At 38.8% G+C, this 144,179-nt stretch overlaps 3 protein-coding genes across 9 annotated transcripts; all 3 read left to right on the top strand.

Annotated features, from left to right (window-relative positions):
* Positions 1-25,837: 25,837 nt before the first annotated feature.
* On the top strand, positions 25,838-119,003 carry SMG1 (SMG1 nonsense mediated mRNA decay associated PI3K related kinase). Of its 6 annotated transcripts, XM_023728502.1 has the most exons (64): positions 26,111-26,324; positions 46,111-46,168; positions 49,399-49,556; positions 50,063-50,218; positions 52,671-52,807; positions 53,765-53,823; positions 54,873-55,086; positions 55,872-55,997; positions 56,596-56,668; positions 57,560-57,657; positions 59,275-59,448; positions 61,172-61,396; positions 63,505-63,606; positions 64,146-64,415; positions 65,971-66,101; positions 66,264-66,425; positions 66,857-66,975; positions 71,317-71,404; positions 71,493-71,594; positions 72,080-72,220; positions 72,770-72,969; positions 73,422-73,618; positions 73,804-73,968; positions 74,713-74,867; positions 76,576-76,718; positions 76,871-77,072; positions 79,159-79,268; positions 80,081-80,228; positions 80,583-80,742; positions 81,501-81,621; positions 84,629-84,877; positions 85,213-85,512; positions 87,020-87,164; positions 87,282-87,420; positions 88,433-88,663; positions 88,767-88,944; positions 89,498-89,659; positions 90,220-90,437; positions 90,736-90,890; positions 91,301-91,523; positions 93,210-93,456; positions 93,897-94,126; positions 95,280-95,528; positions 95,968-96,106; positions 96,194-96,303; positions 96,426-96,644; positions 97,264-97,454; positions 98,179-98,351; positions 98,498-98,777; positions 99,243-99,515; positions 99,739-99,973; positions 100,313-100,539; positions 102,197-102,347; positions 102,442-102,631; positions 103,005-103,474; positions 105,224-105,361; positions 106,872-107,024; positions 108,228-108,407; positions 109,215-109,442; positions 110,859-111,070; positions 111,222-111,328; positions 112,122-112,301; positions 112,381-112,487; positions 114,526-119,003. In XM_023728502.1, exons 2-64 carry the CDS (start codon positions 46,155-46,157, stop codon positions 114,601-114,603), a joined length of 10,917 nt encoding a protein of 3,638 aa, XP_023584270.1. In that variant the 5' UTR covers positions 26,111-26,324; positions 46,111-46,154; the 3' UTR covers positions 114,604-119,003. The 6 variants fall into 6 exon arrangements, with proteins under 6 accessions (XP_004373350.1, XP_023584272.1, XP_023584270.1 ...); XM_004373293.2 differs by lacking the exon at positions 46,111-46,168 and having other exon boundaries at positions 25,838-26,324; XM_023728503.1 differs by lacking the exon at positions 26,111-26,324 and having other exon boundaries at positions 42,299-46,168.
* Positions 119,004-121,956: 2,953 nt separating this feature from the next.
* Positions 121,957-130,345, top strand: ARL6IP1 (ADP ribosylation factor like GTPase 6 interacting protein 1). Its single transcript, XM_004373292.2, has 6 exons — positions 121,957-122,090; positions 124,211-124,344; positions 125,241-125,360; positions 127,514-127,631; positions 128,114-128,198; positions 128,645-130,345. Exons 1-6 carry the CDS (start codon positions 122,055-122,057, stop codon positions 128,761-128,763), a joined length of 612 nt encoding a protein of 203 aa, XP_004373349.1. The 5' UTR covers positions 121,957-122,054; the 3' UTR covers positions 128,764-130,345.
* A 3,789-nt stretch (positions 130,346-134,134) lies between these two features.
* RPS15A (ribosomal protein S15a) lies at positions 134,135-141,566 on the top strand. Of its 2 annotated transcripts, none has more exons than XM_004373291.2 (5): positions 134,135-134,185; positions 135,357-135,494; positions 136,034-136,113; positions 140,400-140,485; positions 141,421-141,566. In XM_004373291.2, exons 2-5 carry the CDS (start codon positions 135,362-135,364, stop codon positions 141,512-141,514), a joined length of 393 nt encoding a protein of 130 aa, XP_004373348.1. In that variant the 5' UTR covers positions 134,135-134,185; positions 135,357-135,361; the 3' UTR covers positions 141,515-141,566. The 2 variants fall into 2 exon arrangements, with proteins under 2 accessions (XP_004373348.1, XP_023584269.1); XM_023728501.1 differs by lacking the exon at positions 134,135-134,185 and adding an exon at positions 134,494-134,516.
* Positions 141,567-144,179: the final 2,613 nt, after the last annotated feature.

Here is a 144,179-nt window from a genome sequence, read left to right as displayed (position 1 = left end):
AAAAATTAAGCATAAAGGAGAAAAAAAATTTCCATCTTAAAATGAGGTTTGTTCTCAGGTCCAGGCTAGAGTCCTTTACTTATATCAAATGCCTCATATGATTTTAGGGTTCTCTCTTTCATTCCCTTCTTTTGATCAAGGATTTCTAGGGAAACTCTTCGGTCACACTTTAAAGAATGCCTTCTTCTGCAGGGACTTGGTGGGTCTCTGAATGGCCATTTATTTATTACAAGACTTTAAGACCCCAGGCACTACTATTTTTGGTAGTAGGGCACCATCGGAGGCCTTCACTTTGTCATGGCTTTGGCATTCTGCTTCAGTGATGTTCTTGAAAGAGAAGGAGAGAGTCGAGGCCACATTAGGTGGAACTGTTTGGTTGTTTGAGGGAACTGGTCCAAGGAGTGGGCTCAACCACAAGTGAAAGATAGTTTTTGTCAATGTAGATTATTATTCTCATGGGTAAAAGGTTGGTTTTCTGGGTCAAAATATTGGAGGTGACTTTCACACAGCATTTGATAGTTCCAATAACAATTACAATAACCATACGTATGATTAATCCAGTTAACAATGTAGATCTTATCCATGATCCAATCCCTGAGAATAGCTAGCTGAAAATATCTAGAAAAGGGGAGTTTGGCATGGGGGCTACTTGAAGCCAAGTGGCATTTTGGTGGACCTGTCTGGTATCTTGTTCTACTTCTGTTGTGCACTATTTATCCAACTGCAGCAGGAGGTATTGGTGACTGCACAGACTCTTCCTTGTTGGACTAGAATAAAAGCAGGGGCAATTCCATTATCTAGTACAACTTTATCTGAAGAACTTAGGGACTTCTGTTGGGCGTCTATGCTATCAGCAAGTTTAGCATTTATTTGGAGCACAGTAGCAGAAAAATTGAAAATAAATTTTTGAAGTTAGGAATACCAACAAGGGGTAGGAGGCTTTGAAGAAATGCCCATTCACCTCCCAGTCTGTCCATTATAGATTTCTCATTAAATTCTGCAACATTTTCTCTTTTATGATGAGTGAGGATGTTCACATCATTGGTCCAATGTATGCTTTCATCATTGGAATGGATATTTAGAAGGTCCCTGTGATGGTTAAGATTGTGCGTCAGTTTGGCTGGGCCATGTTTCTCAGTGTTTTGACAGTCATATAATGTTGTGATCACGTCTGTGTTGAGATTTGATGCGTGATCACCCTCCTAAAGGGATCTGCTGTGAGTACAAGTGGGGGCGGGGCCTGTGGTGGCTCACCACACCCTCAGCCTTCATCTCTCTGCCCTCCACTGCTTAGCCCTTCCTGCTCTCCTTGCCAGGGCTTTTGTTTTGTTCTAGATCCTGCAGCTGGCTCCTGTTCGTCTGACCTCTTGTTCTTGGGACTTGAACCAGCAACTTACCTGCAGTCTTGCCTGCTGTCTTAGTCATCTAGTGCTGCTATGACAGAAATACCACAAATGGATGGCTTTAACAAAGAGAAGTTTATTCTCTCAGAGTCCAGTAGGCTACAAGTCCAAATTCAGGGTGTCAGTTCGAGGGGAACGCTTTCTCTGTCTGCTCTGGAGGAAGGTCTGTGTCATCAATCTTGCCTTTGTCTGGGAGCTTCTGTGCACGGGATACTCAGGTCCAAAGGACATGCTTTGCTCCCAGAACTGCTTTCTTGGTAGTATGAAGTTCCCATGTGTCTCCACTCGCTTCTCTCTTTTATATCTCAAAAGAGATTGGCTTAAGACACTATCCAATCTTTTAGATGTCATCAGTATAACCTCATCATAGTGATAGAGTTTACAACACATAAGGAGATCACATATAACCTCATTATAGTGATTGAGTTTACAACACGTAAGGAAATCACATCAGATACACAATCATACAATACTAGGAATCATGACCTATACGTTTTGGGGGGGGGGGACACAATTCAATCCATAACACCTGCCGATCTTGAGATTCGTCTTTATTCACAGCCTGCAACAGCCCTGCTCTCTGGCCTGCTGATCTTGGGTTCACCAGCCCCTGTGGCTATGTGAATCAGCAGAAGCCTCTTTCCTGCCTCACAAACTTGGAATGTTACACCCTCTAAAAACCACATGAGCCATTTCCTTGATATAAATCTCTCTCTCTAAATATATATATATAAACATGTATATATATATATATATGCTGTACTGGTTTTGCTTCTCTAGAGAACCCAGCCAAAGACAGTCCCCTAAAAGACCTAAAGTACATTGGCCTGTTATATTCCAACTATCCAAACAGGATGAAGCCTAGGTATGGGACTCGTCATTTGGATTTGGGTTGGCAATGGTTGGGTTTCTTGATCCTCCACATAAAAATATGTATCCATATGGGGCACATACTATGCCAGTTCCAGTGTGTTTATTTAGGGAGAGGGATGGTTTGATTTATTTGTTCAAGCCAATTTTCTGTCAAGGAGTTGTTACAAATAGGCAATCATCCTAATCTTAGCCAATTCCACTTTTTAAATACAAAAAGTCTTCTTTCCCTGTAAGCATGCAGTTAAATTTCCTGTAAAAGCCACTTTACAAAATCTGAAATGAGGCATTATATGAAACTAAGTGCTCATTTTTACAGTCTGAAGGGTTCCAGGCTGCTTCAAAACAATCCTTAACTCTAATCTGGGTTAGACTGAAACATGGGAACTGGAGATGAGCTAATAACCTGGGAGGGGTGGATGCCACAGTCTCACACATACAGCTCACCTGAAGGTAATATTATAGTTGATGGTAGCAAGCAGGATAAAACTATAGTTCAGTATGAGAGAAGCTAATGTATCTGAATTTGCAAGGCCAGATTTTGGAATTTGATGGCAAATCCAACAAGCAAGAAGGTTACTGATACTAGATACTGACTGAACTATTCTAACAAATGGACTGTCATTCCAAGAGTTAACTGAAGTGAGACTTAATAAGACAAAAATATTGAAGGTAAATTTCATAATGGAGAAAAATTATCCAACAATAGTAAAACGAGGCAGCCAATAGAGTAATAATGATTATAACTAAACAAGCTCCTTCTTCAGATATCATGAGAAAGAGGCTAACTTACCAAGAAATAAATCCAAACTGGTAAAGCAAAGCTGCTTCAAATGCAATGAATATTAAACAAAAGGTAACAAGTTCTGCAACCGGTATTACCAAATCCACCAATTAACAAGACCTACTTTGTGGAAAACAGAAACAACAAAAAACACATAGTAAGTAGGAAACACAGTCCAATAATTTCAACTGCCTGAATTTTCATGAGATCTTGTTCTATGACCTTGGGGTGAGCTAACTACTCTCGCCCTGCTCTGGCCACCTGGGCGGCTGAATTTCAGTTTGAGTCCTTCAATTGTTTGGACTGTCCAGGTAGGAGCAGTGGTCTTTTTTAACTGAGACAGATGGATCCAAGTCTTAACTCCCTGTAATTTAGTGACACAAGGATTAGTAAGGAGAACTACATATTGTCCTTTCTAATGAGAGTCCAGGGAATCTTTTAGCTGATATCTTTCCTAATATGTATGGTCCCCTGGAACAATATCAAGCAGATTTTGGGATTTTCGTTTCAGCATCAAAGGCTCCTTTAACCTGTGAAAACATTCCTTAGAGTATTGGATTAAAAATTGAGAATATTTAACAATATTAGAGTTAATATAAGCAATATAGGGAAGGCCATTTGGTTTTGAAGTACTGTTTCTTTGTTCATAGTCATTTCAGTATTCATTTCTTGGAGTCTATGGCACTTCTGACTATATTTTAGTTGGAACATTGGTATGATTCATAACATCTTTTAATTCATAGGATATTCTGTAGGCAGTATAGTATTATTAGTTCCTGAAATAGTTGATTCTTACATTAAAAAAGGAAAGAAGGAAAAAACTGATTTCTTATATCTAGAAAATAGAACATTGTATATTAGTAATATTCTTACATAAATCTTATAGCAGTTATTTTAGTTTACTTAGTCTAGTGTAGCCAATTTTTGTTCCATGCTATTCTGGATCAGCAGCAACTTGAAAAATCCTGTCAGTTTCTACACAAGATCTCCAAAGATCCTGATTCAGTCCAATGGTATCCACTTTTAAAATAATATAGTCTTCTTTATGAGTCTGATATAGTTCATTTTTGTTGTGTTTTTGGTGAATCAGCAGGGTAAAATTTATCTATAAATGACAAAAATGGCTGTTTAACTTATAATGAAAAGTGAAAAGACTTGATGGGAATTAATTACAAAAGTAATACAAAGCCAAATAAAGTCAAATAAAAAATTTTTAGACAAAAATAAATTTAATGATTAACCCCATTTCTAAAGAGCTTTAGATATAACATATAATAATCTTGAGACATAGTACCATATAGTGAGACATAGTACTATATAGTCAGGGTATATCAAGAATATATTATTAAATCTCTAAATATTTGAATGGTGATAAAAACTTTGTGGGTAAATTATGTGAATTCCCCCAGTTAAAACAAGAGGCTTTGATGATGCTAGACTCAAAGGAAAAAATGTTGTGATCAAGTTAGCAATCGAAATAATAAAATTAGACATAATATCATGTGCTTATTGTCTAGTATCAGGTAAACATTACTGACATAAAAATTTTTTTAAATTGTGCTTTAAGTGAAAGTTTACGGCTCAAATTAGTTTCTCATACAAAAATTTATACACACATTGTTATGTGACCCTAGTTGCTCCCTATAATGTGACAGCACACTCCTCCTTTCCACCCTGGATTTCCTGTGTCCATTCAACCAGCTCGTATCCCTTTTTGCCTTCTCATCTCGCCTCTGGACAGGAGCTGCCCGTTTAGTCTCATGTATCTACTTGAACTAAGAAGAACACTTCATGAGTATCATTTCATGTCTTATAGTCTAGCGTAATCTCTGTCTGAAGAGTTGGCTTTGGGAATGGTTTTAGTTCTGGATTAACAGAGAGTCTGGGGGCCATGTCTTCTGGGGTTCCTAAAGTCTCAGTCAGACCATTAAGTCTGGTCTTTTACTAGAATTTGAGTTCTGCACTCCACTTTTCTCCTGCTCCGTCAGGGACTCTCTGTTGACTGACACATAAATTTTAACTCAAAGAATATTTGGTACTTCTCCTGATTTGACAATACTTTGTTATGTAATTTATGTTGTTTTTGTTGTTAGGTGCTGTCGAGTTGGTTCCAACTCATAGCAACCCTATGTACAGCAGAATGAAACACTGCCCAGTCCTGCACCATCCTCACAAATGTTGTTATGCTTGAGCCCATTGTTGTAGCCACTGTGTCAATCCATCTCATTAAGGGTTCTCTTCTTCTTCACTGACCCTTTACTTTACCAAGCATGATGTCCTTCTCCAGGGACTGATCCCTCCTGATAACATGTCCAAAGTATGTGAGACATAATCTCGCTATCCTTGCTTCTAAGGAGCATTCTGATTGTACTTCTTCCAAGACAGATTTATTCATTCTTTTGGCAGTTCGTGGTATATTCAATATTGTTTGCCAACACAATTCAAAGGTGTCAATTCTTCTTCGGTCTTCCTTATTCATCATCCAGCTTTTGCATGCATATGAGGCATTTGAAAACACCATAGCTTGGGTCAGGTGCACCTTATTCTTCAAGGTGACATCTTTGCTTTTTAACACTTGAAAGAGGTCTTTTGTGGCAGATTTGCCCAATGCAATGTGTCATTTGATTTCTTGACTTTTGCCTCCGTGGGTGTTGATGGTGGAAGCAAGTAAAATGAAATCCTTGACAGCTTCAATCTTTTCTCCATTTGTCATGATGTTGCTTATTGATCCAGTTATGAGGATTTTTGTTTTCTTTACATTGAGGTATAATTCACATTAAAGGCTGTAGTCTTTGATCTTCATCAGTAAGTGCTTCAAGCCCTCTTCACTTTCAGTAAGCAAGATTGTGTCATCTGCATAATGCAGGTTGTTAATGAGTCTTCCTCCAATCCTGATGCTGCATTCTTCTTCATATAGTCCAGCTTCTTGGATTATTTGCTCAGCATACAGATTGAATAAGTATGGTGAAAGGATACAATCCTGATGCACACCTTTCCTGACTTTAAACCGTGCAGTATTCCCTTGTTCTGTTTGAACGACTGCATATTGATCCATGTACAGGTTCCTCATGGGCACAATTAAGTGTTCTGGAATTCCCATTCTTCACAATGTTATCCATAATTTGTTATGATCCATACAGTCGAATGTCTTTGCATAGTCAATAAAACACAGGTAAACATCTTTCCGGTATTCTCTGCTTTCAGCCAGGATCCATCTGACATGACTGATGATATCCCTTGTTCCACATCCTCTTCTGAATCCGGCTTGAATTTCTGGCAGGTCCCTGGCGATATACTGCTGCAGCTGCTTTTGAATGATCTTCAGCAAAATTTTACTTGAATGTGATATTAATGATATTGTTTGATAATTTCCACATTCAGTTGGATCACTTTTCTTGAGAATAGGCATAAATATATATCTCTTCCAGTCAGTTCATCAGGTAGCTGTTTTCCAAATTTTTTGGCATAGATAAGTGAGCACTTCCAGCACTGCATCCGTTTGGTGAAACATCTCAATTGCTATTCCATCCATTTCTGGAGTCTTGTTTTCGTCAATGCCTTCAGTGCAGCTTGGACTTCTTCCTTCAGAACTATTGGTTCCTGATTGTATGTTACCTCCTGAAATGGATGAATGTCAACCAATTGTTTTTTATATAGTGACTCTCTGTATTCCTTCCATCCTCTTTTGACGCTTCCTGTGTCGTTTAATATTTTCCTCGTAAAATCCTTCAATATTGCAACTCGAGGCTTGAATTTTTTCTTCAGTTCTTTCAGCTTGAGAAATGCCGAACACATTCTTCCCTTTTGGTTTTCTATCTCCAGCTCTTTGCACATGTCATTATAATACTTTACTTTGTCTTCTTGAGTGGCCCTTTGAAATCTTCTGTTTAGCCTTTTACTTCATCATTTCTTCCTTTTGCTTTAGCTACTTGACACTCAAGAGCAAATTTCAGAGTTACTTCTGACATCCATTTTGTTCTTTTCTTTCTTTCTTGTCTTTTTAATGACCTCTTGTTTTCTTCATGTATGATGTCCTTAATGTCATTCCACAACTCATCTGGTCTTCAGTCATTAGTGTTCAACATGTCAAATCTATTCTTGAGGTGGTCTCTAAGTTCAGATGGGTATACTCAAGGTCGTGTACTTTGGCTCTTGTGGACTTGTTCTAATTTTCTTTAGCTTCAACTTGAACTTGCATAGGAGTAATTGATGGTCTGTTCCAAAGTCAGCTTCTGGCCTTGTTCTGACTGATGATATTGAGCTTTTCCATTGTCTCTTCCCACAGATGTAGTCAATTTGATTCCTGTGTATTCCATCTGGCAAGGTCCACATGTATAGTTGCCATTTACATTGTTGAAAAAAGGTATTTGCAATGAAGAAATCGTTGGTCTTGCAAAATTCTGTCATGGGATCTCCGGCATTGTTTCTATCACCAAGGCCATATTTTCCAACTACCAATCCTTCTTCTTTGTTTCCAACTTTTGCATTCCAATCACCAGTAATTATCAATGCATCCTGTTTGTATGTTCGATCAATTTCAAACTGCAGAAGTTGGCAAAAATCTTCAATTTCTTCATCTTTGGCCTTAGTGGTTGGTGTGTAAATTTGAATAATAGTCGTATTAACTGGTCTTCCTTGTAGGAGTATGGTTATTATCCTATCACTGACAGCATTGTACTTCAGAAAAGATCTCGAAATGTTCTTTTTGACAATGAATGCAACACCATTCCTTTTCAAGTTGTCGTTCCCTGCATAGTGGACCAGATGATTATCTGATTTAAGATGGTCAATACCATTCCATTTCAGCTGACTAATGCCTAGAATATTGATGTTTATGTGTTCCATTTCATTTTGAAAACTTCCAATTTTCCTAGATTCATACTTGGTACATTCCAGATTCTGATTATTAATGGATGTTTGCAGCTGATTCTTCTCATTTTGAGTTGTGTCACATCAGCAAATGAAGGTCCTGAAAGCTTGACTCCATCCATGTCATTAAGGTCGACTCTACTTTGAGGAGGAAGCTCTTCCCCAGTTATCTTTTGAGTGCCTTATAAATAACCTGAGGGGCTCATCTTCCAGCAATGTATCAGACAATGTTCTGCTGCTATTCATAAGGTTTTCACTGGCTAATTCTTTTCAGAAGTAGACTGCCGGGTCCTTTTTCATAGTCTGTCTTAGTCTGAAAGCTCAGCTGAAACCTGTCCGCCACAGGTGACCCTGCTGGCATTTGAATACTGGTGGCATACCTTCAAGCATCACAGCAACACCCAAGCCCCCATAGTACGACAAACTGACAGACACATGGGGGACGTAATTTATAACATTAAATAGATTCTTTTTTTTGCATTTTTCTTTTTTTAAAAAAACAGAAACAAATATTTTACTGCTTTCTATGAAGTTTTAAAGTTGTCAGGAGTTTATTACAGATCACTGAGAACAATACTTAAGTTATTTAAATCAAAGATTTTAAAGGTAAAAACCTTTTTTTTCAAAACCATTGACTTGGTTTTGACCCAGGAATCTTATTCTAATGAAAGGCTGAATTCCTGTCTTGGAGACAGATTACACAAAGAATAAATTAATTTTTAAAACCAGTAATAGAAGAAGATTTTATTTTAACAGCAAGAAACCCAATTCTTTCCTTTATAGGTTGATTGATATTAAACGTTCTTCAAACTCTTATAAATTAACCTATTAAATTTTAGGCAGACAGATAAAAACTTTGATTATATCAAATAAATTACCTTTTTATAAACGTTTCAAATTTTATCTTTTGTAAAATTCTTTAAGTGGCAATAATGAACATATTTATCAGCAGACTTAAATATATACATTTACATATATATATATATGTAAAGATAGAGTATAAACTTGGATATTAATTCAATTTAATATCAGTAAATTACCTAAAGATCTTGGAAATTATCTTAGGCCTATATGCCACAAAACATAATTATTGTTGAAATAAAGTTTGTTTGAATAGTCTATACTATTATTTAAACTTTTACTGTTTCATTTTAGGTGAGTCTTATTGTCATTTCTGTTTTGGCTTCTTAGAATTCCTCTATAATAGAGAGAACTTGTTTATAGTTCTTTTATGATGGGAATCTACCTAATTTCTGATAACTATAGTAAGACAGCATCTTATTTTCTTTTGTCTTAAAAGGTCTTTATTTAGTTGCAAGTGATCTTTCAAAAACTTCCCCGGAGTTACATGGCCTCAGAGGCTGGGGGCCAAGGAGTTCTGATCCTGTCTCATCCTCTTTATCTTTTGGCTCATGATCAAAGACAATAATTAGTCATCCCAATTTATTTACATATGTTTAAGTTGGCTTAGGTATTTTGAAAGATAAAAGATAACCAAATTCTTTCTCTTTTATTACTGTCTTCGTAAGCAGTTTTGCCATTTCTTTATTATAAACCTTCATCTACCCAGTAAATACCAAATCTCTATAGCAAAAATGAACCTATTGATTCTTGAAAATTGCCCCTTTTCCTTAAATAAAATATATTTTTCATACAATATCTAGCTTAAGTTACTTAGAAAGATTTTGTTTTTCAGATTGACATACTATAGACCATAAAAATCTTTGTCAGACTGTCATGGTTTGAATTATGTCCCCCAAAAAATGTGTATATCAGTTTGGCTGGGCCATGATTCCTGGTACTGTGTGATTTTCCTATATATTGTAAATCCTGTCTCTATGATGTTAATGAGGGAGGATGGGTGGCAGTTGTGTTAGTAAGGCAGGACTGGATCTACAAGATTGGATTGTGTCCTGAGGCAATCTCTTGAGATATAAAAGACAGAAGTGAGCAGTGAGACAGGGGGACCTCATACCATCAAGAAGGCAGTGACAGGAGCAGAGTACGTCCTTTGGACTGGGGTACCTGCGTGGAGAAACTCCTGGTCTGGGGGAACACTGATGAGAAGGCTGAGAGAGAGAAAGCCTTCCCCTGGGGCTGACACCCTGAATTTAGACTTTTACCCTACTTTAACTGTGAGGAAATAAACTTCTCTTCATGAAAACCATCCACTTGTGGTATTTCTGTTATAGCAGCACTAGATGACTAAGACACAAACCAAATTCACTTTTATTAATTCCTGGAAATATTTGGACTATTAAATTTATATACATGCTTATTTATCATTAAAACAATCAGAGTAAGTTCTTTGAAGAAACATTATAATCTAATTTAATAATACCATCCAGAGGTAGGAGATTGTTATATTTTTTATACCCCTATTTTCTATATGCTCTATAAGATCCTTTAACAGAAACAATTTAGAATAATTTGTCCTTTTTTTAGAGCATTTTTCAGTATGTCCATTTATATTAAACCTTCTTAAAGTAGCTATTAGAAGCCTGGGACACTAAGCAGCTTTTCTAAAACGAAAAAGATTGCCTCATGAAGGAAAAAAAAAAAAAAAAAAACTATTTACAGCTTCCTGAGACAAGACAAAAAAAAAAAAAAAACTTAGACACAAAACGAGACAGAAAAATTACATAAATTTACAGTGTGTGAGGCCAGCTCAAAAACCAGACTTATACAATACCATACAAGACAAACATTTGGGGCATTCTTTGAACCTAATTCATTTTGCCAGCTAGAGACCTAGTCTTTTATTTTAAATATATTAGCTTTTCTAATTGGAAAGTATCCTCAGGGTCTATATTAGGACAGATTTTGAAGGGGCAGGTAGGAGAAGGGTTTGACATTGTAACTCCTTGTTTTGTTTTGTTAATTTGGATATAGTAACCTGCAGTGAAGCAATTCTGCTTTCCTGTTGCCTCTTAGAAGCTCCTTAATTTGGGAGACTTTCTGTTCTATTATTGCACAGAAGATTAACTTGACATGTCAAAAGATGCCCATATGGGCCATTGGTCCTCAGGTAGCTGGACTGTAATGTTTGTACATATAAGCAGCAGGGGTACCCGTGGGTGGTCCCAGCCAACGAACACATTATGGACCACAGTGGTTTGATTTTCAACCATTCATGGGGATGACACAGGACTGGGCAGCATTTCATTCAGTTGTGAATGGGGGCTGACTTGATAGCAGATAACAACAAAAACAACATGTTTGATTTAGCACTACAAAGGCAAAGTTGAATAGTTTCAGCAGACACTATATGACTCACAAAGCCTAAAATATTTACTTGCTGGCCCTTTACAGAAAATGTTTGCTTACTCCTGTCCTATACCCAGCATACCAGACTGGGTCAGCCAGGTGATTTGCAGGTCCTATTGCAAAGTGAAAATACAGTGCTCTTTGTTCAAAAATCGTAAAGAATTTCAAGATGGTGACAGCAGAACATTAAACCAAATACAAGGCACTTCTAAGCATTGGGTCCTGTGCAACTGCACCGGTTGCTCATCCATGAAGCCTGCCCTAATGAGCGATTGCATGGTACATGTACTTATGAAGTGTGATCTGGGCCTAGCATGTGTAGACAGCGGTTGTCAATTAATTGGTGTGTTTCTGCTAGTCTATATTATGTATCTTATCTTATGCTTTCTATACATATATATATATATCTGTGACATGAATACGATTGTGATTATTTCTTGCAGCAGTAATTCAATTTTTGAGACTATTTTATCTTTGCCATCTACTTTAATCTAAGTGTGCATTATACCTTTGTGGCTTGCCTTAGAGTGTTGTCAATACATTATAATTTTTTAAATACTATCCTCGAATAAATTTGGGAAACATTGAGTTAGAGTCTTCTTTCATTACACTGAAAAGATCCCTGGGTAGCGTAAACAGTTTGCTCTCAGCTAACCTAAAGGTTAGCAGTTCTAACCCAGCCAGCAATGCCGCTGAAGAAAGGCCTGATAGTCTGCTTCCATAAAGATTACAGCCAAGAAAACCCTATGGAGTACAGTTCTACTCTGACACACATGGGGTCGTCATGAGTCAGAACCGACTCAACAGCAACGGTTTTGGGTTTTTTTTGGGAGCGGGGGTGAGAAGGACTCATTACCTTGCAGGTTTGAGGTTAGGTCCTTGTATCTCCTTAACATTACCAAAGTGGATAAAGTGAAAATCTCAGCCTTCCCCAAATCTAATTCCTCAGAGCTAAGTACAGGAGTTTCTGCTATAGGGCAACATATGAGCTCCTGACCAATCTCATGTTCTGCAAAATCACAAGCACTAAAAATCACAGGGCTGATGGAAGAAATAGGGTCAGACCAGATCACTCAAAACCTATTCACTTGTGTCCGCAACCCAAACAAGAATAATAATCGATGCCTGGGGAGACTGAGAGCCCAAGCAGGTAGCCCCACCTGTGGCTGGAGGCTGCCTCAGTGGATGTTAAAAGTACACAAAAACAATAGTGTGGAAATGCCAGCTCAAGGGCCTAAGACAATAAGGATGAAATGAGGCCAGAGCACAGGAGGAAGTGTAACCTGCCAGGAACTGGTGTGACCTGTCTGCAGCTGAGAGCCCCCTCCCCTCCCCAAGGCTGGGGTGAGCCTCTTGGGGAGGCAGCCCCATGCCAGTCACTCTTTTCAAATTTTCTTAAAAACACAGAAAGGACAGATCCCTGTCAGAGCAGTAGCTGAGCTGAAAGCTGTAACTCAATCCACCCCCACACTGCACCCCCAGGCCCCACCCCACCCCCTCAATCTTCCCCCTTCCTTTGCCTAGAAAAAAAGTGTTTGAACCAATACAGCTTCTGGGTTATACCGTCACCAACCAGCTGTCTGACTCATGGTGACCCCATGTGTGTTAGAATAGAACTGTACTCCATAGGGTTTTCAATGGCTGGTATTTTGGAAGTAGATGGCCAGGTCTTTCTTCCAAGGTACTTCTGGGTAGACGTCAATCTCCAACCTTTTTGTTAACAGGCTAGTTCGTTAATCATTTCCACAACCCAGGGACTCCTATACTGTCAACATCCCTTTACTCATCAATCTACTTGCTGTTACAGAAATGCATTTTATAGCAGATCACCAGGTCTTTCTTTCGCAGAGCTGTTGGTGGGTTCAAACCAAAGACCTTTCAGTTAGCAGCTGAGCTCTTAACCACTGTGCCACTAGGGCTCTTTAGAGAACAGAACAGAGACACTTATCATCCCACTACCTTAACTACCTGTCATGGACTGAATTGTGTCCCCCAGAAATATGTGTCCATTTGCTTAGGCCATGATTCCCAGTATCGTGTGGTTGATATAATTTTCCTGTATGTTGTAAATCCTAATCTCTCCCTGTGGTTAATGAGGCATATTGGATTATGTTGAAGAGGATTATTGTGGGATGTAACACTCTTGCTCAGGTCACATCTCTGCTTCAATGTAAAGGGAGTTTCCCTGGGATATGGCCTGCACCACCTTTTATCTTAAAAGAGATAAAAGGAGAGGGAAGGGAGCAGAGAGGGAGGACATCATACCATCAAGAAAGCAGCGCTGGGAGCAGAGTGCGTAATTTGGACATATGGTTCCTGTGGGGAGAAGTTCCTAGTCCAGGGCAAGATTGATGACAAGGACCTTCCTCCAGAGCCAACAGAGAGAGAATGCCTTCCCCTGGGGCTGATGCCCTGGATTTGGACTTGTAGCCTACCAGACTGTGAGAAAATAAATTTCTCTTTGTTGAAGCCATCCACTTGTGATATTTCTGTTATAGCAGCACTAGATGACTAAGACACTACCCTTCATAACCTTCCACAGTCTTTACAAGATGAACATACGCTAAAAAAAAAAGAAGAAGAAGAGGAAGTTAAAGCCTGGTTCTCCAAAAGAGATCCAACTGGTAAAAATTACTAGGTGTTTGGAATTTCATGCATTATTTTGGAACATTGCAGGGCGGTCAGAAAAATATTCCTCCTTATATGCCCCTCAGCTGGTTTTCAGATAGGGGATGTCATTGGCTTCGTATAGTCCAGGGTTCAAATCCAAGTTCCGCCACTTAACCAGTTGTGTGGCCTGGAGCAATTCATTTACTAAAAATTCTAAGCACAGTTTCTTTGCATGTGAAATGGGGACGTTGATAGTATTTACCTCCCAGAGTTTGAAGAGGAGTGGTGATTATATAATAAATATAATTAGAATTCTCAGTAAGTGGCCATTATTATTTTGACAAAATAGTGAAAATGGTAGTGTCTGCTTTTAAATTCGGGAGCCCAGGGCCAGACTTTGTTGTTTATTATCCCTCCTCCGTCCCTGGTGTTTGCTGAGAGTAAATACTTCCCAAAAGCTTGCTGATGATTTGGACTATTATTTTTCTACAGTCCTGTTATTTTCATACTCCTGTTTCCGTTACCAGGTGATGTAATCTCAGCCATCTGCTCCCACCTCGTTCAAAAGCCACCTCAAGTCACAGTTTTTCTGAGAAGCGTCTTCTGGGGCCCAGCAGGGAGGATCCTCTGTAAGGTGGCATGCCTGGGGGACAGTCCTAACACTGTGCCAAGCAGTATGACCTTCATATCATTCTAGCACAAAAGACTGCATAGAATGAGGCTTCATTTGCCTCCTGGGCATGGGACAAAGGAATCATTTCAGTAAGACATATATAGCAGCCCATTGAAGCCGCGGAACAAGAAGCTCAGAAGTGAAATATTTACACCTCCCTTACTTGGTAGGAGGAAACCCTGGTGGTGTAGTGGTTAAGAGCTACTGCTGCTAACCACAAGGTTGGTAGTTCAAAGCCACCAGGTGCTATGAGTAGGGTTGCTATGAGTTGGAATCGACTCAATGGCAATGGGTTTGTTTTACTTGGTAGGCTCTACAAAGATTTAAATTTGTGAGACTGTATTGCTTTTTAAGAAACAGGGTACTCATACAAATGGATAAATTAGGTTGATCTGTTGGTTAAAATAAGCTGTAGAGCAGCAGGGAGACAGGCAGTCACACGTGGGTTTCAGTCTTAGTTCTATTGTTTACTCACTGTGTCACCTTGGGCAGGTCGAGCCCTCTCTCAGCCTCTGCTTCATCATCTGTAAAATGGGAGCATGAAGAGTAACCAACTTTACGTGGTGGTCTTGAAGGTTAAGTGGGCAATGAGCTAGTTCTGTAAAGCCCTTAGTACGGTGGTTTAGTAAATAGCAAGAGCCCAATAAACGTTAGCTATTATGATTGTGGAGCCCTGGTGGCGCAGTGGTTAAGAGCTCGGCTGCTAACCATAAGCTCAGCGGTTTGAACCCACCAGCTGCTCTGCAGGAGAAAGATATGGCAGTCTGCTTCCGTAAAGATTTGCAGCCTTGTAAACATTGTGGAGCAGTTCTACCCTGTCCTATAGGGTCGCTGTGAATCAGAATCAACTTGGCGGCAGTGGGTTGGGTGTCATGATTATAGGCATCCATGTTGTTGTTGTTGTTAGTTGCCATCAAGTTGATTCTGACTCATGGCTACCCCATCTGTGCAGAGTAGAACTGCTCCATAGAGTTTTTAAGGCTTGGACCTTTCAGAAGCAGATCAATAGATTTGTCTTCCTAGGCAGCACGTATAGTTAAGCACCGGACTACTAGCCAAAAGGCTGGAGGCTCAAACCCACCCAGAGGTGCCTCAGAAGTAAGGCCTGGTGATCTGCTTCTGAAAGATCACAGCTTTGAAAACCCTCTGGAGCAGGTCTACTCTGCAAACATGGAATCACCGTGAGTCAGAATCGACTTGATGGCAACTAGTAACAACAATTATGGTTATGAATTGTATTATTATCACCATCATCATCAGGAGATTGGTTTGGGTGACTTCCAAGGAGTGACAATTATTGTAGAGAAAAAAAATCACAAAGTTCAGTAAAGCAAAAGAAAGTTTTATTCTGCATATATTCAAAAAGGCAAAAGTAGGAAAACAAACAAGCATGCTGCCACAGTCATGTCTGCCCTAGTCCAGAGAACATTACAGAGTTAAGCAAAAATGGGAAAACGGACAAGCATGCTGCTAGAACCATGTCTGTCCAAGTCCTTGGAATATTACAGAGTCATCAGTATATATTAACATAATATATATATCAGTATATATTAACGTGGGCAAAACCATTGAAAGCTTCACCTTTTCACAGATTGGCTAGAAATTGTGATCTTACATTTTGAATAATCTTTCTTAACAATCATTGGTACAGGTCTCAGTAACAACAGTCAGGAGGGTCATCGTTGGTCCAACAAATTTTCTATTTACTAAATGCTAATAGAAAAAGATAGGAGTGGAAAGTCTTTCATCTTCTGTTTGAATGATTTATGTGGAAGTTTCCCTAAAAGATACTTTCCAAGATTGTCCCAGCTATTGTCTGTATACCTCAGGGCCCAGTTGATGTGTCCAGCTGGAGCTGGACTCACAAGGACTCATCAACTGGGCCCTGAGGTATAAAAATAGCTAGGACAATCTTGGAAAACATCTTTTGAGGAACCTTTCACATAAACTAATAAAACAGAGCACAAAAGACCCACATACTTTTCATTCTTATCTTTTTCTATTAGCATTTAGTGAATAGTAAGATTTGTTGGACCAATGAGGACCCTGCTGACTGTTGTTACTGAAACCTGTACCAATGAATGTTAAGACAGACCATTCAAAATGTAGAATCATGGTGACTTAACAGTTTTTAGCCAATGGTTTTGCCCATTTTGTAATGTTAGTGTCTACTGATGACTCTGTAACGTTCCTCAGACTCGGGCAGACATGGCTCTAGCAGCCTGCTTGTCCGTTTTCCCACTTTTGCTTATTCTGTAATATTTCCTTGTATTCGGGCAGACATGGTTCTGGGAGCATGCTTGTCCGTTTCCCACTTTGGCCTCTTTGAATATATGCTGATTAAAACCTTTCTTTTTCCTTTACTATAACTTTATGGTGCTTTTGCCCTAAAACAGCCCTGCTGAAGCCCTGAATTCTGACTTCTAGCCTCCAGATCTGTGAGACAATACATTTCTGCTCTTTAAAGCCACCTCCTTGCGGTATTTATTGTTACAGCAGCACTAGGAAGCAGTGGTTAAGCACTTGTCTGCTAACTGAAAGGTCGGCAGTTTGAAACTACCAGTGGCCCCTCAGGAGAAAGACGGGACAGTCTGCTTCCATAAAGACTGCAGCCTTCGAAACCCTATGGGGCAGTTCTACTCTGTCTTATAGGGTTGCTATGATTTGGAATTGACTCCACCGCAATGGGTTTGGTTTTTGGTGTTACTTACTGTATTTTTTATTGCAGCAGCAGTAGGAAACTAAGACAGGCAGCGGCTTGCTGCTGGGGATTCCATTTTATTTACATGTATCAGTGATACTGGCTTAATCCTGGGAGCGGTTAAGAGCTATGGCTGCTAACTAAAAGGTATGCAGTTCAAATCCACCACCCACTCCTTGGAAACCCTAGGGGGCAATTCTACTCTGTTCTGCAGGATCGCTATGAGTCAGAATCGACTCGATGGCACCGAGTTTGGTTTTTTGGTTTTTATTAAAGCTGGCTCCATTAGAACGGCCGTGCAAGCCCTTCAGCCCTGCAGGGCCAATCATGGGGAAATCTTTCCTTCCTGTTTTCACCCTGCTTGCTCCACTTTATAAGTCACAAAAGCTTAGATGAGCATCATTGTCCTCCTCTTTCATTGTTCGGACAGTGCCCGAGCCACTGGGCAGCAGAGCCTGTACCCTGATTCACAGAAGCACAAGCCCTGCCTCTAGCTGAGGCAGCCTGAGCAGAGATTTCAAATGTGTCATGAGGTTTCCAAGCCAAGTTCCTCCTGCACCAAATATAAATATAGCCCCTACTGAGGGAGCCTGATTGGCAACAAAGATTTTCTAGCTGGGATCAGGAATAAGAAGTCTGTCTCTCTATATTTTTTAATCTGTTTTAATGTCTCCATGATGTGGATTTGCTTTTAAGGTTATGTTTTAAAAATCAGTCTAGGACTTGATTCTCTTGTTTGAGAACACGGTTTCTCAATTATTGGTGCCTAACTGGGATTAATCCCGAGCCAGATTTGGGGATTAAAAAGGAGAGAGAGCTTTATCTTCTGATTACTCAGGAAATAAATTTGAGTATCTATCTAGGAAATTTGGAAGAGCCGTCTAGGAAAATCCTGGTGGTTAAGGATTCTGGGGTTGGCCTGAGATCAAATCCTGACTTCAGGGCCTTTCAAAGTTAAAAGAGGCCCAGGTCATTCAGTTTTCAAGGCTCTGAGTACATTAACAATGTAAGAAATAGCAAACAGGGTACAACATTTGTGGTACATTTTAATAGTTCCCTTTTAACCAATGAACATGTTTAATACATGGGGGGAAAAACTACGATGCAATATAATTAACTATTCACCAGGTAATAATATGATTTATTATAAGATATGAATACATAGCCACTACACATGTGTGGGCTGGCAGTGGGACAGTTTTAAAATCCAGACTTCCTTCCTGTCAGTGGGTCTCCAGGAATCTGTGTATAACCTCATTCGGCAATAACGTCAAAGGTCTATATCTGAGGCCTTTGACGAATGTGAGGTTGTGGCCAAAAGTCCCTTCTGTTTCTGCCTGTGTCAGTCCCTGCTGGTCCTGCCTGTTACTAGCTGGGTGACCTTGGCCAGGCTGCTTTACTTCTCTTGGCATCAGAGACCCAGTGTGTAAACTGCCTCATTGGTGCCTACCTCATTGCGTGGTTTTGGAAGATTCCATGAAGCAAACCACAAGCATTTGGCTCAGTGCTTGGCATCAGTACATGCTTAAAAAATATTAGCTAGAGTTAGTCACTATTATTAGAGCAAAGACTCTATGCCTTGGCCAAAGTTTACTTAACTGGTCCATGAGGGTCACTACCACACTCTGAGAGTATTTGTTCTTCGTACATTCACTCACATTTATTGAACGATTACTTGTAGTTTTTTTATTTTACTTTATTTTACAAATACCAAGAAAACTCACCCATGACCCCACTTTTATCACGTCATCATTATTAGGTAAATTAAATACAATGTTTTTGAATATTTGTTCTAGGGACCCTCTCTTTTTTTAAAGAGTCAAGGTCATAGTACCTGTTCACTTTTGAATCTCTCTTTTTTTTAAAAAAAAACATGTTAGCATAATGCTTTCCCCATTTCATTAATGCTTTCCCCATTTCATTAACAATTCTTCTTAGAGATAAATTTTAATGATTGAAGAAAATTCTAATTACAGATGTAATGTTTATTACTCAGCCTCCTATTGTTGGGAATTCGGATAATTTCCAACAATTTGCTATTAATAAGTAAAACTGAGATTAATGCTGCTGTATGCTAATCTTGGTCCATGTTTTAGATAATGTCCATTTCGTTCCTTCTGTTAACAAATATTACTTGAGTGCTTACTCTGGGTCAGGAACTGTGCTGGATGCTGGGGATAGAGGTGGCAGGGGTGGGACGGGTGAAACCTTTGCCCTCACAATATGACCAAATAAGCTCATATCTTGAGAATGTGATAAATATTCAAAAAGAAAAGAAAACCTTTACCATGGAGTTGGTTCTGATTCATAGCGACCCTATAGGACAGAGTAGAACTGCTCTACAGGGTTTCCAAGGAGCAGCTGGTGGATTCAAACTGCCGACCTTTTAGACCTTTTAATTAGTAGCTGTGCTCTTAACCACTACACCACCAGGACTCCTTAAACACATTGCCGCTGAGTCTATTGCAACTCATAGAGAACCTATAGGAGAGCAACTCATAGAGACCCTATAGGAGAGAACAGAACTGCCCCATAGGGTTTCCAAGGCTACAAAGCAGACTGCCACACCTTTATCCCCCTCTGCAGAGCAGCCAGTGGGTTCAAACTGGGGACCTTTCAGTTAGCAGCCCAGAACCTAACCACTGCACCACCAGGCTCAATAGTCATAAATGTGTCAGACATAATCCAATACTTGCAGTTGATGACGGGTGCAATAAAAGAAGGAACTAGAGTGTGTGACAGATTCACTGGGAAGGGGCAGCTTGTTGTTAATTGCCATGATCCCAACTCATGGAGACCCCATATGTGTCAGAGTAGAACTGTTCCATAGGATTTTCAAGGCTGTGATCTTTCAGAAGCAGATTGCCAAGCCTTTCTCTCACAGCACCTCTGCCTGGGAACTGACAACATTTTGGCTAGCAGTGGAGCACTTAATGATTTGCACCAGCAGGTAGCTTTTTTAGGCAGAGAGGTCAAGGAATGCCTCTCTGAAGAGATAAAGTGGACCATGGAAAACAGCTGGGACTGTTGTTGTGTGCCTTCGAGTCAATTCATAGCGACTCATAGCAACCCTATATCTCAGTTTAGAGCCCTGGTGGCACAGTGGTGAAGCTCTAGGCTGCTAACTGAAAGGTCATTGGATCAAACCCACTAGCTGCTCCACAGGAGAAAGATGTGGCAGTCAGCTTCCGTAAAGATTACAGCCTTGGAAAACTCTATGGGGCAGTTCTACTCTGTTCTATAGGGTTGCTATTAGGGTTGGGACTTAAAAAAAAAAAAAAAATCAAACTCATTGCTGTTGGGTTGATTCCTACTCATAGTGACCCTAGAGGACAGAGTACAACTGCTCCATAGGGTTTCCAAGGAATGGCTGGTGGATTCAAAACTGCCAACCTTTTGGCTAGCAGCCAAGCTCTTAACCACTGCTGCCAAGGCTCCATGAGTTGGGATCATGGCAATTAACAACAAGGTGCCCCTTCCCAGTTAATCTGTCACACACTCTAGTTCTTTCTTTTATTGCACCCATCATCAACTGCAAGTATTGGGTTTGTCTGACACATTTATGGCTATCGAGCCTGGTGGTGCAGTGGTTAGGTTCTGGGCTGCTAACTGAAAGGTCCCCAGTTTGAACCCACTGGCTGCTCTGCAGAGGAGGATAAAGGTATGGCAGTCTGCTTTGTAGCCTTGGAAACCTATGGAGCAGTTCTGTTCTCTCCTATAGGCTCCAAGGGGCAAAATTTAAGGAGGTACTCACCCTCAAAGTCAGGCAAATGTCAACGCTGCAAGGGAGTGCCTCCTTAAATTTTGTGCTGTAGGCACTTCTCATCTCACCCTAGCCCTGACCCTGATAGGAGAAAGTGTAGGGAAGGCATTCCAGGCAGAGGGAACAGCAAGGGCAAAAACTAGAGGCTGGAGAGGGCTCCATGTGTTTTAGGAACAGAAAATTGGCCCTTATGACTAGGATGGAGGAAGTAAGCATGTACTAGTGGAACCAGTGAAACAGAACCACTGAACGAAATGAGGAAAATATTTTTTGAAAGGTTTGAGAGTTGATAATGTTACATATAGACATAGACAGACATATATGTTACTATGGTAATATATACATGGCATGAAAATTTGTCATTTTAACCATTTCAAAGTGTGCAATTCAGTGGCGTTAATTATATTCACCATGTTGTGCAACCATCACCACTATTTGTTTCCAAAACATTCTTATCACCCCAATCAGAAACTCAGTACTCCTTAAGCAATAACTCCTCATTCCTCCCTCCCCCCAGCCCATGGTAACCACTAATAAACTTTGCCTCTATGCATTAGCCTAATCTAGAAGTTTCATATAAGTGGGATCATACATATTTGTCCCTTTTTTCCTTGTCTTCTTCGGTCAAGATGTTATCCAAACAGCCAAGTGCTTCACAGAACTTGTAGATCGGATTGTTAGCTAACATTTATTGATTGCTTAGTGTGGGAGGCACTGTGCAAAGCACTTTACCTATAGCCACTCCATTTAGCCTTGCAACATCCTTAAGAGATAAGTACTATTGTGATCATCTCCTTTTCACAGATGAGGAAACCAGGGCTCTGTGAGGGTCTGGAGCTTGCCAGTGCTCCCTCAGTTTATAAGTGGGGGAGCCAGAATCTGAACCAGAGCCCTTTCTAGAACTGTTCTGATGTTGTTTTGTGATTTGAAAAAGTTAAAAAACAAAAAACAAACCTGAAAATTTTTCAGGGGTCTAAGGTTCTGGTTATGCTGCTGCTAATCATTTTGGTATCTCAGTAATTGACATAATTTGGCCTGCCAGTTCCTGTTGAATCAATTCTGGCTCATAGCAACCCTATGTGTGTCAGAGTAGAACTGTGCTCCACAGAGTTTTCAATAGCTGATTTTTTTGGAAGTAGATCAACAGGCCTTTCTTCCCAGGTGCCCCTGGATGGACTTGAACCTCCAATCTTTGTTTAGCAGCCAAGTGTGTTAACTGTCGGCACTACCCAGGAACTCCTCCTGCACCATTATTGGGATCGATGATTTAAGGAAGTAGAAATGATTAATTGACTGCATCAGATATTTGCTCATGGGTCTGAGAGTCCTATAGAGGAGGCAAGCATCAAATCGTCTGGAGCATAAAAAGCAAAGGATGTGAGGAGATGGATCCAAGAGAGTTCAGAACTTAAAACCAAGAAAAGGCTTTGGAACAGGGGGCCTTTTCCAGTCAAACTGAAAGATAGGTTGCAGGGTGGTGGAGAGTGGAGAGGTTGAGCAAACAAATATTTTAATCATTTATTGGCATACACTCATCTCTCTGACTCCTACTTCCTGTGTTCCTTGAGAGCAGGGATTGAGTCTTAATCATCCTTGTGTCTTCAAGTGCTTGGTTAGTAGATGCTCAATAAATTTTGCTGACTGTTGAATGAAAGAATAAGTCACGATCAGGTTGTGCATTAAAAAAATATGTAAGCAATATTCATTTTATGACATATGTAATTAACCATTAATTACAAACAAATGAAATAAAAATACCTTGTAGCGGGTCCAACAGTCTCCCAGAGAGGACCAAACGGAATATTGTTGTTGTTGTTGTCAGGTGTCGTTGAGTCAGTTCTGACTCATAGAGACCCTCTGTACAACAGAACAAAACACTGCCCGGTCCTGCGCCATCCTCATAATCGTTGCTATGCTTGCGCCTCATTGAGGCTCTTTTTCGCTGAACCTCCACTTTACCAAGCATGATGTCCTTCTCCAGGGATTGGGCCCCCCTGATAACATGTCCACAGTACGTGAGACGAAGTCGTGCCATCCTCACTTCCAAGGAGCACTCTGGCTGTACTTCTTCCAAAAGAGACTTGTTCGTTCCTTTGGCAGTCCATAGTATATTCAATATCTTCATAATTCAAAGGCATCAATTCTTATTTGGTCTTCCGTATTCGTTGTCCAGCTTTTGCATGCATATGAGGCAATTGAAAATACCATGGCTTGGGTCAGGCGCACCTTAGTCCTTAAAGTGACATCTTTGTTTTTCAAAACTTTAAAGAGGTCTTTTGCAGCAGATTTGCCCAATGCAATTGTTGTTGTTAGGTGCCATCGAGTTGGTTCCTACTCATAGCGACTCTAGGTACAACAGAACAAAACACTGCCCAGTTTTGTGGCATCCTTACAATTGTTATTATGCTTGAGCCTGTTGTTGCAGCCACTGTGTCAATCCATCTAGTTAAGCGTCTTCCCCTTTTTCGCTGACTCTCTACCAAGCATGATGTCTGTCTTAGTCATCTACTGCTGCTCTAACAGAAATACAACAAGTGGATGGCGTTAACAAAGAGAAGATTATCCTCTCACAGTCCAGTAGGCTACAAGCCCAAATTCAGGACGTCAGCTCCAGGGGAACGCTTTCTCTGTCAGCTCTGGAGGACGGTTTGTGTCATCAATCTTCCCTTGGTCTGGGAGCTTCTTTGCACAGGAACCTCAGGTCCAAAGAATGCGCTCTGCTCCCAGCACTGCTTTCTTGGTGGTATGAGGTTTCCATGTGTCTCTGTTCACTTATCTCTTTTATATCTCAGAAGAGATTGGCTTAAGACACTATCCAATCTTGTATACCTCATCAGTATAACTGCTGCTAAGCCATCTTATTACATCATAGTGATAGAGTTTACAACACATGAGGAAATCACATCAGATTACAAAATGGCACACAATCATGCAATACTGGGAATCATGACCCAGCCAAGTTGACAGATAGTTTGGGGGGACACAATTCAATCCATGACACTGTCCTTCTCCAGGGACTGATACCTTCTGATAACATGTCCAAAGTATGTAAGACGAAGTCTCACCATCCTTGGTTCTAATGAGTATTCTCGCTGTACTTCTTCCAGGACAGATTTGTTTGTTCTTCTGGCAGTCCATAGTATCTTCAGTATTCTTTGCCAACATCATAATTCAAAGGGGTCAATTCTTTTTGGGTCTTCCTTATTCATTGTCTAGCTTTCACTGGATATGGGGCGATTGAAAACACGATGGCTTGGGTCAGGTATACCTTAGTCCTCAAAGTGACATCTTTGCTTTTTAATACTTCAGAGAGATCTTTTGCAGCAGATTTGCCCAATGCAATGTGTCGTTTGATTTCTTGACTGCTGCTTCCAAGGGCGTTGATTGTAGATCGAAGTAAAATGAAATCCTTGACAACTTCAATCTTTTCTCCATTTATCATGATGTTGCTTATTGGTCCAGTTGTAAGGATTTTTGTTTTATGTTGAGGTATAATCCACACTGAAGGCTATAGACTTTGATCTTCATCTTACACTGAAAGCTATAGTCTTTGATCTTCATCAGTAAGTGCTTCAAGTCCTCTTTGCTTTCAGCAAGCAGTATGTGTCATCTGCGTATCACACGTTATTAATAAGTCTTCCTCCAATCCTAGTGCCGCATTCTTTTTCATGTAATTCCTAGGGCAAATTTCAGGGTGGTGTGTGCGCATGTGCTATATATCCCTCTTAACTTAGGTATATTATTGAATTTGTTACACAAGTGGGTGACCATGCTTGAGTCTGTCCAACTCTTTGGGGGAATTTCTATGTTAGGTCCAATATCAGCACCAATTCAGAGAAAGTGTTTCCTTTTCCTTGAATGGAGGCCAGGGGGATGGGGAGGAACGTTCATTTTTTAACTTCCCATCCTTTACAACAGGCAGGACTCTACCTTAGTTAGTGTTGGGTGGCCATAAGTGAAGAGTCTAAGTTGAAGGGCTATGCCTGGAGAGATATCAACTCCTCGCAATCTTCAGGAACAAAAGGTAACTATTTTTAATTACACAGGCTATACGTAAAGACTTTGTCCATGTAAAATAAAGTGATAGGTTTTGACCCTTATATAGATAAAGGTAAAACTCTCTAGACCACCATTCCTAAACTGTTCCGTTCCCAAAGGTTACTCCTGTTACCTGTTAGATGCGCATAGACCACGTTTTTTCTATGCATCTAGATCCACATTATGTATCAGATTCTTTAGTGAATTCTTTTGGGGGAGTGCGGGGGCTTGGGGGGGGCGGAGACAGTGTGTATGTTTGACCCTCTCTAGCCCAGCGTCCTCCTAGTGTGGAAGGTGGACAAGCGTTAGGGTGACGGGATTTTAAGGCACATGTCACGTTGGCAGCCGCGGATACTCCTCTTCCTCCTTTTAGTTTTGTACAATGTGAATAAACGGTGAAGGTGTCAGGCAGGACTCTACGTGCACATTTCAGGTGGGGACTGGATAAGTGGATATCCACCTCCTTTCTGTCTTATGTTCTTTTTTTACTGCGGGGAAGGTGAGCGCACGTGAGTCCTAAATGGCACGACAGTGTGTATTCGCGCGCTAGGGCCCCTGCCCCCTTGCCCCAGGTACTCGATTGGACGCCTGTCTACACCTGACCCCGGCCCTCGGGGGTCTGGCGTTTTCCGCAGTGCGTTAGGGAGGGCGGGGATGGAGATCCCCTCTCCCATGATACCCCGCGGCGGTGCCGGAACTTTGGCGCGGTCCGGGGGGTGTGGAGGCGAGCCCGGGGGCACAGAGGACGATCGACTCGCGGGCCTCTCCCGGCCCCGCCCCGCCCCTCGGAGCCAGCCCGGCCCCGCCCCTCTCCCCAGGCCCGGCGGGCGCCGGCACCGCCCCTTGATCCCAGCATGCCGTGCGGCAGCGGCGGCGCGGCGGGCGGAGTCGGGAGGCGGGGAACCCGTGGCCGTGTGAGCGTGAGGAGCCGCCGCCACCGCCTCCTGCTAGCCGTCTTCTTCTTGGGCCCCGGCGTCGCGGGCCGCGCACGGGTCTGGAAGAGACGTCGCCTCCCTTTCCTCCGCCTCCCTTTTGCCGCGCCGCTCCCGCCTCCTCGTCCTGCTCTGCGGGCTCAGGCGGAACCCGGAACGGCCGTCCGCTTCCCCCGCCCTCCGCCGCCTCCTCCTCCACCTCCTTCTTCTCGGCTTCCTTCTCAGCCCCGGGCCGGAGCGGAGTGTCGGTGGCGGCCGGTTCGGGCGGCGACTCGCGCTTCTTCGGGCGGCGGCGCTTGGCCATGTCGTGTCGGGGAAGGTAATGAGCCGCAGAGCCCCGGGGTCTCGGCTGAGCAGCGGCGGCGGCGGCGGCGGCACCAAGTACCCGCGGAGCTGGAATGACTGGCAACCCAGGTGGGTGAGCCGGCGCCGAGACCGCCGCCCCGACCTCCGGACCCCGCCTCGGGCCAGCGAGGCCTAGGGCCGCCGGCTGGGAGGCGCGGCCTAGGCCCTCCACCCCCCGGGAACCGGGCGCGGTTTCCTGGGTTCCCTCCCGCCCGGGCTGGGGGAGGAAGGCCGCTGGGAGGCGAGGCCTAAATGCCTCCCCTCTCTCTGCATTTCATCCCGGGCTAGAGCCGAGACCCTGGGCGCCACACGGAGGCACTGACCTAGGGGTTGGGGTCCAGGGGGGTGAAGAAAGGGGCCTGGCCCTGGGGGAACATGTCGAGCCTCTCCTCCCGCTCCCCACCCCAAGTTCGCATTTGAGTTGGGATCCTAGCGTCCGGGACCCTTCCTGTTCTCCACGCAACTCCTTGGTCCCTTACCGCGGCCCCCACGTGAAAGATCTTCTCAACTGTGTTCCTTCTTTGACCCCCCACGTGTTCATAGAATTATTTTAAAAAGACAAAAAGCTACAAGTAAGGCTTTACAGTGACTTTGGGCATGATGGCATTTGTGAGACATGAGATGAGAATGTGAGTTTTGACTGTTAACGGGGTCGACCTACTCTGGTGGGAAATGAAGTTTTCCCCAAGTGCGGGGGCAGTTACTCTGGTGAAGAGCTTTTCGTACCTGGACACTTGAGAGGGCACCCTTTGGGCACTCAATTAGAGGAGTAGAGAATTTCCCCTTGTAAAGAGGATTTAATCTCATACTGCTTTGGTACCAAGCTGGATTTGAGCTTATTAGGAGCATGAGCTTTTTGTTTTTTTTTTTTTTAAATGTACGTTTACTTTTTAGGTTTTGTTCTGGTCAATCATGGGGCAGTTGTGCCTAATTTAGGACTGATTTATTCTTACCTCTCTTACTGAGTGTAATAACTCAGAAGCTATTTGGAGTTTAACCCAGTGCCTAGAACACTCCCAGATGCATGCAATACTTTAGGGTTACTTGATTCATGGCGCTTTTCATACTTTGAAGCAAACTTGCACTGTAATTGTTCAGAAACTGGCAAAATAAATGTAAGATGAGTAGGTTGTCGGAATGCCTTTACTTGATGTAAAAACTGAAATAATCTTTTGGCTAATGGGTGGTACACCTCTCATTCTGTTTAATATGCCTTGACAAATCCTGAGTCTGTTGGGAACTGATGTGTATGATTAGGTGATTTTAGAAATTAATGTCCAAGTCTAGAATTGAGATGTTAAGGAGTAAGAAAAAATTGAAAAGCATAGTTTGACTTGTCAAACTATGATAGGGTTTGATAGTTCTTTAAATAAAATCAGTTGATTAGTTTATAAGTATTTTTAGCTGTAATTGACATTCTTAGTTGTTTTGCCCTTTCACTGAAATGTGTGAAGCTGGATTTATTTACTTCTTTCTGGCATCTAACATTAGGTGATAAATGAATCTGAATTTGACATTGAAGAGCTCCTCTTTGACGATGGATTTTCCATTACTTTTCAGTATCGTGGTCAACACATAAGTGAATTTTGCATCCTTGTAGAGGGCTGAAGTGCCCTTAACAAATAGCCCTAGAGCTTTTGGAAAAGAAAAATTTGTAGTTTGTAGTTCTAAATAAATGGAGTAGTAGACACATGGTGGGGTCACCTGACTGCACTGCTGACAGGTGTGAAACAATGGGTTATATAGTTATGGAATGTATACATCAGTTATCGATAAATGTTACCCACGTCATTTCTTCTTTCAAGTGCTTTATTTCTTGGTTTTTTTGGAGTGGGGTGGAGAGGGGAATAGAAGCTTTCTTTGAAGCTGTGCTCAGAACCTGATGCCTGGGTAGATGATACTGTGAGATGCACTTGATTACATGGAGTAACAGAGTGTTAGGAAGTTGGAAATATTTTCCTTTCTTGTGTTGTAGAAGAGGGAACAGAGAAGTATGGACATATCGCATAGTATAACTTGATTTATTTGCAGGGTTGTGGTAGTTTTTTAAAAATGACCAGTACAAAACCTCAGATACCTGTGAAGTCATAAATGTTCACAAGTTAGATGAGGCTGTTAATTCTGTCCCCTCTTCTCTTCACAAACGTGACAGACTCCAGTTCACTGATGGAGTGGATCTCGATCTTGTTTATTTCTCCAGAGCATTTTTGAATGCAGGCAGACACCTTAGGGTTCCTCTGAATCATTTTGATTTTTAAAGGAATCTTTGCCTTTTCTGTTCCATTTCTTCCCTGATTTTTTTGTTCCTTTTTTATTGATTTAGGCTTTTTAAAAAGAAGAATTTATAAAAGCAGTACTTGTCAGTTTCAGTTAGTGTTATTTTGTCAATTAGTGTGTGGAAACGACTGTTGAGTCAATCATGGCCACACGCCACACGCCGTACTTCACACATACTGACAGGAAGTGTTCCAGGTGGCTGAACAGTGTCAGGGCAACAGAGCAAGCCCACCTTCACTAGAAGCATATCTTTAGCATTAAGCATTTTTATAGCACTGGCTTATAGCCTTCCTTTTCATTCACTGTGCTCTTTATTAGTATTTAAGAATGGTCAACTAAATGCATGCTTTTAGGTCAGCATTATCGCTTGAAATCTGTGGGTCCCTCTAACTTAAAGCTGACAAGGAGGGTTTTGGGAGGCTCTGGATGCCTCAGTTTTTTCACATGGAGAAACAGGAGTGGTGGCTGACCTGTTTAGAGATGGTTGCTCCCCACCCTCTTCTTTTATTCTCCCCTAAAAAAGAGCTATCATTACCACTATCCAAAGTCTGTCCTTTTCCTGACTTTTCATTTCAGGAAGTAATCTTCTAGTTGTACTAATCAAGACAGGTCAGAATGGTTTGTTTTAGAAATAAATATATAGTTAATTATTGTACATTTTAATATTCCAAAATAGCATTGATTAATTTGGAATTGGAGTCAAATATAGACTGATTAATTTCCACAAATAAGAGAAAACATTCAGGTCAACAGAAAACAAGTAGATTGCACTTTTGAACTTGGAAGTCTCAGGACTTAACGTTTAACGCACATATGTATTAGGTGCCCTACTGTGCCCAAACTTAAGATCTTTCTACAATTCTAAAAAGATGAAACTATATTAAAAATAACTTTCATTTTTGGTCAAATGTAGGCAGATCAGAATTCTTAAAAGTGCAAAATGCCTTTATTCTCCATCATGGCAGACCAAAAGAGGGAAGATTACTGTGAAGATAGAAAAGCCAGATATTAGTATGTCTGACATTATGAGAAGCTGGATTTTTGAAATCACAGTTGTCTGTTCAGCCATTTATGAATCTGTAGTAAGTCTCATACCTGTCAGGTACATAATATAATGAAATACATAAAGGATAAAATTTAAGTGCCGTTACATATTTTGTAGCTACAGATGGAGCTTTAGTTAAATAGAATTTAATGATTACCAAGTCTGTACCACAAATTTCCAAGTACACTAAGGAGGTTTTTCAGCAATTGTCTATGGGTGTTTGATTTTTGGGGGGAAATTTTATTTTTTCCATTATAGAATAAAACATTCCTTATGAAAAATTTGGCAATTGTATCTTTAAATTGAACGTTTTCCCCCTCCTGTTTCAGTTCCTTTTTAAATTGGGAGTACACTGAAAGTTTTCTTTTTCTTTTTTGAATAATTTAGGAGATTATGAAATATTCCAATTCACTGAAAATATTATAATTCAATAAATATTGAATACTTTAGAGATTTGTATGACTAATAAAGCCACAGTCTTCAAGGAGGTTACAGGTTAGTATGGGAGATTAAAAAAAAGAGCTTTGTAAAAGGTAAAACACTATAAAAGGTAAAGCATTATATAGATATTAATTGTGATATATTTCTTGGTGTAATTATTTTTATATGTGATTTAATAGAGTTTAAAACTGGGGGCTAAAGGAAAGAAAGCTAAAAAGCTGAGTAGAGGACAGTGGGATCATGAAATTGGACAGTACAGTTTTGATAGAGTAAATTTGAGGGGAGGGAACTTTTAAAACAAATAGAATAAAGTAGGGAGATGGGAAAATGTAAGTTGTCCTTGGTAAAAAAAATGCTCTGTTTAGAACGATGGGGTACTTGTGAGGAGTAATAAGAATAAGGATGACACTGAGAAGCTGGATTGAGGGTATATTGTAGATTTTGAATCAGAGTTTAAGTGTATTTGGAATGACTTCAGGAAACCTGTGGACTTTTACCAGCAGGGAAGTGGCATGATTTAGGAAGATTAACTCTAGTTGCTTCTTCAAGGATGTGTGTGTGTGTGTAAGCAAAATAGGAGACAGTTATAACAATCTAGATATAAGACTGCTAAGGAACAGAATATTCTGTTTATAATGCATGATTTAAATCTCACAAAAATATTCAGCCCAATATGTGGGAATTTGCTTAAGTAGAAGCCCCTTATTTTGTGTTGACTGAGGATGATCACGAAAGTGGTACTTTTTAATCTGCTCACACTTCATGTTAGGATACTTCTATTACATAAAATGCCATATACATAAAATGGAGCGTGATCCATGATGGCTTTTGGCAACACTGAATTTTCACAACTTTTTAATTTAGGATTTCCTACCTTCACTGCCTGGTATATAGTAGGCACTTGCTGCTTTTCTTTCTTTCTCTGTCCTAATTACCGGATGCAGAGACCTGGTTGTGCACTGGTTAAGAGCTTAGCTGCTAACCAAAAAAGGTCAGCAGTTCAAATCCACCAGCCGCTCCTTGAAACACTAGGGGGGCAGTCCTACTTTGTCCTATAGGGTCGCTGTGAGTCAGAGAGTTGGCTCGATGGCGGTGAGTTTTTAATCACCTAAAATCTCTGATATTTCTTTCATTGAACTGACCTTCATGGATCCACACAGGCTGTCATTTATTTGGCGTCTGTTCATAGGCATAGATAGTCCTTTTCCAAACTTTATTTTTGTTGTTGTTATTTTGGTTACCTGTCTTTGGCTGTCTTAAAGTTTTTTCAGAGCCCGTTTTATTTTGGGGACTGTAAAATGCAGCATAGCTTCTCTTGTATAGAGGCCTGACAGTAAACATTGGAGATAATTTGTGGTTTAATTCCTATATGAAATACTCTAGTGTATTGTATTTTGGTGTTTGTTTTTTCTTTTTAATGTATTGTGTAACTTATTAGAGTCCTGTGTAGTTTGCTGATGCAATGATGTTTGTGTTTTTAGTATGTTAGTTCTGCTCCGTCTTGTATTTGTTGTATTAGTATACCTTTCCTGAGTTGAATTCCTTTCTGAACAACATTGTGTGTATACATACTTATTGTTTTAGATACAGTGTACATATGTACAAATCTTAAATTCTGTGAGTTTTGACAAATGTATGCACCTGTTGTGTAACCACAACCCCAGTCAAGATGTGACAGTAACTTAAGTTGGATTCCACTTCCCCCCACCCCAAAAAAAGCTTCAGAGTGCACAGGCAGATCTTGCCTTAATTTTTCTTTTTTTTTGTAGAAAGGAAATCTTTAAATATTGTCTTATGAGTTATTATCAACATATAGTTTCTGAGAATTGATAACTTCATTGTCTTCAACATATTCCTAATAGCCTTCTTTTGCTATAAACGTTGAGATTTCTGAAGATCTCCGTGAAAATAGTTCAAATGGTGGATGTACCGTTAACTGTTTTCAGGCATTTGAGTCCTGGGACACAGAGGAGCTCCTCTACTTGGTTGAGTTTATTCCTGTGAGCTCTGTGTTCCTGGACCTCTTTCCACCCTTTCATTACCTAATGTGGCTTAGCTCTGCTTGTCACTCTCTCCCATCTAAACCTTATGCTTCTTTTAAGACCTCTTCCCCACTACCTCTGCCCTCTGTGATCTCTCTCCTTTCTGAATCTTGCAGCAGGTCTACAATGAAAAGTAGCATGCTTATTGCTTCATTTATCTGATTTGTCCTCCCAACTGGTTTAAGTCCCTGAGGGCTGAGACTGAGTCATTTTCTCCCCTCCTTCTTTAGGTTTTACTTGCATTATTCCTGCCTTAGGCCTTTGCCATGTGCTGGTCTTTTCTGCCTAGATTTCTCTTAGTGTACTTGACCTGGCTACCCTCTTGCCCGTCTCGGCTTAAATGTCATGCCTCAGCGAGAGAGAAAAGCCTTCTCTAACATATCACCCTGGACTTTCCACATAGTACTTAACCACTGTCTGAAATTTTCCTGTGTCTCCCCCAACAAAATGTAACTTTCATAAGTACGTCAGTCTTGTATAATTCTTTTATCTCTCTATCCCCTTGCTTTCTACTAGTGCATCAAAAAGTAGTATACTTTTTGAGTGTTCTTCCTCAAATAAATACATGAAAATGCAATTCTGCAAGTTTGTTTCTGTATTTAGAGCTAACTTCAGAGTTTACAACACTGTTACTGTAGGAGGCATTTTGAGGGGAACTGTCCTTTGTATTGGAGCTGAGTTAGCCTGAGGCAGCAACTTAAACAAGCTGATTGAGTAGGTTCAAAGGGACAATGTTCTAGTGAACTGAGGTAGCCAGATCTTTTATAGAAAAAAAGATTATGGTAATTTAAAAGAGTCATAGATTTTATTCATTTTGAAAAATACCTTACTTACTGTTTAAAGTTCTTTTATACATTGACATCTTCTTCCATCTAGTGTCTGTTATGTACATTAAACAATCCAGTTACTAAAAAGTTAGCAAGCAGTGGGTTGAGCCTTCTGGCATTCCATTAAGAATGCCTGAGGAAACAAACTTCTTGCCAGTTGTATGTGTGCTGATTGGGGAATGACTGAAACCCAAATTTTCCATAATCAACAGATTGCTAAACATAGTGAATTACTTCTTTCATATTCATCTTCATACAGTTTCAGAAAGAAATTGGATTCCTGTTAGCAGTTATTCCTTTGGAGGTTGATGTTGCTCTTCATATAGTATGTCAAGGACCTTACTTTGTATTTATTATTTTAAAAAAAAAAAAAAGAAAAAGCCTTTTAAAACTTTTTCTGCTTATTATTTAAAAACCTTTTCTACAGGGGTTTCTGGTATCAGAATCATAGATTGTTTTTTTGTTATAGAACTTCCTAACTTACGCTCTTTCTCTGTTTATAAAGAGAGATAGCATTATTTTTCTTCCATTACTCTTTTTGTCATAAAGAACCTCAGCAGTGCTCTTACAGATCCACAAATTATTAGTGGCTCTGCAGTGACCTAAGGTAATTGTTTAACACTCGTGTATAAGTCTTGAACTACAAATTTAAAAAAAATTGTTAAACTTGGTATTTATTAAATCTTTGCTTTTGGGTAATGTCTTGGTTATCTAGTGCTGCTGTAACAAAAATACCACAAGTGGATGGCTTTAACAAAGAAATTTATTCTCTCACAGTCTAGTAGGCTAGAAGTCCAAATTCAGGGCATCAGCTCCAGGGGCAGGCTTTCTCTGTCGGCCCTGGAGGAAGGTCCTTGTCATCAGTCTTCCCCTGGTTTAGGAGCTTCTCAGTGCAGGAACCCTGGGTCCAAAGGACACGCACTCTTGGCACTACTTTCTTGGTGGTATGAGGTCCGCATTTCTCTCTGCTTGCTTCTCTCTTTTATATTTCGAAAGAGATTGACTTAAGACACAACCTGATCTTGTAGATTGAGTCCTGTCTCATTAATATAACTACCTCTAATCCTGCCTCGTTAACATCATAGAGGTAGGATTTACAGCACATAGGAAAGTCACATCAGATGACAAGATGATGGACAGTCACACAATACTGGGAATCATGGCCTAGCCAAGTTGACACATATTTTTGGGAGATACAATTCAATCCATGATGAGTAGTATCCAATATACTAGTAACTTTTCTTTTGGTTCGGGAAAAAGCACCACTGATAAATATGTCTGGGACTATACGGTGACATTAGTTTTTCTTCCTCAAATGTGACAACACTGGCAGCATTTTCTTTTTAATGACGCTCTTTGAATTGAAAGTTTTCGCTCATTTAAATTTGTTAACTGAAAACTTGACTACCCGCTCCCCCTTTCAGCACTTTAATTTTTTGATTTTAACAGAAATGTATATATGTGTGTAAAATTTAAAATTTTATCTTTTTAGAATATTTAATTATTTGAAGTGACTCATGACTCTTGCTCTTCAGCCTCTTGAGGGTCTCCATAGTCTGTATTGCTAATGAGATGAACCCTGGGATTTCTTGTCTGAATTGTAACACTTTGTTTCCAGACTCTTTGTTTTGATTCCAACACTAGGAATTCGGACTTATTTTTCTAATGACAGATTTTACTTTGGCTTCCTGAGCTTTGCCAGAGTTTAGACGGAAGAGTCTATTAATGTGAAGAAACATGTCAAACCCTTTTTTCTGTCCTCTTTATCGAATGGGCACTCTTCTGCTTAGATGAGTAAAGAGATCCAAAAATGATCACCGGTATCACACAGACTGGTGCAGTTGAATAAATGCATATTTAATTGAAAAGAAAACACATCCTGGAATGTCTTTCTTAGAAAGACCTATCATTCTTCTTGCCTGCCCTTGTGTTCTTTGGGTATGTAAACGTGAGGAAAACTGAAAATGTAGTGGGTTTCCCAGCACCGGCACTATGGAACTTGAGATTGTGTTTATTCATTAGTTTAAAGGAGTCTATGTTAAGACATAATTTGTGTTATTTTTAAAGGACTTCAGTTAGAATTTTGAATATTAAAAATGATTAATTCCATCATTATTTGAAACATTGATAGCATGTTAGTATGTGGTGTCTTGTGCCTTTTTTGAAAATATTGAAATAAAAAATGAAGCTATTATGATTAGTAGTCAAGATATGTGTGTGTATAGGGTAAACAATTCACAGGTTATAAAACAAAGTTTTGTAAATGAAGCCTTTTAATTTAATTAAAGTGACCTATCATGTATAGTTACTACAGTGCTAGTGTTCTGTGTGTTTTTATTGTAGTCTTACTAAGGACGGAGTAGAACTGCCCTATAGGATTTCCAAGGAGCGCTTCATGGATTCAAACTGCCGACCTTTTGGTTAGCAGCTGCAGCTCTTAGCCACTACGCCACCAGGGTTTCCAAGGACATAAAAGTTGTACCAGTATTGCCCTGTCTCCCAAACCTTTCAGTCCATTTAAAAATCTGCATGCTGTCTTAATATAATTGGTGACGTTAGAAATAGGATGAAGGTATTTTAGGTTCCTCTCTAAGGTGTATTTATTTTAAAGAATGTGAGCATCTTTTGTATTCATCCTTCACAAATACTTATCTTAGGAGAGAGACTGGTGTCATGAAAATAACAGTGGACTAAAATGGGAAGACAAAGGTCTTTTGTCCTGGCTGTGCCTGTGAGGAGGTAATTCTTGCCTTCCTTAAGATGTTGAGTTATGAGGATTAAAGATAAAGTTTGAGAAATTACTGTAAAAACTGTTAAAGTGCTACACAAATGTTATCTGTGTTGCCATATCCAAACCAAATTTGGTATTTTAAGGAACTTTCCTCTTTCATCCCTTTCTTCCTCAAAAGATTGAGAGGAGAAAAATGAAATTTGAACTAGAATACTAGAATATGTATATGTAGTAACTTTTCAGAATTTCATAAGGAATATTTGTGACAAGTTCTCTTAGAGGATATATAAATAGAAGGTCTTATAATTGTTAAATTTCTATGAAATGTGGCATATGATATTAATGTTTATGTGTACATAAAAAAATTCTGGGGATGGAATTAATTGCTCTGCAGCATAGTGGTTCTCTTTCTACATTTTCTGGTGTGGTTCTGTTAGGCTATAGGCCTATTTTTTCCCTCTATATCTTATTACTCACACTTTAAGAACTTGATACCAGTTGAAATTATGAGCTAGCAAAAGTAATCTAATCTTTCTATTTGAATATATCTGGGGGTAGGTGCAAATGGAATTAAATAGAGGAAGGATAGATTAGAAGGTAGTAGCATGTACCTTGCGTACCTTTTATCATACACTTGGGATTTAAGAACCAGATCTTAAAAGAACACCAGCTGAATGTTGCATTGCTTTTCCTCCCAGTCTAGTTATGTATGTATTAATATATGTGTATGGAGCCCTAATGGTGTAGTTAAGAGCTCATCTGCTAACCAGAAGGTCAGCAGTTGGCATCCACCAGCTGCTCCTTGGAAACTCTAGGGGGCAGTTCTACTCTGTCCTGTAGGGTTGCCATGAGTCAGAATCAACTTAATGGCAACAGGTTTGGTTTTTAGTTTTGGAGTGTGTGTGTGTGTGGTGTGTGTGGTGTGTGTGGTGTGTGTGGTGTGTGTGTGTGTGTGTGTGTGTGTGTGTGTGTGGTGTTGTGTTTTAAGGGTAAGGGGAGGGTAAGATGCCTGCCACAATCATGGAAAGGTTATGCTCTGCCAATGTAATTGTTTTTGACTTCTTAAAAAAAAAAGTATCTTCTAAACAAAGATAAGAATTAATGAAATTTCATATTATAAGAATGTATATGCAGTATTAAGCTATCATGAGCTGTAGGTACTGTTTTGAATTTTGGTACTATAAATTTACTCAGTGAATAAATGATTGCTTTCTTCTAAGGAACTTCATATCTAGAATCATTGGTTTTTCTCCTTTGTTATTAAAAAAAAAAACCAAAACCTTTGTCAAGTCGATTCTGACTCATAGCGACCCTATAGGACAGGATAGAACTGCCCCATACAGTTTCCAAGGAGCGCCTGGTGGATTCGAACTGCTGACCTTTAGGTAGCACTTAACCACTACCCTACCAGGGTTTAAAAGTTACTTATTTTAAACCACTTACTTAAATCAATCTGATTACAGTGTGTTTAGTATAAAACGTAACAGAAGAAAAAGATAGGGCTTATACAGACCTTGTGGGCTTAAAGTGACAAGTGATGATTTTGAATTGTTCCATCGCCTTAAAACTTAAAGCTAAATACTTTAAATACTTAACTTTCTGGCTTCTGCTGAGCACTGTTTCCTAGTTTGATTGCTGCTTACTAAGATGTTTCAGTAGCTACCAGAAACGATCTTCATTTAATAAATTTTCCTACAGTTAGAAGAATAGTTTAATCGGTAAAATACTGTCCTTTGTCAACTATTTGGTTTAGGAGACCATATCTTTGCAGGATTTGTCTGAGGCTTTTTTTTTGAACAGTAAGGAGATGGCTGTCTTAATGTCACACCTGAAAAAGAGGTCCCAGTGCTTAAATAGAAGGGTTTACCATACATGTTTTACTTCTGATTAATATGTTTATTTACCAGTTTGCTTTTTAACTGTGGTTCTAAACCTGTTTCCTACCCTAGGATACCTAAGGAGATGCATCCTGTAGGAGTTTTTAGGGATGTTGAAAGGAATCAGAGTGAGGAGGAAGGAGGTCATGTGTGTAATTTTAAAAAGCCCTCTGTATATTTCTGGTAATGTCTTCCTCTTTGTTGAGAATCCCTAGCATGGAATACAGAATTTCAGTAAGTGACTTTTCATGTTTGCCAATACATTTAAGATGTTACATGTTAAGGAATGCGTAGGTCATCTGTTTGGTAGACTGTTACTCTTTTGGTGCTCAAAAACCTTGGTCTTTTGATGTGTAGGGTGTACCAAACCATTCTGTGGTAGTAATGCCTAACTTGATATAATTTGTTTTAGAAGTGCTTCTGTCCAAATTGCATAGTATATTTGATTTTTTTTAATGTGTTTAAATTAGAGATTTTTGGTGATCTTATAATTTTTCTTGACCAGTCTCACCTGTTTAAAAAAAGTGATAATGATGTTTATTGTTACACAGTACATTTATTTTTGAGAGACTACAGTGCTTGTTACAGGGAAGATTTAAAATATGTAATTGTTAGAAACTCTTACAAGCATGTCAACCCGTTACAGTTGAGTCGATTCTGACTCATAGCGACCCTATAGGACAGAGTAGAACCGCCCCATAGAATTTCCACCGAGCAGCTGGTGGATTCGAACTGCTGACCTTTTGGTTAGCAGCCAAGCTCTTAATCACTGCACCACCAGGGCTCCTACAAGCATGTCAGTTCTTTGGGTATTTGCTTGAGTATTTTGGCTAGAGAAGCTGTATCAGAATAACTTCACAGTTATAATTTGCCTTTTTTCAGGACTTTTTAAAGATGGGTGCACACATTTTTTATAATAATCATTAAAAAAAATCATTCTGTCTTTTCCTTGGTTATAGAGTCCCTCTCTGGTTTCAAGCCTCTTCCTTTTAGGATTTCTGCAGTGTTTAATTCTTAGTGATTATTAATCTTCTGTGTCCTAATGGGCTACTTTGGCATTTAACTGGAGAACTTGGGCCGAGGGTGTGGGGGGTGTTGTAGTCTTTCAGTCTTTTGTCCTTCCTCTGCTAGGGAGGTCATGGAGTAAGAGATTTCCTTTCAATCTTGGTAATTTCCCAGGCTGGATGGGATGTTTCTAGAGTACTTCCAGGACTTGCTGACAAAAGGGGAAGATAAGGGATGCAAATGGGAGCTGAAGCAGGGTCTCTTTTAAGGCTGTGAGCTATCCTGGCTTAAAAATAAAGGCAAGGATGTGCCCACCTACCATTACCGACCATTCTGACCAGAGAAACAATAGAAGTCCTGGATAGAGTGGAAGAAAAATGTAGAACAAAACTCATGTCTAAAAAAGGCCAGACCTACTGGACCAATAGAGACTGGAGGAACCACCAAGACTATCCCCCTAAGATATCCTTTGAACTTGGAATTGAAGCTATTTCTGTAGGTCACTTTCCAGCCAAATAATATATTGGCTTATAAAATAAACAGTATCACCCTGGAGTATTGTGCTCCTTTACACAATTAACTATATGAGATTAAATCGTCACCAGTTACCCAAAAGCAAAGATGAGAAGGCAAGGAGGTGAGTGGAAGCTAAATCAATGGAAACAATAAACAGAATGGAAATAATGAGAACACTTGACACGTTGTAAAAATTGTAGCCAATGATGCAGAACAATTTGTATAAAAATTCTTGAAGGGGAAAACCTAATTTGCTGTGTAAACTCACCTAAAACACAATAAAATATTACTCAAGTAAAGGCAAGCAGAAAGTGAGTGAAATTAACGTGATGCCTTGGATTCAGGCGCCTTTAGGTGAATAATTATTTAGCATAAATTATTTTTAAAGGAACACTGAATTCAGATTTGTATTGAAGACTAACACCAGACTTTATACAACTACCAGCATTCTTAATTCTGATAAGATATTAACTTAGGCCAGTTGAGGTACAAAACCTCAGAATACTTAAGTACACAAAATACATTAGCAGTGGATTTCATTTCTCCGTCTCAGCTAGGGATTTTGTGATTTTACCAGCCTAGTGCTTTGACACTTTTTTGCATTGTCTCAGTGGTCAGTTAATGAGAATATAACCAGAATTTTGGAAGCCATCAAAATGAATAGGCAGTAAAATATTAAGAACTGCTAGTGCATTTCTTTCTCTTTTTTAAATTGCCATAAGGACTACTTCCGACATTTCCCAGTCGTTGATAATGAGTAAAATTGCCATTATGTTAGAAATTTAAAGCTTTTTACTATTAGTATAGGTAACAGTTGTCTTTTACTGATACAAGTGCACTGTTTTCTTTCTTTTTTGTACCTTGGCTAGGTTAATCCTTTCTAAGCTTTGAGTTCCAGCTCTTCTTATGCTTGATTAATGAATTGAAACGCCTACAGTCTTTGGTTTCATTGAAAAGCGCAGTGACTTGAAGCCAGTGCTACGTTTTTACATTTCCATTTAGAGTGGCTAAAAATGGTAGGCAGTATAGGACATGAAATACTAAGGTATTAAAAGAAATGAACAGTCTTCTATTTTTTATAGTTTTACTGTAAAGTAATGTGTTTCCTTTAAAGTCAGGTTCACTGCAGTATGATCTGTATGGTGTACAGTTCTTTGGGAGTCCCTTGGTGGTACAAACAGGTGATGCATTTGGCTGCTAAGAAAGGTTGAAGTCCACCCAGGGGCACCTCAGGAGAAAGGCCTGGCAGTCTGTTTCTGAAAAATCAGCCAGTGAAAACCCTCTGGAGCACAGTTCTTCTCTGACACACATGGGGTCTCCGTGAGTCGAAATTGATTGACAGCACCTAGTTTTTTTAGTTCTTTGAGTTTTGACAAATGCATATAGTTGTGTAAACAATACCACAATCAAGCTGTAGTATAGTCTTATCATCCCAAAGTATTTCCTTGTGCCCCTTTCTAGTCAGCCTCTTTTTCCCCATTCCCAGCCCTGGTAACCACTGGTCTTTTTTTTCCCTGTAATTTTGTCTTTTTTAGAATATCATAAATAAGATTTTTTTTTAATTGCGGTAAAGTACACATAACAAAATTTACCATTTTAACCATACAGTTAAGTGGCATGCATGATGTTTTGCAACCACGCCCCCGTTTAGTTCCAAAACTTTTTCATCACCTCAGATGAAACCCCCCCCCAACCTCAGATAAGCAGTTACTCCCCACCCCCTCTTCCCCCAGCCCCTGGCAACTAAAAATCGGCTTGCTTGCTTCATAGATTTTCCTGTACTGGATATTTCATATAAATGGAATCATACAATATGTGGCCTTATGTGTCTGGCTTCTTTCACTTAGTATAATGTTTTCAAGGTTCATCCATGCTGTAGCACGTATCAGTACTTCATTTCTTTTTATGGCTGGATAATATTCCATTGTATGTATATACCACATTTTGTTTATCTATTCACCTATTGGACGTTTGGGTTGTTTCCCCCTTTTTGGTTATTGTGAATCGTGCTGCTGTGAATATTCATGTACAAGTTTTTATTTGAACACCTGTTTTCAATTAGTTGGGTATGTACCTACCTAGGAGTGGTTTTGCTGGGTGTAACTTGCTGAGGAACTAGGGAACTGTTTCCTACAGCGACTTCACCAGTTTACACTCCCATTTCTCCACATCCCAGCCAGTCAGCACGTAATTATTTTATTTTTTTTTAAATTATGGCCATCCTAGTGAGTGTGAGAAGTCCTTGAGTGGTGCAGATGGTTAACACGCTGGACTGCTAACTGAAAGATTGGTGGTTTGTGTCCACCTAGAAGTGCCTTGGAAGAACTGACAATTTACTTCTGAAAGATCAGCCATTGAAAACCCTGTGGAGCACAGTTCTACTCTGACACACATGGCATCGCTTTGAGTTGGAATTGACTCCATGGCATGTAGCTCAATGGTTGTAAAGTGGCATCTCATTGTAGTTTTGATTTGCATTTCCTTAATGTCTAAAGATGTTGAGCATCTTTTCACATGCTTATTTGGGCATTTGTGTATCTTCTTTGGAGAAATGCCTAAGTCTTTTATCCATTTTTTAATTTGGTGGTTTTTCCGTTGTTGAGTTCTAGGAATTCTTTATATATTCTGGATACTAAACGCTTATCAGATGTATGATTTGTGAATGTTTTCTCCCATTCCGTGGATTGTCTTTTCACTTTCTTGATGCACAAAAATAAGGCTTTGAAAATGCATGTTAAGTAGATAAAATTCACAATTAATTTAAGTATGTTGATGAGGCCGGCCCTTTATATTTCTGGGTTCCATTTTTTTGGTGTGTGTTCAGAAAAGTAACTCGTAAGGTTAAGAGTAGATCAAACTTTAGTTATAGAAGTTTTAACTTAAAAGATAAAACTTTTACTTAAATGGTTATAATGTATTTTGAACCAAGGTCGTCTTCTAGTCAGTCCCTCTTCCCCTTCATACACCAACAGCTGTGCTGCTCTCTTTTCTCTACTGAAGTGTATGTTGTATAAGGTAGTGTCTTTAATACTGTTGTTAGGTGCTGTCCAGTCGATTTCGTCTCATAGTGACCCCGTGCGACAGAGTAGAACTGCCCCATACGGTTTTTTTTTTTTTAATTTAAATTTTTTATTGTGCATTAGGTGAAAGTTTACAGAGCAAATTAGTTTCCCGTTTGGTGGTTTGTATGTAAAGTGCTCCATGACATTGGTTTCATTCCCCACAATGTGTCAGCATTCTCCCCATTTGTGTCCTAGTTTCGCTGTTTCCTTTCATCCTGATTTTCTGTCCTTTCCTGCCATCTCATCTTTGCTTTTGGGCAAATGTTGCCCTTTTGATCGTGTGTAATTGATTGTTCTACGGAGCATGTTTCTCTTGGGTGTTGTTGTTTGTTTTCTGAGTGCCCCATAAAAGAGTTTTCTAGGCTGTAATCTTTATGGGAGCAGATAGCCAGATCTTTCTCCACTTCAGTACTAATATCTGGATTTAGCAACCTGGAGGTTATAGTTGGTTTTGTTAAGAGTGATGGGGCAGAAGTTGGATCAGTATGGGTTGAAGAGCTAGTGGAAGGTAAAGTAATGAAAGTGGGGAGCATAGACAACTCCATTAGTTTGACTACAAAGACTGGAGGTAGATTGCTTAGTGGTAAGACATGTGGGATTGATGGAATTTTTTGTTTTCTTTTTTAAAATTTGTGTTTGTATTTTTAAATGGGAGATACTAGAAAATTAAATTTACATGTTTAAGGAGAGAATTCAGTTCGGTGGGAAACATAGACTCTACAGGAAAAATAAGAGTATTTAGAACCTTATAAGAGGCAGAAGTAGATGGAATCCTGATCAAGGCCTAAAATTGGGTGCAGATGTGTTATGGTATCTTTTTTTTCTTGGGAAAGTAGAGAGAATGCGAGAGAGTTTATGTGTTAAGAAAGTATTCTGGAACTTGAAGAGGTGATAGGGAAGGTCTGGATAGTACCTACAAAGAGTAAAAGATAAACATTGGAGGATCTGGGAAGTGTGGTGGATGATGAATATCTAGGTTTATCCAGGGTCAGGGTTTTGCCAGATTGATGTCAGGAAAACCTTAAGGGAGCATAAGGGAATTGGCAGGAGTGTTGTTGAAATGATAGATCGTGATATCTGAGCTATATGAAAAAGGAAGAGAGTACCTGGATGGGGAAAACATAGTCACTGGAATTAGTAACTAAAAATTTGAAGTGGTTTTGGGAGAGAGTGTGAGAAGAAAAAGCAAGACATCAGGGAACATCGAAGAAGATGAAGATGTGAAAAGGGTTCATGGGAGTTTAGAGACAAGGAGGCCAGTAGTAGCTCCTAGCTTGGCAGGAGCAGTTTAAGTGGAGTGCTAAGGGTGGAACCCAGATTATAGAGGGTTGAAAAGTGAGCAAAGGCAAGGAAGATAGATTTTTCAAGAGTTTTTGACGGTGAAGGATCTGGGCAATTAGAATTCGGAGAAATAGGGTTAAGGTTTTATTTTTTTAAAGCAAAGTCTTGGGAGTGCTCACATGTTGATGTTACCATGAGCAGTAGTAAAGTAGGAGGTTTTTCAGCACACGGAAGAGAAACAGGCTATACCTCAGCCAATGGGGAAGTGTATGGGTTCAGAGGAAAGGAAGAATAAAGAGAAGTTTCACTTGTTCCAGTATGTTAGGATGATGGCAGGCAGGCTTTGTGTGCAAATGCAGGTGAATTTGTAGGTTTATTGGAAGGAAGTTGACAGGCAGTGTGGAGTGTTGAAGAACTTTTAAGTTAGAACTGGATTTGAGTTCTTTCTCTGCCTTTTATAGCTGTGCAATCTTAAGTCACTTATGGAACCTTAGTTACTTCATTTGTTAAATATTACCCAATAGGATTGTGTTAATGATTAAATGAGATAAATGCTTGGGGAAGAATCCAGCACTTGGTAGGTGCTCAAAAATGTTAGCTTTTATTCCTGAGAGTGCTGTCAAATGGCTTCTGTTTTCTCATGAAGCTGCATTCTGTAAAGTCATCCAGTGGTAGCAGTGGGGGAAGGAGGAGGTGATGGAGTCAGAGTCTGAGGAGGAGTAGGGGTGCAGAAAGTTTGAAAGCTGTTTGGAAGGGAGAGACCCCTGGTTAGGGAAACAAATGGGCATTGTTGAAGTTTCAGTTGTAGTCGGAGAAAAGGAGTAATGAACATGGTGGATGTTTTGTTCAGCAACTTTTTCACTGAAGACAGTTGTATACATGAGGCAAAAGTTCACATCTGATGTGGTACCTTCCTACAGTTATTGATTTTGTTTGTCTCTTCTGGTTAATTTGATTAGAGGTCTGCCAATAGAGGGTATTTGAGATTCCGTGAAAGGGAGATAAACTATGCTGCAGTCAAATCTTTATTATGACTGCTAAAGATGTTATTAAAAATGAAAATTTACAATCTTTTAAATGAATCAAGGACAGTGTTACTTTTTCAGTACTGATGTGTGACAGTACCCTTGGAGTGTTGCCAGCCAGGGAAGCTCACCTGAGCCTTGGTGTCTAAAGTCTTTCTTGGGGCTCCATGGTTGACTGCCCAGGTGGCTGACCTCAGTCTCTAGCCCTCTGGAGGTTGAGTTGATACCATGTGACTCAAAGCCCCTACCATAAATCACAGTGTTAGACTTCCCTGTGTGGTCCACGGTCCCCAGGTAAACAAAGACACTCTTATTAGGCTTGATATCCCAAGGGTTTAGAGATTGCTTCCTAGGGTTTGAGGGCAAAGGCCAGACCTCTCTGTGGGCAAGGTTAAATTCTTACTTCATGATAATTAAATTTATTTTTGTATTATATGAGTCTGCAGTGGCTGTTTAGTTGACAGCTTGATTTGTGGTTAAAAATTGGTAACAAAGAACCCATAAATGGATAATTAAGATTTGATATCATGGATACATAATACTTGGGTAGCTAAGGAAATTTCACCAAGAAATTATATTAACCATTCAATAGGTCAGTATTACAAAACTGAAGTAAATTAATTTATACTTTTGGCATGGTTCAGCTCTGTTTTATTAAATTGAACTTCCTATTTTCTCTTGTGGGAAGAGTTTTGTGTAATGAAGTCCTTAGAAATTGTTTTCTTTTATCTTCTTTTTTCTTCCTGAAGCCCTGCAAATATTTTAGCCATAGACTCATACTTTAGAGCACAGGGTTATGCATAATTTCACCCTTTCTCTTATCTCTCATGAAAGCCTATCTGAATCCAGGTGAGTAAGAGATATTACAGGGATAACCTTGAATTTGTTGTTAAAGGTAAATCATTTTCAAGTGATATTAACTGTTAGTATAGAAAACTCAGCGTATACTCCAACTGCTTGGTGACAATGACACTGTCTTTGGGAACCATTGCTTTAGAGAGTAAATGCATTCCCACCTCCTTGGCTTTAGTGCTGATCTCTAAATGGGTATCTGGTTGATATCCATTACAAATTAGATCTCAGCATGAGAGTGAAATCCCTTAATAAGCCTAGTTAAAAACAACTTTAAGTAAGATGATACTTATTCCAGTGGCACCACTAGGTGTGGTGTTTGCATCAAGTCATTTTGGGAGACTTTTTGGAAATACTTCCTAATAGGAAATTCCTTGATTTCATTCACTCTTTCCAGAGATGGCTCTTGTTTTTTTTTTGGTTGCTTTGTATACTGCTTTCAAGAACTGCACCCAAGACAACATTTAGCCAGGAGGTACTGTTCCCTAACACATGGTGGATTGTTGATGTGAGATCCAAGAATTTGGGTTATTCGAAATGAATGACCTCTCAGATTTATCACATTTTCTGTATATTGAGAGTAGGTGACTAAAATGAGTGATAACTGTATTTGCATGTGATTTGTATATAATGGTCAACTCTTAAATTCTTTAATGTCCTAAAAATTTTTGGGTTGCCACGTTGGAGTAAATCTCTCAATCCTCTAAGACACAGAGTGGCTTTCCATCTCAATTTTTGCTTCAACATATAATAAACCATAGGGGGCTGTAGTTCAACTAAAAGCACCTAACCCATGAATGATATTTGCTTCATGTTTGAACAACAAATGTTTTAACCCACTGTCTTCACTAATATTGTAACTACTGTCTTACAGATTGACTTGATGCAAAACATCACAAAGGCTCCATATTATACAGTATGCGATTTTTGAGGTATGAGCTTTAGAAACTTACCTCTCATGTGGCATGTACATCAGGCTTTAACTTCGGTTTGATCATTCCGGGGAAATTGATGCATTTCTTTTTTTTCTCTCCATAATATTTTTAGAGTATTAAAAGGGGCTGTGGATGTATTTTTGGATCCTTGCTAGGATTCTTTAGCCTTAACCGATACATTTTCTCTTTTCACTAAACTGAGACACTGATTCTGGCAGATGATAGCTTTTTCAGTCCTTAAAACTAGCTTAGCATTTTATGTCTGCCTCTTTGCGTTCAAATCTGCATTTTCTATTTTGTGCCTTTGCCTCATTTTAAGTGCTCATTTCTGTTCTTTACCAGTTTTCTATTTTCTTGTTGTTGCTAACAGCCTGAGATTGATTTTTTTTTTTTGGAGACCTAAGTGGTCTAGATATTATAAAAATAGAGATTTCATATAAACGCTGAACCCTTTTGTGCTTTGAGGTTCAGTATACTTATAATCTGAATTCTTACTGGAAATGCTTTGATCAGTTTGTATTAAAAGAATTGGTAACTAGGGAGTTTTTAGGCAGTTCTGAGACATTAGTGCTACTTGAGTGAGTTTATCTGTTACATTTCTGAAAACCTAAATTCTGGGGAAAAAAACCTTGATTGTTCATAATTCATGAGATTTTTAAACCTGTATTTCTAACAAATTGGGAAGTTACTCCTATTTTTGTTTTTTTTTTAGTTTTAAATCAAAAGCTTTCTTGGTAGAAATAGATAGTTGGTAGCATTAGATTGCTTACATTCAGGAACTTAAAATCACCTGCTATATATTGAGTGTAAAAAGTTATTTTGATTGTATTCATATACACACGAATTTATACATTAATTGTCTGTTAGCCTGGAAATCTTGAGTTTATTTTGTAGATCGTTTATGGCCATAATAATTTTGTACCTTATGAGCTAAGTGTTTCTTAAGAATTCATTATCTTATTTAAGCCTTCCAGTAATCTTAATATGTGAGATAGATATTATCCCCATTTTATGCAAGAGACAACCAAGGCTCAGAGATTATTTGTGCAAAGGCACACAGACCTTTTCAGTGATGGAGCTGGGATTTGTGCCCAGATCTTTTTTTAACCTGTATTCTCTGCTGCCTTATGTTTACTACTATGTCACCAGAAAATGATACAAATATTTTAACTATTAATAGTAAGGGTAATATATGTGATGCATAAACATAATGAAAACGGGAAATGAAGGCATGCATAAATATTAGTAGACTTCAGTTATCTTGGTGTTTCAGAATTAGTCATGTGTTTATTTTATTCATTTACTAACAGCCTACTTTTGCAGGTTGTGTTAGATGCTACATACAGACATGTTCAGAAACTGTCAGAAAAGCTCATAAGCCTTCATTTTATTTTTCAATCCTCTTTCAGAAATTAATGGTATGTTTTGGTTTATTGTAGATACACATTTAATGTGATATTTTTAGGTATGTGGGGAATGTCTAATTCTAGTAAAAACGAAAAGTTCTCCCAATCTATTCAGTGTTAAAGGTATTTAAATGCTTACAGATTTAGTATGCTAGGAAAATAGCTTCATAATTTTTTTCTTGAAATTCCATAGATTTTATTTTTCCATATGTTGAAAGTACTGAGCTTTGTGTATCAATAAGTGAGCCTAGAATATTTGAAGACGATCCTCCATTGTGGAACCATAGTTATTTTAGTATGCTAGGGATACTGCGTTTTGTTATCATGGTTCAGATTAAGAGTTTGTAGGAGTAATTTAGACTTGTGCCAGTACGTATCCAAGTTTACTTGGACCTGTTGTCTGCATGTTCTGTTAGCAGTGGTTGTAGTAAGTACAGACCAAGGTGTTGGACTGAGCCTCCGCAGAGTTTCATGTCTGGTGTTTTTGTTGGTGGGGAAAGGACGATAAACTCTGAGCATAAGCACTGCTGTCTTTTTTACACACGACAGGAAGGGGGCATGGGAGTTGAGGATTAGGGTGGTTTTTGCTCTTGCCAGCGTCCTGAACTTTTCCAAATGATTTTGACTTCAGAAGGTGTTTTTAGTAGTAAATATAGTAGAAGTGATTTCTTTTCAGAAGGTTATTCCTTTCAGAAGAAATTTCAGTAGGAGAGGAACTTCGTGTTTGTACTTTTCATGTGCTACCACAGAGTATCTAGTATTGGCTTACTTCTTGATAGTTTGTGTTCAATAATTAGAAAAATTAAGACTCATGAGAAATTATGTAGCTCAGTTCCCTATTTTACTGATGGGGAAATTGAGACATAGAGTGGGTTAAGAGTGGATACTTAGAAAAGGACTCTGATTTTGTTGTTTAATAATATCCAAATATCAGGTGTTAAACAATACTTAAATGTTAAATAGGTTGTCAACTACAACCTTCAAATTCAGCTTTATTGGATTCCTAGTATTTTACTTTTATTTTCTTAAAACTTTATTTCCTCTCATAATTTTAATTGATATTCTTTAGTTAGGCATCTTCAGTGAGGTCTTCAGTACTGCTGTACATAAAAATAATCTCACTTTTCAGCTCATGTGTTCTTTTCTTATGTCCTGTTGTTCTTGCTTTAAAACATCATTCTAGAAGTTATTTCCCCACCAAATAATAAAGAATTCAGGTGAGATTTAGGGCACATTGCCATGAGGCAGTACTTTTAGAATAATTTGCTCCTGCCTGATATGCTGCCAGTGTTTTTTATTTTTATGACTGGGAAGACTGAAAAATTCCTACTGATTAACCCTCTCCTGGGGGAAGAGATTCAGAAGAATTATACTTTCTGTTTAAAGTCATGCAAAGAGAATCCTGGACCAGGGTGACCAACCATCCTGGTTTGCATGAGACTGAGGTGGTTTCCAAGATGCAGAACTTTCAGTTTTAAAAAACGGACAGTCCGGGGCAAACATTTCTGGGACTGAGGGAGTTGCTGGGGCATGGGACTTGCCATACTAAAACCTGTGAAGTCCTGAGCACACCGGGATGAGTCTGCCACCCTAATCCTGGTAGTTATTTATAAATCTGAATGAGTCTTTAGAACGATAGAAGAGGCTCAAGAGTTGGCACTTTCGTCCATTGACTAGACACTGGAGTTGCTTATTTGTAATAGTAATGGTTAAAAAACAGAAAAGTTGGGGAGAAGAGAGAGGCTTGTATAAAAGAAGGATGTATGATTTGGGCTATTAAAATGTTTAAAGTTCTGATCTTACACTTTTCTCTCTTTACAGAACTGATAGTGCATCAGCCGACCCAGATAATTTAAAATATTCTTCATCCAGAGATAGGGGTGGTTCTTATGGACTGCAGTCTTCGAATTCAGCTGTGGTGTCTCGGCAAAGGCACGATGATACCAGAGTCCACGCTGACATACAGAATGACGAAAAGGGTATGTATTTTCCTTATTGCTACAGGCATTTAAAAACAGTCCTCTCCCTTTCTTTCCTTTTCCCTCTCTCCTCCCCTTTTTCCTTCCCCGCTCTCTTCCTGTTTTTCTTTCAATTAATTTTGTTTGTAAAATAGAAGTACCAAAATACAGTATTATTTCTGAAACTTCATAAATTCTCCCCCTTACGTCTTTAAAAAATTTTTTTCTCCATAAGATAAAATGCAGTTTCTTTGTCAAAAAAAAAAAAAAAAAAATATGGTAAGACCAAAGTCCCTCCTGACTACTGTCTCTCCTCTGGTTCTCTAACAAGTTTTAAATAAAGTGCAAAATATGACCTAATTTAGTTTTTATTTCTCTTTTAATCTTCCAGTTAAGGTACACATAAATCAAAATGATTTCAAGGCTGGCAGTACAGGGAATTAGGTAATAAGATCCTCAACTATCAGGAATTGATTCAGAGAAACAAAGAACACAATTAAAATAACATAAATGTTGGCTGTTTTTAGGTGGCTACAGTGTCAATGGAGGATCTGGGGAAAATACTTATGGTCGGAAGTCGTTGGGGCAAGAGCTGAGGGTTAACAATGTGACCAGCCCTGAGTTCACCAGTGTTCAGCATGGCAGTCGTGCGTTAGCCAACAAAGACATGAGGAAATCACAGGGTAAGTCCAGGAAAACCCGGAGAACCAATCACATTCGCCTCCGCTAAGACACCTCTTATCCTGGACGCCTCATTTCTTACTAATGCCCTGCACACGAATGAGTTGATTCGTTCGCTGTGGTTTGAAAACATGTGATAATTGTTTGCGTTTCTTTTCTTGTGAACTGTTTCTTAAAGCAGTTTCTCACAAGAAAGGTTTGAATACTTTTTTCAGAGAGAATTCTCTTAAAGTAAGATTAGAAGACTAGAAAAGATTTTAAAGAAAACGTTTTCTTGATTTTCGTGTATACTGAATCAGTGGTGTACAGGGGGATGTGGATTTATACGGAGTTGGCTCTTTTCTAAAATTAAATGCACCAATCCCACTTTCTACCTTATAAGCATAAGCCTCACTGTATAGATAAAGTGCCTTGAAAATTTAGCGGATTAGAGGTAATGATAATTTTTTTTTTTTACAAGAAAATTTTATTGGTAAAGCTGAGTATAGTTGTTGGGTGTAATTACTCTTTTGACAGTTAGTTTATGACCATTTTTTCCATTGTGTGTGAACACCTTTGTGTCTGTAGCTTTTTCCTTTTTTTTTGCTTCCTGCATTAGCTTTCAAAAAACTGATTTCTTTCAGATGAATATCCAGAAGTGGAATGACTAAGTCAGAGGCTGTACTGTTTCTGAATAGTGTTTGAAGTGTTAGACGTATCATGATGAGAAGCTAGGAAGCGACTCTACAGCTAATTTAGTCGAACTCCTCCTTAGAGGCTCAGAGTTAACAGTTTGTTAACGGCACAATTAGATTTACTGATTGGTAACCTGATGACATTTTCAGTATCCATCCTTACTGAAATAATCTATGGGTGAGGGAGTTGCAAGAATCCTGTTCCTTCTCACATATGTTGTAGATTATTCTATTATCAGTCTTCTTTTTGTGCCTTAGAGAAATGAAACTGTCAGACCCTTTGATGTGATTTGTTGTTAGTGTACATTGGCTAGTTACAATACACAGAACAGCTGAACTGGAGTTATAGTTTTAAAAAAATTAGTACTTGAATGCATCTTTATCAGCAATGTCCAGCATTATTTGAGCATTTACACTCATTCTTGTCATTAAAAAATAAAGGGAAGAGAGGTTCTGGTTTACCACCTTCCTAGTGGTGGCATGCCTTGTACATAGTAAGTGGTGACTAGAAATGTTTTCTGAACTCAGTGTGTGATTGCAGTTCACCAAAACGTTGTCCTTGGGAAATGATGATGTGAACAAGACTCTCCCCTCTAGTGGGATACCTCTGTGAGGAATGGAAGCATATAGCCCTTTTCTACCTCATTGAAACGTTATCCTTAACTTGTAGAAGTTATTTACCTATACTCAGGCTCTTTACCTGGATATTGAAAGCAGTTTGGAATAGACCTGAAGAAATTATTTTCTGAGCCTTTCTTTTTCTCTGGCACTTGGTCCTTCGGAATGAGGTGTTCAGTTTGCTTAGGCTTATTCATTTGTTCTTTCCTTCAGCAAATCTGTTTTGAGTGTCAGCTATCTCCTAGGCACTCTGCTGGGGCTAGGTATGTCGTGATGAACAAAAGAGTGGTGGTTTCTGTGTTTGTTGAGCTTTTATTGTCCAGTGGACTATGCTTTTTGGTATTGTTTTGTTGTTAGGTGCTGTCGAGTCTGTTCCGACTCATAGTGACCCTATGTACAACAGAATGAAACACTGCCTGGTTCTGTACCATCCTCACAAACATTGTTATGCTTAAGCCCATTGTTGCAGCCACTGTGTCAGTTCATCTCATTGAGGGTCCTCCTCTTTTTCACTGACCCTCTACTTTACCAAGCATGATGTCCTTCTCCAGGGACTGATCCCTCCTGATAACATGTCCGAAGTATGTGAGACGTACGTAGTCTTGCCATCCTTGCCACTAAGGAGCATTCTGGCTGTATCTCTTCCAAGACAGATTTGTTTGTTCTTTTGGCAGTCCATGGTGTATTCAGTATTCTTCGCCAACACCGTAATTCAGAAACGTCAGTTCTTCTTTGGTCTTCTTATTCATTGTCCAGCTTTCACATGCATATGAGGCAATTGAAAACACCATGGCTTGGGTCAGGTGCACCTTAGTCTTCAAGGTGACATCTTTGCTTTTTAACACTTTAAACAGGTCTTTTACGGCAGGTTTGCCCGATGCAATGCATTGTTGCTGCTTCCACGGGTGTTGATTATGGATCCAGGTAAAACGAAATCCTCGACAGCTTCAATCTTTTTTCCATTTATCGCGATGTTTATTGGTCCAGTTGTGAAGATTTTTGTTTTCTTTATGTTGAGGTGTAATCCATACTGAAGGCTGTGGTCTTTGATCTTCGTCAGTAAGTGCTTCAGATATGCTTTTTGGTATACTCTAAAACGTCTGGGATATGAAGTTTCTATGCTTACTTATACTCATGGACAACAAAATGTTCATACTCACAGAGCGGTCGATGTCTTATTCTGACGAGTCTCGACTGTCCAATCTTCTTCGGAGGATTACCCGGGAAGACGACAGAGACCGAAGACTGGCTACTGTAAAGCAGTTAAAAGAATTTATTCAACAACCAGAAAATAAGCTGGTAAGTATGGTATGTTTGGAAGTGTTGATAATTTGTGTGTTTCCAGAATAAACAAGATAATGCTATCTGGAGTGATTTAAGAAGGGAATAGGTTTGGGAAAGATAACAGAATTCCTTATTCCAGGTTTATGTGGCCTATATAATGATCTAGAATTTAATACCCTTAATGTGTAATTTATCTGCCTTTGTCCATTGTTAAATCCACATTGGTGCCTTCTGCAATAAAGTGCTTTTAATTTTTAACAAGTTTTATCCTGTGGGTAACCCTGTTCTCAGAAATTTTTTTCTGCATTCTAAGACAAAACATCTCTTTGTTTTTCATTTGTGAAATGAAGACTTGGGGGTACGTGTTTTGTTCATGTGTAAGTTTGGTCTGGTGGCCAGGGCTAAGTAAATGGAAAAGCTCTTTAAAAAAACATAGTGTGGGAGCAGTTACAACTTTCCACCCCAAGTTACTCTTCTAAATTAAGAACTTGGTATGCAGCAGGTGAAAATTAATGAGAATGCTGTAGCATTTGGTTCAAAGCAAGCCCCACCCCCCACCCCACCCACATTTTATTGTGAAAAATTTCAAATATAAAGGTGAAAGAATTTTACATTGAGCATTCGTTGTCTGCCGTCTAAATTCTGCCATTAACGTTTGTTTTATTACATATCTGTTTATCCATCAGTCTTTTTTTAAAAATGAATTTCAAAGTAAATAAAACAAGCTTTTTGAGTTACATTTTTTCATTGAAGCCCATGGCTCTGTGTTTGCTATGGGAGAATTTCTTTCATATAGTCTGATAGGAAACTTAATGACACTCCTGATACATGCCAGTTTGTATCTGGGAATATAATGGAAAGTAAGGTACTGCCCATTTATAATTCAGAGAGGTTGACAAGTAAAAAAAAGTACATAGTGCTGTTCTTGAAAGTAGGAATTTGAAGTTTTTATAAATGTGTTTTTTTTTAAAGGTTCTAGTTAAACAATTGGATAATATCTTGGCTGCTATACATGATGTGCTTAATGAAAGGTAAGTAACTAACAATGGTTAAATGACTTTTTAAAAATATGTTTAGAAATTATTAAGAAATATACAAGAAGATAAACCCATTGGCATCAATTATGAACATCTGTTTAATGTTGCTCTGGGTCCTTTTGTCATATTTATCTGTGTTAAAGTATATTTTAACACAGGTATTTATATTTTGTATTCATTGTCACAGAATACAAATCTAATCCATTTGAAAGGGAATGCCCTTCCCACTCTTTTTATTTGTCAACCTAACCTAACTGCATAAGGGAGCATTGGCTTGTAGAATAGCATAAACTCTTGATGCATGCGTGAATGAATGCAGTTAGTTTTGTAAACTGGAGAATTTTGAAACCGCTTAAAGAACAGAGAACAGAAGTGAAAAGGAGCTTCCTTCTTTGGCGAGAGTAGATTCAAAACATCTATTCTAAATGATTACTGGGGTTCTCCGGACGTGTGCAGAGTCATTTCTTTGAATGGTGATTCCCAAAGAATTGCAGAGTTGGAAAGCACCCAAAACTCATCCAGCAGATCCCTACCCTTGCTGCCTTTTAATGGTTTTATTTTATATAGTTAATTATTAATACTATGTTTAAATCAGTGTTGTTACCCCTGCTAGTCCATGATACTCAACCATTACCATTTCCTATTTTACTGTTCTTTCTATTGAATGTTATATAGAATGTAGTTATTTATGGTGGATTTTATCTGATAACTTATTGCTACCCATTTCTGTGAATCATTTAATGTAGTTTGAGATGGAATTTGAAGCCAGAATTTCAGCATTTCTGGGCCTTTCTTTACTGTTTGCAAATCATTGATTTTTGTAAAAGAACATCTAATGTCTGACAAAGGTGCTTTTGGGCACCGCAGGATAGAGAGGATACAGTAATTTGAATGGATACAAATTTTGCCTTTTATGTAGTTTGAATAGAAATTAAAAAAAATCATTTAGGACTTTTCTTTAGTAAGACGTGTCATTCTTGTCATCTTTGAAAGCTTAAGTCTTTTTTGTATGTTTTGTTTTGTTTGCATTAAAATAAACACAGTAGCAAATTGCTTCAGGAGTTGAGACAGGAGGGAGCTTGCTGTCTTGGCCTTCTTTGTGCTTCTCTGAGCTATGAGGCTGAGAAGATCTTCAAATGGATTTTTAGCAAATTTAGCTCATCTGCAAAAGATGAAGTTAAACTCCTCTACTTATGTGCCACCTACAAAGCACTAGAGACTGTAGGAGAAAAGAAAGCCTTTTCATCTGTAATGCAGGTAAGAATGGAAAAAAAAAATGATGTGCTTGAAAAATTGTCCATATGTCCTTGGAGGGGAGTTTGATGAAAGGGAATTTAGAATAGGGGTTATCTACTGATAGTAAATATCACACAAATAAAGTTTCTCTTCCTGAGCCAAGTAAAGGTAGATTTAAAGTCAGTTAGTTTTTTTGTTTTGACTTTTGGCCTTTAAGCAGCTTTCCCTTGAAGTTGCTCAGTGCTAGAATTGTTCGCAGATTTGGAAATAGGAACTCTTAGGAGAGCTGGAATGCCTGTCTCAGCTGGTGGACAGGAGGGGGCCTCACGTTTTTTTGAGGGAGACAAAAACGAAACATCACTACTCATTTTAAGCCTTTTTCAGTTTGATAACGTCAAAAATTCTAATTCCAAGTGATATAAAACAATTGTATATAAATGAATACCAGCCTACTTAGTTTTGTTTCACTTTTGTGTATCCAAATGCATTAAAAAGCATTCTTTTTTTAAATTTTGAGTAAGATTAAAAGTAATTAAATTTTTGTTGCACTGATGTTTTTAAAAATTAGTATCTGTGTGCTTGGAATATCTGATGTCTTTTTTGCTTTATGATTCATGATGTATTTTCTTTGGGTTATGGAGTTTTTAAAAAAACAAAATTTTTTGTTTTACATTCAAACTATACAACATATTTTACTTGGTATTGTAATCAGCTTTAGATATAGTCACTATTAAATGATGACACTAATTTACTCATTTTCTCTCTATTTTGTTGAATGTTTGTGGTTTGTAACTTTTATTTTTAAGCTTGTAATGACCAGCCTGCAGTCCATTCTTGAAAATGTGGATACGCCAGAACTACTCTGCAAATGTGTGAAGTGCATTCTTTTGGTGGCTCGATGTTACCCTCATATTTTCAGCACTAATTTCAGGGTGAGTTTTCAGTCCCCTCTTTTTCTAGATAGTGGATTGAGGGGATGGCCGTGTCTGTGAGGAACTGAGAAATCAGGGAGAAAACAATGCTTCTGCTCCTTGGAGTATAATCAGGGATTTTTGAGGGTCCAGGATTTAACGGTGCAGTAATGTTTTTATAAGAAATGCCATCTGTATTTTTCTGTCTGGCATTAATACCTTAAGATACCTAAAAAACCCAAAAAACCAAACCCGTTGCTGTGGAGTCAATTCTGACTCATAACGACCCAATAGGACAGAGTAACACTGCCCCATAGGGTTTCCGAGGAGTGACTGGTGGATTCTAACTGCGGAGACCTTTTGGTTAGCAGCCAAGCTGTTAGTCACTGCACCACCAGGGCTCCTAAGATATCTAAAGAAAATCAAATATCATTTCATTACTGTCAGAAATGTAGTTCCGTTGTTCTCCTGCCCCCTTCCCCTTTTTGAAATTTCTGTAATGTCAGGTTGGTAAAACACAGGTGCTTTTTTTAGGGTCTTTTACTCTGAACAGTCTGTAGGTGGAATAGCAGTATGGTATGACCTTAAAATGATTACCCCCTCTCTTTTCCCTGTCAAGGATACGGTTGATATATTAGTCGGATGGCATATAGATCATACTCAGAAACCTTCACTCACACAGCAGGTGTCTGGTAAGTCTTTTAGCATATACCAGTCATGTAAATATTGTGAGAAGGGGTGTTAGCTGTTAATACTAATTCTTTGGTAATTTAAGAAAAATAATTGCCTCAGAGAAATATTTTGTTTATATAAATGAGCATTACTTACTAGCTAAATTTATCTTTTCAAAGGAAAATTGTGGTTAGTAGTGAGCAGGTAGGGAGAGTAAGTACAGATTGTAATTCACGTGTGAGGAATTGAAGGATTTTTCCCAAGTCATTTGCAGCATGTACTGGTAGGAGATATGATAGTGTCAATACCTAAATGTCAGTGGAAGAGCCTGGATACTTGCGACTTTTTGTTTTGCTGATTATTAAAAAAAAAAATTTGGAAATTTGTCATAAATGGTAGGTGATTTTTTTTTCTTTTTGAGTTAAAAAGAATGACTCATTTGGACATTTCAGCTTGTCCCCAGGTGCTGTAGTTCTTAGCTTATTTGGAGCAATAAACTTTTGAAAATATGATATGCCAGGCGAGAGTGGTTCTGTTCCATTTCCACTGGGGAGATGAGCATGCAAACCTTTGAAGGCTAGATGTGAGCCAGGTTTAGAAAGCCAGGCTGGTGGTAGAATGTGGCATTTTCACCTAAGCCAGGTGAATAGTAACCGTATGGATGTTAATCCTGCTGAAGACTAAGGATAGGAGATGTACATTTTAATTTCTGGGGAATGTTACTCTGTGCTGCATAAAAGATGCGTTGGTTAATCATGATCAGCAGGTTAACAGTTCTGTGATCTAGGACATTTTTTAAGGGTAGGCAGTTTGAAAAACAGATACGTTTTAAAACAACTGTTGAATACTTTTTAAATTTTGATGTTTGTGTATTTTTCCTGCTCCTTCAAAATTTCTTGTGTGATTCCTAGGGTGGTTGCAGAGTTTGGAGCCATTTTGGGTAGCCGATCTTGCATTTTCTACCACTCTACTTGGTCAGTTTCTTGAGGACATGGAAGCATATGCTGAGGTGAGCATATAAAAAATTTCAGTTAAGAAAAAACAAAAACACAAGTCTCATACAGTGCTAGATGTATTTTAAGATAATTCAGACCCCTTGAAATTTAAGCAGGTATTATAAAACCATTGCAATATTTGGATATTTTTTTCAGATGTTTTTAAGTTGTCAGCAGAAACTCATTACTGGAAAGACTAATATTTTCCAAAGCTTAAAATGCTCTTGGTAGCTGGTAGTTTTCTGAAGACATTTTCTGTAATCATTCTCGTTTTTGTCACCAGAAGAATCTTAAAAGTAAGGTGAATTGATTTTCGTGTTAAGGTCTCCCTCGAACATGTATAGGGGATCTTGGCTTATGCTTTGGAGGACAAGACTTGGCTTCAGCCAACTTGTGCATTTGTACGAGTACAGAGTGGCAGCTCTAAGGGTACTGCTGAGGCCTCTGTTAGTGGTGTTTGGCTCTCCTGGCTCCGCTGTCACGGCTTTAGATCTGTGCCGTCTCCTTTCTGAATCTCTTTATGTTTCTTTCTTACTCAGATCTACCGTGATTCTTGTTTGGTGTTCAGGGATCCAGTAAAGACTTAGCTTCATCTTTTGTTATACCTTTGCTGCTTCTACCCAACAAGTACTCACTATCTTTAACCATATTGATCTCTTTGCTCTCTGTCAGAGAAAAGTGCAGGAATATTTTGCTTCCACATTTTTTACTTTGTGTTAACACCTAGAATTTTTTTTTTCCTAGCCCACCTTTAAAGCTGATCAGCCTCTCAGAAGCCATCCGTTCTAGTTTCTAGAGATTCCCCATTTTTTATATCTTTAAGACCTAATTCTCTTCTATTGTCTTGGTGCTTAATTGTATGTAGATTTATATTGGTTCTAGTATCCCATCTTTTGCTGGTTTCCTTTCAGTATATCTTATTTCCTCAACTAGATTATAAATTTGTAGACCAGTTCTTATAACTTTTTAATCCCCCTTCATTCTTCATGTGCATAACATTGGTGTGTAGTAGTTATTGTTGCATTGAGTGGCTCCAAGATCCCCTTGGAGTGAGATTTTATCAATACATTAATTCAGAAATGGCAAAAGCTCTGGTTTGATTTATAGCTACATATAACTGTATAGTATATGTATTTACAAAAAAAAAACAAAAACTCATTGCTATTGAGTTGATTCCAACTCATGGTGACTGTATAGGACAGAGTAGAACTGCCCCGTAGGGTTTCCAGGACAAAATCTTTACGGAAGCAGACTGCCACATCTTTCTCCTGCGGAGCAGCTTGTGGGTTCTAACCACTGACCTTTCAGTTAGCACTGAGCACTTTAACCACTGTGCCACCAGGGCTCCTTAGTGTATGTACTAGGATTTATTTTTTTCAGTGCCTGTCAGAGTCGGTAGAAGAGATGATTTCCTTAATCAGTTGGACTTAATGTTGACTTATTTAAATGATTAGGGAAGGAAAACCCACTGTTTATATTTAGATTCATGTTTCTTTTTCTCATAGACTAAAATTCCTCTTTATTTATAAAAATCTATTATAAAGTTAATTGACTTTTAAGAATTGGGAGCTTTTTTTGTTTTGTTTGGAGTGTTTTTTTAAAAACAATGTCCTACTTGAATTCACACCTAGGACCTCAGCCACGTGGCCTCTGGGGAATCAGTGGATGAAGATGTTCCTCCTCCATCAGTGTCATTACCAAAGCTGGCAGCACTTCTCCGGGTATTCAGCACTGTGGTGAGGAGCATCGGGGAACGCTTCAGCCCAATTCGAGGTCCTCCAATTACTGAGGCATATGTAACGGATGTAAGTGTTGTTGGGTGTTCCAAGTTTCATTCAAAAATAAAATTATTTTGTATATTAAATGCTTCTCCTTACCTAGTGAACTGTGTTATTAATTCCTCATTTGTTTAGCTTGTATTTATGCATGTATGTATGCATGTATGTATGTATGTGTCTGGCACATCCTTAAAAATACAGAAAAGTAGGGAATCTTACTATGTCTCATCCCTTCCCACCCTGCCTGCACCCCCCAGGACAAAAAGGCCAGTCAGTTTTTAAATGTCCATGAACTTTTCTCTTAGGAGATCCTTACTCAGTCCATTCATTCTCGTTGTTTTCTACATAATTTTAAAATCTTACTCTTTTATTTTCAATAATATTAGTGATAATTTTGCTTTTAAATTTTTGAGTCTCCTTTCAGTTTTTCGACGTATTAGGAGTAACACAGGATAAAGCCTCGGAAAGTAATTTTCTCTAAGCACGGCAGCATGAAATTGCTTGATAGCTTGACATCAAAGGATATTAAGTTATAAAAATTTTAAATATATAGTAGTCTGAGACCAATTGTAGGACGCAGCTGGATTGCCATACTTCAGCAGCCTCAAACATTAGGCACACTGTATTACCGTCCAGTGACTGGTTCAGTGTACTGGACAGGCGAAATGAACCCCACTCATGGTACGCTGCCTGAATGAGAGGGAGAGACAAAAAGATTCAGTCCAAATGGTTAAAATTTTACTGTTTGGATAAAACTCTACCTTTTAGGAGCATTTTTTTTTTTTTTTGTTGACCACATTGCTACATAGAGTAGGATATTATATATGTAACTCTTAGTAGTTAATTGTGTGTTTGAGCAGAAATGTCAGATTCTGAAGATAAGTAAAACCAGAATGTTGACATTTTAAACCTGATCAAAATGGTTTATATTTTTGTTTCATTTTTACTGTTTAAAAGATGGTTATTTGAAAACTGTGTCTGTTGAAATAAAGACACTTAACCCAGATGTAAAACAAAAGGAAATGAACCTAATCATTTTTCAGGGTATATTTTATTCTGTTTTGTAAGCCTTTTTAGATCTTTGCAAATTATTTAAATAATAAATGATGTAGTGGTTGCTGAATATTACAGAAATTTTTCACCATCAGTTCTGTTTTTTCTAAGTTATAAAAATAAAATTTAGTGATTAGAAATTTAGTACATAAACATTGACCATTATTATGCATTAGTGTTTCTGTTGTTGAAAATTACATAATCTTCATAATTTTCAAATATGGCAAGAATGAGACTACTTTTCTTTCAAAGAGACCATAAATACATAATCTTTAATAAGCTTAAGGTGACTTGATGTTTACTTTAAAAAGATTGGTTAGTAAAAGCCTAAGAATTAGATTGCAGGAAGTGTAGATGGACTATTACTATGCTGTGAGTACTGTTACTGTTCTGAGTTCTGGTGTATTTCGTGATTATAAAGATTCTCAGCATTAGGCCACTTAATGACTTTGGGGGAGATAGGAAGTGGGTATAAGGGAGCTAGAGGATGGCAAATCCATTTTCTGTCACAATAGTACTTGGGAATTTTTTAGCCAGCGTCATTTTGTGTATTGTACTACTTATTCAGTTACTGAGAACTAGAATATTAAGGCAGGCAGTTAATTTTCAGTTACAATGGCATTAAATAGAAAATATTTTCTTGTTGTGTGGAACCATGTGAATTTTTTAAAAAGATGCTTGTTTTCCCCATTTGCAGGTTCTGTACAGAGTAATGAGATGTGTGACGGCTGCAAACCAAGTGTTTTTTTCTGAGGCTGTGTTGACAGCTGCTAATGAGTGTGTTGGTGTTTTGCTCGGCAGCTTGGATCCTAGCATGACTGTACATTGTGACATGGTCATTACATATGGATTAGATCAGCTGGAGAATTGCCAGACTTGTGGTACAGATTATATCATCTCAGTCTTGAATTTACTCACATTGGTATGTGAATTTTTCTTTTTTGTTGCTTTTCAATATGTTGGCTTATTTAGGCCCTTAAATTTAAATTGATGTGGAGGAAATTAAGGAGTTTGCTTCTTTTTCAGAGTAAAGTAATCTTACTTACTATATAGTATAATGTGCTTTTGCTCTACTATCCATTTACTTTTATTATTCCTGATAAATACTATATGAGAAGGTTCTTGGATACCTATTTTGAGAGGTCCTGTTTGTTTTGTTTCCCATATGAAATTTTTTTATACTTTTTATTGCTTTAATTTTACAGCTATAAATATCTGCCCCCCCCTTTTATGATGGACGTTTTGAAGCATATATAAAAATAAAGAGACTAGTATAATTAAGCTCTGCATACTTAATACTTCTGTAATTAGAAATACATGGCCCATCTGGATTCACCTATGCCCCCAACACTGCCGCCTCCTTGCTGTCCCTCCACCCCTGCAGGATTATTTCAAAGAAAATTCTAGATGACATTCTGCCGAGCATTTATGCCAGAGTTACACCTTCCTTTTCCAGTGTAACAAATGCTTGTTTTAAAGTTTAACTACATGTATCCTATTTAGGTATCTAAACTTTTTGTTTAATTGTGGTAAAATATACACAATATAAATGTTGCCACTTTAACCATTTTCAAGTGTACTATCTAGTGGCATTAATCGTACTGTATAGTGCAGTCATCGCCATTGTTTGTTGGTAAAACTTTTTCACTACCCCAAACGGAAACTCTGTACCCATTAAGCCGTAATTCTCCATTCCTCCTCCCACCTCACCTCCCAGCCCATGGTAACCACTAATCTACTTTCTGTCTCTATGTGTTTGTCTATTCTAGCTATTTCACACAAATGGGCTGATACAATATTTACCTTTTTGTGTCTGGCTTATTTCATTTAGCATAATCTTCTCAGGGTTCATCCATATTGTAGCATATATTAGAACTTCATTCCTTTTTATGACTGAATAATATTCCATTGTACGTATATACCATATTTTGTTTATCCATTCATCCATTGATGGACACTTGGGTTGTTTTTACCTTTTGGCTATTGTGAATAATGCTGCAGTAAACATTGGTGTATAAGTATCTGTTTGAGTCCCCCTCTAAGTTTTTTCGGTATATATCTAGGAGTGGAATTGCTGAGTCATATGGTAATTCTATATTTAAGTTAGATTTAAGTTTCTGAGAAACTGCCAAACTGTTTTCCACAGCAACGGCCCTGTTTTACACTCCCACCAGCAGTGGGTTCCACTTGTTATTTTATTAGCCAACACTTGTTATTTTCTTTTTTTTTTGTGATGATAGCCATCCGAGTGGCGGTGAAATGTGCTATCTCATTATGGTTCCATGAGTTGGAATTGATTTGATGGCAATTGGTTTGTTTTTAATGATTAATAATGATGATGAGCATCTTCCATGTTGCTTACTGGCCATTTGTGTACCTTCGGAGAAATACCTCTTTAAGTCTTTTGCCCCCGCCTCTTTTTTTTTTTAACTGTGTTGTTGTTGAAAGGTTTAAACATTTTAATGGCACAATGTAAGGCATTAAAACATAACTGTCATGGATTGAATTATGTCCCCCCCAAAATGTGTGTATCAATTTGGCTGGGCCGTGATTCCCAGTACTTTGTGGTTGTCGTCCATTTTGTTATTGTAATTTTATGTTACAGAGGATTAGGGTGGGATTGTAACAGCACTCTTACCCAGGTCACATCCCTTATCCAATGTAAAGGGAGTTTCCCTGGAACATGGCCTGCACCACCTTTTATCTCTCAAGAGATAAAAAGGAAAGGGAAATGAGCAGAAGAGGGGACCTCATACCGCCAAGAAAGCAGTGCCAGGAGCAGAGCGCCTCCTTTGGACCCGGGGTCCCTGCGCGGAAAAGCTCCTAGTCCAGGGGAAGATTGACGAGAAAGCCAACAGAGAAAGCCTTCTCTGGGAGCTGACACCCTGAATTTGGACTTTTAGCCTACTTTCCTGTGAGGAAATAAACTTCTCTTCGTTAAAGCCATCCACGTGTGGTATTTCTGTTAGAACAGTACTAGATAACTAAGATAATAACTTACGTATATTACTTTTTATTTTATTCTTTTAGATTGTTGAACAGATAAATACAAAACTGCCATCATCATTTGTAGAAAAACTTTTTATACCATCATCTAAACTACTGTTTTTGCGTTATCATAAAGAAAAAGAGGTAAGTGATACATTGATAATATGTGATAATTTTGGTCTTTGAAGAATTTGACACGTGTTGCTTAGTAGGCTACGTGAGTGAAATGATGACTATTTGGCTTTGGGGTAGAGTGATTATAATGATTCTTTTAACTTGCATTTGTTGGTTGTCATACTGTATACCTTGATGAGTGATGAGCCAGATATACTTTTCATAATATCCACTGTCTGTTTATTAAATTTTCATAAAGATAAATCCAGAAGATGTATTTCTGAAGGTATAAATTCAGAAGTATTATGTATGTTGTAAACTTCTTTATTAATGTCTTCTCAGCTAACTCCTAGTCAGATCTACTATAGACTTCCCATGTAGATGTAGGAAAACCGATCTTTTAAAAAACTGCTTCTTGTATATATATTTGATATTAGCCATGTTTTAAGACCTTTAGTGTTCTAGGCGATGAACTTAAAATCTTAAATTGATTCATATGATCATCACTATGCAAATATTGATTTTATTTTCCATTTAATTAGGATTTCCCTGCATTTTCTCGTTTTAAGGTTGTTGCTGTAGCCCATGCTGTTTATCAGGCAGTGCTCAGCTTGAAGAATATCCCTGTTTTGGAGACGGCCTATAAGTTAATTTTAGGAGAAATGACTTGTGCTCTAAATAACCTGTTACATAGTCTACAACTTCCTGACGCCTGCTCTGAAATAAAACATGAGGCTTTTAAGAATCATGTATTCAATGTAGACAATGCAAAATTTGTAGTTATATTTGACCTCAGTGCCCTGACTACAATTGGAAATGCCAAAAACTCACTGATTGGGGTGAGTCTTTAATTATAATGACTTTATGTTTTCACAGTTAAGCCTTTTTTCATTGTGTATTTCTGTGTTTCACTTAGCATCATGTTGATCTGTCTGTAGAATCACTGTATAACAAGATGGCATATTTAGGATCTATCTGGATGAGTGAAACTGTGAGGAATAGTTTCTTGCAGCTGTGTTTAAGCGCTCTTCTACTTTTCGCTTGACAACCCTTGATATGTTTTTTTAAATATTGATTTTATTTTCCAGAAACTGCCTTTTATTAATTTCTCCTATTTAGCATGTTTATAAAAAATTTGTCAATGTTTTCCACAGCTCAAGTTTGTATAGTTCTTTTAATTTGCATCCCTCTCTTCTTCCTCTGAGACTTTTCTCCTTCCCTCCACTAAAGTTAGTGCTTGTATTTGGTCTGTCTTCTTAACTGTTTACTTTTCCCTAAGAGCATTCATATAGCCTTTATTTTGGAAAGATAAAGATTTTTTTTTTCCCTTTAAGAAAATTGAAGCAGCCCTGCTTTTGATTTATAATTATTGCTTGTGATTTTTATATTTCTTCCTCCTGTTGGACCTTGCAGAGTTGAGAAACATTATATTTAATAGGAAGTAATAGAATATAATTAAGGGATATAGTTTGTAAGAGACAAGTAAGGAAAAACTCAAAATTTGATGTTTGTGCTGACAGGCTTCCCATATTGTTTGATCAGGTTGCCTCATGTCACTCCATTGCTGCTCCTTCCTTCATTGCTAGTTATGGCTTTCTTGTCAGGGCTGTAGTAAACTCTTCCATTCTTTATACTCTAAAATTTGATTTTTGAAACATTCATATTGTATACAGATTTAAGGAGGAGGTTTATGTCCTGCACTCTAGAAGCAAGAAGGGAGGGGGTCGGGATGGGGTAGTCAGGTGGAATGGAGTGGCTCAGCAGTAGAAAGAAAAAGGCAAGGATGGAAAAGTCCTGAGTGACAGGATGTGCCTCTTCTCCACATTGGATGGACCACCTTGCCAGTTGCTGTATAGGAAAACTTGAGAAAATGCATTCTGCTTACATCAGATCGTACAATAAAGGGCTTTGTTTAGACCAGGGGTCAGCAAACTATGGTCCTTGGGTCAAATCCAGCCTCCCCCAACCCCCCTTTTTTTAAGTAACAGCTTTATTGAGATATAATTCACAACCATACAATTCATGGTTTTTAATATCCTCAGAGCTGTGCAGCCATCACCATACCACCACCTGTTTTTGTAAAGAAAGTCTATTGGAACGCAGCCACTGTCGTTTATGTTTTGCCTGTGAGTCTTTTCTCATTACAGTGGCAGAGTTGAGGAGTTTGTGATGTTGAGACAGATGCTGTGTGGTCCTCAGAGTCTAAAGTATTTACTAACTTGTCTTCACAAAAATGTTTGCTGACCCATGGTCCACTACCTTGTTCCCAAATTTAAATCTGTAATTTAAAAAAGTATCTAAACATACTTGTTTTGGAGGATAAAGTGTTTGTGTGCTTATGCATGTCTTGGATGTGGAGGAGCCATACATTTACTTTCTTTTGTACATCATCAGATGTGGGCGCTGTCTCCAACTGTATTTGCACTCCTAAGTAAGAATCTGATGATTGTGCATGGTGACCTGGCTGTTCACTTCCCTGCCATTCAGTATGCTGTGCTCTACACATTATATTCTCATTGTACCAGGTACTGTATTGGCACATACTTCTTAAGAGAAAAGAATGTTTTATCCTTTTTGGGGGAGAAGGGCCCTTCAGAGTATAGATTTAAAAAAAATGTGTTGATCTAACTTTGCAGTTGTTTTCTTTATTTGATTAAAGGAGAGATGATCCATACTTTGTCTTTTAGGCACGATCACTTCATATCCAGTAGTCTTAGTTCTTCATCCCCTTCTTTGTTTGATGGAGCTGTGATTAGTACTGTAACTACAGCTACAAAAAAACATTTCTCAATTATATTAAATCTTCTGGGAATATTGCTTAAGAAAGATAACCTTAACCAGGACACAAGGTAACTAAGAAATATTTTATAATATGAGCTATTCCTAACTTTGTAAGCTACTCTATGAGAAGTGTAGTTTATAGAGATAGGCTAGAGTAGCCTCTTCACTGTGATGAAACGCTTTAAAATTTGATTGTAGTATTTAATCTAGGATTTCTTTTTCTTCCCAAAAGAATTATGTGATGAATCCTGCATCCCTCCCCCTAATGTTTTTTAGAAGAATGTGTTTATACAGATTTTTAATATTCTTTACTACAATTTATTCTTGTTTGGGGAAGTTTTTTAAAAAGGCATGCAACCATTTTGGCAAAATCTATAGTTGCAATTTTTGTGGCTTATTGCTCACGTTGTTTAAAAAAAATAAAAACAATGTAAGAAGAATAGGGTTTTCAGTTGTTTTTGCATTTTTAATGTACAATCAACTGCATATTTTGTTTCAGGAAACTCTTAATGACCTGGGCATTGGAAGTGGCTGTTTTAATGAAGAAGTCTGAAACATATGCACCTTTATTCTCTCTTCCATGTTTTCATAAGTTTTGCAAAGGACTTTTGGCCAACAGTAAGATTCTATAATTTGATTTTACTAATCAACCCTTAAAAAGGGGAGCTTTGGTAATGGGAGCAGGTAGTAACTTGAGCACATTTCCTGGCGTGAAAATGTGTAAGCCCCATTTTAATGACAGATGCATAATCAGTCTTAATTTTGGATCATTCTTTGTATTATCTTAAGATATTTAAACATATTAAATGTATTTAGATGTACATAATTTATGTACAGTAAAACCTGCAGAAGCTGGAGCCTGTGTAAGGCAGAAACCTGTCAGAGAAGGAAAACTAAAATATTTTTCACTAAGAGATAAAAAAATGGTATGACTGCACCTTGTCAAAGGTGGAAGACAGAGCTTTGGGCAGATTTGTTTGGTTAGAACCCCTATTGAGAATTTGCATTTCCATGCCAGATATACTGAATCAGAATCTGTAGTTTAACAAGGTCTCCAGGTGATTCTTATGCATAGTAAATTTTGAGAACCACAGCTCTTCTATTGGTTCTCAGAATTGGTCCCTAACCAGCAGCATTAGCATCTGATTAAATTCTTATTAGCATCTGCAAATTCTCAGTGTGGGTTCAAACCAGAATGAATCAGTTTGAAGCCCTAGTGGAAAACTTGCTACACCCAGAAAAATAAGGCAGTCCTGTTGTTGAGTTCGGCTTTGTCAGATTTCACTGTACATGTAATATGTGTAGTATTAAAAAATAGTATACATAAGTTGTTTTAAGTGATTGTCTTATTTTTAAGCTTGTGTAAGTTTATACATTGCATATACCTTTTTTTTCTGGAGCCCTGATGGCACAGTGCTTAACAGCTACAGCTGCTAACCAAAAGGTCGGCAGTTTGAATCCACCAGCCGCTCCTTGGAAACCATATCGGGCAGTTCTGTCCTGTCTTGTAGGGTTGCTATGAGTCAGAATTGATTCAGTGGTAACGAGTTTGATTTTGTTTTTTTTATACTTTTTTTCTAGCTTTAAAAAAATTTATTGTGGTAAAATACATATAAACAAAATGTTTGCCATTTTAACAATTTTTAAGTATACATTTCAGTAACATTAATTACATTCACCATGTTGTACTACCATCACCACTGTCCATTTCCATAAGTTTTATATCACCCGCAAACAGAAACTCAGTATCCCTTCAGCAATAATTCCTATTCGCTCTTATATTAGAATTTCATTTTTCTTTATGGTTGAATAATATTCCATTATATGTATGTACTGCATTTTGTTTATTCATTAAATCTGTTGATGGAGACTTGAGTTGTTTCCACCTTTGGACTGTTGTGGAGAATGCTGCAGTGAACATCGGTGTACATGTTATCTGTTGGAGACCCTAGTTTTAAATCTCTTGGGTATATATCTAAAGGGAGAATTGCTGGGTCATATGGTAATTCTATGCTTAACTTTTTGAGGAACCGCCAAAATGTTTTCCATAGCAGCTGCCCCGTTTTACATTCCCACCAGCAGTGCACAAGAGTTTCAGCTTCTTCAGATCTTTGCCAACGATTGTTATTTTGGTTTTCTGATAGTAGCCATTCTAGTGGGTGTGAAGTGGTAGGTGTCTCATTGTGGTTTTAGGTGGTTAAGTATCTCCTTGTGGTTTTGATTTGCATTTCCCAGATCACTAATGACGCTGAACATGTTTTCATGTGCTTATTGGTCATTTTTATTTTTACTTTTACTTCGGAGAAATGGCTATTTAGGTCCTTTGCCAATTTTTTAATTGGATTTTTTTTTATTGTTGAGTTATAAGAGTTCTTCATGTATTCTGGATATTACACCCTTATCAAATATATGGTTACCAAATATTTTCTCTCTGTAAGTTGTCTTTTCACTTTCTTGATAAAGTCCTTTGATGCACAGAAATTTTCATTTTGATGAAGTCCAGTTTGTTTTTTCTTTTGTCGCTCATGCTTTTGGTGTTGTATATAAGAATCCATTGTCAAAAACAAGATGTTGACGTTTTACCCCTATGTTTTCTTCTAAGAGTTTTATGGTTTTACTTCTTAAATTTAGGTCATTGATCCATTTTGAGTTAATTTTCGTATGTGCTGTGAGGTATGGGTCCAACTTCATTCCTTTGCATGTGGAGATCCATTTGTCCCAGCACCATTGGGACTATTCTTTCACCATTGAGTGGTCTTGGCACCCTTGTCAAAAATCACTTGACCATAGATGTATGAGTTTATTTCTGAACTCTCAATTCTGTTCCATTGGTCTGTATGTCTGTATAGTAACTGCTTTGATTACACTGGAAACCCTAGTGGTGTAGTGGTTAAGAGCTACGGCTGCTAACCAAGAGGTTGGCAGTTTGAATCCACCAGACGCTCCTTGGAAACTCTATGGGGCAGTTCTACTCTGCCCTGTAGGGTCACTATGAGTCTACTTGATGGCAACGGGTTTGGTTTAATGGGCTTTGATTATGTTTTACAGTACTTTTTGAAATCGGTGTGTCAAGATTGTTTTGGCTAATTGGGGCCTCCTGCAATTCCATATGAATTTGAGAATCGGCTTTTCTATTTCTATAAAAAAGGCTTGTGGAATTTTGATAGGGATTGTGTTGAATCTGTAGCTCACTTTGGGTAATATTGACATCTATACAATAGTATTTAGTCTTCCAGTCCACGAATATGGGCTATCTTTCCATTTATTTAGGTTTCTTTTCATTTTTTTCAGCAGTGTTTTATAGTTTACAATGTACAAGTCCTTCAACTTTATTCCTAGATATCTTATTCTTTGAGATGCTGTTGTAAATGTGATTGTGATTTCCTTTCCAGCTTGTTCATTACTGGTGAACAGAAACCTAGATGATTTTCGTGTGTCAATCTCGTACCCTGACGTTTTGCTGACTTCTTTTACTAGCTCTGGTAGCTTTCTTGTGGATTCTTTGGGATTTTCTATATGTAAGATAATGTTCTCTGAAAACAAGGATAGTTTCATTTATTCCTTTCTGATTTGGCTACCTTTTTTTTCTTCTTTTGCCTACTGGATAGAACGTCCAGTACAGTGTTGAATAGCAGTGGTGATAGAGGGAGCATTCTTGTCTTTTTCCTGACTGAGGTATAAAATTTTCAGTGTTTCTCCATTGAGCATGTTGTTACATATGGATTTTTCATTAATGCTGTTTATCATCTTGAACAGTGTCTCTACTATTCCTAGGTTGCTGAGTGTTTTTATCATGAAAAAGTGTTGAATTTTTGTCAAATGCTTTTTTTTTTTGCCTCAGTTGAGATGATCATGTTGTTGTTTTACTTCCTTCTATTAATGTGATGTATTGCATTGATTGATTTTCTTATGTTGAACCAGCCTTTGATTCCTGATACATTCTGTATACTTTTAAAATTTCTCTATAAAAAGCTTTGGGTTACTACTCACTTACTTTAAGTGAGCTTTATGGAATGTATTGATTTACCAAATGTTGCTGCCAGTAAGGAGTCCAGTCAAGAACAGTACCTTGTTCAGAGTAGATGCTCACTATTTGTTGAATAAATGAATGAGTTGATGAAATTATGACATACTGGCATATGACATCTTTTGGCAAACTGAAAGTAATTGTCTTTTAATTAAAATACTGTGTTTTCGGTATAAGTTTACACAGCAGATTAGGTTCCCATTTAACAATTTCTGCACAGTTTGTTCAGTGACATTGGTTCCATGTTTCAGAGTGTGTAGAAATTTGAGTTCTGTTCCATATTTTGCTCCCATTCTATAAGGCTCCATTTGTTGTGTTCCTTCCTGATCAGAACGGTCAGTAGTTGTAGCTGGGCACCATCTAGTTCTTCTGATCTCAGGGTAGATAAGTTTCTTCTCTGAATCTTTGGTTTCCTTCTTTTTCTTCTACTCTGGACTTGTAGAGACCAGTAATTGTATCTTAGATGGCTGCTCGCAAGCTTTTAAGACCCCAGACACTACTCACCAAACTTTATGCACTATGCATATTATGCCAGTTGACTGGGTTGCCCCATGACTCTGTGGTCCTATGCCTTCAGACCTAGTAAACCAATCCTGTGAGGTGTTTGGTTAAGTCTAAGAAGTGTCTGTGTTTGTGCCCCTATGTTCTTTATTGTATATTTGGAAATATATGGGTGTGTACACCTACATATACATACCTCTATATATGCCCACATATGTGCACACATATACACACTTACACACTTGTAGTATGCATACGTACGTATACATCTAACCACACTCCTATTTTTTAGTTGTTGTTGCAGTTGTATATGTCATAGCATTTACCAAAAAACTTCCTTTTTTCTTGTGTACTTCTTAGTGACATCATTTACCTTGGTCAAGCTGTACACGCTTTATCCACATTTGGTGTTGTCTTTTAATTTTTAATAGCTCTTGTTGAAGATGTGAATATCTGTCTGCAAGCATGCAGCAGTCTACATTCTCTGTCCTCTTCCTTGCCCGATGATCTTTTACACAGGTATGTAGTAAAGATTCCACCTTTTGACCCTGGCCCTGATACCTAGGAAATATTACCACACCTGTGTGTATATTTCATTTTTTTGTAGATGTGTTGATGTTTGCCGTGTTCAACTAGTCCATAGTGGAACTCGTATTCGACAAGCATTTGGAAAGCTGTTGAAGTCGATTCCTTTAGATGTTGTCCTAAGGTATAACAGTTGTTTTGGGGCAGAGACAGCCCACTATGTTTTTATTACCTCATAATTGTCTAGTTTAGGAAAAGACAACCTATTAGTGATTTGCTGTCATGTCTTGTAAGGCACTTCTTGTCAAGGATCAAATTGTGCAGTTCCAGAAGAAAATAACAGAATTTTGTATTTTTAAATGAGCTTTATAAACTCAGAAGAATTAGGACAGAATAATTCATATAGTGTCAAAAATGTGTTTCTAAGCAGTTCAGGTATTTGACAAACCAAACTGTAATCTTTTATTGTTTTTTATTAAGTTGACTTGGGAACTTTAAGAACCTAAAATTTTGAAGTCATAATGACATCTCTGTACCCATTTACAAGTCTTAATTTCATTATGTTTTTTACTTCTAATTTAGTTAGCAAGGAAATAATGCATTTACAGTCTGTGTTAACCTTTTAACTAAAACATTTTGCATGACAGTGTCTTTATTTTCTGTCTACAGCAATAACAATCACACAGAAATTCAAGAAATTTCTTTAGCACTAAGAAGTCACATGAGTAAAGCACCAAGTAACACATTCCACCCACAAGATTTCTCTGATGTTATTAGTTTTATTTTGTATGGCAACTCTCATAGAACAGGGTAAGACATTTCTTGGACTAATATATCTGGGAAAAATAAGTATGCTTGACTATCTTGACCCTACCTCCAGTTTTGAGGAGGAACTATGGGGTGGGGGAGGAGTGGAAATTAACATTGTTCTCAGATATGTCCTTTTAGTTTTCAGCAATAGAAAATACTGCTCTGACTACAGCATCTGAAGAAACAAAAATGAGCTTTGAAATGGAGTGCTGACATGTGTTTGACAGTTCACTGATCTGATGTAGTCATCAATGCTTTGGGGAGGGGTTGGTGATGCTTAGCTGTAGTGAATGCATTTTATCCTGACAGTCAACTTGTCATGAGTCGCGTACCCTAATAATCCTCTCATACTATATCCCATCTTGTTTTAACTGTAAAAGACTTCCTCAGGATGAGAGTGGGGGATATAATACTTCTCAGTTTCATAGGTTTTGCCTTTTTGTAGTAAGAAAAATTAGAGTCCTCCACTCTCATCCCCTTGCAGTTTTCTTTTTGAATTATTAAAATAAAGTCATCATTGTCTGTTAAATATCAAACTACTTTTCCCAGGAAGGACAATTGGTTAGAAAGATTGTTCTATAGCTGCCAGAGACTGGATAAGCGTGACCAATCAACAATTCCCCGCAATCTCCTAAAGACAGATGCTGTCCTTTGGCAGTGGGCTATTTGGGAGGCAGCACAGTTCACTGTTCTTTCTAAGTTGAGAACCCCACTGGGCAGAGCGCAAGATACCTTCCAGACAATTGAAGGTAATCAACTCTTTGTGCTTTTACAAACTTTGTGATGCAAATACTCTTCTTGCTGTATTAAGAATATATTAATTAAAAAATGACGGATTTCTAAAAATTCAAAGCAAAGAAAATGGATTTCTTATCTTCCTTAAAGGTTTGACAGTATCTGATCTTTCTTTTTTACTCTAACATTTTATCAGTTAATCTTTTAGGTATATTTGTTAGAATAAGCTTTTGTTAATAATTGTGTTGGCAATAACATGGATATTTGTTTTTGTTCCAAAACTTCGAGGATTTGTCTGAAGAAAACATTCCCCCCCATTATGAGAATCTTTAATGTTGGGATTTTTTGGTTTTATTTTTCAGTGATGGATAGACAGAGGATACTTGATAGATAAATGTGAATTTTGTGAAATTATGCCTAAGAACTTTAAAGATTTTTAAAATTGGAATGTTGTCTTTGCTCTTAGGTATCATTAGAAGTCTCGCAGCTCACACGTTAAACCCCGATCAAGATGTCAGTCAGTGGACAGCTGCAGATAACGATGAAGGCCACAGTAGCAACCAGCTTAGACTTGTTCTTCTTCTGCAGTACTTGGAAAATCTGGAAAAATTAATGTATAACGCATACGAAGGATGTGCTAATGCATTAACATCACCCCCCAAGGTTGGTTTCCGTGGGATGGTTTGCTTTGTAGTAGTTTACATTGTCAAATCTGGCAGTATATGCATAGCTGAAATCACAGTAGATTTGTGCTTAAGAGAAAGATCACATTTGCTTTATGTGTATTTTGAACGTGTGTACTTATAATCTGAACCAGTTCTGAGCTCTTTTTTCCCTTTATTCTAAAGGTCATCAGGACTTTTTTCTATACTAATCGCCAAACTTGTCAAGACTGGCTCACTCGGATCCGACTGTCCATCATGAGGGTTGGATTGTTGGCAGGCCAACCTGCTGTGACAGTGAGACATGGCTTTGACTTGCTCACAGAAATGAAGACAAATAATCTCTCTCAGGTAAATTCGTGTGTATGCGATTCATTTTAAATCTATAAATTAGAAAAAGTTGGCTTATTTCTTTGCTGTGGTTTAATATATGAACAAAATAGATTATAACTTCCATTTGTTTTCAAACCTTTGGATGCAGTATTTTGTAAAAGCATTAAGTGCTGAAGTCATCTGTTATGATTTCTATTTAGAACATGTTCAGAATATGTATTTCTTGTTCTTAAGGGTTGGGACTTTAAAGGTAATTTTAAGAAATTTGTCAATAAGGGAAGTAATTTTTATAATGGATGGGAAAGTGCTTGTGCAGTTCTTGGCTTGCAAGTAAGGTTCCAGTAAATGTTTATGGTTGAATCCAAATAGAGCAAAATGTTTACTAATGAAGGTAATATCAGTAGATAGGAAGTTAATCATTCTTTAATTCATGTTATTTGTATTTAATTTTTGCGTTGTGTTTACTTCACATGTAACTCCTACAGATGCCATAATTAAAATGTTTGGGTGACTTTTTTTTTAATCTTGGTGAAGGCTAACACCCAGGTGCTGTTCAGATTCTGTCAGTCATAGTTTGTGGCTACTTTATATGTAACATTTTAAGAATTTTAAGCGAAATGTAATACCACTGTTGTGAAAACAATTGTCAAATACATTTAACTTTAATTAAATATGCTTAGATTGTGATCAGTAGTCCTAAATTTAGTAGAGATTTGAATTTTAATGGTATTGAGGTATAATTTTTCTGAATGCTGTTTTCAGGGGAACGAATTGGAAGTAACCATCATGATGGTGGTGGAAGCACTGTGTGAACTTCATTGTCCTGAAGCTATACAGGGGATTGCTGTCTGGTCATCTTCCATTGTTGGAAAAAATCTTCTCTGGATTAACTCAGTGGCCCAACAGGCTGAAGGGAGGTAAGTTGGAAGGAAAGAAATGGGTTATGTGATTACTTTGTTTAAATCCTTTGTATTAGTGGGTGAGGCATGTCCTCTTGGTGCAGTGGTTAAGCACTTGGCTGCTAACCAAAAAGTTGGTAGTTCGAACCACCAGCCACTCCATGGGAGAAAGATGTGGCAGTCAGCTTCTGTAAGGATTACAGCCTTGGAAACCTCATGGGACAATTGTGATTTGACAGTGTTGGAATCAACTCGATGGCAGTGGGTTTGATTTTTGAATTTATTAGTGGCTACACTGTAGTTGTATGTTAAAGCAACTTTGTTTAATTTCAGTGATTTAAGCTTGCTATAAATCACTAGGAGGCATCTTTAAGACTGTTCTTTAGTTAGCAGCAATACTTGAGTGCCTTTCTTTAGGTAATTAGAAGCAAATCATACTGTAAAACAAGATCTGTGAATTATTTGTTTTGTAAATACATTTATGCTTGATCTTTAGAGGAGAACCTTCCATGTTAGAGTCTGGTACAGATTACTCTTGATTTTTGAAATGCTTTTTCATTAGCCCTGTGAACTCAATATTCAGACACATTCGATGCTTCTAGGAGAGCGAGCATGAACCATAATAATCTGTGTCCATTTATGTTAATTTTAGCAAATCTGGAAAATAACTCGAAATTCTGCCTCCTGGTGATAATTGTTAGTTTTGGTGTGCATGCCTTTCTAGTTCTTATTTTTCTTTCATACATAGTTTTTCCCCCCTTTTCACAGAAACAGTAGTGTACATAGGCACATGGTTTTGTGACTTGCTTTTTCCACTTAACAATATTTAAAAACAAATATCTTGCCATGTTAAATATTCTACAACATGATTTTTACATAGGCACAATTATATTTATCTGTGAATGTTGCACAGTTTAACATCCCTTATTGTTGTCCATAAAAGTTATTTATGCTGTAATGAGCACCATGGCATCTAAATCTTTGCTCATTTTTATGACTATTTTCTTTGAATTTATTCCTACAAGTTGATTTACTGGAAGAAAGGTTATAGACCATAATGTATATGATACATATACTATTGCTAAGTTACTCTACAGAGAAGATGGTTCTAATTTATAACCTTACCAAGAAGATATCCCCTTCCCTACACCTTTGTGAATACTGGGAGTTATTGAGAAACAAGAACCCTTCCACTATTATCAGTGAAAACTTTTTTTAGTTTACATTCCTTCATTTACTAATGACTTATGGTAGAGCTTTCCCCACGTCATGTTGTTCATTTATGCTTTTTTAAAAAATGGATTGATGATCTGTGAGATTTTATTTTATGCTGAGATTGTGGATGCTATCTGATTTCTTGATTTATAATTTACTTTTAATGTTTATGGGTTCATTTGTTTTTTTGATAGCCAGAAGTATCAAATTATAAGGAAGTTAAATCTCTTACTTTGTGGTTTTTGTTTTTGTTTTTTGCATTTATCTTTCTACGTAGCCTTTCCACACATTAAGGTCAGATACGCACCAGTATCTTCTGCTAGTTAGTATTTTCTGACATGTAACTATCTTTAAATGTATTTTCATTGGTTGTGAGAAAGAGCTCTAATTTGATTACTTGCCCCCTCCTCCCCAATAATTAACTCATTGTCTCAGCTCAAAACCAGTTTTGTTTTTTTAAATGACATGTGTGGAGTATTTAAAAATAACACAGCTTCAATTTGCGTTGAAGGTTTGAAAAGGCCTCTGTGGAGTACCAGGAGCACCTGTGTGCCTTGACGGGTGTTGACTGTTGCATCTCCGGCTTCGACAAGTCTGTTCTCTCATTGGCCAACTCTGGGCGTAACAGTGTCAGTCCCAAACATTCTCTGAATGGTGAGCATTCAGTACTGAAGTAAAAGAAAAGCTGGAATCAAATAGTTATCTCTGATCATCTGACTGTATGTTTTTGGGTTTCTGTGCTCTTTGATATATTTAAAATTGCTCTAGGGCTCTCCTTTTTTACTTTATAAAATACTTTCACGCAGGTGAATCCAGGAAAACTGTGCTGTCCAAACCAACTGACTCTTCCCCCGAGGTTATAAATTACTTGGGAAATAAAGCCTGTGAGTGTTACATTTCAATTGCTGATTGGGCTGCTGTACAGGACTGGCAGAATGCTATCCATGACTTGAAAAAGAGTACCAGTAGTACTTCCCTCAACCTAAAAGCTGATTTCAACTACATAAAGTAAGGATTTTTTTTTCCATCAAAAATTAATGATACTTAACCCAATTAAACAAATTTTCATTAACTATAAATTATTTTTTTGTGGCAGAAAAATATTAAAATTGGTCCTATCTACTAACACGAAATGGTTGTTGTTCTAATAATACTGCCATTATAAAAATGACTGGGTCACTTAACAATATATGTATAAGTTTTTGTGTGAGAGACTAACTTGAGTTGTAAACTTTCACTTAAAGCACAACAATTTAAATAAAAAAAAAAAGAAACCATACTATTTCCTGAAGAGACTGAAGATAAGGGGCAGGGGAGGAAGTATGTAGCCTATTCCTTTGTAGGGAGGAGAAAGGATGGTATTAATTGAAATAGGAACACATAGGGAATAGGAGGTCTTGTTTACAGTATGTGTGAAACATACAGATGAAATTGTTTAGTAAGCAATTAAGAATTGGAACTAAGGAGAAAATTCTAAGCTTGAGAGATTTTTGGGGATCAAAAGTGTATAGCTAATAAATAAAGGCCCTAAAACAACAGATAAGTCTCTGGAGAATAGTGAGTGAAAAGGAAAGAGGGCCAAGGCCAGAATCCTTTAGACGAAGCCATTGAGGAAGGAATTGTTCTAGATGTTGGAGAACCAGATGGGCATGGTTAGTTTTGTTTAGAAGTTTTGTGGAGAGATAAGGAGAAGAAACCAGATTGAATATTGAGTGCTGGAGACATTTGAAAATAAAAGACTTTTGGTAGGTTATTTGGTCTGTGAGTTTTTCTTGAAATCAAGCAGACAAAACTGGCTGGAGGAGAATATTATGTACCTGTTTGAGATTTTGAAGAGGTTAAGGGCTCTTTTAGGTCAAGGGGAAAGAGCCATTAGAAAGCAGAGGCCTAAGAAACAGGATAAAGGACATTGATAGAAGGACTAGCTGGGCCCTGCTTTTCAAGGAAGGCAGTTAAAGTTGGGTATAGACACAGTTTTTGGAGTAGATGGTGAGTTTTGGGGATAAGGATAGAGGAAATTAAAGTCTTTTTTTTTTTTTTCCTGAGGAGTCAGTCCTTAGTTAAACAGAGTGTAAGGGTGTTGTAGAGCATTGTTAAGATTTGTTGTAATCCCAGAGGGAATCAAGTAGGAACATACGAAACCTGTCCCAGAAGAGGACTCAAGACCCCATAGTGGCAGAAACAATAAATGTATTGGTCACTAAACCTCAACAGTTCACCAGTGCCTAGTAACTCAGGCTCCCCTGAGAAGCTGGTGGTTGCATTCATGTAGGGTGAGGGCTTATTAAGGTGAAAGCAGGCACCGAGTAAGCCAAGCGATGTACATTTCCAGTGCTAGATCCAGGCTGAGTTGCGAAGGAAGTGAGCCAGTTTGAGAGGGACAGGTAAACTGATGGAAAAGAGAGATTGAGAAACCATGTGTCTTCTTCATGATTGGAGAGCAGATGTAGAAGGGGGAGCAGACTCCCATCCTGGTGTTGATACTGCAGGGATATAGGTAAGAGTTTCAGAGGCAGTATTGTTTTTCAGATAAGGTGAGAAAATGGAAACGAAGATTTCTTTGGAAGAAGAGAAACAGTTTCCATAGAACACAATGAAAAAGGGCTAGAGGGAAGGAGGCCATCAGTGAAAGAAGGCGAGACTAGGATAGAAGATTGAGATTATAGCGTAGGAGAGCTGCGGGGGCTTTTATACTTTAGGTAAGGACTGAGTAGTGCAGGGAGTTTAGCTGGAGCTAGGAGAGAACAAGGTGTTCCAGTTGTCCTGCAGAGAACTAGTGTCCGTGTTGGACAGGCCCCGAGGATAATAGGCTGCATCAGACAAAAAGAGGAAGGAGACATGGAGGAAGCTAAGCTAGATGTCTACAGCTGTGACTTTCTGATTTGTCACTCTGTTTTAGTGCTCATTAAGGCGGTAGTTAACATCATCAAAATAAAAATAGCCTGCATGGAAGGAACTTCTTCAAAAGAAAACCGTGTAACTATACCATGCTTTTTTTTCCTGCCTAGAATTTGTTCTACTTTTTTGAATGGTGCCACAAGGTGGATATAGTGTAATACTTTTTAAAATAAGCTAACCAGTATTTTAATTACAGATCACTAAGCAGTTTTGAGTCTGGAGAATTTGTTGAATGTACCGAACAATTAGAATTGCTACCTGGAGAAAATATCAATCTCCTTGCCGTAGGATCAAAAGAAAAAATAGGTATTTGAGAAATTTTTAAAATGAATTATTTTTACCAATAAGTTATTTAAAATCTTTAGCTTAGTATGTTTTACTGAAAAATCTGAAAGTTATTGTCCATGTGAATAACAAATTTAGGACTATTCTATTTACACTTGATTAGGCAAATGAAAACCAGTTAGTTTAATATTTCCCAGGCTAAAAAAGGCTACATTAATATTTGGGATTTTACGAAGTAGAGTTTAAGCTAAAATATTTTTTTGATAATTTGAAGTCTTGATTGATATCTTGATGTGGTTCATTAACTTCCTTATCACAACTGGAACATTTTGAAAAAGAGAGATCTAAAGTTACCATATTTTTATGCAAATAATATGTGCAGTATACAGTTTTTGCCAGCCATACAACCCTCCCTCGCTATTTTTGTAAGCGAGCTATGCCGCATGTTATATGTGTGGGTGTGTTATTTACATGGGCGTGTTAGTCGCAAAAAAAAAAATACGGTAGTGTGAGCGTTCTTTGTATTAACGTTGATTTGCTGCACTTACTAAGATTTGTCAATGTAGGTCTAGATTTGCCCACTTAAATAGTGGTTGATTTATTGATTTTAGAGCCTTTGAAGTCAACTGATTTTTGGGTGACCTGAAGTATAATTTTTATATAGCTGTTGGAAATGTTTAATCATAGTGTTCAGCTGCCTGAATTTAAATATGAAAGCAGATACTCATTTTCAGTATTTTAAATGGTGATTATTTTAAATACTGTCCAAATACTTTATCAGTCTTATACATAAAAAGCAAATTAACTTAATGAAATTTATCTAACTTCTGTAGATATGAAAAAATTGCTTCCTAACATGTTAAGTCCTGATCCAAGGGAACTTCAGAAATCCATTGAAGTTCAGTTGTTGAGAAGCTCTGTTTGTTTGGCAACTGCTTTGAACCATATAGAACAAGATCAGAAGTGGCAGTCTATAACTGAGTAAGTTTCCTCTTTTGGAGGTGAATGTGAATGGTGTATGTCAGTATGATAGATCTGTGGTGGGGTGTGGACTAGATTGCTACAATACTAGTCCTCACAGCTTCATTTTAATTGTGGATGTCTTATGATATGTGAATGCTACTTGCCTACATAAACTGGGGTCAAAACCAGGTAAAATGTAGAAATCTCCAAAAGCAAATGTCTTGACTTGCTCATAGCATTTTACTAAAGAGCAGGCTGCTCGTGTTATTCTTTGGACATCTCTGTGGTGGCATCTTATCAAGTGCTTTATCCCATTAGTGGTTACAAATTGAAAAATCACGTTTATTAATTGACCATAAACATTTGTTTCAGAAACATGGTAAAGTACTTGAAGCAAACCTCCCGCATAGCTATTGGACCACTGAGACTTTCTACTTTAACAGTTTCACAGTCTTTGCCGGTTCTAAGTACCTTACAGCTGTATTGCTCATCTGCTTTGGAGAACACAGTTTCTAACAGACTTTCAACAGAGGTGTGTATGTGCATTTTTAAAAGCATATTCTAACATTGGTGTGAAACAAAGTTTTTTAAAATAGCATTGTAGTTAGACACGCTGGTAAATCCAGAAATCTCAAATGCCATTTTCAGGCAGATTTTCGTTTGAAGTACATAACCTCAGCGGTGGCTAATTGCTTAATTTTTCCTTCAAATGAGATACCTTATTCCTCTTTCAAAGAATAGCGACAGGTACAACTTCTGGTATAGACAAATACTGTTGTTCTTTCTAAGTGGTTAAAGGGAATTTTTTTTCTTTTTTGAGAGGAGAGGGGTATATAAACATTTTCCTTAGGCAGATTATATTTTATGTTTGACCAGAATGAAGGTTCCCCCCAACAAAGAGGTAAAATTATACCAAAGACGGGGCCTTCCCAAGGAAATTATAATCTCAGAATCTGATGATAAAGCAGTAGTTTTTATGTGTTTCTGTAATTCAGCCCCTGCTTTATAGTAAATTTGCAGTGCTTATTTTCTTATTAAAATTGCTTTATTGATAATATTTTGATAAATTGAACTTAATGTTCCGAAAAAATTTTATGGAGTGGCAAAAATTAAGTTTTCTTTTGTAGTGACTTTGTGCTTCCATTTTGTGATTAGAAACTACGTGATGAAAGGGAGAATTTAATAGCTAAGCCTGGATGAGGTCTGAAGTAGCTGACTTACGTGGATGTGGAGTCTTGGATTCATTAGCAGTAGGCTCTAACTGAAGTCATTTTTGTTTTTCTGTGGCAGGACTGTCTTATTCCACTCTTCAGCGAAGCTTTACGTTCATGTAAGCAGCATGATGTGAGGCCGTGGATGCAGGCATTGAGATATACCATGTACCAGAGTCAGTTGCTGGAGAAAATAAAAGGTAGCTAGGCTTTGTTTCTTTTTTCTTTTTTAAATAAGTTTTATTGAGATATAAGTTACACATTTTAGGTGTTCAATTTATTTACACATTTTAAAATTATACATTTTAAGTGATGAGTTTTGACAAAGATATATACATCTGTGTAATCACCAATCCTGTCAAGATGTAGAACACTTCTTTCACCCCAGAAGGTTCGCTGTCCGTCTTCCCAGTCATCTTGCTCGTCCGTCTCTGCTCTGGGCAATCACTGATTTGCTTTCTATCACTGTAGATTAGATTTGTCTCTGTTAAAGTTTCATGTGAGTGGAATCATATAGTATATACTCTCGCGTCTAGCTTTTCTTGCTCGGCATGATATTTTTAAGATTTTCATCCATGTTGCATGTATCAGTAGTGTGGTCTTTTTTATTGCTTAGTAGAAATCCATTGTATAGATAAAGTGTGCAACGTGTTTATTCACCCTTTGACGGATTTGGCCTATTAACATATGAAGCTGTTATGACCATTTGTGTGCAAGTCTTTGGGTGGACATAAAATTTCATTTGTGTTGGGTAAATGCCTAGGAGTGGACTTGTTGGGTTCATATGGTTTACGTTTCAAAACGGTTCAACAGATTCTTGTAAAGTGGTTATACATTTTACATTCCTTCTGCCAATTTACGAAAATTCCAGCTGTTCCACATCCTTGGTGTTTTTGGTCTTTTTAATTATTGGAGTGGGTATGTAGTAGTATCTCATTATTTTATTTACATTTTCCTGATGATTGGTGATTTTGAGGATCTTTTCATTTGCTTAATAGCCTTTGTATGTCTTACTTTGTAAAATGTTCAGCTCTCTCACCTGTGTTTTCATTGGGTTGTCTTATTAAGTCATAAGACTTTTTTATGTATCTAGAGACAAGTTCTTTGTCAGATGTAATGTACTGTGAATGTTAAGTTTTAAACGCTCCAAATGAATAGCTAGAAAGTTAGTATTTGTAAGTAATATTTATGTAAGTCGCATTTATGAGAAAGAAGTGTCTGTTGTGTTAAGGGGATGCTAGCAATTTACTTTATTGGTCTAAAATAGAAAAGTTGCCAGGATTCTGTAGAATTTTAGTCGAAAACATGGTAGCTGGAGTTACTGAGTAAATCTGATTTTTAAATTTCAAATAAGCTAAGTGCTGGGATATGGACTTTAACTGAAGGGTGATTACTGGCACTTGTGACTCAGCTGTCCCTTTATTGCTAAGCAGACTTGAGTTTGGATCTCTAGCCCAATATTTGCAGATTGAGGGGCCTTACAGGAAATCATTAAGGAGACCTGGTGGCAAAGTGGTTAAGCACTTGGCTGCTAACCAAAAGGTCAGTGGTTGGAACCCATCTGCCACTCTGTGGGAGAAAAGACCTGACAATCTGTTTCCGGAGAGATTACAGCTTAGGAAACCCTATGGGGCATTTCTGCTCTGTCCTATAGGGTCCATGTGAGTCGGAATTGACTTGACAGCACACAACAGAGCAAGTCATTAAACTTCTGAGTCACTTTCATTTTCAGTAGTATGGGGATTGCCCCAGCTGTGAGATCTTGTGAGGGTTGTATGAGATGAGGCAAAGTATATAAAAGCTCTAGCGTTGAGATGTAACGATGAACAAGTCAAGCCTTTTTTCTGCATTCCTAGAACCAAGGGGATTCTGGAGTCTAGCGTAGAAAACTGACATTAAACAAAGAACAATATGGTGTGCTGAATGGAAGCACACATGCATGGTGCTAAAAGAAGATATAACAAAAGCATCTAATTAAATCCAGGGGCTCTAGAATAAAGAACTTGAGGAGAAAGTAACAGTAAAGCTGAGACCTGAGCAAGGTAGAGATGAGAAGGAAGGCAGACTGATTGACTTAGAAAAAACATCAAGTGTGAAGGCCAGAGAAAATAATGAAAAATTCTTAGATGACTCAGTTCACCTAAGAAAGAGTAGGGAGAGATGAAGCTGGGTGAGATTGAGATTGGAATGGAATGCAAGGCATCAGTGCTTTACAAGCCAAATTAAGGAGTTTGGGCTTTGTCAGAAGGGCATTGGGAAGCCATAAACATGGAAGTTAAATGTTCAGATTTACCTTTGTGTAAGATCAATTACAGGTTGGAGAAGGGATTAGGGAGGATAAGACTAGGGACAAAGGGACCAATTAGACTGAAGTCCCTGCTAAAGAGTAGTAGCCTTGGGGATAGAAAAAAGCAGATAGGCTATGAGGGTTGAAGGAAAAGCCTAGGATGACTGCTAGGTACCTGCTGGCACAAGGTTAATCACGTGCCTTTCACTGAGACGGGCTGAACAGGAGACATGTAAATGGTTTGGAGGATGGTGGAAAATGAGTCCAATCTGACACGGGTTGGAAGTGCTTTTGAAGTGTCTGAGTAGAGGTGACTTTAGACACATGGGACTCAGATGTTGGGTCTGGGCTAGAGCTAAAGATTCAGGAGTCATCAGCATTTATATGGTGATTGAAGCCACAGGAGCAGATGATATTGTCCAGGGAGAGTAAGCAGAGTGAGAAGAGTAGAGAGCCTAGGACCGACCTGAGATGAACACCAATTTTAATGGATGGGTGGTAGAAGAAAGGAGACTGAGAAGGATTCATGAGAAAGGTAGGAGGAAAACCAGGAAAGAATGACCCGGTGGAAGGGCAGAGGGAACTTACAGAAGAAGAGGGGAATGGTCTAGCCTTACCATCATTCCCACCCTTTGGTCTGGGTGCTTTACTAAAAAAGATTCAGAAACTAAAAATTTAGTTTCTTACTCTGAATGAGTTTTGCTTTTCTCTACTTTATTGTGTACATTTATTCAACAAACATTGTTTACTGTATGCCAAGAACTTTGATAACTGCTAGGGATTTGACAAGGAAAAAATGAGTTGTCTGTTTAGGGAGGTGGTGGGAAGGTGGGGGTTAGTTGGGGAAGAATCTTTGGGCCATGTCTCTGCAGTGTAGGGTAACAGAATCAGGGACTAATAAAATGTTTTCTTCTCTCCAGAGCAAACAGTTCCAATTAGAAGCCATCTCATGGAATTAGGCCTAACAGCAGCAAAATTTGCTAGAAAACGGGGGAATGTGTCACTTGCAACAAGACTGCTGGCACAATGTAGTGAGGTCCAGCTGGGAAAGACTACCACTGCTCAGGATTTAGTTCAGCACTTTAAAAAGCTATCAGCTCAGGGGCGAGTGGATGAAAAATGGGGGCCTGAACTCGATATTGAAAAAACCAAACTACTGTATACAGCAGGTTAGTAAAATGAATTACGGTTAATACATGACAGTAGTAAAAATCATAGGCATGAATGTTTCTGCTTATGGTGCAAAGCAATAATAGAAAAGTTGCTTATTTTCAGCTGTTGCAGAATATTTGAATCCTGAATAATAAATTATTTGTAATTGACTTACATTTCAGTGCTTTTTAAAGAAGTGTTTTTGTTGCAGTGTATCAGAGTAAGAAACGTCTCCAGATATTGTTGATTATCACTGAATTTACATGTTTTTAAAAGTTCATTATTTTACTGTGAAGTAGTATCAGTCTTTGCTTTTAAAGGTTATAAGTGCTGGTTTTTTGGTTTTATATAGGTCAGTCAGCACATGCAATGGAAATGTTGAGTTCTTGTGCCATATCTTTCTGCAAGTCTGCCAAAGCTGAGTACGCAGTTGCTAAGTCAATTCTGACACTGGCTAAATGGATCCAGGCAGAATGGAAAGAAATTTCAGGGCAGCTGAAACAGGTTTACAGAGCTCAGCAGCAACAGAACTTCACAGGTCTTTCTACTTTGTCTAAAAACATACTCGCTTTAATAGAACTGCCAACTGTTAATACGGTGGATGTTAATACAATGGAAGAAGTCTATCCTCTGATTGAGAGCGAATCTACAGGTTGGATTTCTTTTATTAGCTTTAATATATTAATTTTAGAAGTTATTTTTCCCCCCGTTTCAAAGTTTACAATGTTATGCTGTCTATAATTTGCCACAAAGACTGTCTATGAAAATTTAGAATTTTATGTTGCCTGGAAGTAACTAAAAAGCACTTCTTTAGTATCTGAATGCCGTTGTGGAAGTCACTGAACTCTTCTTGCAGGCCATATTTCCAGCCTTCCAGATTCAAGTTGCATTTTTGGTTTTATGGAATTAGATGTTTTTGCTGACAATAAGATCTCATCCCACAGATCAAATATTTCAGGTCACACTAGAAGAAGCCACACAGATAGAAAGTAGTAGACTGTGCTCTCCTCAACTGGTGGAGCACAGCAATTACAGAAGGATTCAAGTTTTTTCACATTCTGACACTCATACTAGTAACGGAAGGTCAGACATCATACAGTTGGTGAGGAAAATTTTACCATAACGTTTTAGATTTAAAGATATTTTTGCCATAATCCTGATATGGGCTAGTAGTCACTATTTCTAGCTATCTGATTTTATTTTTTACATTTTACATTCTATATCTGGAATTTATGATTTTATACTGAATATAGTATATAAAATACCGCATCTGGGAATGTGATGAGTGTCTCCCTACCTTCACTAAAACTGGTTTTAAGTCACTTTCCACACAAGTGAGATGAAAAAACACTTGAATACTTGCCACTTGCAAGTGTCCCTGTATAATTGGAATGTCTTATATACCCATACATTTTATATGCAGACAAATATGGTAGTTACTTCATTCAACGAAGGCTTGAATGCCTCTTATGGCAGACACTGTTGTTCTGTTTTTACAGATTGGAATGTAATTAACCTTTTTGCTAGAAAATGAGAAAATACCTTTATTTTGTTGTTTTGAAGACTCGGGTTTTAATTACACCTTGTAAAATAATTTTAATGTATGTACTAAAGGGTCTTGATACTCGTAAGGGTGGGTCTTGATACTCATAAGGGTATGTCTTGATTGTTATAAATCTTTATATTGGCAAATAGCACCATCACAGGCAATTTCTTCACCTCTGAACTGGGGGTAGATATTTACTTCATGCATCTCTATGATTGAATGAGATTGTATACTCATCACCTGTGTGTTATTTTTGCTAAAATGTTTAATCTGAATCTAATCATGAGGAAATAGCCAGTCAAATCCAGAATGCAAGATATTCCACAACACATCTGACACCTGAGCTGTTCATAAAGGTCAGTGTCATGAAAGACATGGATGTGTTTGACTGGGTGATAATTTAAACTTATTTGACAAGGTAAGCAATTCATTTCAACTTATAGAAAAGTATAATTCAAATTTGTGCCTTACCAAAATTTTGTTCTGTAATGTCACGGAACTTAATGATTGCTTGCACTTAGTAAAAACCTACAGTGTTAATGGGAATGCCGTCAGAGATTTGTGAATGTAACATTGCTGAGACCCTTTATTATTTTTTCTTCCACCATGGCAGTCCACATTGGAGTTGGAGAACCTGACTTCATTTTGGGACTGTTGTATCACCTGTCTTCAGTACAGGCACCTGAAGTAGCCAAGTCTTGGGCAGCCTTGGCTAGTTGGGCTTATAGATGGGGCAGAAAGGTGGTTGACAATGCCAGGTATGTGTATGTAAATGTGTAATTTATTTGATGCATTGTAAAACAGAGATTTAAAATGTCTGATGATATGGTAAAATTTTGGTAATGGAAATCCTGATGATTTGTTTATTTTTATAGTCAGGGAGAAGGTGTTCGTCTGCTGCCTAGAGAAAAATCTGAAGTTCAAAATCTGCTTCCAGACACTATAACTGATGAAGAAAAAGAGAGAATATATGGTATCCTTGGACAGGCTGTATGTCGGCCAGCAGGCATTCAGGCAAGAAAAACATGATACAGTGTTTAGGGGGAAATAGTGTCAAGATCACAGTTTTAATGCAGCGATTTTGAGGAAATTGATCACATATATTTGATTAAATGTTGAATGGGGTTTAGGCAATTATTGTTTTAAAAAAATCTTTTTTTTTTTTTTTTTTTGAGTGTTAAGATGAAAGTGAGTTGTAATATTTTTCAAAGAAGACTAATTTCTTAAGAAATCAATTCGTTTCCCTAGGGTCCTGTTAAAGATAGGTAAAGTTTATTTTACGTTAATTACATTTTCTCTTTTAACTACTATTGTGATAAGAAGTTAGGTTCTCAACCCTGGATTAGCTCTAAGTTAAAGTACCTTGGGTGCTTTTAAAGTATGCTAGTGCCTCAGCCTTATCCAAGATATTCTGGTTGGGGCCTGTGTGTGTACACATGTATGTTTAAGTTTGCTACCTGATTGTAATATACAGCTAGAGTTGAAAACCCAGTGGATTTAGTTGTATCAGTTCTAGAATGCTATAACTGTTGAATATTTAATTCCAGTCTTCAAAACCATGGATTTTACTTGCTGAGGTAAACTGTATTGAATCAATTCTCATTCAGGACCACAGCGTATGTCAGTATCTGCCAAAGTTGGTGTTATTGTACATGCACCATACTGTAAAGAGAGTGAAGTCTGCTTTACTTGTATTCTGTGTACATTCAGCTTCAAACTTCAGCAGATAGTGTTTAATTTTCTGCTGGCAGAATATTATAAGTTGGAGGCATTTAAAGTACAAAAAAACCCAGAACCATCTTTAATCTTTGCTAAATGCTTACATCCTTCTTCATTGGCTACATTAGTAAATGTGTCATAAGGAGAAGCATACTGACATTGAAATAACATTAACGTAACAGTAAATGTGGAATAACTTTGTATTTTATAAATGATAAAAATGCTTTCATATGACAATAAAACCACATACTTTTATCCCTCTTCAGTTTGTGTTAAAAATGACATTTTGTGGCCACATTTTCTCTAGGATGAAGACATAACGCTTCAGATAACAGAAAGTGAAGACAATGAGGAAGATGATATGGTTGATGTTATCTGGCGTCAGTTAATATCAAGCTGCCCGTGGCTCTCAGAACTTGACGAAAGTGCAACAGAAGGAGTTATTAAAGTGTGGAGGAAAGTTGTAGACAGAATCTTCAGCCTGTATAAACTGTCCTGCAGCGCATATTTTACTTTCCTTAAACTGAACGCTGGTCAGGTAGGTATAGCACATTGTGCTGTGTAAAAAAAAAGGGTGAGATTTCTTTTCCAGTAGACCACAATCAGTATTCTGAGTTGTGATTTCTCATTTTTTCTCTTAGGTTCCTTTAGATGAAGATGACCCCAGGCTGCATTTAAGTAATAGAGCGGAACAGAGCACTGATGATGTGATTGTGATGGCAACGCTCCGATTGCTCCGATTACTCGTTAAGCATGCTGGCGAGCTGAGGCAGTATCTGGAGCGTGGCCTGGAGAAAACACCTACTGCTCCATGGAGAGGTCAGAGTCTAAACCAGATGTTTCAGTAGAAATTATTTCTGGATATATAAAACAATAATAGAAGTAGTAGTTCCTTTTTATTTGAATGTGTGAAAGAACAGTTCCATTAGTTCAAAGGGCACCCCGGACTGCTTGTTACACCAGTAAGACGTTTCCTCCCACTTTTTGAAGCATGAGAGGTGGAAAGGCAGCAGCTTTTTACATTTAAAAAAAAAGAAAAAAAGAATTTTTGGAAAGGGTACTGAAAATAATTTTCAAAACAGTTTGTATACCCTTTGTAAAAATTGTCTATATTTGCCTTCTTTTACAGGCATTCAAAGAAAATACATTTCTCTCGAGCATTTTTGAGTTGCTGTGGATATTGGTTACAGCTCTGTACCTTAACTGCACTTGTAAATCAAGAACTATTGTGTATGCTTCTTTGTTATTACAGGGAGAAATTTGAGGTCCTTAGAACTTGTGCCGATGCTGGCACACATCAAGTTTTATCCTTTTGCACCTACTGTTTTAGCAGTTTTTAATAACTTTAAGCATCTCTCTTCTTATCCTGAAGGAATTATTCCACAGCTCTTCTCACGCTTAAACCACCCAGAAGTGTATGTGCGGCAAAGTATTTGCAACCTTCTCTGCCGTGTGGCTCAAGATTCTCCCCATCTCATATTGTATCCTGCAATAGTGGGTACCATATCACTTAGTAGTGAATCCCAGGCTTCAGGTATGGAATATTAAGATACCGATACTTATAAATTGTTGTATAAATAATTTTTGTTAGTTAATTTTTTTTGGTGCTTTCTGTCAGTTGTTTGTATTTTTTTTGATAGAAATAATTGACCCTTATTGAGTGAGTAGCTGCTGTGTGTCTGGCACTAGGACGTGTGGTTTACAAGTTTTCAGTCTTTACAGTACCCCCTAAGACTTGAGAGATTGAAGAACTCCCTCAGCTTCACTGAGCCGAATAAATGGCAGATAAAGATTGAAACCTCATGTATATGTGGCTCTAACTTCTGGACTCTGGCTGGTAGAACACTCTTTGTTACAGACACATTATCTTTTTCACATTTATCTTCCATCGACTTAATACTACCAAATAAAACAGTCAGCTCAAGTTGTAAAAATGCCGAATATCCGCAGTCTTTGGTTAATTTAATGCACAGAAGGCAACTTAGTTACATGAGTACTTCTAGAGTGGAATAGATTATCATTGTTTTCCCTAATACAGCGTACACACCTAGGAGAAACATTCCAAGTATACCTTATTCTCCCATTTCATTATAGGAAATAAGTTCTCTTCTGCAATCCCCACTTTACTTGGCAATATTCAAGGAGAAGAATTGCTGGTTTCTGAATGTGAGGGAGGAAGTCCTCCTGCTTCTCAGGATAGCAATAAGGATGAGCCTAAAAGTGGATTGAATGAAGACCAAGCCATGATGCAGGATTGCTACAGCAAAATTGTAGATAAGCTGTCCTCTGCAAACCCTACTATGGTGCTACAGGTAAAAGAACCCCCAAAACTAGAAACCTTATATGTTTTAAAACAATTTTTATTGTACTTCTCTTTCCCCTAGAAAAGCCTCCCACAAAAACTGTTACAGAAATGATATTTGAGGAACAAAACTTTGGAATAATCAATATTGGTTTTACAAACCTGCATTGATAGAATCACTGATTTCAGGGCTCTATATTGTATAGTGAACAGCAGACGCACACACCTAACTTGTAATGCCCAGCATGTGAAGTACTGCGCTGTATTAGAACTGCAGCTGAGCCCATTTGGCTGTGCCCCGTATGCAGGTTCAGATGCTCGTGGCTGAGCTGCGCCGGGTCACCGTTCTCTGGGATGAGCTCTGGTTGGGAGTTCTGTTACAGCAACACATGTATGTCCTGAGACGAATTCAGCAGCTCGAAGATGAGGTGAAGAGGGTCCAGAACAATAACACCTTACGCAAGTATGTTTTCATCCACCTTTACCCAGAAAAGGAAGCTGCTTTTCTGTGCCTGATTTTTTACAGTGCTAAGTGAGGAGCCCTGGTGGTACAGTGGCTAAGTGCTCGGCTGCTAAAGGTTGACGGTTCGAACCCACCAGCAGTCTGCTTCCGTAAAGATTTACAGCTTTGAGAACCTTCTAGGGCGATGCTTTTCTGTCCCATAGGGTTGCTATGAGTTGATATCCACTTGACTGCCAGTGGGTTTTTTTGCGTAATGTTAGTAAGTTACTCTGCTAATTCTTTGTTACTTTATTTAGACTTACCCTTTGATACTGTTTACTTACGCTTGATACATTTAAAGTGTTCCATGTTTGTGTATAAAACTCTTTAATGTATGATAAGCTTCTGAATAAAAATATCTCCCTGGCCAGAGAGGAGAAAATGGCAATCATGCGAGAGAAGCACACGGCTTTGATGAAGCCCATTGTGTTCGCTTTGGAGCATGTAAGGAGTATCACGGCAGCCCCTGCAGAAACACCTCATGAAAAATGGTTTCAGGACAACTATGGTGATGCAATTGAAAATGCCCTAGAAAAATTGAAGACACCATCAAACCCTGCAAAGCCAGGAAGCAGCTGGATTCCATTTAAAGAGGTACAGAAAAATCTCACAAATGCTACTAAAATGGAAAATTTCCTATGAGATACAAAATTTAAATAGGTGAACTCTCCTTACTGGCGACACAAGAGAAGGTTTCGTAAGCCCATGGAAGGCAGCCCATGACCAGTTGCTTACAAGAAATGCAGAGCAGGGTGTTTTCTTCATTTTTGAGAATTTTTCAGGGGAGCAGTGGGGGAGTGAGTGGGTGGCAAGCGCATACTCTTTCATTTGTGAAGGTTCACTTTAAGAAATTAGCCAAGGAATGGGCTCTGGCCTTTAGCTAAATGTTGATCTGCTAGAGATTCAGTATTTTCTACTGTTGTTCTTTTGGTGGAGCGGTGGTAGTCAATATTTCTAGCAGACAGAAAACATAACAAAATTAATTTTTATAAATACTTTGTTTTCAAATTAATTTTACATAGGGTACGTGTAGATGATTAGTGTATTTAAATAATTGAAAAATTGCTATCTTTTATGTTTTATTCCCCGTAATTCTACATTCCCTTTGGTTTTTGTCTCTTATAGCAGTATCCCATTAGTTGGGAGAGCCTATTTATTTATTACCTTGTAGCTGTTTCTTGCTTTTCCTCCTTCTTCTCTCTCTCTCTCTCTCTGTGTATGAAATGAATTATAGAGAAAAAATTTTATGATTGTGTACATTTTAAAGAATAATTTAAAAAATTATAAAGAATATCTGTATCCCTCCTTTTTTAGCTGTAGAACAGCTAAAAAAAGAAAAAAATTGAACTAGCTAAAGAAATAAAACTTTTTGGAAGCCCGATATGTCCTTCCCTAGTCATGCCTTCTCCTTAACTGCTGTTGTGAATTAATCGTTACCTACTTTAAAAAAAGTAGTTATGAATTTATGGATGTTATTGTAAATAATAATATTGTTTAGTTTCTTCCTGTTTTTGAACTTCCTATAAATGAGATATTGTATGTGTTTTCTTACTACTTATATATTTTTTTGAATACTATTTTTTTTTTAAATTATTCTTCCATATTTTGTGTGAAGCTGAAAATACTACAGTTTATCTGTTGTTCTGGCAGTGGATGTTTCCAGTTGTTCCTTTTATGAACAAAACTTGCTAAGGATTGCTTTACAATTTTCACATGAAAGGAGAGCCTGGAGTTCATTGATTCAAGGGCAGATTATTTTAACTCTCTTCTAGAAGAGATTTCTAAATCCACTTAATTGAGATAAGAGTACATTGAGGCTCATTTTTTCTTGTAATTTAGTGTTAATAACTTTTCAGATTGCTTCCTAAGGGTGTGTCCACTATCAGCCAACAGCTGGCTGTATCTTTTGCCCTAATTGCAAGGGCTAATTGACATGTTCTGGCGTTGTTCAGACATAGCTTAACAGTGGGGAATTAATTCTATAAAAGCCCGAAATTTGGTGATCACAGCAATGATTTTCTTCCTTCTGTGGTGATTTCATTACTTGTTTGGATGGAGGAGGAGGAAGGGTCTTAACAAACAGAAATCACTAGAGCATGTTAGCATACCTGTGTTTCCCCTTTCCTGTCATGACCCAAATATGTTACATACATAAATGTAGGAGCTAGACAAACAGGTATTTGTTGGTTCTTCAGTTTACTTTAATGCCAGATTGAATTTGGAATAAAATTAAGCGTTCCAATAATAATGTAAATTTGTTTTCCCATCTTATAAATATAGATAATGCTGAGTTTACAACAGAGAGCACAGAAACGTGCAAGTTACATCTTGCGTCTTGAAGAAATCAGTCCATGGCTGGCTGCAATGACTAACACTGAAATTGCTCTTCCTGGAGAAGTCTCAGCCAGAGACACTGTCACAATCCACAGTGTGGGCGGAACCATCACTATCTTGCCTACTAAGACGAAGCCAAAGAAACTTCTCTTTTTAGGATCTGACGGGAAGAGCTATCCCTATCTTTTCAAAGGTAGGGTTTAAAATTTTCCTTGTCTTTAAGAAGATTCTCAGTCTTTATTAATGCTTTTTCTGTGTGTATGGCAGGCGGGGATAGTTCCAGATGAGTTTCTGTATGTTATGAATAGCCTGGGGTAGCCTGTATGTCTCCCACGTAATTTTGAATGGCAGTGGTTGGAGGCCGTATGTAGAAAGACTTTCCATTCCTCCCCTCCCTTTGCCTGTGAGCTTGTAGAAGCTGAACAGTTAAGGACCAATTAATAATGCTTGTATCTGTTACTAATACCCTATCACTGAACAAAATGTTCTGTAATGCTCTCAGTGTGCCTCATTGACAATCAGCATGTGTTATGGCTGCTTTTGAGATGGAAACTGGTGCACTCCCAACCCCACCCCATCATGTTCCACCCCATTTGGTCACCTACTCTAGCTACTTTAACTTTGTTTTCATAGGGCTGGAGGATTTACATCTGGATGAGAGAATAATGCAGTTTCTATCAATTGTGAATACCATGTTTGCTACGATTAATCGCCAGGAAACACCCCGTTTCCATGCGCGACACTATTCTGTAACACCGCTAGGAACCAGATCAGGATTAATCCAGTGGGTGGATGGAGCCACACCCTTGTTTGGTCTTTATAAACGATGGCAACAACGGGAAGCTGCCCTACAAGCACAAAAGGTTTGTTAAAGTTAAATATACATGTATTTTCATGTGAATGTTCTTAAACATACATTTTAGCCTGTTCTCTGTTGTTATATATGCATGATTTCTAGGCTTACTACATTTATACACATTTATAAGGGTTAAAGAAGGAAAAGTCTTGATTGAGGCATCTAGGAAAGTGTTTTGGAGCCACATTTTATAAAAATAAAGTTTTAAGAAGCAGAAATGTTGGCATCGACTCAAACTTACTCCAGATGAATATGGGGGTGGTGAGGGGTGGTTGTTAATCACACAGTAACTTGATATTTTACATCTGAATGCTTTTATTGGGCTGACCAGGGTCTTTTAAATTAAACTTTGAATTTAGAGTTCACAACCATAGCATCCTGTGTACCTGGGAGATGTAGACTTCAATCTAGACTAGGAGTTTAATCTAGAATTCATTTAGCCAAATAGCTGAGTGTAAATATATGTCAAGAACGGTGCTAAGCATATAAAGGTAAATTTTGTACAGTCTCAGCCTCTGTATCCACGCCTGGCCTAAGGAAATGCTTCAAATTAGGGTAGGTGTGCAAGGAGCAAGAGTTTGAATGGAATCAACTTTTAAAAGTGGACTTAAGGATTGAATTGTATACTTAGAAAAGTAGTTAAAAAGGCAAATTTTATGTTATATATATTTTATCCCCTCTTAAAAAAAAATAGGCATAAGAGACTGCAGAGCAATTATTGAAGGATAGGAATTGGAGAAGGGCTATCTAAATTTTTATGTAAAGTGTTTCTGAATATCTGTTGTTGCACAAATTTTATATCGATAATTAAGTCGTGAATGAAGAATGTAAAATGTGTACATAAATGAATTATGATAATTTAAAAACAGAATGATATGTTACAAAGAAGAATGTAACTTGGGTGTTGAATTTTGACTTGAACCTCAAAATTTAACAGTAGACCAGTTTTTCAATCACGTAGTAATACCTAATTAAAAGAAAGATATATAGATTATAAGAAAGATGAAGTCTAGAAGAATTGGCTATTTGGTGGTTGACATTTAGCTGGATAGTAGAGAACGCCACTGAAAAAATCAGTTTTTAAAATATCGCTTTCAATGAGAAGTAATCTCTGTTCTTATTAAAATAAACTTTACCTCTTAAAAAAATGTCTTTCAAAGGCCCAAGATTCCTACCAAACTCCTCAGAATCCTGGAATCGTACCCCGTCCTAGTGAACTTTATTATAGTAAAATTGGTCCTGCTTTGAAAGCAGTTGGACTTAGTCTGGATGTGTCCCGTCGGGATTGGCCTCTTCATGTGATGAAGGCAGTGTTAGAGGAGTTAATGGAGGCCACGCCCCCGAATCTCCTTGCTAAAGAGCTTTGGTCCTCTTGCACAACGCCTGATGAATGGTGGAGAGTTACACAGGTAAGCGTTTTGTTTCGTACTTAATATTATTATTAGTTTTGCCTGCTGCCTGTTTTGTCTATCTTGGCCATTCCCCTTCCCCCTTCCTGCCTCCCTCCAGACTTAAAAAGGCAAAGCCACGACTGTGTCTGAGAGCAGGATGGTTATGGGTGAAATGAAAAGGAAAATACAAAAATTGAGAAAAGGAAAATCTAGGGAGGCTGAAGAAAAGTGTTTTTTTTTAATCCAGCATCCTGGTAATGGCAAACTGGGGCCAGGAACATGATGTTGTATGCAGCTGCTCAGTGCGGAGCCTTCCTGGCCGTGTGCGGCTGCCCTGAGGAGTCCTTTCTGTTTGTTTTTAAATAAGGGAATGGGGCTTGTGAGTTTCAGAGCATCAAGTCTGTGGTAGAAGGAAATTTGTCAGCAGTGTTTAACTTGCTCCTCTTTCCTGTTTTAGTCTTATGCACGATCTACTGCAGTCATGTCTATGGTCGGATACATAATTGGCCTTGGAGACAGACATCTGGATAATGTTCTCATAGATATGACAACAGGAGAAGTTGTTCACATAGATTACAATGTTTGCTTTGAGAAAGGTAAAATTTAAGTGGATTTTTACATTTATATGCACGTCAAAGGTTTTTTAGTGTAAGGGCAAAAATATAACGATTTGTCTTTTTAAGGTAAAAGCCTTAGAGTTCCTGAGAAAGTACCTTTTCGAATGACACAAAACATTGAAACAGCACTGGGTGTAACCGGAGTAGAAGGTGTTTTTCGGCTGTCTTGTGAGCAGGTATGCTGTTTTCTCTTAGACCTCTTAGTGTACCTGTTAAATTAACAAGCTGTGGGATTGAAAAAATGCATCTTAACGAGGAAACTTAATGCAAAACTTGTTTAAACTTCTTCTCAAAACAGGTTCTACACATTATGCGGCGTGGCAGAGAGACTCTGCTGACACTGCTGGAGGCGTTTGTGTATGACCCCCTGGTGGACTGGACAGCTGGAGGTGAGGCAGGATTTGCTGGCGCCGTCTATGGTGGAGGTGGCCAACAGGCTGAGAGCAAGCAGAGCAAGAGGGAGATGGAACGTGAGATCACCCGCAGCCTCTTCTCTTCAAGAGTAGCCGAAATTAAGGTGAAGCCAATGATGTAATAAGTCATTGTCATCTTTTTATTAGAGTACACACAAGCATAAAAAAGTTGAGTGACAGTATCTCTCCAAGATGACATTTTCGGCAGGCTGTAATGTATGATATTGAAAGGGCAGTGAAATATGCCAGTTCAGTGTAGTCTTTTTAGTAGAACATGCTCCTGTACAAAGACACGTGTAGTCACACACACAATCCTAGGAGGTGTGCTCATGATTTGAAAAGACTGTAACTTTTTAAGTGTGTAGATACGTGGTTAGCAATGACTGTTGTAAGTGTTTAGCTGGAGAGCCTCCCTCTCCTGGATTTTAAATACCCTGGTAGCCAGTGATGCTAATCTTGGTCAGCATGGTGGTGTGGTAACTGCATGGTGTTATGGAATTGAGTCTGTCAGTTTATGGTTATGTGAACTTGGATGAGTGAGTTAACTTCTGGATATCTTTGTCTGTAAAATGGAGGTGATGCCACTGACCCCTCAGGATTTTGTTGAGGATTAAATAGAATAATATGTGTGGAATGCCTTTCTAATGTGATCTTTCTAACAGGCATCTTCATATTTCACAGTTGACCCTGCAAGAATCTTCTAATAATAACGTCTTTTTACAGGTGAACTGGTTTAAGAATAGGGATGAGATGCTGGTTGTGCTGCCCAAGCTGGACAGCAGCTTAGATGAATACCTAAGCTTGCAGGAGCAACTGACAGATGTGGAAAAACTGCAGGGCAAACTGCTGGAGGAAATAGAGTTTCTGGAAGGAGCTGAAGAAGTGGATCATCCTTCTCACACTCTACAACACAGGTTTAAAACAGTGTTGGGTTTTTATTATTACAAATAATTTACTATTAAAAATCATTAAAAAATTATACTATTAGGGAAACCTTATGCTTGTGTAAATACTGCTGACTTGGATAAGAATTATTGCAACACTTGCTTAAATAATAGAAGCTCTCCTAAGAACTATCATTTCAAAGTACTAATAAGTAATTCATTTAAATTTTCTGCTTTGTTCTGTTTAAGTGCTTGAGTGACTGAGACATAGGTGAGTAGAGTGGGTAGAACACTGAACCTGGATTCAGAAAACATGAATTTTGTTTTTTTTGTCTACAGTTTGTATTCATTTGTATAATGGCAGTTATTTCATCTACTTCGTCAAGTTTTTGTAAGCATTAAATGAAATAGGGTGATACAAGCGAATGAACTTTGCACAGAGCAGGCGTTCAGTAAAGATTAGTTGAATATGCAAGTGCCAAACATGCTGGGCCTGGAGACTACAAAGATCCATAAAGCATCAGTCTCTTACCTTCAAGGAACTCAAAGTCTGCCACGTGTGGTAGAGTTTTGTTTAAAACACTGTGGGCATAGTTGAGGGAACTGTGGAGTCAGGACAAACCAGAGAAATCAAGGACATTTCAACAAGGAACATGCCAGCTAGACCAAGTATGAGCAAAATCAGGATCATGAAAGTATGTAGAAGAAAGAACAGCAAGTGATCCTTTTAATTTCCCCCCCCCCTTTCCATTAGGTATTCTGAACACACTCAGCTACAGACTCAGCAAAGAGCTGTTCAGGAAGCAATCCAGGTGAAGCTGAATGAATTTGAACAGTGGATAACACATTATCAAGCTGCATTCAATAATTTGGAAGCAACACAGCTTGCAAGTTTGCTTCAGGAAATAAGCACACAAATGGACCTTGGTATGGATTGACTTATTTTAGATACACATGTGAGCATGTGAGTTTTGTAGTTGTGTGTTTATGTGTCGTGTTCTGGTTTGTGCTCCCTTTCAGTGACTGCTGACTTGAAATGGTTTCACTGTGATTAATACTGTCTTTTCCAAAAGGTCCCCCAAGCTATGTGCCTGCGACAGCCTTTCTGCAGAATGCTGGTCAGGCCCACTTGATTAGCCAGTGTGAACAGCTAGAGGGGGAAGTTGGCAATCTTCTGCAACAGAGGCGCTCAGTACTCCGTGGCTGCCTGGAACAGCTGCATCACTATGCAACCGTAGCCCTGCAGTATCCGAAGGCTATATTTCAGAAGCATCGCATTGAGCAGTGGAAGACCTGGATGGAAGAGCTCATCTGTAACACCACTGTAGAGCGCTGTCAAGAACTCTATAGGAAGTAAGTCAGTAGCACTTAATTTTTTCATTTCTCAGTGGGGCTGGAAGCAGAGTTGCTGTTAACTTTTAAAATTGCATTTGTATTTTATTTTTCGTGAAAGAGCTGATTGATGGAATTTGAACGGAGTCACCTTTGTCATGGTTTTAAGAGGATCTGAGCTCACGTTTTCCCTTTATAAGTCAGGGTGTTTTTCCTAATTAAAACGTATCCTAGTGTAAGAGCCAGTGGGATTAGCGTAAGGAGAGCTGGAAGCAGACACTGATTCTGTTACTCCCTAACGAGTCATATTAGAAAGTTGCTTAAGCTCTTAAGACTTTCTTTTCTATAAAATGAATAATGATTCTTACCCTTCCAAAGTTTGAGGATCAAATGCAGTATTCTCTTTTACAGAATTTTGTAAAGTGTGAACTTTCTTTCCAAGCGGGGGTGGTTCTGTTATAAACATGTGCCTCTTTATTTTTATAGATATGAAATGCAGTATGCTCCCCAGCCACCCCCAACAGTGTGTCAGTTCATCACCGCCACTGAAATGACCTTGCAGCGGTACGCCGCAGACATAAACAGCAGGCTTATTAGACAGGTGGAACGCTTGAAACAAGAAGCTGTCACTGTGCCAGTTTGTGAAGATCAGCTGAAAGAAATAGAACGCTGCATTAAAGTTTTCCTTCATGAGAATGGAGAGGAAGGATCTTTGAGTCTAGCAAGTGTTATTATTTCTGCCCTTTGTACCCTTACAAGGTGAGTTGGCTATCCTTGTATTGAGACCGTTTCATTGTCTTACCAACATTGGTGCTTATTGAGGTTTCATGTGTCCTATGTTTAATTCTGAGCTCTTGCCCATGTTACAGCTATTTTATTTCTTTTTGGATGTGGAGGTGTCCTCTTCCATGGATGCATTTAGCTCAGTTGGTTTCAAAGCAGGGGTCTGCTTGTTCACTGTGCACATGCTTACCTCATTTAGGCGTAACCTGATGATGGAAGGGGCAGCTTCCAGTGCTGGGGAGCAGCTGGTCGATCTGACCTCTCGCGACGGGGCCTGGTTCTTGGAAGAGCTCTGCAGTATGAGTGGAAACGTCACCTGTCTAGTTCAGTTACTGAAGCAGTGCCGCTTGGCGCCACAGGACTTGGACATCCCTAACCCTGCGGAAGCTTCTGAGGCCGTTCACTTAGCTAATGGAGTCTACACCTCACTTCAGGTGGACACTTTAAATGAGCTTAAATTTTATATTTGTTTTCAATATTGAACATTATGTTTCTCATCTCTTTAGTTCAGAAAAGTAGTTTGACCTCCCCATTTGAATGTTGCTTAAGCAGTCATTTAAAATACAGATGAGTGTGAGATTTGTAGCTGTAACTCGGTTAGGACTACAGAAGTTTCTTCTTAATTTATGGCATCACATCTCCAGATGTGTGACTTTCGGCACTTTTCATAAATTTCTTTCTGTGATAATGACACTTCACTCTCTCTGTTATCTAAATTATTGCTTATATCTAAACTCAGAAAACATCACAATATGTTTCTCACGTATTTATAGGAGTTGAACTCAAATTTCCGGCAAATCATATTTCCAGAAGCCCTCAGATGTTTAATGAAAGGAGAATACACATTAGAAAGTATGCTTCATGAACTGGACACTCTTATTGAGCAGACGACTGATGGTGTTTCCTTGCAGACTCTGGTTGAGTCTCTTCAAGCCTATTTAAGAAATGCAGCTATGGGACTGGAAGAAGAAACGCATGCTCATTACATCGATGTTGCCAGGTAAGTGAATTCTAGCTGTGTTCTGTCTCCTTGTGGAAGAGATGGGGAAGCCAGATAACAGGATTTGAGCTTATTTTACTGTAAGTTTACTTTTAATTTTTATAGCAGGTATAATTATTTATTACTGCTTACACACATTATCTTTTTTTTTTTTTTTTAAAACTTCGTTTTGAAATAAACACAGATTCGCAGGAAGTTACACAGGGAGATCCTATACACCCTTCACCCCTCTTCCTCCCGTGTTAGCATCTTACATAACTGTAGTACAATAGCAACACTGTGAAATTGGCATTGGTACGATCCATGGTGCTTACTCAGTTTTTACCACTTATGTATGCACTTGACTCTGTGTGTGTGTGTGTGTAATTCTGTGCAGTTTTATCACATATATGTTTATCGTTTAGTGCTGTAGTTACACATATAGACACAGTGGAGTGTGCTATTTTTAAAGCCAAACCTTCAGAGGCTAGGCAGTTCCTCTGGACATTCATTATACCCATAGCTAGGCCATAGGCCCCTTTGTCCCTAATGACTCAAGACCTTAAGAAGTTAGGTGCTAAATCTACGCACCTACCTTTCTCACTGGTGGCACAGTGGTTAAGAGCTTGACTGCTAATTGAAAGGTTGGTGGTTCAAACCTACCTGGCAAGTTCCATGGGAGAAAGACCTAGTGTAAAGATTACAGCCTAGATAGAAACCCTGTGGGGCAGTTCTGTTCTGTCACATGGGGTCGCTATGAGTCAACTCGATGGCACTTAACAACAGCATCTGATCCAGGCTTCCCTTACCCTCATACGTAGGAACATTTGCTTTCATTGATGCTTTGGGTGACAGACTTCATCCCTGGTTCTGTGGCAGCCTGATTGTAGCTTGTTTCAGAGAAACTTCTTTGATAAGCTCAGGGAGAATTTTATACCATCTTGTAGCTCTTTTTTCATTAGGAATTTCTCTGATAGCTTAGCTTTTTTATTCTCTTGACAACTCTTAGTGGTTCCATAGCTATTTGAAATGATTTCTCTGTGGCATGTGTATGATAAATAAAGTTAAAACTCTGGTTAACATTATTTTTACAGTTAGTAATTGTAGGAACTGAGCGGTTGTATTTTTGCTTTTTATATTAAATGTTTAGAATAGCACCTGCGTATTTAAACACTGTCTCATATTAATGATAATGTGTGGGATATATTTCTGAAGACCTCATATGCAAAATGTGCATAATTCAAAATACCAAACTGGCAGGTATTTCAGTTTACTGTCCATGGTTGTCTTACTGTGTGACAGTAGTGTGAACACACTTGACAATTTGCTAGAACCACCAGTTTTAGAATTGTGTGATTCCCGACATTTTAATATTGGGAGCTCATATTATTTCACATTCTGTGCATAAAGTGAGGCTTCAATATTTTATGTAGTGCTTTTTAAAATTGACATAATTGAAGTTTGCATAAAATGTAATCACATGAATAATTGCAAATACTGAACTGGAACCCTTGGCTTTACAATGTGATTGACATTAAATACCATTTTATAAAACACTTCTTCCTTCATGTCATTCCTAGACTTTACATGCTAGCTGTGAAAATAGCTGATCCTTTTTGTCTCCCCAAAGTGCATTACTCCTCAGGACGGGTTTTAATTCCCTTTTCTTTTCCTCTAGAATGCTGCATGCTCAATATGGTGAATTAATCCAACCAAGGAATGGTTCAGTTGATGAAACACCAAAAATGTCAGCTGGGCAGATGCTTTTGGTAGCCTTTGATGGCATGTTTGCCCAAGTTGAAACTGCTTTTGGCTTATTAGTTGAAAAGGTAAATACTCCCTTGATATGAATAATGCAAGAACAGTAAAATAGTCGTTCAGTGTGTGAAGAGTACTGAAATAAACTTTCTCTTATTTCCATAGTTAAACAAGATGGAGATCCCTATAGCTTGGCGAAAGATTGACATTATAAGGGAAGCCAGAAGTACCCAGGTCAATTTTTTTGATGATGATAATCACCGGCAGGTGCTAGAAGAGATTTTCTTTCTAAAAAGACTGCAGACAATTAAGGAGTTCTTTAGGCTCTGTGGTACTTTTTCAAAAACATTATCAGGTAATATTCCATGTTTAAACATGCTGAATTTATAGTTATATAGTACTTTGGAAGGTGGCACAGTGGAGTAGGCTTAATTTAATTGTACATTTATAAAACCTTAATTTAAGTACAGTGAAACCTGTGAGAGCCGGAACTTGGCGGGACCGTCTTGTTTTTCTGGGTCTCGCAAGTTTTGCGCCTTTGACAGGGAGCAGTCTTACCACTTTTCTATCACTTGTTTTAGTGGAAAATATTGGCGTTTTCCTTCTCTGACAGTTTTCCACCTTATACAGGTTCCAGCTTTCACAGATTTTACTGTACGTTAAATGAGCAGCATTATTACTTATTTTTGTTTTGCATGAGATACTGTAAGAAAATTTTCCTTTTTTAGGATCAAGCTCACTTGAAGATCAAAATACTGTAAATGGACCTGTACAGATTGTCAATGTGAAAACCTTGTTTAGAAACTCTTGTTTCAGTGAAGACCAAATGGCCAAACCTATCAAGGCCTTCACAGCTGACTTTGTGAGGCAGCTCCTAATTGGACTACCAAACCAAGCCCTCGGGCTCACGCTTTGCAGTTTTATCAGTGCTCTGGGAGTAGACATCATTGCGCAAGTAGAGGCAAAGGACTTTGGTGCTGAAAGCAAAGTGTCTGTGGATGATCTGTGTAAGAAAGCGGTGGAGCACAACATCCAGGTTGGGAAGTTCTCTCAGTTGGTCATGAACAGGGCAACGGTGTTAGCGAGCTCTTACGACACTGCTTGGAAGAAGCATGACCTGGTGCGAAGGCTGGAAACCAGCATTTCTTCCTGTAAGACAAGCCTGCAGCGCGTTCAGCTGCATATTGCCATGTTTCAGGTAAATGCTTTTCTTTATAATGTGTTTTTTCTCAATGTAGGAAATTTGAAAAACTGGGGGGGTTAATATGAAACAATATAAAGAAATGTTTAACATACCTGTGATTGTGGCAACCTCGAGTGAACCTGTCTTTAGCACTTTTGATGTTCTCTTTCCAGTTATTTTTTTGTTTTTTCTTTTACATGGTTTAGATCATTCTGTGTTTACAGCTTTGTGACTTTTGAATTTGTTTCCATCAAGGTTGTGAGGTTAGCATACCCATGTCATTAAGTATTCTTGTAAATACAGTTTTTAATGGTTGACTAGTTCATTGTGTGGATATGCTTCCTGTATTGTTGGACTTTTATTTAAGGTTATTTCTGAAGTGAATTTTACTTCCCTGTTACTGGAATGATGTGATGAAAGCTTTGTACATAAATCTCTCTTCATTTTGGAATTGTTTTTAGAAATCTGCTTTTGTCCTTGCTCCCTGGTGGTGCAGTGGTTAAGCACTAGGCTGCTAACTGAAAGGTCAGTGGTTCAAACACACCAGCCACTCCATGGGAGAAAGATGACAGCCTTGGAAACCCTATAGGGCAGGCAGTTCTTCCCTGTCCTTTGGGGTCACTCTGAGTTAGAATGAATTCGACAGCAGTGGGTTTGATTTGGTTATTTATGACAGTATAGGCTTTGGGGTGAGATGGATTTGGGTTCAAATCAGACTGAGGTATATGAACTTGAGGTTAATTTCCCTAAGCTCTGATTCTCTTATCTCTAGAATGGGAACAGTCCCTCTCTCAAAGGATGATGACCGTGAGGGCTAAATATGATGTCCTGTGTAAGACACTAAGCACAATAGAAATTTGTTCTTATTCAGATATAAGCTCCAGAATTGTCAGTGGCTTCAAATAAGTTCTAACACATGGAGTAATATTTGGAGAACTAAATTTCTAGGGATTGTTGTGGCAAAAAGAGTGGTTACTTTGTATCATTTATATTGAAGCTGCTGCCCCGGTGGTGGAGTGGTTAAGTGCTAGGGCTGCTAACCAAAAGGTCAGCAGTTCGAATCTACCAGCTGCTCCTTGGAAACCCTATGGGGCAGTTCTTCTCTTTGTCCTGTATGGTTGCTATGAGTCAGAATCAACTCTACGGCAATGTCGTTCCCCCCTGCCCCCGTAGTGGAATTGGTGGTTTTGGTTCAGTGCGTGGAAACAGCATTTTTCTTTCTCTTTGGACTTGTATCAGTAGCTATGTTCTTAGCTCATAAGTTTAAAAAAAAAAAATTTTAGTCACACTTCTAAAATTGTATTTATTATGTATTATTAGTTCTACTTACATAGCACATTGATTTTTTTGTGTATTTTATTACTAATAAAAAAAGTTAATACTATAAAGTTTCATTATTTTATATATTTCAGAGTTTATTTCCTTAAAAATCAACAACTTTAGGGAAAACATTGTAAAAATCCTTTCAGTTTGCTGAATCTGTTAGTTCCAGTAGTTTTCTTGTGGAGTCTTTAGGGTCAGGATTACTATTTAAATGTTGCTTATCAGTGATCCTAGAAATGTATCAGCCATTCTCTACCTCAGGAAATTTCTTACCTGGTTGTGATTCTTTTGTGGTGGTGTTTCTTCTGTTACTTTTCCCACCCACCTCCCATTGCTGTTGCTGATGGTTGTTTTTCCCCTCCCTCAGTGCTAACTCACACCTCCTCTCCTTATTTATCTAGAGAGGCTCTTTTCCTGCTAATTTTCTTTTTCTCTAAACAGTGGCAACATGAAGATCTCCTTATCAACCGACCACAAGCTATGTCAGTCACACCTCCACCTCGTTCTGCTATCCTAACCAGCATGAAAAAGAAACTCCATACTCTGAGCCAGATTGAAACTTCAATTGCAACAGTTCAGGTGTGTTTTGTTAGATCGTCCTCCCTGCGTATCTTAGTTTTAGAAATAAAGTATACTTGATTAAATGTTATTACTCCGCTCAGTATATCTACATGTCTGTCCTTGGCTTCTAAGCCAGAGGAGCATAATTCTTTTTCATGTTTGTTTTTAATTTATGTATTTTTTATTTCTTAACATTCAAGGTAAACTGGGTCTTGCAGTAGCAGTATATTTCAAACCAGGACTAGAGATACATTAAATTTTTCAGGTTATTAACAAATTTCTTAATTATTGTGCCTTTATACATCAAGGGAAGCTTTATGATTAGAAGGACTTTGAATATTTAATATGCTTTCTGAAATGTATGTAAGCAATTATATCTCGCTAATTATTATTATCTTAGAATCTCAGGCACTTCTTATCTCGATTGTGTGGATAATGGAATCCTGTGTTGTAAAAGACAGCAGAACCTTTTTCCAAACTGGTGTTATTGACTTTTACCTTTTTCCCCCCTCAGTAGTGGAATTGGTGGTTTTGGTTCAGTGCGGGGAAGCAGCATTTTTCTTTCTCTTTGGACTTGTATCGGTAGCTATGTTCTTAGCTCATAAGCTTAAAAAAAAAAAAAAATTTAGTCATACTTCTAAAATTGTGTTTATTATGTATTATTAGTTCTACTTATATAGCAGTGTTTGTCGTTTCAGCTAAATATTTGATCTTCCCATCTCCCTTTTTTTTTAAGAGAAGCTAGTCTTGATGATGATTGCATGATTTATATTGTATACCTCCTGTATCCAGTAGTAACTGACATTTTTCTGTTCTTTTAATGAATTCATATTAATGAAATATCATATATAATTATTTCTGTAATGTTTTAAACTTTTAAAATGAAACTTTTCTGGAGCTCACTTCCTTGAAGATTGAAATAACCTTTCTATACAGTGTATTAGTCAGAGAAAAGCTATATTTTCAGTTTAGGAGAATGAACTCTTACCCTTTTTGATTTTAGGGGAGAGAGAGAGAGTGTGTGTGTGTGTGAGTGTGTGAGTGAGAGAGAGACAGAGAATGAATTTCTCTGCCTGAAATGTTGACTAAATAGCAAAAAAGCTTTGTTATGATCTGGAAGGATTTTTAGCATTATTTACTTATGAACCTGTGGGAATTTGATCTTCACCTTTCATAACCAAAAGGATAGATTTTCTCTTAGTCCATATAGTGCAGTACAGCTTAGGTGTAGCAGGTTTTGTTTGGTTTTTGAAGCCCTTTTAAAAAAAAAAAAAAGAAATGAAACTTCATTCTGTAAATTCAGGGTGATAAACTGAAAGCTAGCTTTTACCTCCCCAGGCATGTTTAGGTTCAAATCTTCAAAGTGAAATCAAGATTCGTTGCAAAAGGTGACTGTTGGTTAAAGGTTTGATTTTTAAATGACATATGCACCATGCTGCTTCTGTTGATTCTCTTTCCTATAAAACGATCAACCTGTAGAAGGTGGAGTGTTGTAAACATGCACTGAGATGCTGCTGACCTTTTGTAGGAAAAACTAGCAGCACTTGAAGCAAGTATTGAGCAGCGACTCAAGTGGGCAGGTGGTGCCAATCCTGCATTGGCGCCTGTACTACAAGATTTTGAAGCAACAATAGCCGAAAGAAGAAATCTGGTCCTTAAAGAGAGCCAAAGAGCAAGTCAGGTATTGTGACTCACGTATGCCAGCTTTATATTCAGTTACAAGATAATAGAATTAATCTATAGAACTGATTTGAAGTTACCCGTGGGTTAACCAGAGAGAGCTTGAGAGTTCGTGGCACTGTGTAGTGGAGGGGGAAAGACTGATAGGCCTTGGGGAGCCTCCCTCAGGCTGAGCCCACAGATGGTTATTTCCCTAGGCCCTTATTGCCTTTCAATTAAATATTAAGGAAGTGGATTAAGCCTGTATTGAAAAAGAAACATAGTTTTAATTCCGTGTGTCTGAGGTTTAGCTTTATTTGCAACTAAGATGATCCAAAGATATGAAAAGTTATTTTGAATATATTTTCCACATGCAATAAAAATGTTTTATGGCCTTGTGCACTGCCAGAGGTTGTGGATTAACTTTCTTGTGATTGGAAAGAGAAAAAAGAAACCCAAGAAAATCTATTAGGGAAATTTTCAACCAGGTGCAAAACTGTTGTTATTAGGTGTCTGCTCCAACTCATAGTGACCTTTCGTTCCTGTGTCACCCCCTCAATTGTTGCTATGTTAGAGCCCATTGTTGCAAAACTAGCCTAGTATAATGATACCCATATACTCATCACCAAAGTTTAAGAATTATCGATTAAGTCCTGTCTTGATTTATCTATGTCCCTTATCTCAAACATTTTATTATTTTGTCTGTAAATATTTCCTTATGTACCTACCAAGGACTATTTTAAAAGATAATAATACTGTTACGTAAAAATCTTAACCACCTTTAAAAATGTGCTTATTATCGTCAAATGTCGAGTTAGTGTTTTATGATCTTTATCATAAAGTTAAGTAGTAGACTCAGAAGGGGAATGTTCTGGCAGAAATGTTTTATGAAATTGGGACCTAACACAATTGCAGCTGAATATTATAACAGTTTTATTATGGAATAAATTTTCTATGTAAAAACAGGCATGTAGAAGATATATTTACTTAATTTTTCTTAAATGCTTTTGGCCATCTCAGACCTAACAAAAGCAACAGAAATTAAAGTGTGCATTTATTTAAAGCCTTAATAAGGATTTCATCTGTTTACTAAAAGGAGTCATACATTTTCAGGACCAGTTCTGGTCCTGAATTCTGGAAGTGAGCAGGTAGTGATTGTTCGTGTCATTAATTGCAGCTTCATTCTTTGTGGAAGTGGTTCCATTCCTCTTTTGCTTCTTCACAGGTCACTTTCCTCTGCAGCAATATCATTCATTTTGAAAGTTTACGAACTAGAACTGCAGAAGCCTTAAACCTGGATGCTGCATTATTTGAACTAATCAAACGGTGTCAGCAAATGTGTTCATTTGCATCCCAGTTTAACAGCTCAGTCTCTGAGTTAGAGCTTCGCTTATTACAGAGAGTGGTGAGTCTTGAGTCCTGGTAAGAGTAAAGAGGCTCGGTGTTTAAAATGATAAAGCCAGTGTTACACCCTCAAAATCAATTTAACTAATATATTCACTCTGTTTACATGTACGTGTCATGTATGTAAAACATTGTTGTCAGAAATAGAGTCATACTTAAAATTTTGGTCATAGCCTCAAGGAACTTATACGTACACAAATAATGAAAAAGTGAAAAGGATTCTCAGAGCTACAGAGAGGAAGGGAAAGACAGTGTATAGCATGTGATTCATATGCACTGAAAATAGGGTAGTAGTGGGAGATGAATGCTGGAAAGGTGAGTTAAGTCCAGAAATATCAAGCTGATAAGCTTGGAGTTTATATAGTGTGGGAATGCTTTAGGCTGTATATTGGGAAGCTCTGGTTTCTTTTCTCTTTGTTTTGCTTGGTACATTTGGTTTATTTTATTTCTAATAACATTGCAGAGATACCAGTGTTCATATATCTGGTTTCATTTTAAAGAATGGTTTAGAGTGAGTTTAGGCACCTGGATGTGGGTTGTCTTTGCCCTTCCGGATATATTTCTCAGGTCTTAAGCTTTAAGCGTTTATAGTTCAAATGATTATGCAGAAAAGTTAGAAATCTTAGTCTGTATTTTATAGATTGTTGAAATTAAGTACTGTTTTGTAGGGTAATTGATACATGACTGTCAGCAGCTGAGGTTGTCTTTATGCCAGCTTGAGTTGCTAATATCTTTTGATGATGATGATGATGGGAATCAGATTATTCCAGCTGATACTTAAAATCAAACGAATGATTGTTCTATTTAGGACACCAGTCTTGAACATCCTATTGGCAGCTCTGAATGGCTTTTGTCTGCACATAAACAATTGACCCAGGATATGTCTACTCAGAGGGCAATTCAGACAGAGAAAGAACAACAGATAGAAACAGTCTGTGAAACAATTCAGAATCTGGTTGATAATATAAAGACTGTGCTCACTGGTCATAACCGACAGCTTGGAGATGTCAAACATCTCCTGAAAGCAATGGCTAAGGTAAGACCAATACCATCAACACACTCACTTTACTCCTCCCTTTTTATAAAATTACAAGTAGTTTTACTTATGAAAAAATAATGACATTTTGTAAACAGAGACTGTCCCAAGTCACATCTTCCAATTCGTTTGTAACCAAGTTAATTTGTCTTTTTATCAACCATATTTTTAGGCAGGGTATTATTCTGATTTTATACACACAAGAACTGAGGCTTAAAGAAATTAATCGACTCACCCAAGGTCACATAACTTGTATCAGAGTGTTGAGACTTGAGCCTAGTCTCAGAAGGCTTAGCTCACCAGTTGCTCTTCCTCATGCCTATCCTTAACCTCATACCTATATACTTTTTCCTCCAAAATGAGTGAAATATTGTCTGTTCTTTCTCAAGTATCTTACGTGATCTAAATAGTAAGGAAACTGAGCCCCCAGAAAAGCTAAATTACTTCATGGTCACAAAACTGTAAATAATAGAATTTTAGGATTTATTTTTATTTGAAGTTTTTATTTCGTACTGGAAACAAGATTCTCGTGGAAAAGGAGTTGAACTGTAATAACCAGATTAAATACGTTAACTGAAATTCGAAAAATTTATTACTTCTTAATCAGACTCTTAAAAGTAATTGCTGAAACAAAAACTTTTTTTTTCATTTTTATTGTTGTAATTAAATGAAGTTTACATTTCAAGTTTGTCTCCCATACAAATTTTTTTTTTTTGAGAGTTTTGTTCTTTCTTTCTTTTTTTTTAACTTTATTTATTTATTTATTTATTATTGTACTTCAGGTGAAGGCTTACAGAACAAATAGTTTCTCATGAAACAGAAGTACACATGTTGTTTTATGACACAAAATTTTTTTTACATGCATTGTTATGAGACCCTAATTGCTCACCCCATTCTGCGACAGCATACTCCTCCTTTCTGCCCCTGATTCCCCGTGACCATTCAGCCAGCTCCTAACTCTCTGCCTTCCCATCTCACTTCTGGACAGAAGCTGCCCTTTTGGTGTCTTGTATCTACTTGACTAAGAGGCGCACTCTTCATGAGTATCACTTTATGTCCCATAGTCCAGTCCAATCCCTGTCTGAAGAGTTGGCCTTGGAAATTGTTTTAGTTCTGGGATGATAGAGAGTCCAGGGGCCATGCTTTCCGGGGTTCCTCCAGTCTCAGTCAGACCATTAAGTCTGGTCTTCTTACTAGAATTTGAGTTCTGCACCCTATCCTGCTGCTGCTCCATCAGGGACCCTCTGTTGTGTTCCCTGTCAGGATGTTCATTGGTGGTAGCCAGGCACCATCTAGTTCTTCTGGTCTCAGGCTGGTGAAGTCTCTGGTTTATGTGGTCCATTCTGTCTCTTGGGCTAATACTTTTCCTTGTGTTGAAACAAAAACCTTTTTCATTTGTTAATATATTGATTCTAGGATGAAGAAGCAGCTCTGGCAGATGGTGAAGATGTTCCCTATGAGGATAGTGTTCGGCAGTTCTTGGGTGAATATAAATCATGGCAAGATAGCATTCAGACGGTGCTGTTTACATTAGTCCAGGCCATGGGTCAGGTTCGAAGTCAAGAACATGTTGAAATGCTCCAGGAAATAACTCCCACCTTGAAAGAACTGAAAACACAAAGTCAGAGGTAAGAATACTATCCTGGCTCAAATTTAAATGTAAGTAAAATGTCTATTATAGTAAGTTTTATCTCTAGATTTAATTTTTTTCAGTTTTTGCTTATAAGAAGCTATCTGGTAACACATTTGCTAAATAAGCCATTTCATTTTGTATTTCAGTATCTATAATAATTTAGTGAGTTTTGCATCACCCTTAGTCACCGATGCAACAAACGAATGTTCAAGTCCAACGTCATCTGCTACTTATCAGCCATCCTTTGCTGCAGGTAGGACTTCCCTACTTCAGGAAGATCTGAGTCTTGGATCTATTAATAAATCCACGTATAGATGCTAGATGTTTCATTGTCCTCTAAATTATCTGATACGTTTATAGTCATCACCTTTTTAAGGGGTTTTCCTAAGCCCTGTCATATCTCAAACTGAACCAATTTTGTCTTAACTTCAGAAATACTCAAATGAGAGAGTAAAAATACTTTATATTCAAATATTCTTTAAAAAATGATTTTATGGTTATAAAATACATGCTGGTTAGAGAGATTTAGAAAAATACATGACAGAAAAGAAAAATCTGTAGTCCTATTCCAAGTAGAGGTAAAGCTCCTGTATATTTGTGTGTTTGTTAACTTCTCTGCATGTGTATATGCACACACACACACACACAAATTGGAATCATTCTGTGAATGCAGTTTTTATTGATTTTTCTCGGTATTGATAATTTCTTAGTCTTTAAGTCATCTTTTAAAAAATGACTCAATGGCCAAATTTAATATGCCATTCTATGACTATACTATATTAATGTTCCATTGTTGGAGAGTTAAGCTGTTTATAGTTTTTTGATATCACAACAAGCTAGTGAACATGTCTGTTTGGGCTGTTTAGGGGGACTATTACTGTGTCAAGGGATAAGGACTTGAAGGTTGTAAAATCAAGTTTATTTTCAAGGCTGTACATTGTAGTTGATTTGTTTTGGGATATTTATCTCCACCACCTCTCCTCTTTTCCCTTTGCCCCCTCCATCTTCTGTATGCTTGTAAATTGAGCTGCCAACTCTCTCTGTAGCAGTCCGGAGCAACACTGGCCAGAAGACTCAGCCTGATGTCATGTCACAGAATGCGAAAAAGCTGATTCAGAAAAATCTTGCTACATCAGCAGATACCCCACCAAGTGCTGTTCCAGGAACTGGCAAGAGTGTTGCTTGTAGTCCTAAAAAGGCTGTCAGAGATCCTAAAACTGGGAAAGGTAATTAGTTTAAAAAAGGATGCCTTACGTTTTAATCAGGATGGCAGTTTGACTTAGAGATGTTTTCATTGCTTCATAGCTGTGCAAGAGAGAAACTCGTATGCAGTGAGCGTGTGGAAGAGAGTGAAAGCCAAGCTGGAGGGCCGAGATGTTGATCCAAATAGGAGAATGTCAGTTGCTGAACAGGTGACTGTTTTGTAAACTTGAGTTATACATTTTAATGCTGCCCAAAAAGTATAGGTTTAAAGATCTTCCTCATGCATTTCCTTGGTGGTTCATCAGAAAACACGGAACTTAAATCTACAGTTAGGATTCAGAAGAATTGGGGTAACACAGCTGTTGTTGTCAAATATTCTCCAGTACACCCTGTCCCTTCCCTGTTGGCACTTACCTTTCCCCTCAACCCTGTTGTTATGACCTGACCCTCCTTCCTCCGCCAAACTACAGTTAATTTGCAATTTAAAGAGGACAACCTGAAGGTTTTAAATGAAATGAGGTTGACACTTCAGGTGTAGGGATGGTATCTGTACATGGTCCTTAGATATCACTGAACGTTTATCTGAAGTCATTACCTTTAATATTTTCTCAGTGTTATTAAAATTGTATATATAAATTTGAAAATGACTCCTTTCCCCTATGTTTTATTTTGAAGAATTTAAAACCTACAGAAAAGTAGTAGTAATGCCCATATGCTTTTCAGGTAGGTTTACCCATTGTTAACATTTTCCCAGATTTACTTTATTTTTTTCTGTGTGTGTATATACATGTACAGTAGTTTTTTTGTAAACCACTTCAGAGTTAGTTGCAGATATCATAACAGTTCATGATTAAATATTTCAGTGTGTATCTTCTAAAACATGTGTCTCCTTAAGAACAAGGGGACATTGAAATACATAGTCAATCATATAATCATCAACTCAGGAAATTTAACACTGATGCAGTACTGTTATCTGATATATAGTCCATTATCAGAGATCACATTTCCCCAATTATTCCAAAATGCCCATTATTGCTTAACTTCCCTCTCCGAGCACCCCACAACCCCTAAACACAACATTTAGTCGAGGATCATCATGCATTTCATTTACTTGTCCTGCTTCTTTACTCACCATTTATATCTAGAACAGTTCCAGGCCTTTTCCCTTTTTCTTTCATGACACTGCCACTTGATGAGTTCAGGCCAGCTGGCTTGCAGAGCGTGTCTCGGTTCATATTTGTCTTATATTTTCCTCATGATTAGACTCAGATTCAAATTTTTGGCAGGAATACTGCATTAGTGATGTAACTTTCTTGGTGTTTTAGGTCAAGGGTACATGATGTCAGTTTGTACCATCTTTGATGATATCCTATTTTTCAGTGGCTTGGCATCCACAATTCCACCTTACTATCAGCGAAGAAAGGTTTTTTCTTCTCAACACTGTTCCACTGTTATATAGGACCTGGCTTAAACTCTTTTTGGGCAAGAATCACTCTTTAGAAACAGTTTGTCTAAAACCATGGATGATATTTAGAATCAGGGGTATCTTCAGAAATTTTCTGGTATGTTAATGGGCTTTCTGCTTTTCGTATCTTTGACGGTACGTCTTAGTTCAGTTTAAAGGAATAGATGGCTTGACTATTGTGCTTTTTATTCTGATAATTATTAAATTTTCTCTGAAAGAAAGTTAAGGGGCTCCCAGGGCCAGGGTAAGTATAGAGGCCTTTGCACATAACTTTTAGTATCGATTCTAACTCAGCAGACAGGTATTGAGCGTTTACCATAATTGGGCCCTGGTGGATGCTCTGGAGATAGAGAAGATTATATCTCTTACTGTAAAGTAAAATTTAGCCGAGCCAGAGTCAGTGGACATTTGTTAGCACCCACGGTGTCCTGGAACCTGTGCTAGGCACTTGTTTATACAGCATCTAAGCTTTTACCCAGTAACTTCACGTTTAACCCTGAGAGCACCTGTCAGGTCAGTGGGACCCTCTTCGTCTAAGGAATTGTGAGGCTCAAAGGGGCTGGGACTTTCCTGAGACACACACATCGCATAAGCAGTAGAGTTATGAGGGAAGGCCAGCTTACTCAACTTCGGTTTTCATCTTAGCACTACACATCCTTTGGATAATTAATAATGAATTAGTGATTAGAAAAGCAGTCTTAAACAATTCATATAACTCACATGTGAACTGTGCCCTTTCAAGTTTTAAATGACTTTTAATACCATCCTGCCTATTTTTACAGGTTGACTATGTCATTAAGGAAGCAACTAATCTAGATAACTTGGCTCAGCTGTATGAAGGTTGGACAGCCTGGGTATGAATGGGAAGACAGTAGATGAGTCTGGTTAAGCGAGGTCAGACATCCACCAGAATCAACTCAGCCTCAGGCATCCAAAGCCATACCACAGTCGGTGGTGATGCAACTGGGGGCTTACTCTGAGGAAACCTAGGAAATCTCGGTGCACTAGGAAGTGAATCCTGCAGGACAGCTGCACTCAGGGATACGCCCAACACCATGGCCTGCAACCCCAGGGTCAAGGGTGAAAGAAAGAAAGCTCACCGCCTGAACACGGAGATTGTCTTTCTGCCACAGAACAGCTGCAAACGTGTCAGGAGGTTAGCTGCAGAAAGAAGGATGCCGCGGAGCACAGAGTGATTTGGAACCTCATTCCACCTGACCCTGTGTGTACAATCCAGGAAAAAATAAACCCCGCTCAGAAACAGAGAAAACTGGGGCCGCGAAGAAATCACAGCCAAGGAAGATTTGATGCATTCAGATTCTCGAGTTACACTTGCTGCTCAGCAACAGTACTGGTTGGGTTGACCAGTAAGTACAAAAAGGCTACGCGACATGAATTTCAGAAATGGACTGAAAATGGAGAGCTGTGTAACAGATACACTACATTGGAAGAACTTACTTCTGAAATGAAGGGAAAAAAACCATCCTGTCATCCCCGCTCCTCCCCCTCCCCACCCGTTCCCCTTTTACCTAATGTAGTAGATTAGCCATCTTTCAAATACACTTTTATTTCAATCCTTATATTTTATATACTTCCGTCTCGATGCTGTTAACAACTTGTATTCGGAGTGATAAACGGAAATGTCTCCACAACCACTGAGTACATGGAAAATTCAAGGATTGTTTAAAGGTCTGATGATCACACACAAAATTCTGGTTATTTAAGCCATTTCTGTGATTCTATCATGTACAGTTTCCCAGAATTGTCACTGTGCATTCAAAAGCAATGAATCTAACAGACATTTGATTTAATGTACACTCCCCTTTACTTATAGTGTACATTTTTTGGGGTCATTCAAATTTTCCCTCTTCTGTGATTGCTGTAGTTTTTTTTCATAGAAAGTAGCTAATCTAATGTAATCTTTTACCTTTTTAAAAACCAGGATAGAGTATCTATTAGAGTTTTACGTTGTTGATGACAGATTAACAATAAAAGTGATGTTCTGGTGGAGGTAGAGTGAAATGTTTTTTTAATCCAGTTTTCTCATTTGCTACTTTTAATTTACAAGGTGTAAATTAAAAGTGCTTTAGTTTACCTGGCATTTTAGGATATGCACATGAAACATCAGCCAAAGTGAGAACCACCAATATCTTACATTAAGTTCAATTATTAGTCTGTGAAGTACTTCACCTTTTGCACAATTTTAATAGTTTGCTGTTTAGTAATACATTATAGTGAATTCATGATCAAGGTTCCTTAAATTTAGCATTGCAGTTCAGTACTGGACTGGCAGTGTAAGCTAAATTGTTGATCCAAAATGAAAATCCAGGTTTGAACAGGATTCTTGAAATGACGAATTAACTCAAAGTAAAACAGATTCCTGCATTTTAGAGATCAGGTCAGTGGCGATTTTCTAGTGGCCAGGCTTCACAGACAAACTTGAAAAGTATTAAGGAAAAATTCCATGTAGCTCTGGGCCTTTTTTGTATTCTGATTGCCACATTTACCTATAATCTTTAAATACCCATGAGAAAATGCATTTCAGTATCAGTGCTTTCTTAATACTTTAACAGGTATTGCAAGAAAGGTAGTATTTTTTTTAATATCCTGTGTTATAGCAAGTTAAGGAACCTGTCACATCAAATTTTATTTTCTTCATTTTGAACCTTCTTTTCACAAACAAAACAACCTAGCTGGAAGAACAGTGCCATGTTGTATTTCACACGCTGCTTTATTTCCCGGAGGCGTAGGAGCTTTTGCATACATCACTGGATTACCTCTGCTCTCTGGAGATGGAAGTCTTCTCAGTAACATTCTTTATTGTCACAAGGGAAACCTTTTATCGCAGTGAAACAACCGGTTCACGCTAATTTGTCCTAATAGGTAGTATTCAGACATTGCTTCCTTTTTGGCAAAGAAAATAAATGAAATAGGTGAATTTTATTGCCTGTGAGTGTCAGGCTTCAGAGGCAGGTGCCTGGCACCTTATCCAAGCAAAAACAAAACTGCTTTATTTCGACAACATGTGCCTCTGGCAAATTATGCATCACTTTTATTTTAAAATGGTCCCTCAGAGAATAGTGTGGCCTGTATAGTATGTGTTTAGTTGTGAGGCAGATAGGAGTAAGTGGTGACTTCAAAGCCTGTTATTTACTGCACTCTGGACAAGCAGACCCTAGTCTGTACAGCTTGGTTTCCTCTGGGATGTCATTCTGCAAGTAGCCTTGCCAGTTGGGACTGTTGTGAGAGAACTCAACAGTTAGGGATTTAACCAGAGGTAAAAGGTCCTGGCGATACCTTAGATGGAGAAGACAGGGCTATATTTTGGGGATTATTTTGTAAAGTAATCTAGTTAGAGTGCAGTAGTTAAGAAGTCATGAATTTTTGATGACACACAAAATACCTGTGAAAAACCAGGGATCTTTTCTCTCTTTCTCGCGTGTTCCCTCTATCTCCCCCTCTCCCCTGTTCTCCCTCCCTCTCTTTCTAAGATTCAGGGGTACAGAATAACCTGCAACCTCTTCTGCTGAAAGTACCCTTGGAAATGGAAGTTTATCTCCAGTGTTTGTTGTCTTTAATTTGCTAGACTTGCCTAATTTTTAAAAATTGATTTTTCTCTACAAAGCTCTGGCGGTGTAGCAGTTTATGGAGCTGTCTGTAGTTCTCTTTACTCTTTTTCTTTGGTGTCTTGCTGTGTCTGGTCAACAGTTCTTAGTTTGCTAGATGATAATATGAAGCTGCTTTTGTGTCTGAGTACTTGTGGTGAGTTGTTTTAGTATGTGGGATTTCTGTGTGACAACTGATAATCCAGCTCTTGATCTGCTTCCTTAAATTGCTTTCTTAGAGCCCAAACCCCAGGTTCAGGGCCAGAGTTTGTAATACAAAGAAACACTTCCATCACTTCTGCCCTTAACATTTGCCTCTGTTACTTAAGGAGTAGTTTTCTTAATCGTCCATTGTATGGTGTTATCTGCATTGTTTTTTTGTTTTTTAATTGTGGTTGTTCTGATGTGTGAAATTTAAGGAAAGAGCCATTAAAAAATGCCGAGCAGGGCAATGCAAGTACAGCCAAATATTAGAGTTGATGTGCAATCTTAGGTCCTATTTAATCTGGGGTATTATAGGCAGTACTTTAAATGGAAAAGTCTTCCTGGCCTATTTTCCTCCACATTTTTGTAATTACTCTGGGGGCTTAACTTGTTTTGTCAGTGCTAAAATCAAAGGAGCTGGTTCTTTTTCTTTTCTCCCAATTTTTTTCATATTAAACAAAGCACCCATAATTAGCCTATAGATTCTATTCACATACATCAAAAATCAGTGAATGTTTTACTGTTAGCACATTTAAGTACCTTTGTTTTACATAAAATTACATGAGGATAAAAACCAATGTCCCTCCATTTTATTATCTTGTTGGGCTTTTAAAATGCCAGTAATTTAGAACTAGGACATCCCCCCCACTTAAATCAAGGAGGTAGAATGTATTGTTAACGTAAGGGTCACCTAAAGAAGATAAATTTTGTTTTCAGTATTTCGGTTGTATTTAGGAAGGTTCCTCCTATGGGGAAAATCTAGCTAGTATCACAGCATTTCCCAAACCTTGGGGAGGGGAAATTCATGGCATTAGGAAACTCTGAGGGTCTGTTCAGTTTTCCTGGCTTTTTTTTTTGGCCTGGGTAGCAGTGTCACCATTCCTTATTACAAAAGGGCAAATTGACTCTAATTGAGAGAAGCTTTTTGGCTCAAGGGTTAGTCGTACATGAACCACTTAAGAGTCTCTTGCTTTCCACGGGATCTGCTGAACTTACTAGGGAAAAGCTGTTGTGCTAATTAACATACAAGGGTCATAAAATAGCTCGGATTTTTTTTTTTTTAAAGATGGTAAACTTAAGGAATTGTTGTTCTGAAATGCAGAATTATAGAGTGTTTTTCTTTTAAAACAAGCTGATTACATATAGTGTTTTGGTGTTTTTTTTTCTGGCAGAGTTTCAGCTCCTATTTAAAGTTCTTGTGTCAGTTATTTTTCTGGTTTAAATTTCCCTTGTATTTCCACCTGTAATGTCAGTGGCAATGACATCATATTTCACTTGTTAATTTAGTTTTTACCCGTATTATAAGAGCAAATTGAGTTGAACTGAATCTTCCTTGTCCAGGTAACATTGTGGCTTCTCTGTACAAAAGGTTGTAATGCCTTCTGATGGGTATAATTTTGTGATTGTATTTAAGATTAAAAGTTGAATAAATCACACCAGCTTCCTGAAAATGTTCATAATGCATCTTTTGGAAAACAAAAACACATGCCTACTTTGTGCAGATTTGCATTAACATGGCAAAGATTGTATGAAATACCTGTTTTTCAAAAAATAAAGGTTCAGTCCCAAAAGATGTAGCATTTAAGCTCTGAATTTATTGGTCAAAGTAGATTCTGCAAAATTTAACTTTGGGACATGGGTTGCCTTTTTTTTTTTAAAAGCACTAATCTTCAAAAAAAACTCAAAAACCGTAATTCTCAAAACAGTAATTTTTTTTAACCCTCAAAGTTCTATAATTGAACAGCAGTGGAAATTTTAATTCAATGGGAAAGTTCCTAATCTTAAGGACCAATTTGATTAAGCTTAATTTTGGCAATACTTCATAACAGTACTCCCAAAGATCGTTACTGGCATAAAAGAAGATGTGAAGTTTATGTTCCCTCGGGTGTGAAAGTTCTGAAGGTAAATTGCATTAAAATGGCCAACTTGTTTTGGTATTTTGAAGTTTACATTTGTTGGTGCTAGACTGTTACTACCACCCGTGTGACAGTTTATCTTACTGTGGTGGCTTGCATGTTGCTATGATGTTGGAAGCTTTGCCACCGGTTATTTCAAATACAAGCAGGGTCACTCATGGTGGACAGGTTTCAGTGGAGCTTCCAGACTGAGAGACAAGGAAGAAAGACCTGGCGGTCTGCTTCCAAAAAGCCAATGAAAACCCTATGGATCACAACAGAAGACTGTCCGATACAGTGCTGGAAGATGAGTCCCTTAGGTTGGAAGGTACTCAAAATACACGGTGGCAGCAACAAGGGACTCGAGCATGCCAACAATCGGGATGGCACAGGACTGGTCGACATTTCCTTCTGTTGTACGTGGGGTAAACTGTGGCAACAAAAGCAAAAGGATTTGTGTTAATTGCTCAGTCATCTGGCACATTTCAAAAGATCACATCCTGTCTAGAGTACAAAAACAGCTCAGGAAGAAAACTACAGGGTAGGTGTTTCTGTTTTTAGTTAGGCCAATTCAAAGGCTTAGTGGCAGACTGAATAACGGTGCCCCTAGGCTGTGAATTTGGAAATAGGTTTGGGAACACACCCCTTGAGTAACAATACTCTTTGGAGAACCTATGCTCCTTGAGTTGTTTCTGTCTTTCTTAGCTACCTCACACAATCTGGTGTTAAAGTCTTCCTTCTTAAGCAGTACGCAGGGAACTTCGGTGAAACCAGTAGCATTCTGTAGCAAAAGCTGATTTCTCAAAGAAGAAATGTCAGTTTTTAAAGCCTGCCAAAAGCTCTGTGTCCTCTCTGGAAGTGGATGTTACAGAGCCTACAGTGAGATTGTGTGCTCAGTGCTGGATATTTTTACTAATTATGTGAATTGCTGCCTCCTATTTTTCTTTTGAAGAGGTGGGGGAGAGCCTGCCCTCAAACTCCATAGCTTTCAAATCCCCGTAAATGGGGTCTCTATATCAACTAGCTGCATCTTAACTTATACAACCTATTTTTCAACATCTCCCAAAGGGGAACTTACTGGGGAGTTCCCTTGCCTTGCAAAGGCTATTTCTCAAGTGTCCTATCTGACCCAAATGCTTTATTTTCCCCCAAGATCCACAGCAAATTTCATACCCTTTGATGAAATTCGCTTTGCTCCTGCCCTTGCCTGGCTTTCTTGAGGCAAGAACTATATTCTATCACGTATCTTTATGCTTTCCTTTCCTTCAACTCTTAAGAACCTGGTATTTAATGAATGTGCTTAAAATAGATGACATAAAATAGATGATTATAAAAGGATAAAAGCTGGAAGTTAAACACTGGTTAACTTACCTAAAGGAAAACATCTGACCAGGCCACTTTTTTTTTTTTGTATTGAATAAAAAAAATCAAAGCACTTGTTAATACATTTTGAAATCCTAGATAGAAAAGACAAGTGTCTCTCATAGTTCATCTACTTCCTAAATTGCTTGTAAACGGGTTTACATCTTAATATGTGACCTCTAATGTAAAACCAATCCCTTTTTGGAGAGAGAGCGCGTAGTTTCTCTAAGAAGTAACCGAAGTGCTCCACAAACAATTTCCCCCAAAGACCTCATGTAAATAAGACAACTTTATAAATCGGTGCATTTTCACGTGTTCTCACAGACTATGACCCCCTTTCCCCCCCACCCCCCAAGTTAAGGCCTTGTCACTAACTCGGTAGGAGAGAAAAATTGTAGCAAAATCTACATAAATAGCTTTAAAAAAAAAAAAAAAAACCCATTGCCGTTCGATTCTGACTCATAGCGACCCCATAGGACAGAGTAGAACTACCCCATTATGGTTTCTGAGGAGCGCCTGGTGGATGGAACTGCTGACCTTTTGGTTAGCGGCCTAGATCTCAACCACTGCGCCACTAGGGTTTCCAAATAGCTTTTACTTGTCCTCAAATCCTCATGATGTGGGCACAAGTCACAAATCTGAGTTAAACTGCTCAGTGATCTGGCAAGGGGACGAGAACAGGGATTATTAGGCAGGGCCGCCGAGGGGGCAGTGGCCTGATGGGGTGAGGATCCCAACCGGCCGCCCTAACCACAATGAGGTTAAGTGTCACATCCCCTTCTCGGCCTTCCGCCTGGTCCTGCACAGCAGAGAAGCGCCTTAACTGCTTTGAGGCCCAGGGGAAGAGGGTACGAGAGCCTTCCCGGCTCCAATCAAATGGATACTAAAGCCAAACCTTTCCCCTGGCAGCGGCGGTTCAACCGCTTCCGAAAGCGCAGGGTGGGCCGCGCACATTTCCTGGGCTCTGATTGGCTACTCCTTGTCCCCGCCTCCTTGGCCGGCTAGGCCAGTCTCTCCTTTGGCCTCGATTTCTAGCCATGCGCTGGGCAGCGGTTGGTCTGGCTCCCCTTAGGTTTGAGCTCGATCTGCCCAATGAGGAGCGAGTTTCGCGGAGGCTGTCGGGAAAGACGGCCGGCCTATATAAGCACTTGCGGGGCGTACTCTCGCGCAGAGGTCGCCGTGAGGGGCTCGGGTAGGCTGTTGTTGAGTGCAGTCTGAGCTCGCTGAGGCGGCGCCTCAGGGTCGATGGCGGAGGGCGATAATCGCAGCACCAACCTGCTGGTGAGTAGCTGCGGCCCATCGCGAGGGAACTGAGCAGCGTTTCCGGATTTCGGCGGGCCCAAACGGGCAACTGCAGCCTGACTCGTTCTTGTCACTCGCGGCGGGCCCGGCTCCAGGCACAGGCGACGCTACCTGCTCCTCGTTCTTCTTGGGTAGCTCGTGGGTGGCGGTAACTAGTCGTGTTGATCTCTGTCATTACCTGGGGAAGGTGCGCAACGGAGCGAGGAGGGCGCGTCATTAGTCTCTGCGAATGGGGGTTGGGGAGGACATGTGAGAAGGGGTGCCGGCAGGGAAGCTGGGGTGCAGGCTGGGCGGAGGGCGCCCAGGCGCCAGCCGAATCGGGGGTTCCCCCTCTTTGGTATTACCCGGACGGGAATGTGCCTTTTTTCTCCTCCCCTAATGCTTGGGGCAGAGCTGGAGGGTCAAAGGGCTGCTGCCGAGAGTTTCTGTGATAGCTGGCACAACTTAAAACGGCAGCGAGGCTGCGCGGTCACCGCAGGGAACTGGGAGTGGGGTCCAGCTGGAAGGACAATAGGACGACTTGGCGTTTGTCTGCACTTTGAAAGGCTCGGGGTCACAGGACGACTGGAGAGAACTTTAGACTACAGTGAGGTCGTACCCCAGGCGCACAAGTTTAACTGCAAGAGCTAGGCAAAAACAAGAAAGAGAAATCTTGCGTTTTCTCCGTTGCCCTACTCCAGGGAAAGGCTGGCCACACCACACCGCTGAGAAAAGAGGAACCAAAGCATTTAAAATTTCAGCTTTTGAAACCGCCCGGGTGCTAACGAATTAAGTCACTTTGCCCCAGGCTGTTTGGATTGTGCGTGATTTTCACTTTGCACTGGTTTTTAGAAATGCATGGCCTGCCCCCTTAAAAACACACAACCCACAGCTTCTCGGATGCCTTTTAAGAGGATTAAGGCACAAAGAAGTTGCCTAAACTCACACAGCTATTGAAATGACAGATTCTAGTCTAGAGCTTGGAATCCTCCACTCAACTACTCTTTGCAGCAGAGCAGGATAACTTGTAAAGAGAGCAGAGCCTTTGGGCTTGGGTTTCCTTGGTTCAAATCTGTTAATCTCTGTGTATATCAGTTTCTTCTGTAAAATGGGAATAATAACAACACCTTCCTTTTATGGTTGTTGGAAGGATTATTTGAAGTATAAGCGTATAAAATGCTTAGCAGAGTTCCTAGCACATATTAATCATTCGTATTTTACTAGTATTAAGCAGGGGATATAAAGTCAGGAATATTCAAGTCACCTGAGTGATCAGTGTGGCACAGATAGCATCTTTGTTAAGATTAAACAGCACTGCCCCCTGTTATTTCCCTATTTCCTAGTAATGACGTTTATAAGGACACTTGGGTTTTTTGTTCCATTTTGTTCTTCCTTTACTAAAATCAATTTAAGGGCTTTTGGCACTTACCTCATCCTAAAGGTCCCTTTTCAGCCTTTTGTCAGATTTGCAGAGAAATTTGAAGTCTAACGAGAATGTCCTAATAAACGTGGTATTGAGGAGATATGTTGAGCTTAAAATGCCACATATAATTTGATAAAAGTAGTTTTCCTTGATCCTGCAATGATGCCAACATCTAAATGATTACAGTTACCCAGAAAGCTATTTCAGAAGTTGAGTGCTGTTCAGAGAGAGGCTTTCCTAATGGAATTTAGAAGTCAGGGTTTCAGTCAATGAAATGACAAAAACAAGAGATCAATTCTAACCACCTTAAGTTCACTTGCTTGAACCTTAAGTGATCTAATTTTTAAATATTCTGGGTGCTGCCCCTTAGTAATGTCTGAGGCTGGGAAAGTTAACATTCTGAGCTCACTTTAATTGTAAAATGGACCTAATTGTCCCTACCTCGAGGGTTCTGTAGGGGTGGTGTTACATTGTGTATGTAAATTAGCCCAAAGCTTGGACTTGGAAGGTGACCATTAAGTGATAGGTTTTTCCCCTTTGGTTTCCTTCTGTGAAGCCAGAATTACAGCGGTCTTCAGAAACTATCTGTAAGATAGCGATTTTACATATTTAGTACCTTAGAAGAATTTAACTCCCTAGGAATCACAGAAATGTTGAGATTGGTAAAGTGATCTCTTTGAATGTCGATGATATGTAGGCTGCAGAGACAGCGAGTCTGGAAGAGCAGCTGCAAGGCTGGGGAGAAGTGATGCTGATGGCTGACAAAGTCCTCCGATGGGAAAGAGCCTGGTTTCCACCTGCTATCATGGGCGTGGTTTCTTTTGTATTTCTGTAAGTGAGCTATTACATAACTATGGTGTGTGCTTGCTGTTAACAAGGGCCCAGGTAATGCACAACCTCCATTTATGAAAGTGCCTTAAATCTTTTGTAATGTGTAATCTGTACAGAATGCCTTTTCTTTCTTAGAGCAGTTTGCCTAGTTTTCAGAACTTGTAGTACTTTTGTAAACTCGGTAACCTGATGCAGTTAAATAAATCAGTGGCACTCAGACTTTTTGGCCTCAAGACCTTTTATACTCTTAGAAATTGTAGAGGACTTCCGAGAGCTTCTGTCTATTGATATTTACTCTACAGGCAGTCCCCGGATTACAAATGAGTTCTGTTCCTAATCTGTCTTTAAGTCAAATTTATATGTAAGTTGGAACAGTTAGGTACAGTTCATATCTAACTTCAGTTAGTCAAATGTTTAGTTAAATGTTAGTCAAATAGTGTACCTTTCTATGCATAAAACATTAAAGAAACACTTCCAGATACACTAAAATGTCTTTAACATAATAATACAGTGATAATAATATCAATAATGTTTTGATGCATGTCGCAAAGTAGCACCTGTTTGTTATTAGGAACCATTGTATGCACCTTAAATTTTTAATATAATAGGCTTTATGGTGGTTTGTAGGGGTTTGTAAGTCGGATGTTAGTAACCCGGGGACTGCCTGTACTTGAAATTAAAACAAATCATGAAACACATAAGCACATATTCCATTAGGTATTGCAATGATGATATCTTGCCATGAAGCTTCTGGAAAACTCCACTGAGTAGGAGATTTGAAAGAAAATGGCCAATAACATCTTTGAGAACCAGTGGACTAAATGAATAGTTAAAAATCTTCAGCTAGGAATAATAGTGACTATGTTTTTAACCTTTATTTTTTTTCTTTTAAACAGGACCATCTACTACCTAGATCCATCTGTTCTGTCAGGTGTTTCCTGTTTTGTTATGTTTTTGTGCTTGGCCGACTACCTTGTTCCCATTCTAGCACCTAGAATTTTTGGCTCCAATAAATGGTAGGTGGAATCATGATTTGGAATCCTTGAGAAGTTACTGAACCTGGTGACTGTGATTAATCTGCTACAATTAGCACAAGGATTGTCTAATCACCAGATACCTAGGGGTTAGATTTCTTTGCTTTTCTATGAAGAATTTCTTAGCTGATTTAGATACAAAGAGTGAATTTCCAGTTCTTATTATCTCCATAGTGCTTTTATTTTGACTTATAAGATCTTGTGTTTAAGGTAGAGCAGTTGAGACAGTGCAGTGGTAGGTAGGCAGCCAAATGCAAAGCAAGTGCTTTAGAGTAAGTTTGAACTGTATATACAAGTGAGTTGATTTTCATTTATACCATTTTTTGACTTTATTTCTTATGAGGTCCTAAGACATAGTTACGTGGGTAAGGATCATATTATTTTAACTTCCCTCTGGAATGTTGTATTTCCCACCTTTGATCCAAATAATGAACAAAATTAGATGATGGAATAGATTTTCCCCTCAGGTGCTAGTCTCTCTTGGTTGTTTATTTAGTTCGATTGGTAGTTTGTCTGTGCCTTTAGTTTTTTGTTCCTCATATGACAGCAAATTAAAAAATCGGCAACCCTTTAGGACAGAGTAGAGCTGCCCCACAGGGTTTCCAAGGAGCAGCTGGTGGATTTGAATTGCTAACTTTGGATTAGCAACCTGAGCTCTTAACCACTATGCCACCCCGGCTCCATGAAAATAAGAATTTTAAGTGTGTACCTTATGGATTCTTTGAGAATAAATTCATATGTTTTAGAGGAGTTTGCTTAAGTCATGGGGTAATTTAAGCATGTTTGTTTTAAAATGTTTCCCCCAAAGCAAAATAGATTAGCATTAGGAACTGCCCTTTGAATTGTTTTTCACTTGAGCGATGAATTATGCTACTGTTCTTTTGGGGGAGTTTATGATCATGCATTGTAACAAATTTTATTAGCATAGGGAATCAACCTCTGACCTTGACTTTATTAGCCAGATGACATTCAAATCTGCTAAATTCATAACTCCTGGAGGAAAGTTTTCAGAAGTAAACACTGATAGTTTCATGGTAATCAGTATGTGACTCAGTTATCAATAGAGTGAATTTTATTTTTTGATCTTTTGGGGAAGGAGGAACACTGTTTTATTGCCACAATCTAGCCTTGACCATGGGCAGCACATAAAGTCTGATTGTTTGCAACAAGTTCCAGGGCTCAGCAGGATCTTCTTAGTGTATCTATCACTGCAGTTCTACAAGGATGAGGACTGGAGGCGAGAAGGCCACACATCCCTCAGGTTAGGGCTACTAAGTAGTACAGTGAAACCTGTGAGAGCCAGAACTTGATGGGACTGCCTTGTTTTTCCAGGTCTTGCAAGTTTTCTGCCTTTGATGGGACACAGTCACCATTTTTCTGTCGTTCTTTATTTAGTGGAAAATATTTGAGTTTTCCTTCTCTGAGAGGTATCCGGCTTTCACAGTTTCCAGCTTTTGCAGGTTTTACTGTAGTAGCCATTATATCTGTATACCAGACAGTACAGAGGCAGTTATTTTTTATCAGAAACAAGAAAAACATACATATAAAGGACTTTCTTAGAGGATCTGTTTGGATTTTTACTGCCGTTTTGTTTGTGATGAACTCTTCCATCACTGGGAGTAAATTGGTAAAGAATTTGGATTTGAACTGTTTTTTATTGCTGCTGTGGGTTATCTATGCTTTGAATGCTAATAATTTTTACCTTATTGATGAGTGCCCAAATACAACTATTTGGTGGAAACTTCACATCCCTCTCAGAGTAGTGGGACTCTGATGGGCTACAACCTCCAGGGTTCATGAGGGTCTGAAAAATACTAAAGGAACAGAGAAATTAATTTATACTGATTTCTGCATGGCCCCAAGTAGTCATGAATTTTTTGTGACTATCATTAAACAAATGTGGCTTCAGAGCCATAATTTACTGTTAGTATATTAAAAATATGTATACACACATACCCCTTTATGTAAAAACATATTCCTGTGCCATAAAAAGTGTCTCAGTGGTGTAAGGCGTTTTTCACCTGAGTGAGATGATGGTGAGCCATTGTTATTTTTTATTTAGATCATCTTTAAGAGGATGGTGTATTTCCACTATGGGGATTTGTTTACAGTGAAGGGGAAAATTGTTTTTCTAGGACCACTGAGCAACAGCAAAGATTCCATGAAATTTGCAGCAATCTAGTGAAAACTCGACGCAGAGCTATGGGCTGGTGGAAACGCCTCTTCACACTAAAGGAAGAAAAGCCTAAAATGGTACTTAATTTGCTCTGACTTATTTAACTAAAGGAAAAATTTAAGATTGAGTCAGTTTTCCTTCATAGCAACATAATCTTTTGTGTTTTAATATAGTTTGATTTTTATCATTATCTGTTTAACTGTCTGATTACACTCATAAATCTTTATATTAGATTGAATCGTTGGAAGTTGAAATTTACATTTTGCATTTTACTCTAGTAGAACAAAATTTTTCTTTCAGCTTCACATGAGGTTACTATGTGTAATTATTAATTGTAAAAGTAGCTTAATTTACATTGGAGTCAGTAATTCTAGAAAGGAAAATGTATCTAAGTTTTATAAAGTTACATGTAATGGAGTTTTCTAGAATATATAGGTATTAAGTATTTTTAAATAAAAGTGGAATGATTTCCAACTTTTGAAACAGACTCCTAAAATGATAGCTCTGCTTCTTCATCTGCTTCTAAGAGTTGATAAATTCTTGTTATTTTTATTGTTAGTACTTCATGACCATGATCATTTCTCTTGCTGCGGTTGCTTGGGTGGGACAGCAAGTCCACAACCTTTTTCTCACCTACCTGCTTGGTAAGTCTTGGAGGAATAACTACAGGCACATCCTGGCCAGTTAAATCTAACTGTAACTTATTCAGTAAACAACTATGTGAGTGCTTACAAAGTTTAAGGTACTGATCAGGGGGTCTGTGGCAGTGTAGAAAGATGACCAAGACCCAGTTCCTTGTTTTCAGGAAGTTTTTAGTCTTACAGGAAGCTAAGACAAAGGATATAACCAAGGTAGAAAGTAATGTACGAGAGGTAAAAAATAAGCTGTGTGTGTTGTCTGAGGTTGGAGGGGTATGATAAGTTCCTGGGGATACGTACTAGTGGAAATAATGGATTTCGTATTGTTTCCTCCCATTAAGTGTCTGATTAAAAACTAGAGTGTCTGGGAAACTGCCTTCTATAAAATGTAATAAAAACCTTTAGGAACGTCATTGCTGGCTCCTTAATTTTATTTGTTTGCTTTGTTTCAGTAACTTTCGCACTGTTGCTTCCTGGACTAAACCAACATGGAATCATTTCGAAGTACATTGGAATGGCCAAGAGGGAGATAAACAAGCTTCTGAAACAAAAAGAAAAGAAGAATGAATAATGCATCTGCTTTCTTCAGTGTGATTGATGGAGTATACATTGTCCCTGGGAACAGTTTCTACTATGCTGTCTGTAGACTAAACTGTTACAGAAGTAGCTCTTTGCTCTCCCTCATTCTGCCCTTAGTTAATAGAAATTCAGGACCTGCCAAGTAAGGCTTTGTGCGTAGTGTCTTCGTGTCCAGTGTAGCTGGGTGCATTCTCATCAGTTGACCTTATGTGGACAACTCATTAGTGAGTACTGACGTGTTTTGAATTTTCTCACCTACAGTTAATTGAATTCTTATTTTTTGGCACTCGCCTTTAAAATAATATAGTAGTGAACTTTATGCTTTAGTACAGTTACCAGTGACTCTTGATAATTGTGGGAGTTAATCTTTGCTTGAGCTAGATACAAGATTGTGTTCTGTGGCGACAGGAAGCTGGTTCTGCAGTCTGCTTCCACAGTGTGTGTACAATAACTGTTCAGCTTCGTGAATACAGAGACCAATTAAGATTCATTCCACATTCTGTTTCTTTACCGTGGAGGAAGAATCCCCACGGGATAAAATGAAACTAATTCCATGCACCTAGTATGTGTTGGTTTCTCCCTTGAGCAAAACTTAGCAATTTGTAGGAAAACGTTGCTCGTTTGTCCTAAATGGGGACTCTGACAGGTGTAGAGCTCTTGTCCTCTCCCCGTTAGACTTCAATTTGGTAAATCCTTAGAGGCTTTTTATTAGCAGACTTCCAAAAGATTATATTAGGAGTTTTAACATAGTTCTCATTGCAGATTTTCAGCCGACTAAAAGTGCATAGTAGGTTAAGACTCATGTCTATGACCTTCACTCCAAGACTAGCCAGTGAAAGACAGAAGTCTTCTTAGGTTAGCCAAGATTCATTTCTGTAGAAAATAGTTTATCCTGCTAATTTTTCAAGATGAGAGTAAGTCTTTAAAAGTAAGCCGCAAGATTGTCATTTTATGGCAGTACTGGCTCTTTCGGTCCCCACAGATCTGGAATAGGAGGTAGGGACTGTGCTGGCGTCTGACTTTTCCTAGTTATTTCTCTAAAGATTGCAAGAGCTGTGGGTTAGAGCCAACTTGTGACGATGATTGTTGCCCTGTAGTCTACATAGATTTTGTAATCCTTGGAAAGCTTCTTAGAATCATTCTCTCCTTTTCAGTAACTAGAAATTTAAAGTAGTTGCAATCTGTAGGAGTGATCCTCTGAGGGCCAGAAATGTTGTGACATATTTGGGAACAATTCTTAAACTCTGATTAACTAGGTGTCATATAGTTTTGTGAATTTATTGCACTGATGTGTAAAACTTGGAGCTTGTGATATATCTACCCTTAAATAAATGTTTCCCACCTTCTATACTGCTGTATACGGTAGCACCCATGTAGCATTTTTTTTTTTTAATGTTTCATATGAAAATTACCTTAATTTTACATGTGTTTCCTCATTGTAAATAAGCCTGTCTTCCTATCTGGGTTTTTTTGTGTATACATGTTCTACTGATTAACTACTTCTACAGTTTAATCCTGTATTCTTTCTTCTAGTTTGTGTAAAGGGAGAAAAATAAAAGTTGGAATCTTGTGTCCTACTTTCTTTATAGTTTAGCTAATATAATGTGTATATGATTGCATTTATGAATCAGATTAATGAACTACCCTGTGTGATTATTACATCTCTCTAAGGTACTCTTAAGAACAAAATAAAAGGTTTAAATTCTTTTTATTCAGCAAACATTCGGGCACCATGCTAGATGGGAGGGGAAACACTGAGGAGTAAGACTGGGCCAAAGGTAACTGGGTGAGAGGGCCAAGCTGGGACGCAGGGCAGGGTACAGAGCAGGCTCAGTGGAGAGAGCACCGCTGCAGGAACCTCTGACCCCAGCATCCAGCTCAGTTTGGCAAACGAGATGCTCAGTAAATAATTGTTGGGTGACTTTTGTCTGCCCTTAAAACACTTCTAAAAATTAGGCTGAAATTCAATGTTTTATCTTTTGGGCCTGTGTATACCTGTTGTGTCCTGGGAACAGATTCTGTATCAAATCCTGAGCACTTAACTCCAAATCCAAGATTCCTTTTTGGAGCCTCCTGGGGGGTTGGGTAAAGTCACCACAAGTCTCCTGTGGGTGGTCACCTGATACCTTGAAATGCTGATCTTCCCCTTTGCGGTCGTAACTAACGTTGAGTTCTCACATTGAGTTAATCTCTTTTATATGGATTATTTCATTTATCCTCACAGTAAATTCAAGTGGTAGTATCATTCCCATTTTAAGATGGGGGAAACCGATGTGCCCATTCGTTGATTCATCAAATACGTATCGAGAGCCTTCTGTGTTCTAGACAGTTCTCTAAGAAGTTGTGGACACAGCAACACTGAGCAATTCCCTGCTTGCTTGAAACTGAATGGTTCAGAGCTAGGAGAAAGTAAATACATTTCCAGTATTTCAGGTGCTAAGTGCCATGGGAAAAAAAAGTGTATGTGTATGTGTGTGTGATGGCTGAATGGACAGCTGAAGAAAGGCAGGGAGCAAGCCTAGTGGAGGAAAGTAAGTCAGGGAAGAGTAAGACCTGAGACAGGCAGAGCATTCTTGGAGTGTCTGAGAAACAGCAAGCCAGGGGAGAACAGTGGGGGATGTGGTCTGGCAGGTGTGAACACCAGGAAGTCTCCTGTAAGCTTTTTAATTTTTAAAAAAATTTTGTTGAGAATATACACAGCAACCAAAAAACAAATGAAACCTGTTGCCCTCGAGTTGATTCTAACTCACTGACCCTATAGGATAGGGTAGAATTGCCAGATAGGGTAGAACTGCCTTATAGGGTTTCTGAGGCTGCAGATCTTTTATCGAAGCTGACTGCCACATCTTTCCCGCAGAGCAGCTGGTGGGTTCGAACCTCCAACCTTTTGGTTAGCAGCCAAGCACTTTTTAACTACTGCACCACTAGGGCTCCTACATACAGCAAAACATACGCCAATTCAACAGTTTCTACGTGTACAATTCAGCAACACTGATTACATTCTTCAGTTGTGTGACCATTCTCAACCTTTTGTGAGTTCTTTCTCCCCAGGACTCTCTCCAATCATCTTTTGTAAGGAATTTGTATTTTACTGGGTGGTAGGGAGCCCTAGGAGGCTGCGTGTTCTGACTTCCATTTTAAAAGGAATGTGAAAGAAACTCGGGCGAGTAGCAAACCAAAACCATGCCTGCTGCTGTGGAGTTGATTCTGACTCAATGACCCTGTAGGAACTAGCAGAACCGTCCCATTGAGTTTCCAAGGCTGTAAATCTTTACGGAAGCAGACTGCCACATCTTTCTCCCGCAGAATAGCTGGTGGGTTCCATCCGCTGACCTCTAGGTTAGCAGCCCAGTACTTAACCACTGCACCACCAGGGTTTTCCTGGGGCAAGTAGGAAAAAACCAAACCTGGCGCTGGAGACCATTCCGATTCAGCCTCTATGGGGCGAGTAGAGGGGAGGGAAAAGGTGAAAGCAGCGAGATCGATAAGGAGGCTATTGCAAATATTTCAGATGTTAGGTAACTTGCCTCAGGTCACTGGAATCCAAAGAGGGCAGAGCTAGAATTAACTCCTTCCCAGGTGATCAGACCCTAGCGCTCCAAGCTATACTCACAATGCCTTGCTCTATCCATAGCCAAAATATATTGAGCATCCACTATGTGAAAATTACTTTGTGACTACTTTGTAATTTCTTACAAAAGCTCACAGGGCCCTAGGGAGCATCTTTTATGTGGCAGACAAAAGAAGCCCTGGTGGTGCAGCTGTTAAGCCCTCAGCTGCTAAAGTCTGCGGTTTGAAGCCACCAGCTGTTCTGCAGGGCAAAGAAAGATGCGGCAGTCTGCTTCTGAAAAGATGAAACCAAAAACCTGTTGCTGTGGAGTCAATTCTGACTCATACCAAAAAAACCACAAAAACCCAAACTCATTGCCATTAAGTCATAGTGACCCTATAGGAGAGAGTGGAACTGTCCCATAGAGTTTCCAAGGAGCGCCTGGTGGATTCCAACTGCCAGCCTTTTGGTTAGCAGCCATAGCTCTTAACTACTATGCCACCAGGGTTTCCTTCTGACTCACAGTAACCCTATAAATCTATAAAGATTACAGCTTTGGGAATCCTATCGGGTAGTTCTACCCTGTCCTATAGGGTCGCTATGATTTAATAGCAACGGGTTTGGGTGTTTTTGTCTGTTTGTTTACGATGTGGCAGACGCTGTGCAAGACCTTTACCACCATGATCTCCCCTGACCCCCGCAATAACGTGTAAGAAGCAGTCATTATTAATATTACCTCCAGTCTACATTTGGGGAAACCGAGGTTCAAAGGATGAGAGACTTGCCCAAACTGGTTCTTGTCTGGGTGTAGAACAGCAGATAAAAGCTACTGGCTCAGAATTCCGAGTGTTTATTTAGAAACATTTGTGGCTTTCTTCCAAACTGTATCCCACAACCCCAAAGAAACGTCTGGAGCCCTGGTAAATAATTTCTAAGATTTCGGGTGACTCAATAAGGTGCCATTAATTTAAAAATATCTTGTTAACTGGTTTGAAAAAGTAATATATACATGTTTTAAAAAACAGAAGAAAACAACAGGGAACACAACGGAGCAGAACTCAAGTTCACGTAAAAAGACCAGACTTAATGGTCTGAGACTGGAGGAACCCCCAAAGCCATGGCCTCCGAACGCTCTGTTAACCCAGAACTAAAACCGTTCCCCAGGCCCACTCTTCAGACAAAGATTAGACTAGACTTAAAACATAAAATAATACTTGTGAAGACTGTGCTTCTTTGTTAAAGCAGATACACAACACCAAAGCGGCGGCTCCTGTCTGGAGGCAGGATGAGAAGGCAGGAAGGAACAGGAGCTGGTAGGATGGACAAAGGAAACCCAGGTTGGAAAGGGGGAGTGTGCTGTCACATTATAGGGATTGCAACTACAGTCACATAACAATATGTGTATCAACTTTTGTATGAGAAATTAACTCGAGCTGTAAACTTTCACCTGAAGCACAATTTAAAAAAAAATCCTGAAAAAGAAAACAAAAATGTATACAGTTAAAAGCAAGTCTTCCATTTCAGTTCCTTATTTTAAGTGGCAAAAAGTTATTGCAATAAAAATTAGCAAATATCTAAGCCCTTTTCAATTTTTTATTTTTACAAAATAAGTGCTAGAAGGGAGTCGAACACATTAGTAATAATCCCTTACCTCCTGGGCCCAGCGTTGCCACGGGAGGTCGATTCCATCGACTCTCCACTGCTAACCCCTGCGGAGGTTCCGCCCCTTCAGCCGTCTCCTTTCACACGGCAGTCCTTTTTATTTAAATTAGCGCGCCTTTGTAAGTCTCGCGATAGCCCGCCCGCTTCCCATGATTCCGTGCGCTCACTATTCTCTTCCTTTTTTCGCCATCTTTCCTTGCCGGTGAGTAGCTACTTCTGAGGGCTCCAGCACCATCCGTCGGCTATCGGCACCATCCCGCAGCCTGAGACTCCGTTGCGGTGCCTTGCGACGGCGCCGGGGCCCGCCTGTGCCGGGGATCCTGGCCTCGAGCGGTCCTGGGCAGGCGAAGGGGAGAGCAGTGCCCGGGCGTCGCACGCCCTGTATACTGGGGAGCCCGGCTTGTGGGGCGCAGGCCGCAGCGCTTGCAGCAGCTGGAGTTTCCCACTGCCCAGAGAGGCAGTAGCCCGGGCTTGGTCTGCGGGCCTGGACCTCAGCTTGGAGGCTGAGGCAACGCCTTGCCTCTTCAGTGGTGGTATGCATGGGGGACGGTGGCCGGGGTGGGCCGTGCAGCGTCGCCTGCGGCCGCGCTCGGAGCTTGGGCGGCTGAGGCCACTCGCAGGGAAAGCTGCATTCTGCCGGGTGTCCTGAGTTACTGGGAACTGAACTGGATCTTCTGGGAGCTGAGGTTTAGGAAGCAGACTGAATCCCTAGTGTTGGCTCTTGAAACATGTTTTGGCCTCCATCCTTAGGAGCGTTACAGTTCCGATTGGGATACCGAGTGTAATAAATGTGTACCTGTTTGCCAGTGTGTGGTACGCTTGCTGTTGGACACAATTTTAGATGGCAAGGACGGACGTTTGAGATAACTAGTTATCGGTGTAGGTGAAAACTGAGCATTTTTAGAATATTATTTGGGACAAGGCTGAAAGCGAGTTGATTTAAAGGATGTTGTTAATAGTACAGATGCTATCGGATTTCCGAAGTTTGGAAAATATTGCTGGTGATTGCCAGCTCCCACAACTGACCAGCCTTACTTGTAATTTTGTTTTGGTAGATGCCATTTTCTGCCAATTCTAAGTTTCTTTCGTGATTTTGTCCCAGGTTTTTCGATTTTCTATCCCCATCGTTTAGTGTACTACATGATTTGTAGAAGAATATGGTTAGTGAATGAATGAGGGTCAAATTGTGCAGACTGACATTCTCATTACCTGCTTTCAAAGTCCAAACATCAAGAATTCTCGTATGTGCTGGGGATACTAGGAAACAAGCTTGCTTAGAGTTAGAAAGAAAAGGATGGTTTTGGAGTAGAATGATTGGGTGTCTGCAGATGTTGGCAATGCAAGTAAAACTCTGATTTATCTCCCCTGAACAGCCATAATGGTGCGCATGAACGTCTTGGCTGATGCTCTTAAGAGCATCAATAATGCTGAGAAGAGAGGCAAACGCCAGGTTCTTATCAGGCCGTGCTCCAAAGTCATCGTTCGGTTTCTAACTGTGATGATGAAGCATGGTAAGTGTTGCTGGTTTATTTTGATGTGAAAGTATTTAAGGAATTGGTCCTGTAACAAATAATTCAGGTGTGGAAGGGAGAGTGAGATATGGGGAAGGTGGGAGAGCAAATGAAACTTGTCAGAGAATCACTGAGTGAAGTAGGACTGTTGAAAGAAGGGAGAAGCTTGTACTTTTGACCTGCTGGGTGTTTCGGGATTTAAAGTGTTCTTTGAGTAATTTTGCAACATAAGTCATTGGAAGGGCTCCTGAGCTCTCCTAAGAGCCCTTTGGGTTGGAGGAGAGGATTGCTGTACTTCTTGTGGACAAGCTAGCCTTTGGGAGTGGGAAGCTATGACGAGGTAAAGGGAAAATGATCTTTTCAGAATTAGCAGAGTGTTGTAACTAGGTTATGTGTGTTCCTCTCTCCCTAAACTGCAATCACTGACATGATCTGAGGGAAAAGAATTTAGTAGTTGGGAGGCAAACAGCAGGAATACTAGAGGAGCATAAAGATTTACATTTGTCAGAATAATTAACACAGCTGTTTATGTTCTGTAGGTTACATTGGCGAATTTGAAATCATTGATGATCACAGAGCTGGGAAAATTGTCGTGAACCTCACAGGCAGGTTAAACAAGGTAAGGATTGATTATTTTACACATTTAAGAGCCTGAAGGATTCTCTGACATGGTGTTTGTAATTGCCTTTGTGAATACCAGATGGTGGTGCTGTGCTGGTTTTACCTAGTATCGGTTGGTGTTTGCGGGATACAAGTATCCTAAGGGAGGTGGAGGGTTGGGGCGAAACTAAGCTTGGTACTGAATCTTGAATGTTACACCACCCCCCTTAACTGGCTTGCACCTGGGCAGCCCAAGGCCATTAGCCTCTCAAGGATAAATAACTTTGTCCTTCTGCTTGGTGATTGTGTTGGGTTTTTGAACAGACTTTTAACACATTTTTGTTTTTGCTGGCACAGGCTATGCATGTCTTTGAGGTCTATGCTGCCTTTTGGTTTAATTTGTATAACCAAGTAGATCTATTTAACTTTGTGGTTTAACTGAATGCATGTATTTTTGTGGCAGTTAAGGTCCCAGAGCTGCTACCTCTGCTTTCTGTGTTCAGGTTTGTAGCATTCAGATTTGCAAGGAATCTGAGATCCTGTAGTCTAACACAGATGGAGAGAAAACTGGCCCAGAGGAAGTGAGTTCTGGTGGCAGTGGCCGTAAGGTCATTTCCTGATAACTGAGTTCAGCAGTTTATGTTTTCCATAGTTGCTTCCATGTAGAGTATACTTGCTTCATGTGTAGACAGAGGTAATGCTAGAATAAGTACTGCTACTGGATGTGAAGGCTTGAAGAGATTATTATTTGCTAGTTGTACCCTAAGGTGGGATTTGAATTTACTGTTCTCTCTCACTCTGACCCTCACAATGTGTTCTTGAGGTGGAAGGGGATGTGTGTCAGTATTTTTCCCATTTTTAGAGGAGTTTTATGATATGTCCAACAAAGTCTGCAATTGGTAATTGGCCAGAGAGCTGGTTCCAGTATATAGATTTAAAAACAAAACAAAACAAAAAACCCATTGCCCTCCAGTGGATTGCGACTCATGGTGACACCATGTGTTAGAGTCGAGTACTACTTCATAGGGTTTTCTTGGCTGTCATCTTTAAGGAAGCAGATTGCCAGGCATTTCTTTCCCTGTGCCACTGGGTGGGTTCAAACCACCATCCTCTTAGGTTAGTAGTCGAGCACAAACGATTTCTACCACACAAGAAGCAAAACAAATCAAACCCACTGCAATCGAGTTGATTCTACTCATAGCGACTCTGCAGGACAGAGGAGAACTGCCCCATAGTGTTTCCAAAGCTTGTAATTTTTATGGAAGCAGACTGCCACATCCTCGGCAAATCCGCTGGTGTGTTCGAACCCCCGAGCTTTTGGTTAGCAGTCAAGTGCTTCACGACTGCAGTACCAGGTGTCCTTGTACCACACATGGATTCTGGTATATAGTTTAGTATTTAAACTGTCTGGCAGATTTGAGTTAATGAAAAGCTGCGTACCAAATTTCTCTTGGATGTTAAATGTACAAAATAACTTGAGAAGTAAATTTAAACAGCGTTTCACAAATGAAAGTCTTGCTGTACTCTTGTTCTGTGGTATGCTAGTTTTGAAAAAAATTCTGGCTAGGAGGCAGTTGAGAGCTCTTCAAGCTTCACTCTATTTATAAAAGAAAGCTGCCTCAGATTCCTTCATGTAAGAAATGAGTCTGTTTTCTCTTATCCTTGCTATGGAAATGTAACAGGGTTGGGATATAAAGTAGGTAGTCTTCGAAGACTAGATTATTTAAGAAACTTCCGGCCTATAGGACCATCTGGTTAGGAGAAGGGTATACTGGTTTAAGTTTACTAACTGAATGAGCAGGATTTTGCCTTGTTGCTATGGAATGGAGGCCTTGGCAGCTTGGAGAAATGGAAGCCACTGTAGCTTGTTTGGAGGACTGTTTTTCCCCTTTTTTCTCTTCCTGCATTCCATCTGATATGGGATTGTCTTTGGCTGTATTAGTCAAGTGGTAGCATAGCTATAGGATGATGGTAGAAAATGGAGAATCTGAGCAAGCTTCCAGGCTTGAGGTGATGGGTTGAGTCTTTCTGATAGGCTCATCTTTTAGCTTCTGTGGCTTTGCATCTTTGCTTAGGAAAGTATAACATGTGCTGAATTGGTTTGCATCTGGTCCAAAGGCTTAAGTTCTAATCTCATAGTCTCTCCCTTTAGTTTACATTCAGGCATCTTGGTTATTTTTAGTGATTGTCTTGTTACATAGCTTTATGGACCTGCATGCACAACTGTTTGCCTAATGTCTTAGCCCTCTGAAGTTGTCACTTTGGTGGTAATCCTGAGTGTTTTCACATGGTCGTTTCTTGTGTGGAAACAGTGGGAAACTTTATGCAGTGATTTATGTTTTGTAGAGCAGTGATGAAAGCAGGGGCTCATATTTAGTCTCATAGAGGCTTTTAATCCCATCAGCTTCCATTTTCCAAACCCATGTTGCAGGAATCCACAGGCAAGATCATGTAGCCTGTTTTTTTAAGCTGGTGGATGTTTGACCATATAATGTTGTATAGGATTTGCATGTAATTGAGTGGTTAAAGTATAGTACTTTGCGTTTGGCGAGATAGTTGTTGCTGTGTCCCAATATATTGCAGCGAACTTTTTGCTAAAACTTGCCTGGGGTCAAAAGATCAGAAATACAGAGTGGTGCCTCTTTGGCTGTATGGAACACAGCAGTTCTTAGATTTTAGTTTAATATCTGTGGAGCTTGCTCCTTAGATATTCTGATATTTTTCATTTTTATTTAATAGACTAAAGATTTGAGACCCTACAAATTGATTTCAACTTTGTTATAAAAGTTGACTATAATCTTAAATAACACTTGGTCTCCTAGCTCTTAAAATCTTATCATTTTTTCTGGGACAGCTCCCCAGCCCACAGGGTGGATGCTGATGGCCTGACATGCATGTCCTGTCCTACTTTTGCAGTGAATTGCCTTGTGTTCTGCCACTTCTGTTAACTTTTTTTAAAAAAAGTTATTGTGGTGAAAATATGCATAAAACATGCCATTTCAACAATTTCTACATGTGTAATTCTGTGACATTGATAGCAAGTTGTACAGTCATTCTCACTACTCCAAATCATTCTACCACTATTAACATAAACTCAGTGCCCCCTAAGAAGCAGCTTCCCTTTTCCCCCTTCCCAACCCTGGTAACCAATAGTAATCTGTAGTTTCAGTGTATTTGCTTTTTTCATGTAAATGAGGTCATACAGTTTTTGTCCTTTGGTGACTGACTTATTTCACTCAGCATGTTCTCAAGTCTCATCCATGTTGTGGCATGCATCAGGACTTCATTTGTCTTTAGGGCTGAGTAGTAATATTCCACTGTATGTATATACTGCATTTTGTGTATCCATTCATCTTTTGAAGGACATTTTGGTTGTTTCTACCTTGTCTTATGCTGAGTTCTCTAGAGAAGCAAAACTAGTAAAGTATGTGTATATATATATATACACACAGAGAGAAAGATTTATATCAAGGAAATGGCTCATGTGGTTGTAGAGGCTGGAAAGTCCAAGTCCATGGCTTAGGCGTCAGACTGGAGGCTTCTCCTGATTCATGTAGCTACAGGGGCTGAAGAACCCAAGATCAGCTAGATGGCAAACTCAAGTCCCAAGAACCAGAGGTCAGATGATGACAGCTGAGACTACAGGATCCAGAGCAGAGCAAAAGCCAGCAAGCTTTGCCAGAAAGTCCATGTATATTGGATGCAGGCCACACCCGTAAGGAAACTCCCTTTCAACTGATTGGCTGCTCATAACAGATATCCTCATGGAGATGATTACATCATGACATAACTGCCAAACCACTGAGAATCATGGCCCAGCCAAGTTGATACACAACCTTAACCATCACACACCTTGTGGCTTTTGTGGAAAGTGCTGCAATGAACATCGGTATACAGGTTTTCTGTTTGTGTTCCTGTCTTCAACTTTTTGAGGAACTGCCAGACTTTTCCACAGTGACTGTACTCTTAATTCCCACCAGCAGGGAATGAAGGTTCCAGCTTCTTCGCAACCTTGCCAACACTTGTTTTCCATTTTTTTAATTATTGCCATTTTAATAGTGGTGAGGTGTGGTAACACTTCCGTTAACTTTTTCACGTCTTTTTTTTTATTAGGCAGATGGCTATAGTCTTGACTCTGTATTTTTTAAATGACATTTATGAGAGATTCTGTACAGAATAGGTACACATTAAATGTTGGGTTGATGGTATGTGTGACTATTGAGCAGTTAGAAGTGCTGCCTGGTGTTATCCAGTTTGCCTGTTGTTGGTGAAGTGTGAACAGTGTTTTTTGTTACTCTTTTACAGTGTGGAGTGATCAGCCCCAGATTTGACGTGCAACTCAAAGATCTAGAAAAGTGGCAGAATAATCTGCTCCCATCCCGTCAGTTTGGGTAAGAGTTGATTTTCCTCAATTAAAGAAGTTAATGCTAAGGGTTGCTGTGATGCAGTTTGCCTTGAGCCGAGTTTCTTGGTGAAAGCAATATAATTGACTCCATTCCCAACCACTTTTCATGTGTTCGGCTTCAGGTTCAGAGACAGGTGGTAACTGAGACGGGCTGAGAATGTAGCAGATTTGTCTTCCCTTCTTTTGTCCCAGTGCTTATAGTTCACATTACACGTGTTTGATGTGCTCCCCTCCTGTGGCCTGAATCAGTTCAGAACCCTGGGCCTCTGGGGAGACTCAGTTTGGAGATCTTCATTCTCACTGTTAACATCTCTAGTTGGGTGACCTGAGTTAAGTTGTTCTTCTTTAATGCTAAATCGAAGCCCCCTAGTTACGTTTGGTGATATGGTTGGAATATATTCCCATTATGTTGTAGTTACTGTATTACAGGTACAGTGTTATAAGAGAATTATTATTCTTTGTAATTATACTGATTTTAAGGCCTCGTGGTTGACATACAATGTTAGGCCTTAGGTGTGTTATCTTGATTCTCATAGTAACCCATGAAGTCGCCAGACCAGGTGGTGTTCCCACTGTACAAACGGGTTGTCTCTATACAACTTACTTAGCTCTGAGCATACGTATAGTAAGCGGCAGAGGGCAGTGGCAGTGTTCCCTCTTCTGGCAGGGCTCACGGTGGTGTGAGTGAGTGTAGCCGGTGCCTCTGCATTTGAGTCTTTTGGTTCCAGGAGCCATGCTCGTGCATTGCCAGCCCAGATACTCCATGGTCCGTGTGGCCAGCCACAGTCCCGTGTGCGTTCCAGGAAGGTCTGCCTAAATCCCAGATGCGTGTTTGTGCTTTCTCCACTAGAAAGTGGCTTTATGTTGAACTGTTATTTTTAAGAAAAACTCAGACCAGCACTTTTTTCCTTCTTTCCATAGTTTCATTGTACTGACGACCTCAGCTGGCATCATGGACCATGAGGAAGCAAGACGAAAACACACAGGAGGGAAAATCCTGGGATTCTTTTTCTAGAGATGTAATACATACCTGCAAATAAAATGCCTCAGTGGACTCTGCTGCTTCCCCTTGGTCATTTTGCATCTTTATATCAGTGTAGTGAGAGCATCTTTGGCCTTTGTGTTAATTGGTGAGTGCTGTTTCCATAACAGGTATCAATCTGAAGCGAACAAAACAGTCTTAACTTGAGCTGTCTCCATCACCATCATGGCCCACGAGAGCAGGGTGTGTCTCGGCCTGGATGGCTGGATCTGAGTCTGGGTTGGGGATCCAGGTGGTGAAGCTGTCCCTTTCTGCAATCCTGGTTACCCTGGAAGGAGTGGTGCCTTTCCTGTTGTTAACATCTCCAAAAATCTGGTTAGTTAACTGTGGAAGTGCTCCATAAGGAAGCTGGCAAGTTGCAAACAGCTGGAGCTAAATGTGGGTAACATGGAAGTAGCTGTAGTGGTTCATTGCAACTCCTGCTGAAGCTACACTCAGGCCAGGGTTGGGAGGTCCAGTTTGCTCCAAGGGTCTTTAAAAATGAATGCTCATCCCCTACCACCAGAGAAAGCCGTGCACTGACAGGTTGGTAATACGTCATAGAGCCTGCTTTTGAAATGCTGTAAGGGCTGGGTTACTTCAAAGGAAGCAAGAGAGGATCAAGCTTGATTCTGGTTAACAGCTTGGTCATTCCAAACCACTAGTGGAGATCCCCTTCAGTCAGATGCTTTTTCATTGTTGGCAAGATCCCCTGGGCTTAAATCTGAGAGCCGTTGTCTTAAAGCCTGCGGCTGACCAACACGCATACTCTCAAAGTAAATCTGGGTAGCGTGTCAGTAATGTTTTTGCAGTGTGTGTTTTTAAGATTGTCTTTTTGTCTGATTGTTTATTGAAGCATCTGTAGAAACTACAGGTTTACTGTAAATTTGTCACAAGGTGGGGAAATGAGATTGCTCACTTCTGTCTGGAACTTTGGAGAACATCATATGCTTATTTCCTTGTTCCATAGGATGGCTTGATTGTGCCTGCACTGTTAAAGGATTGCAAGGGTGAAAGCAGTGAAGTGATCCTGAAATTGGGGGGAATTACTTTGCTGGAGCACAAAAAGCTCAACCAGCCAGGGAAGAGTGGCTGCCAAGGGAAGCAGTAAAAATAGTGAAGAGCATGGACTTTGGAGTCAAATGCTGGCCTGTTAGTCACTAGCTGTGTGATCTTGGGCCACTTGCCTTGGCTCTGCATCAGCTTCCTCATCTTTAATGCTAGGATAATACCTATTCTGGTAGTTGTGAAGATTAATAAATAGTGCTTATAAAGTGCTGGGGCGGTAACTAGAGCTGCTGGCAAATACTCAGGCTCTTCCCCCTCCAGGCACATGGTGGTAGGAGGGCGGTTTCCATGAGGACAGTTCTTTCCGATGAGTTATAAGCTGAAGTGTCATGTGTTGCTTTCTAGGGGCTGGTATGAAAACTCCAGAGCTGCTGCTCGTTTCTTTATGCCGTGATGAGCGATGTGCCACAGTGGCTGCTCCCATCAGCCTCGGCCCTGGAGTGAGGGTGGCAGTGACTTAGAGCAGAGATCCAGCTGCCCAGCAATAGGTGTGTAGCATGAGCCAGAAACAACCCTTTTGATGTATTAAGCTACTGAGATTTGGTTTTGTTACTAACTTAGCCTATCCCAAGTGATAAAAGATAGTAGGGCTTATTAGGAGCCCTGGTGGTGCAGTGGTTAAGAGCTTGGCTGCTAACCAAAAGGTCGAATCCACCAGCTCCTTAGAAACCGTATAGATGGGGCAGTTGTATTGTGTCCTGTAGGGTTGCTATGAGTCGGAATCAATTCAGAGGTGATGGGTTTGATTTTTTTTGTTTAGGGCTTATTAGGTTATAAGAAGGAAAAGGATGGAATGTAGAATAATAAAAGGGGGTTAGACTTTGAGTAGGTAACTAGAGATTGTTCTCAATGTGGCCATTTTCATGACCTGCTCTAAGTTTCCTAGCGCAGCTGTAACAGAAATACCATAAGTGGGTGGCTTTAATGAACAGAAATTTATCCTCTTGGTTTAGGAGGGTAGAAGTCAGAATTCAGGGTGCCGGCTCTAGAGGAAGGCTTTCTCTGTTGACTGGAGGGAGATTCTTGTCTCTTTCAGCTTCTGTTTCTGGATGCCTTGGTGATTTTCAAATTTCAATTAGCATCTACCTTTCCTTGTCTGTTTACTTGCTTCTGTGCCTGATATTTTTTTTTCAAATCAAATGTGATTAATATACCCCCTACACTGATGTGACCTCATTAACATCACAAAGTCTTATTCCCAAATGGGATTACATCCACCTGTTGCAGTTGCCATTGAGTTGATTCTGACTCATTGACCCTATAGGACAGTAGAACTGCCCCGTAGGGTTTTCAAGGAGCAACTGGTGGATTCGAACTGCTGACCTTTTGATAAGCAGCCGTACCTCTTAATCACTGCACCACCAGGGCTCTCCCATCCACAGGTATAGGGGTTAGTATTCCAAGACATTTTTGGGGGGAGGTAGAATTCAAACCATAACAACCTCCGTCTTCATGGTTTTTAAATACCCCCTTCTGAACCCTTTGACACAGATAAATTCAGTCCCCAAGTGGGTGGAAGATACCTCAGGATATTTTGAACCTGGGAGATGAGAGGTTTGTCTCTAAAATGATGGAAATTACAAGATACAAA

The sequence above is a fragment of the Trichechus manatus genome, unplaced genomic scaffold (genome assembly GCF_000243295.1).
Source record: "Trichechus manatus latirostris isolate Lorelei unplaced genomic scaffold, TriManLat1.0 scaffold00024, whole genome shotgun sequence".
NCBI classification, from domain to species: Eukaryota; Metazoa; Chordata; class Mammalia; order Sirenia; family Trichechidae; genus Trichechus; species Trichechus manatus.
This window is presented reverse-complemented; position numbering and strand designations above follow the sequence as displayed.

Bases quoted from the DNA above. Each gene is read 5' to 3' on its own strand.
- ARL6IP1 (XM_004373292.2), top strand. From the start codon at position 122,055: ATGGCGGAGGGCGATAATCGCAGCACCAACCTGCTG. The intron at 124,345-125,240 runs GTAAGTGAGCTA...TCTTTTAAACAG, and splicing joins GTGGTTTCTTTTGTATTTCT to GACCATCTACTACCTAGATC. The intron at 128,199-128,644 runs GTAAGTCTTGGA...GCTTTGTTTCAG, and splicing joins TTTTCTCACCTACCTGCTTG to TAACTTTCGCACTGTTGCTT.
- RPS15A (XM_004373291.2), top strand. From the start codon at position 135,362: ATGGTGCGCATGAACGTCTTGGCTGATGCTCTTAAGAGCATCAATAAT. The intron at 135,495-136,033 runs GTAAGTGTTGCT...TATGTTCTGTAG, and splicing joins AACTGTGATGATGAAGCATG to GTTACATTGGCGAATTTGAA. The intron at 140,486-141,420 runs GTAAGAGTTGAT...TTCTTTCCATAG, and splicing joins CTCCCATCCCGTCAGTTTGG to TTTCATTGTACTGACGACCT.
- SMG1 (XM_004373293.2), top strand. From the start codon at position 26,233: ATGAGCCGCAGAGCCCCGGGGTCTCGGCTGAGCAGCGGCGGCGGCGGC. The intron at 81,622-84,628 runs GTAGCTAGGCTT...TCTTCTCTCCAG, and splicing joins GTTGCTGGAGAAAATAAAAG to AGCAAACAGTTCCAATTAGA. The intron at 100,540-102,196 runs GTAAGTGAATTC...CTTTTCCTCTAG, and splicing joins CATTACATCGATGTTGCCAG to AATGCTGCATGCTCAATATG.